Raw genomic sequence first — 144,179 nt, 5'->3', positions numbered from 1 at the left:
ACATATGATTTACAAGTGATTTCTCCCAGTTTGTAACTTGTGTTTTTCATTCACATAGCAATGATTTTTATACAGAGGTGGTTTTTTATTTTCATAAAATTCAATTCCCTCCATTGTTCTTTCATGAATCAAATTTTACTGTCATCTAAAAACTTATCATCCAATACAAGTTTCTTAGATTTCCTCCATGTTTTATAGTCATATAGTCATGTGCTTTACATTTAAGTATATGACCTATTGTTTACTTGTGTTTAAAGCATGTTATCAATTTGTTCTTTTTTCCCCCAAATTAGCACAATGAACATCTAACTAAAACTTAAGAATCACAGCTTTCAGTAGGCCAAATTATTTTCTTTTATCACTTGTATTAAATGATGAGATTTAGGTTTATTATTTATTACAATTTCCATTGTTACCAAAATAGTAATACATGTAAATATTTTGAAGAAATTAGTTGCACTAATGGTACAGAACAAAGATAACAAAGTGAAGTGTTGGCTGGATGGAGGTACCAACATGCCTTGATTTGAAATGCTTGAGTATAAAAATCTGAACTAGATTTATTTTAATTTGAATGAAGTTCAACTTAGTCATTTGTTTCTTTCATGGAGGATGTGTCTAAGAAGTCACCACAAAGCCCAAGGTCACGTAGATTTTCTCCTATGTTATTTTCTAGAGAGTTTATAGTTCTGCACTCCACATTTAGGTCTAGAGTCCTTTAGGAGTTAATTTTTGTGGAAGAGTTAATGTCAGTGTTTAGAGTGATTTCCTTATAGACATCCAGGTATTACATCAATTTGTTGGAAAGGCTAGCCTTTCCATGGGTAGTATTTATATTTATTTAATGTCTCAATAAAATATAACTATTTGTAAGGACAGATTAAAATAAGTGAGTACTGCAATCATGCGCTTACCCCCGAAATCATACTGTTGAAATCATCAGTTTCTTGTCCATCTCCTACATTAAACTCTGGGCTTTTGTAAGTAGAGATCCAATCTTTGTTCTCTGTGAGATCCCCTGCACCTAGTGCAGTGCCAGGTATATCATCAGAGCTCAAAACATACTTGCAGAATGCACAAATAGCAGTTGAAAAGTGTTGGTGATTTAATCAAAATGATTCAACCTTCAGTTATATCTAAAAGTTCATGTTGGATTGTGATTTGGCACAGCCAACTTCTGTACCTAATTTACCTTATCTCTCATTTTATACTGAAAATACTATATTCGAAATAATGCATGAGAAAAGACAAAGTTTAAACAGCGCTGCAAAATAAGGATATCAATAACAAATGTTAATCTCCAAAAATATTTTTTTCTTAAAACAGATGATTTGGCCTGAAGTGATAGGGAGGCAAGCGGGAAAGAAGCTTCCATACCTCATATCCAACTATCAGAATTAGGAGCCTGAAACTAAGGACCAAGCATGGAATCTCTCTTTTCCTGTCCTTGAGCTACTTTTTGAGACCTTGGAATCTTTCCTTTTCATCTCACTCCTGCCCCCAACGTAGTGGAGGCAGATTGAAAACAAGGCTGGCAAAGATTTATCAAGCAAACATAAACTGTATAGAGAAGTAATAAACTGATGTGCAAGGTCAAAGTTTAAACATGGCAAAGAGGGCCATTTTTAGGCTACCCATGGCTTTTACATGGCAAACATTCAAAATCAACATCTGTTTAAAAATGAGGATAAATTGATATAAATATTATTACTAAATTGTTTTAAACTCCTCTACTCTGATGAATAATCAGAGTAAAGGAGGGAAAAAAAACATACAACACAGGGGTCAGCCACCTTTTCTCAAAAAGGCCAACAGTAAAGAGTCTAGCTTTGCAGCACTCTGCAGTTGGCGAGTAAGTGAATGGGCACCGCCCATTTCCAACAAAACTTTTTTTTACAACACAGGTAGCTGCCCTGATTTGCCTCCTGTGCCCATAATTTGCTGACCTCTGATCCACAATATCTAAATAATATAATTAATATGTATGAATGAATACAGTACAAGGATGGTCAATCTATTTTGTAGAATATAAATATGCTATAAATATTATATTCATATGAATATAAATATGCTCTTTAGAAAAGCATCCATGATACAAGTAGATGGGCCATCAGTTACCAGACCTCATCAGAAAAGCTCAGTAAATTGGAAAAATGGATAAACCAAATTCTTTGAACGTAATATGGTAAAAAATAAGAGCAGCACATTTAAATAGAACTGACTCCTACATGTTAGGAGTGGGGGGTGTGGGAAGCTCCCTAATGAATAAATGTTGAGTTAAAGAGAAAAACAAAATTAAGCTTTCAGAACATTTAAAATATAGCAGAGTTATGAGTATTCATTCTCTCATAACTGTGCCAGCAATTCAGTTATCAATCTATCTTTGTTAAATGATAGGTGGAGAACTTTGTTATTATTTTAATTTGCACTGCTTTATTTAGTCATGAAGTAAGGCATCTTTTTGTATGTTCATTGTGCACAGTTGTTAGAGAGCAAGATACAGAACACTTTCTTGTTAGTTTTTTAACATATGTAATGGTGAAAAATTACATTAGGAACAAGAAAAGGATTTCTTTGAAAGTAAGGCGCTCAACATATGAAATGGTTAAAAGAAGTGTAACTATTAGAAAAGATTTTACAAATTACGGAATTTTTTATCATCATTAGGAAATAAATAGAAAACTATTTCTAACTCATGTATTTGTGAAAATTACTAGGGACTTACCCACAGAGATAAAATATTGTAGCATTTGATCAAAAATTGAGTTATTAAAGAGAACAGAATAGATGACCCTGCATAGACCAAACTAGTCATTCATGTCATCATTCACTCATGCGTGATGCTTTACTCAGCCTGGCCTTTCTTCCTCGCTTCTATTCAGGAACACACAAGTCCATCCCAACCCTCACATCTTTTTGCTTGCCCACGCCTCTATCAAAATCTCTTCTTCCTCTATGCTGTCTGGCTCCTTATCTTACGTTGAAAGACATGAGCTGAGACACTCTTTTATGACTATTCTGTCTAAAATGGCCACCCCGCTCCACCACCAGCACTCTTCCCTAGCCCAGTAATTATCAAAGTGTGTCCACAGAAGGACCAACAGCAAAACTTCACCTGGTTAGAGATGCAAATTCCCAGGACCCACCCCAAACCTACTGAATCATAAATTCTGAGGACAGGCCCCAGCAACTGGTGGTTTAAACCATTCAAGTAATTCTGGAGTACCCTCCATTTTGGGAACTTCTGCTCTAATGCCGTCCTGTTTTATTTTATGTGGAACACTTGTAATAATTTGACTTTGTGTTTACTATCTTCTTCTCTTTTGGGGGAGTGTCTCCTGTTGCTGGAATGTAAGCTCCATGAAGGCAGGGATCTTTGCATTGTTCATGGTTGTATCCTCTGTGCCTAGAATGGTATCTGCCTGATATATGAAAGGTACTAAAAAGTATTTGCTAAAAAGTTCACCAAATTGTTAGCCATGGTTGCTTCTGGATGGTGAGAATCTAAATGAATTTTATATTTCTAATAATTTATAAGCATCTTCTAAATTTTAAACCCTAAGCATATATCATTTTATAATTACAAAAACCAATTTACATCTTAAAATGATACGTATATAAGTTTGCATTTCCTATGTTGATAGCAACAGAGGAATCTACTTTAGCCTCAGTTGGAGTTCCACAGTCTCCATAGCAACAAAAGCTGCAATATTATCTTAATATTGAATTTAACATTATTATAAGCTTCTGAAGAGTACCTTCAGGGTTGAGAAATTTAAAATCCAAGCCCTTACTTTCAATACCACTTGATAGTTTTAGAAGCAAATGACCTTCCAAATAACATGTGTTTACTCTTCCATCTAGAATTTTCTAAACTGTTTCTTTTTTAGGCTACTCTATTTAAGTGCATTACTGACCCCAATGTAGTTTGCATAAATAATCACAAGACCCAATGTAGCAACAATAGCAAAATCAGTATATTTAGAATCACTCACAATAATAATTACATTACTTGATACAGATTCTTCCCCTATTGAGACACAATAGCACAATTTGGAATGATCAGCCAAGAAAGCTGCTTAATTGACTTGAAATTTGAAAACTTCTCCTGAGAGAGAGGGCTTCTAGTAAAAATGGCATGTCCTGCTTTAGTTCTCTGTCCTGAGTACTGTAAATATATCAAAATCAGTGTTACTTCATGGATGAGAATTCTCTCTGCAATATTTCCTATATTTTTTAATAAATAGTAGGTTATATCAAGTCCTAATTCTACTATTAATTTCCTGTATGACCTTGGGCGAGCCACTTGACTTCTCTGGACCTTGCTTTCTCATGGGTAAAGAAAAGAGATTTTATTAAATGAGCTCTTAAACCCTTTCTAGCTCTAAAGTTTATTGATATCCACATCAATTATTCACATTGGGATTTCACTGTGGTGGGTGTTACTTGCTCATGTTTTAATCAATATCAATTTAAGGGAAAATAAGATTAAAAAAAAGTATTAATGCAGTCTTTGTGACCCTTAGCAGCCCTGATTTCATTACATACCTTGACATACACATGAGTGTAGAGGTAAGAGAAACAAAGTCAAGCCCACACATACTGAATGGTTACCCTGTGGTGTTTTATATGTTTTACATCTATTAACCTATTTAATTTTCTCAACAAGTCTGTGAGCTAGGTTTATTAGTATCCCCACTTTACTGGTAAGGAAACTGAGGGCCAAAATGAAAACTTCAGGGTCACAGATCTGTAAGAGTCAGAGGAGCCAGGATTCAAACTCAGACAGACTGACTCTAGAACCTGTTTGTATTAACCACACCCTGTTAGCTCTAACCAGGCCAGCTTGCCTGGGTTCTTTTCAACTACTTTGGGAGGAGTCTCCCCACCTGTGTCACATAGGATTTCTCAATATGCCCAAAGAAGGCCTCTTCCAATAAGTGTCTCATTGGTGTGAGAACTAAAGGTCAATGGAGACTAAGTGAGCCTTGGGAAATCTGTGTCCATTACTTAAAGAATGAAGGTTGTGTTAAGAGCAGTGAAGGCCCTAGAGGCAAAGGGATGCTTTGTCCTTGTCGCAGGCCTTTGTTCTTTTCCTAATCGAAGACACAATCACTGATCCCCCTTTATATGACCTACAAGAATGTGGGCTAGAAGTATCTGTGATACCTAGAAGTAACATGAAGGTGTAGGTATATCAGTCAACATGTCTTCCCTGTCTAAGAAACTCATTCTTTTACTCTCGAAGTAGATGAGATAAATCCCCTTTGTGATGTGAAGCCGCCCCCTCCTCTATCCTTGACACTCCAGGCCTCTTAACAGAGGATGTATATCCCTGATTTACCCTATTTTACTTGAGAATTTACAATCATGTAAATTGTCTACATAGATGTCATTACATTTTGGCCTTTTCTCCTACTAGTCTGTCTGATGTTAATTTGGTCATCCAGCCTCAGAAGAAAACCAGATGATGGGGGGGGCACTCTTTTCCTCTGTGCCCCAACAGTTCCCACAGATGATGTGTCAAGGGTTCAGTGGTAATGTCATCCTTCCGCAGGGCAGACCCCCAAGCAGTCACTTGAGCTGAAGCCACTATTGAACTTTGGAACAGCAACACCATGGCTTTCAGAATTGGCTCCACTCACCTACCCACCCCCTGGACTTCAGGCAACTATGTGAGTCTTTGGACTGTGGCAGCACAAGTCAGGACAATGAGCACCAATCAGAACAGGCACGGTGATGTCTTCTTGAGAGCTTTGCATCCACTTAGTGACAAGGCACAGATTTCTATTTTTAAAAATTTTTCCACATGAGCATGTTTACTCTCCCTGAATAGATATGTCCCTTTGGGCAGAGAGAGTATATATCGTGTCATTTGCAAACCGCAGATTATCGAATGTTTACAGAGCATTATGTAGTCAGTGCTAAGCACAGTTTCAGGTCCTGAGGCTACAGTAATGAATATGATCCAGTCCTTACTTTTGAGGAACTCACAGATTAACAGGGGAGACACATATGTAAAATATTCAAAGAGCTAAGTGGCATAAAAATGTAATGACTAAAGGGTTGTACACAAACAGAGGAGGAAATTGTTCACTCGGCTGAGGGAGGACAAAGAAGTGTGTGTGTGTGTGTGTATGTGTGTGTGTGTAATAGGCACATGTCATAACCAAGATCCCTGGATTCAGACAGACCTTGGTTTAAATTCTGATTTGTCCACTTACAAGCTGTGTGATAATACAAAAGAAACTTTAACGTTTCAGAGCCTCAAGTCTTTCATCAGTAGAATGGGGATATTAATGAGATTAAAATGAGAAAAAGCACTTAGCAAACCACTGTCATAGAGTGGGCACTAAATAAATAGTAACTACCTTAAATAATCAGATAATTCTTCATGTAGAACAATACAGTTGAGGCAGCTCTTAAGGAAAGATGAAGGGGACAGTATTTCAGTTCAAGAAAATCACATGTGGCGTCATGGCACAGAGGAAGCAAAAGACATGTGTATTAGAGCAAACGAAAATACGTTTGGATGACTGCTGGGTCGTAAGGAGATTTGGGGACAGAATGAAGAGAATTCATGAAAAGCAGTCTACAATCAGATTGGGAAGGGTCTTGAAAATCATGATCAAAAGATTTTGAATTTTAGCCTGGAGGAAAAGGGAATAATAGGACTTTAACTATGGGCTGGAGTGGAAAGATGACATATCATCTCATCTATGTTTTTAATGCCTCAGGAAATGGGTGTGATCATCCGTCAGATTACTTGGTTATTCCTGAGTCAACCTCTTTCAGCAAGGCTTTAATTCCAAGGGAAGAAACTGATGAGACAGCTGCCTATCAGCAACCATTAATTCAGTCTACATTCTCTAATCAAAATTCTCAAAATTGTCCAAAAATACATTCTCTCAAATAATCAAAGTTCAGCAGGAAAAACATTCTGCTGACTCAACATTATTTTATTCAGCAGAAATGCGGGGAAATTTAACTAGTTAGCTCATCTTGAGGTTGGAAATTTATCAAATGTTTATCACCTTAATAAAGCCCTATAGCTGTTACTTATGGAACCACCCAAATTTCTTTCTGAAAGATTCCCAAAAGCTGTATAACCATGTCACAGATCAAGGGAAATGTCTACACCAGAAGTTTGTCTCATGTTTGCATTTGCTTCCCCCACCCCTGACTCTAGACCCCCAATGGCTGGTACACACAGTGTAGAGTCTATCACAAGGTCTGTTCACCTTGCTTTTGCTCCCAGAATTCATCGGTCGCAGTTCAAGAATATTCACTGCCCTTTGCCGAAATGTACTGTTCTTTTTCTAGATGAAATTTGGGTATTAATTCTGCCCATTCTTTAATGGTATTGAGAAAAAGGACCACGATTACAGATGTCTCATGGCACAATACAACTAACTCCCAGAGTGACCTGGATTCAGTCTCCATCCTTTCTCAACCTCCATTTTCACTTCTGTAAAGGAGGGTATTGGGCTATAGAATCTGAGAGGGGTATTATGTACTAACATGCTCAACTTCCATTTATACACTCGGGGTCCCCTATTATTTTGGAAACAAAGTGTTCAATGTCCCAAGAAGAGATCATAACAGAGAAGTGTTACATCAACATGGCAGAATAATGCAGAGTTAATAGTCAACATTGTCTGAATGCTCATTGTGTATCAGCCACTCTAAGATAAGTTTCTGATAATCCCAGATGAATCGTGGGGCAGCCTACCCATACAGTGGAATATGGTAGAGAGTATCATTCCTTTGGGACAAAGTCGCCAAAGAAACTTGGTGCTGGGAAAAATCTTGAGACTTCTCCAGGGACTATAGTCCTAAAGGCTGTTCTAGAGCAGCAGTGCTTGCATCTAGTTGCCAGCCTTTGCCATTACCCCCAACTCCCTTCAGTATGGCCAGAAACAGTCACTGTGAACCTACATCCTCACGATCGTGATTGTTGGCAGATTAAAAATGCACCAGCGAAGTCTCCATGTAGACTGTCTAACAAAAAGGAACTTGCAGAAAACCAGCAGTCCAATCTTCGCCTCAAAACAACGCATGAGGTTTCTTGAGGCAATTTTTACCAAGGGCGACTTTACATCAGTACCAGGGAAGGGTAGCATACACTACTTTTCACACGCATATGCCCACTAGTGGTCTTATTGTGGAGCAGAGAGAATGTTTCACCTGAACACTGGAAGATATGGGTTCTATTCCTGACTAGTAAGAGTAACTAGCTGTGTCAAATGTAAACAAGACACACTCAAAGTATCTGGACCTCAGTTTGTTCATCTACAAATTGAGAAGCCAAGACTGGACAACCTTTGATATTCCTTCTGGCTCTAACATTCTCTGATTATTGAGCCCTGTGTCATAGATATTTCTGTGACTCTCAGGAACTTTCAATTTATAAATAACTCTTAATATTCATTTGAAAGATACAGACTTTGTAATTAAATAAAATGTTCATGTACCATTTTGAACTCTACAAAGACGGACATAACTTTAAAATCATTTATTTTGTGTTTGACTATTCTATAAAGCTTTCCAAAGCTCATGGTCATGTGGGAAATGAAAGATACAAGTGTGCATTAATGAGCAACATAGCAAGCAGTCTAGAGATTCTTCAATTCATCTGTTTTCCACACTGTTCCCTCAGATTTTATCCTATGAAAATCCTGCCATCTTTCTTCCAACATAACAACCTTCTCACACTTCACTAATAAATCACCAAACATGCCACCTTGGCTAAAAGGGAATAATTCGCATAACTTGAGTAAACCTCCCATGCAGGCAGATATTGAGTGATAAAGCTTAACCTGATCTCATAATAGTCCAAATGAGTGAAGAAAGACTTTTTTAGGCATTTTTATACATCTCCAAAATGAGCTTCCTACCACAGAGAGGTAAGATATGTAGCCAGCTGTCTGCTAGACTTTCCTTACAGGCATATAACAAAACCACAGCCCAGAATTTGTGGTATGGCCCCAATTTTATAATATCTTCCCACAGTTCCCCAAATTATCAAATTATCCTGACTCTTCCAGTATTCCAGCTACTTCTACGAGCATGTGTCTTGTTCTCAAAAGTAAAACAGATCTTTTGTCACTGCTGTTTGGTCCCACCACATCTAGACGTGTACTCAGATGAGGCCTATTCTTAGAAAGAGAAGATTCCTGCTATTACTAGATTATAACAATACTCATTGCTTAAAGGATGATGCAAAAGTCGTCCCTACTTTTCCCATCCAGTTGCCTTACACTTAAAAGGCAGACATCTTCAGTAGGCAAAAGAAGCCTTCTTCCTTCCCCACTTTCCCTCTATCTGCTCTTCTTTACCCACCTCCTTCTTCCCTGGAACTCACTCAAATAAGATCAAAGCCTGAGGGCATCTATACCCAACATCCTCATGGGAGATCTGGCGCCTTACCAAATAGCTCCTTATAGTCCTCTCCAGAGTCAGCTTAGAACTTTTGGAAAAACAATGAATTATAACTAGCACTCACTACATGCTGGGTAGTTTCCAACTACTTTACATATATATCTGGTCCTCACAGCAACCCACTAAGCTAAGTGCAATTATTATCTCCCTCTTTTTACAGCACAGACACATTAGATGACTTGCCCAAGCTTACAGTACCAGTAAATTGTAGCACCAAGATAGAAACACCTATGCAAGCTGCTTCTAGAATCCAGACTGGTACCACCATACTACCTTTTAAGGTACAGACTGGGGCATCACCATGTAAACCTACTGCATGCCAATAGTGACTGTCTATCATAATCTAATTTTTAGGTGCTACTATGCTTAAAACAAATATCCTTCCTACTAGAGAGGGCAAAAAACAAACACAAAGGAGGCCAACAGGATACCAATGACACACAAATTCCTGTCCTAACAGTCACACATTTTTTATTTCAGTTTTGCAAAATTTGGTCAGTCCAGAGGAAAACGCCCAAGCCCTCCAGGACCATCACCTGACAGGCTGAAGTGGCTGAGACTCTTAGTAAACTTCAGCTGCTTATTGGGGAGCAGGGGCGGGGGTTGGGGGGGGCAGGGAGGAGGCTCTGGGGAAGGAGGGATGCTAAAAGGCTGCAAACACAAGAATCTGCTAGAAGGAAAACAATAACAGGATTTGGTGTTCCCTTGGTGGCCATGCATATCTAAGGGAAAAGCTGTAAATAACGCCCTCTGTAATAGTCATAATAAACATAGATTCCTTTAAAGAAGTAATTTAAACCTTGGAAAAATTAGATCAACTAACAGCAAGACATCAGTTTTCTAAGGTCATTTTTTTGGTATGTTCCAAATAATCAAACATGAGAGAAACTTAATACAGGAAAAAAAATAACATTGTTTATATCAAGTTGAAGATTTCAAAACCATACATCAGCTATGGATAAAAGGTAAGTGATAACATCTGGGCACGGCTCGTCTCCAGTACGGCAGCTCCCCTCATTTTAAGCATGTGTACCTCGCAGTGAAACAACAGGCAGAAAATCAGAAGCTTCGAAATACATGAAACTTCAAGTATTTGAATTTCCACCTCTTTCCTCTGTAACTGAACAAACAGAATATTGTTTCTGTCGGTTTCCAGCATTAGGCAGGAAAAGATTTAATAATGCAGAAAGGAGGGCTTTCCCATTTTTAAATGACATTTTAAATCAGGTTTTACTGGAAGCTTAATTTTTTCCTCCAGAATCCCTTAATACACAGAATAAGAAAAAGAATTAGTAAAACCTGCATCATATTCTTTATTTTAAAAAAAGGAAAAAAATACTTTGGGGATAAAAAACAATTTTATATGTCAAAGAATGCATAACCTATACCTATTTTACTGCATGACTCCCACTGGAGTCTGAGCACAAAGAATGTGTGTCTGTTAAAAAAAAATATTGCCTGGTATTGAATAAAATTCCTTTTGAGGACCCAACCCCACAAGCATGTAATTGTGAGGCATGTGCATCTACAGCGTGTGTCAGACTTGCACCAGCACAAATGTTCTCGCTATAAGAATTCTCTCTTGTACCTAAGTAAACCATATGCCCTGTCTCCTAAGCCTGACCACAAGCAACTTCTGTTCATTGATTTGAAATAGGCACCCTGGTGTCCTGTGAGAGAAATCCTCAGATACCGGCCGCCATTTCCTTGATCAATTGAAAGATTTCTCAAAAGGGAATAGTTCTTGAGCAGAGAATGCTAGGAGGCTGAACTCCCCGAGCCTTCAGAGCCCAAACCTATACACAAAATTTAGCTTAGCATATTCCAAGAGGATTTTTGAACTGTGGAGGAAAAAAAAATGTACAAAATGTACACCATGCACTCAGCCTGAAAACTTGGACTCCACTCACTCCCTTGCTGCAGGGTTGACCACAGTGTTAACAGGCAGATTGAGGGGGCACTCTGGGACCCCCAATCTTGCACACTCTAAATGAGAACTGCCATCCGCCACATAGATATAAAGCACAGTTAGTGCATGAGACCTTAAACAGAATTAGTGTTGACATGTACACCTCCGCATGATCTCTTAACCCTGCAAAAGCAAAGACCACACCTTACTGACTTGCTGGATCCCCAAGTCCCATATCTGATACATAATAATTGCTCATTAACATTGAATTGAATGATAGAGTTGGTGCAGAAGCTTTACTGGGGCATTCTCATTCTGTCCTCTCTACAAGCTGAGGGCAGTGTCCTTATCTCCAAGTTAGAGATTAGGAAATTTAACCACTCTTGGGATGAATAATGCCCCTGAGGTCACAGAGCTCTGAAGTATCAGAGCTGAAAGCTGACTCAGCTTCTTTCTCAAAGTCTGAGCCCTTAATTCTACTTTCCTACTTCTGTAAACATAATAAACACATGAGGTGGCTCTTATTAGTAGGGTTTGGAATATAAGGAGAGCAGACAGAGTTTCCAAGTGAAGGTTCTGCTATCAGTAAAGGCATATAAAAGGGAAAGTGCGAGGACATTCAAGGGCAGAAACATTTAACTGGACTGAAAGATGGGATGCAAGTGTGAACAACCGTGCTGCTCCAGGCTAAAGATCAAAAAGGAGATGGGAGCTAGAGACTGGACGGGCTTAGAGCCACGGGTCCCATCCTTCCTGAGTTAAAGTGAGCTCTCGTGGTCTACGCCTTACCTAGTGCACCACATGTAATCTACTTGAAGTCCTTCGAGTTTTCATCTACATTTTTCTTGAGCCCACTCTTTCTCCATCCCCACTAACTCTGGTGCACGACCTAGCGACCACCTGCCCAAATGACTCGAAGTCTCCCATAACTGAAATCTTGGTGGGGCCTGCTCACCTGGAAGAAGAATGTTCTGAAAGAGCACACTGATGGCCATGCAGCTATTCAAGTAACACCGATGGCTCCCTTTCTTGCAGAACCCAGTCATGGCAAGCTCCATCTTATACTTCTCCCCTTTGTAGCGTCAAGGTCATAATGTAACTGAATCCCACAGAACCCAGAGGCCACAGGGCAAGACCGCAGCCCACCATCTGTGAACGTTCCCACAGATGAAAGGCCAGGGTGGGCTTTTCCCCCTTTTGTATCTGGCTGTAGGATTCTAAATGGACCAATCAGGTTCAAGCACATTTCATTAACTATTCAGATTGAAAATGGAAAACAAGCTGATTGGTGCGAAATGGTTCAATCCAATGCTTAGGGTTGCAAATGATCCAGCCAGGCTTGTAGGGTTGGGGACCCTGAAAGGGATCTAAGGCAGAGCAAGAGGAAGCTTGAGTCATTGTGCTGCTGGCCTTAGAAGAAGGATTTTACTTCACGCCTCTGAAGACAGAAGGATTCGCTGGACCACCTTCGAACAAGTAGTCAGCAGCCCACCTTCCCCAATCTCCTGTTTGTTAAATACACCCTGTTGTTGGACCCTGAGTCTGAGTGGTCTTGCCATTGTGCATGTGAGCAAGAACCAACTATCAGTGACCTGTGCCCCCTTCCACACTTGACACTGTCCTTTGACCCTCAGGCACTGTCATTTCAGTACTTAGTTGGCTTCTGCACTATTTCAATAAAGGGAAGATTTGCATGTGCTAATCTGTCAGATTCTAGGCAAGGGTTGACATCCTGGACAGAAGCTGAGAGAAGTGTTCAGTGAGTCTCAGTGACACACGGCAGGAGCTGAGCCATTTTACCATCCAAGAGCCACCAGCAGGACCAGAATTAGAGCCTTCATAGGTGTTTCCACTAGTGAGCCTGGCACCCTGAGCAACGAAGCTTCGGAATAAACAGAAATAGTGCATCTGTGATGGGCATTAGGATTCTCCTGGTAGACAGCGATGGAGGGAAAGTTTTTCCTAAGTGTTACTGACTTGGACATGTGGGAACCAGAGGGGAGGGACAACAAAACAGGCCCAAGGACAGGCATGGGGATTGTGGCTGCCAGACTGCTTTGCAGATTCGTGTGAAGCATAACTTTGGGAACTCTTCAAAGTAACAGGAGGGTTTGTTTATTTTGAGAGTTAATTCATGGCAATCAATGCAGGAGATGCATGATTTCCAAATTTGTGTTTTAAAAAATCTGATGCTTGAACACTCCTAGACTCTGTCACCATAAACTGTCAGCTTAAGTCTTAGCCTAGACCAAGGAGAGAAAACTTCTCTCCAATTTCTCTTAGCTTCTCTGCACACAAATGAACTGCTAATCAAATCGGGTCTGAGCAGGAACACTGATGAGGCCATGTTTAACAGAGGCCTGGGTCACTGTGTCACAAAGTTCTAAATGTGGAGGTGGTTCTTTCTCTACCCTCTGCCATCCATACTGCTGGACTGAGCCGGGCCTGTATCTGAGAGGAGTCAGTGGCCACCTTAACCTCTTTTTCTTCTCTTATATGTCACACCTTTGACAGCAAGCTGTGCCAGGAACTGCTATCAGAGAAAGAGGCCTGGTACTGTTGATCTCACTTGTTTCTGCTAATGCACAAGCTATAAAGACTGCACTGGTGACAGCAACTGGATTTAGAGGGAGGAAGAAGCTAGGTCAGTCCAAGGTAACAAAAATTCATGTTTGTCATTCTTAACTACAAAGCTCACAATTTATTCCAAGGATACAAATAACTGAATTACTGGCATTTGGAAAAATTTTCCAAATGCCACTAATAGCAAAAACACTGTCACCCATCCAGTCTGTATACCTTTCCTCTGAGGTAAGGCTTCCTCAAAGGTCTGCTTGCCTAAGTCTCAAGCTATGACCTGAGATATGTGAGGTGCTTGTCTAAAGAAAACCGAAACAACAACAAACAAGTGTTCCCATGGCTGGGCGTGACAGAGCCCATCCTAGCTGCAAAGTTCTCACAAGGGTGAACTTGGTCATTCCATTTCAGCAGCTTGGCCAGTCAGCTGGGACTCTATTTCAGTGGCTTAGTTAATATCAGTCCCCTGAAGTACCTCATGTAATCCCAGCCTTCAATGGATATGGAAAAGCTGTGTCTTCTGCAGCTCTTTCTTGGAGCAATGATTCTCAAACAAGAACTTCAATTCTTACCCATGACTATCTCAAACATCTGACAGGGTCCCAGTGTTAATTTCATAGCATCTGCCATTAAAATCCTATTGCCCATAAATAAATAAATAATTGTGTCACCATTTCTTTGTGCCCCAGTCACCATTTTCCTTCACCCTTCATGGAGCTTAGATTGTAATGGGTGAAACCACAAATCAGATTTAAATAAAAAAGGCATGCCTTTACAGTGTAGAAGTTTTATTTCTGCTTCACAGTAACTTAGTGAGGCTATGAGGCAACTGGACGTGCTGACTGAGGCGCCTGATACAAGCTCCCTGCTGGCCATGCCTACAGGAACAGAACCAGTTCTAGAGGGTCTCTCACAGAGGCTATTCCTGAGGATCAGGAGCATAAGCCATAGGCCAGAGCACAGTTTATCAGAGAGGTCCCTAACTAGACAACCTTGCGCTAGTTCACATGATGATAAAATGGCTCTTTGTTTTTCTATTTGCTGTTTCACTTTGTGTCTCAGAGTGTCTCAGAAGACTCACAGGAGTTGTTCTGAGTAAGCTGTTTCAAAGAGTCCTGGATTCTTGGCTAATATCACTCAGCTACCCTGAAATCTCATCACTATTTGTAATAGACCTTACTTTATGGTCGCAATCTGGTAAAGCCTGGAATATTCAGGTTAAACTACTTTCTGAATTGCCCCTTTTAGCTTCTTAATCTAGATGTAATGCCATCTTCTATAGACCTAGTATCCTGAATTTCCCTTTTCCCTTTCTCCCTGAAAAGCTTTCTTCTCCCCAGTACGTGTTCCATGCGCTGATGAGACTGGAAGATGCCATCTCCTACTTTTAGTTACTGAACTTTTCCCCCATCAATGCCAAAGTGCATTTACTCCTTCACTTAAGCAACAGTCACTGAATGACGAGGCACCCATGCCAGCGCAGCAGCACCAAACCAGGAAACATTCCTGCTCTAATGGCATTGACCCAGGGAGAGATCCGCAAGGCAAACAAACAGAATGCACCAGTCCGTGATATGTGCTATGCAGGAAAACAGCATGGGTTGAGTAGGTAGGGAAAGATGGAGGGAATATATTTGAGACAAGGTTCACGGTCAAGTGACAGTGATCCTGCTCAATGTCCAGCCTCAGCAGGAAAGCTGTTTGCAGGCTACAAAGATGGGGATCTGTCCTAATATGGCTAAATACAGGAACTCTGGCACCAGAAACTGTTAGGTAAGTCTTAACCTCTGGCAGATGATATTTTTCTGCTCTAGTTTCTGATATTCTAAATGTCACTTCCCAGGGTTCTGTCTTTCTTCCCCCAAAGGGCATGCAAGTGTTCCCAGTGGCCTATGCTTCACCCCCGCATCACTCCATATTGCCCTTGTTGACCTGCCCTTGTGACATACCCTTTGTCTTGGTAATTCCTTCTCCAGTTTCTCTGCAAAGGTCATTTCTGGCCTTGACCACTGAAAATACAAGAGAAAAAGATTCATTCAATTCATCTCTAAAAACCGGTACAAATCCAGTAGTGAAACCTCCAGCCATTAAAACCCCGAACTCCACATGGAAGCCTTCGGAGTCCTCCTGCGCTGGGAGCACATCTTTGGGTCACAGAAACACGGGCTTTCTTTCCAGCAGTTTTCTTCCCATCCGCATCTTTAGTTCCTCTCACATGCTTATTAAAGATCGCTATTAAAAATCTGCTTTTTGTTTGTTTTTGATACTTCTTTAAATTGAGGTCACACTGGCTTGCAGGACTCTAGATAATTCAGAGGAACAGGTTCTCACGTCCGCAGATGAGCGTCCCCACACCACACTGCCGCCAAGGCACCCACAGTCCTCCACCACAGTCCACTGGGTCCTCTCCCCACTTTGCTCTCCACCTCTCCCTCTGGTGGCCTCAATGTCATAGTCACATTTCTAGGGTTTGTTTTGGTTTAGTTTGGTCAGTCAGTTCCTTTGTTATGTTTCTCTGTCTTCCACATATGGGTGAAGCCATCCTGTGTTTGTCTTTCTCCTTCTTACTTACTTTGCTAAGCATCATCCCCTCCAAGACAAGGTAATTTTTCTTCCCTTGGGTCCTAGGTCTGGATTACAATGCTCCCCTCTCTTGCAAATTTCATATAGTATATGACAGGACAGATTTAGTAAGCCAAAACTGAGGGGACGGAGGGGAGGGATTGGGGTCAAAATAAGGGGGTTGCAATTGTGCAATTGTATGGGGAATATAAAAATAAAATTTATTATTAAAAAAAATAAAATAAAATAAAAGCTAATGCAGAGGGGGCCTCCCGGTGGTGCAACCGGTTGAGCACAGTGCTGTGAAGCCGTCTGCAGCCTCTGCAGCACCGGTTCAATTCCTGGCCAGCCAGGAGATTCCCACATGGTGAGGCAGACCTCTCCTGCCTCGCCCGCTGCTCCCCTCAGTAGTGTCTTTGGTCCGTCTGCCAGTTCTGATCCTCGCTCTGTATCTGGTGAATTCTCTCACTCTCCCACACATCTGGCCTGTACCCCAGTTCTTGTATAAATAAATAAATCTTAAAAAAAAAAAGCTCACACATCATAAAAAATAAATAAATAAAATAAAAACTAATGTAAAAAAACAAAAGACCTAAACTTTACTTTGAAATGATCTAATTACTAAAAATTGTAATTACAAAAAGTACAATTAGTAAATTACTAAGAATTATATAACAAAATGTGTAATTAGGAAATCGATGGCTGCACATTACAAATACAGATCTCACATAGAAGGAAATGATATGACACTCTTCCTACTTCCAGGAACTCCCCTCCACGTCTTGCTGGAGAAGATGATTGCTTGGGGTTTCTAGCTACTCTGCCATCAAGACAATCCTGCTGTAAGAGCTCAGGGACAGTATTGCTGAACTACAGAAACTGGTAGAGCAAATCTACTGACAACTGCAGTCTTGCCATACCTGCATCCACACTAACTTCTAAAATCTATTTAATTAAAGATTATAGTTTAGTGATAAATACCAACGACTTACTATTCTCAGGAAGAAGGTATATTTTCTGGAGCAAATACATGCACATAAGATTCTTATATCTGAGAACCAGATGTTCAAAGATTCAAAGTGAGTATGTATCCAAGAATATAAAGCTTTAAAGCAAGCCTATTTAAAAAATAATCTTTAAAAGTATGCAGTAGTTGCTAACTTATGAGGCATTAAATGCACACACAATTTTATTAGACACCATAATATATGGAAATGCATTTGTTCCAATAAAACCTTAATTGAGTTCATGCTATAGTCAAGGTCCTAGGAGATTCAAAAAAGAATGATGTAGAGGACTCTAATACAACAGAGCAAGGTAGGAAAGGGAGAAAATTATGCTGTAAATAGAGATCCAAATACGGGGGGCACTACTTTTGATTAATGATATCAAAGAGTTTCATGAAAGTGATGTAACTGAACCAGCCCCAAAGGAAGCATAAACAACAGAAAGATAGGAGGAAGAAAGCATTCCTGGCAGAGTCACCTGATTGCATACGTGGAGTGGAAAATAAGGGATACCTTCTGTGAGTAATGAGTGATACAGTTTGGCTTGAGCTCACAATATTCTAGGACAGGAATGGAAGGTAGGCTTGCAAAGAGGGGTTCATATAAGAAGTCTCAATTCCAAACCTAAGAGTTTGTACTTTATTTTTTATGCACTGAAAAATATAGACCAGAGAAGTGTGATTAAGGCTTCACCAGAAACCTACACCTGAAGTGGAAAGTGCATTAGGATGGCCAAGAGGAGGAGGGGATTATAGAAATCCAGAGGAGACATTTTTTTTTTCATGCAAGACACAACTCTGACCTACACCCCTGTAACAGTACCTTCTGGTCTTTCTGCCCCCTCCCTGCAGCCCCCAATGGCAGCAAGACTGATCCTTTCCAAATTCTTATCGGATGTCCTTATTGTCTATTCGTTAAAGCCCTGTGCCCTTGCACGAAAATCCATCATCTGCCCAGATCTGCCTGGCGCAGGACCAGTTATCCTACCATATTTCACTACAGTTTCAGTCACACTGGTCTCCTCTGGGTTCCTCAAACAGGCTCTTCCCGCCCCTAGGACTCTGCACGTACTGTTTCCTTGGTCTCCCATGTTCTCTGTTCATTCATTACCTGACTTGCTGCTTCTCTTCCATTAGGCATCTGAGAATCCTACCTAACGTAGAAACCTCTTTGCTATTCTCTTTTCATCCCCTTACTTTTTAAATTCGTACCGTTTAATACAACTTAATTTTTGTTGTTTCTGACTTGATCTATTACCTACTAGATCTTAAGCATTATGAGGATAGAGATTTCCAGAGCCCCGGTGCCTACACTGAGTGGGGGTGTTTTATAAATATTTGTTAATAAATGGTGAATGATCTACAATTGTATGGTAGGCACTGTAAAAGTTATTGAAAGACAACACTAAATGAGACAGTATCACTGTCAAATAGCTCAGGATCTAGAAAAGGGAGACAGACATGAAAATACATCACTGCAATTGAGGCATGCGAACAGTTAAACAGATCAACTTGGAGACCATTCTAATTGTGTAGGCAAGAAACAGCGAGAGATTGAGATGTTGAGGAAAAGCTATAGCCCTTTTGGATATTAGGAATAGGATGAGTATAGGATGTTCCTCTGATTTCTGGATGAAAGAAAGTGATAACAGGAACAAATTTTAGAAGCAGAACTAAATGGCTTGGCAACTGATAAGCTTTTGAGGAAGAAAGAGAAACCAAATGATATCTGAATTTTTTAAGCCTGGGTTATTCAAAGATGGCATTGTTCTACCAAAGGAAAAGAGGCTAGAAGCAGGAAAGAGGAAAAGAAACAATAAAAAATAGATATTCTTAATTTTCATAACCTTCTACTCAAACACAAAGTCTGATTTTTATGCAATGCCCAGGAACTAGTTTTGAATCTTGTACAGAATAGAAAAAAATTGAAGTCTCGACTTGAGAACATCAATTTCCTAAATAAGCACACTCCTCAATAGTGCCCTAACAATGGAAGGAATACGAACAACCCACCCTGGACAACAAGCAGGCCGCCTCATCCACCCATTCGTTGTATGGTTCTACATTTTAGTCACCGTCCCAAAAGGTTGGGAAATATTTTTAAAGTGAAAGATATAAAATAGGGAGAAACATGCTTAAGAAACCAAAATTGAAGTACATAACTGTACCCATAAGAGAAGCATAGGTAATTTTTGAGTTTTCAACATGGGTTATATGATTGTGTGATAACAGTATCCTTCCAGAACCAAAATTGGAAAATTCAAATGCTATTTTAAAAGAAATAAAAACTAATATGATTAAATCAGCTTGAAGTTTCTGCAAATACCACGTTGAGCCAGCTTGCTACCCTCTGAACCTGCCCACTGGCTCTGATTTATGTCCATGAATGTCTCACATGCCCATTTTTCTATGGCTACTCAGAAAAAAATTGGCCTCAGAATATGGTATACTTAGTGGCTGCCCAGAACTTAATTAAAATTCCCAACTGACTAAGCTGACTTCAAATGATGCCATAACTAAACTTACTAAAGCTCTTTTGCAGAAAATATATGACATTAATCCTGAGTCCAGCCACTATCAATCTTATTTGAACATGCCAAGCGCCATAATTCATATTGAAGCTGTCTCTACACTTGCAAGTGTTTTCCAAACAAAATTTATATTTAGGCAAATGAGCATTTCATTTGGAACAGCCTTAACAGATCAAATACATTTTATTGGTAGAAAATTATTTTCAAGAGCATCACTGAGGCAAAACAAAGACCTTCTTTGGGTAATTCTGACTTGGTTCAAAGATATATCCAAAGTTTTCTAAAAGTAGTTTCCATTTACCTAATCACTTGTCAGACTGTACCATGTGACTCGTGATATTGCTGGGAGTAAGTTGAATTATTTAAAATTTAATAACAAACAGGAGGCAGTGTGCCTTAGTGGGGGAAATATAAGGATTTTGGAGGCAGACAAATGTGAAACATTAGTGTGAAACATTAGTTCAGCACTGTTTATTGCATAATGCTTGGCAAGTAATATAACTTCTTTGTGCCTCAGTTTCCTGCATTTTCAAAGGGGATTATGACTCTGATTGTTGTAGAATCAAATGATATAATGCATACACTTTTCCTGAGGAAAGTGCACAGACTTTACTTGTAGGAAAGGCTTTCTGGTAATTTTCCCTTTATTTTGCCAGAAGGAAACTATCATGTGTATCTTAGAAAGTGTGTGTATCTCCTGCACACCCTGCCATTACCTGCACAGCGCATCTCCAGGTCACAGCCCTAGGGGACACCATGAGTTTTTCATCTGTCATCCTTTCTTCCACTTCTGTTTATATTCCAGATGATGTAGCCTTCTATCTTCAAGTTCACTTTGCTGTAGTCCCTTTTATTTTTGAAGTTAGAACTTAACTTTTGTCTCTAGAAAGCCCTTCCTACATCAGGAGAAACCACTTATTGATCCAATTCATCTCATTGCGATATTAATCTGATATATCTCTCCCACAGATGGTCAACTTTTGGAGGATGGAGCCAGTTTCTAACTGAACTGTTCCCCCAGTGTTCTAAGTTAATATTAGCTGGTGATGCCAGCTGGCACATCACTGGTGCATTTGGACTGTTTTGGAGGGGATAGCCATGTAGGGTCATGAAGAATGTACTGGATTATTGGTTTCATGCCACTTATTTGTTCTATGTCAACATATAAATCACCTAACCTTGAATAATTTCCTTATCTAAAAGAGGCTAAAAATATCTGTTCTGTGAGGATTAATTTAGAGATTATGTAGACGATACATTACACACATTAGCTGAAGTGTCCAGCTGTTCAGTGAGATCTTAGACAGCATGTTTCAAATAATATGTAGAAAAGTACTAGCCTGTAATCTAATAATTGGGTATATTAAGATACTGGCAAATCACTAAATGATCAGGTGCTTTACAAAAATCACCTTTCTCAGACTTTGCAAATCTCAAATTAGTCAAAACCTTTTCACTTTTATGAAGCAGCTATTGAGGTGCCTCATTCAGCAGAAAATGATCAGTATATCATCCTGAAATTATACATGAGCTATTAATCCCATTATAGAAAAGTGTTCTACTTCATTGGTTTAATACATTCTTCTTTATTTCTTTGTGTGACGGTATCACCAAATCTGTACTGGACATTAAGACAAAGATACTTCAAAATATAACCATGCTACAATTTTTGGTTGACTTTTCACTTTATAAAAAAAATCAACTGAATTGAAGCACCCTATATTTTCCCAGGCCAGCAATATATATTTAAATCCACAATTAAACATAGTTTACAAGAATTATTGGATTTGAGCATCAAATTTCCATGAGATAGGATGAGAATTACTTATTTTTCAGGTGAGGAAACAAAATTAGAAAAGTTAAATGATTCGCAGAGACAAGGAACTCAGATACCTTAACTGTTGTTGCCAATTCATCACACAACTTTTTGTCCTAATAATTACAATTAATTTCTTAGGAAAACTACAAATATACCCATAAATTGTCAAATTATTAATGAAATACTACAATTAAAATTTAATCATTCAAAACCTATTAAGGGTCATGTTCTAGAAACTGTTTTGGTGTAAGCATCCCATTGTGAACGAGACAGAGAAGTTCCCTGTCTTTGTGCAGTTTCCTTTGTAGTACGACAGACAATTGAAAAAATGAGCAAATTCATACTAGATATTAGGTATACTGTTGTCCTGACTTTTTTGGAAAAGATGATAATATGAAAATGTTATAAAATTAATCACCCTGAAATGCACTACCCACCTGAAAACTGAAGAACATTAAATCAGGGAAAAGAACTAAGAAAAACAGAAGCTGGTAAACAGAAAAGGCCTTTTTGAGGCTTAACATTTGATCAGGCAGTTGTTCAAAATTTGAGTAATACTGGGAAAAGCATTTTACACAGAGGAGCTGCACATACAAAGGTCCTGAGGTGAGAGCGTGCTGGACTAGACCAAGGAACAGAATGGAGGCCAGCGTGACCAAAGCAATGTAAAAAATGAGAGATGGGCAAGAGAGGTGGTCAAAGAGCTTGGCATAAACATAACCATGTAAGTTTAGATTTTATTCTTATTGAAATGGGAAGACAGTAGAGAGATGGCAAATCTGAATTCCATTTTACAAAAATCATTTTTGTTACATGGAGAAATAGATACTGAGGGAAGGGGAGCATGGGGGCCAGTTGCAAGGCTATTACAATGGTACAGGAGAGGGAAAACAATGGTTTGGACTAGGGTGTTAGAGCTGGCTATGGAAGAAATGGACAGAGCTGAACAAGTCGACAGGGCTTGCTGATGCACTCTATTAAGTGTGCAGAGAAGAAAAGGAGTCAAGAATGATTCCAAGATTTATGGTCTAGGCAACTGAATGAATGATGCCATCTGCTGAGATATGGGACATTCCGAGCGTTTTTCCCTCCTGAGCAGGAATTTTGTTCTATTCATGTTCTTTACACCCAAATGCACCCTGTCTGATCCACAATTAGCACTTGTTTAATGTAAGTTGAAGAGCCGGTCTGCTAGATTTCCTATAGCAAGCATCATCAAAACCGTTTGAAAAGTTTTGTGCAATTCTTTGTTCTTTAACTGAAGTGCGAATGTATTGTTGACTACAACGTAATAGTGTAGGTTTTCTTTTCTGTGGGGACAAAAATAGTGAGATGTCAAATAAGTCCTGGAAAAGTTGTAGGAGGCCCAACAGGACTCTCTTCATGCATGCATATCAATAGCATGTATCACACCTAGTACCTAAGAAAACCCTGAATAACCTTCAAGTTATGGTTGGAGGCTGCCAGAATGAGGCCTGTATCTTCTGTGGTAAGTCAAGGAGTGTATGCTCACTGAGGACAAAGCCTGTGAGTGATTTCTCTGTGTACATACAAGAGTGACTTGCACATAGTAAGCACTGGCTGGATGTGCTGTAGAGCTGAAGGGCAGGCAGACTTATTGCTATAGAATTTTATATCTAGTTTAGTAGAAAAATAATTATGTGTAGAAATTAACTATGATAGATTGTAAATCTTAAAGAAAACTCACCTACAAAGAAATTTAAGAATAAATTATGGCATCTTCTAGTGCCATCTACTGCTTAACTCTTGAGATACAAAATGAGCCTCATTGATAATCTGTCACCATTTTAATGGTATGCATCTTTAAAATTAAAATGCAAATAACTTTTCTACTATAGCTACTATTCTGGCACCCACTCAAGGTTATCAAATCCCTTATGCAATAGGCATAAGGCAGGGCTGTTCAACCCCAGGTTGCTCCACACTACTGACATTTTGAGATGGGTAGTTCTTTGTTGTAGGAAGCTGCCTATGCATTGTGGGGTGTTTAGCATCCCCCCTCTTCACTACTCACTAGATACTTGTAGTCACCCTCTTAGTTGTGATATGCAAAAATGTCTGCAGACACTACCAAATGTTCTGAGGAGTATGCGTGCATTGGTGTGTGTGTGTGTGTGTGTGTGTGTGTGTGTGTGTGTGCAGGGTTGAGGGGGCAAAATCACCCTAAGAACCACTAGTATAGGGAATAAGTAAAAGAGATTAATATTCATGTATTCATTCATCCATTCTGTAAATTATTTGAATGCCTACCAAGCATTAAGCTAGCTAAATACATTGAGAGTACATTGGTGCATGAAAAAGATGTGGTCTCAGCCCTAATGGAGCCTTCAGCAGCACAGGGGAAAGAGGCAATCCAAAAGCACAGAAACACATGCAGAAATTCAGTAACTACACTAAGTTCTATGGAAGAAAAGAATGACCTGGATAGGATGTCTAGGCACAGCTTCTCTGAAGAGGCGGCCTTCAAACTGAAGAACGAGGAGGAGCCAGCATGGGAAGAGGGTTTGGGCCAGAGAGAAAACAGAATGTGTGAAGGCCTTGGTGTGAGCCAGGATGTGTGCTAGGCCTATCCCAGGCACCGTGTCATTTAGGCAGGTGTCACAGGGCCCGGCTGCCTGGCTGCCTACAGCAACCCCGAAGTACCTGTGGTCCTCCACGATTATCTGGGTGAGGAATTGTATCACTACCCTGTATTTATATACTAAAACATTTAAAGGGGATTTGGTTCCTAGTCCTATGTTACATGGAAGAAAATCAAGTCCCAATCTGGTTAAGTGGTTTGTACCAAGTCGACAAAATTAAGTGACAAAATCAGGTTATAAAACCTGTGTTCTGACTCAAAAATCAATGCTTTTCACTGGTCTGCTTTGAATTCTCCCATAAGTAGAGCTAAGGTGAAGAGAATACCAAGTAGGTTTAAGGTATTAAGAGAAGTTAATAATGTTAATAATCACAATCAATATGTGAAGAAAATATACACTATACAAAGAGATCAACGTTAAAAGTGGGATCACTTGACCCTGACATCAGTGCCCATGTGGACCTATGATCAAGTACTCATAGCAGATGAGAAGCAACTTCCTCACCAAAGTGGTTCTGGAGGGTAACACAGAAGGCACTTGGCAGACAGAGCCATCGAGCAATGAAAGGAACCACCAACAGGAGTCAGTAAGGAAGATTCAATTTCTGACTAAGACTATAGACATGGAACCGTGAGTTCCAACCACTGAGATTATTTCCTCACTTGCACAATAAAGATCAGAGCACAAATTCTACTTAATTCAAGATCTTTGAAGAGGCTCAAGCCCGTGGGTGCACTGTGTAAACTAGAAAGCATGATTTACCTTCCTCTGAAAAATGAGCTTTTTGAGTACAGCAGCAGAAATGCTAACAGCTCAGTCAATGTCCTTTTCCTTCTTGTAAACTCTTCACAAGACCTGAAGAAATGTGAGTTTTCTTGGGAATACACACAGATACGATGGTTTTGAACATCAGCTCTGAACTGTCCAGTTAGACACTAGTCCGGATTGCCAGGAGTCTGATAGGCCTGCACGTCATGACATCAGCGGCACCCATCCCACTGTGGCCCGCATAGGCTCACCTCCAAGAGAACTTACTGCATGACTCTCGTTTCTGGCTGGGGGAGAGACTTAACAAAAGGGAAAAGAAAAAAAAAATCACTCTACTCCAGTGAGAAATTTCCAAATATTCGGTTGGCATTGCGATATTTTTTCATATCCACCTGCCCTGGACGCCTTGTACAATCAACACTTATTGTCTGGGATTTCAAGCAGTTAAAAAAAAAATCTCTGGAAATACAGTGCCTCTTTGACCTTTAATCAACCTATCAATAGTCACTTCCTATAACAGGAAAAAGACTATTCTTCTACCTCATTATTTTTTTCACAGTGAGTCATAGATTGGCTGTATTTTATTTTTTTTTAAGGAATAGAATGGAAATAAAATTTCTGAACTTATTTGGAAGGTGGTTTTGACTAAAGTAAATTCTATGCTGTCTATTCTTAAGCTAATATTTTTAACTACTTTATTAAGATATAATTCGCATAGCATAAAATTCACTCTGGTAAAATGTTCAATTCAGCAGTTCGAATATATTATAGATTTGTGGAGCCATCATAGTATCTACTGTCAAAATTTTTATCACCCCAAAAGAAATGCCATACTCATATCAATCATTTCTGATCCCCTCTTCCCTCCATCACAGGCCACCTCTAATTTATGTTTCGTCTGTATGGCTATTCCTGTTTTGGGAATTTCACATAAAGAGAATCATACAATATATGGCCTTTTGCGTCTGGCTCCACTTAGTTACCTTCACATTTTTCACATTTTCCAGGATCACGCACAGTGTAGAATGTGTCAACACTTTACTTCTATTTATTGTCATAATATTCCACTGTGGATGAACTGACTTTGCTTATCCACTCATCAGCTGATGGAAATTTGTGTTGTTTCTATTGTTTGGTTATTATGAATAATGCTCCTATGACCACTCATATACGAATTTTTATGTGGTCATCTGATTTCATTTTTCTTAGTTATGTACCTAGGAGTGGAGCTGCTAGTTTTCCATGCTGTTTTTCCCAAAAGTTTTAACAATGGTAATTCGAAACAATTATTGGAGAGATGGATTATTATGATAAAATAATTGGAATTCTTCCTATAAAACTACTGCAGACAGGCAAGAACTGGTATTAGAAATATTTCGTTTAAAGATTAAGAAGATTGAAAGATTATTTCTCAGATTTAATAGCTTGCAATTAAGCTATTATCAACTCTAACAATTCAAAAAGCTATTTTCTTATTGTAACCGGTCATTATAAGTTAGGTTTTTCTGCCTGTTTTAGCACTGCTATAACTATTTATGAATTTCATTACTGTCAAATTATAAATTATACTAAGAAGGATTACTGTGTCAGATTATAACTCTTAGGCCATTTATATGTTTAATTTGCAAGGTTTAAAATAGCTGTATTGTTATATTTGTGAATAATTAAATGGGCTAATACTGTGACAGAAAATACAAAAACAGATGAGCATGAAATGTTCAATTTATGTCCAATTCTCTTCCCTTACTGCAATTTCATTCACTAGCAAAAAGCAATATAGGTCTGCTATAAAAATCTCAGAATACTTTGTTGGTTTTAGTTTGAAAATGCAAGGACTAGTTTTAAAAGGATTTTCTTAAATGTAACATTAAATACACTTAGTTGAGGAGATTCAAGCCCTAAAATAACTACACTGTCAGCATCTCCTAGAAAGAATAATCAAGAGAAGCTGAATTTCTAGGACTGAAAGCAAAGCATTGTGGGGGTCTCTCCTCAACTCCAGCCCAATCAGCAGTCTCCTCACAAGGTATGTACTTAGGAGCTAATTAGGCCTCCAGCCATGCTCTCCAAAATCTAGAATTCTCCCTAGTCAATTGCGGTAGGAATGGGGAACTTCAGAACAGACCATGTGATGAAACATTCAAGAACTTATTAGTGTTATAATTAGCTAATAGGTTTAGTCGCATCTCCATTAGCATACCTAAAAAGTCCCTTTGCCACAGATGAAATATCCTTGTCCCTATAGAAAGTCAATATGGCTACCTGTGCCCTTGATCTCATCCCATTTTACCTATTAAAGGACATCACTCCAGCAATTCTCCTCTTACTCTTGCATTTTTGTCATTCTACTCTACTCAGCTTTACCCATTGATGACTACATTTTTCTGATATTTGAAACACAAAAGCTACAAACTCTCTCTTGTTCCAATTGCATGGAAAACCCTTGGAAGCAGTTCTCAACATCTCCTGATTTTCCCTCTTAAATCCACTATAATCAGGCTTTCACCCCTGCCTCCACCCATGAACTGTCCTGCTCCAAAAGGCTCTTGATGTTAAAAAATCCATGGTCAATTTTCAGTCCTCATCTCAGCTAACCAATAGGCAGTGCCGAATGTAGCACACACCCCTTCCTTTTCTTTCTACACATCTATACTCAGCTTCTCTCTTGGTTTTCCTCCCATCTGACTTGTTGCACCTTCAAAACATTCTTTGCTCAGTCCTCACAGTGGTCTCTTCTCTACACTTCCTCCTTTGGCCGTAAATACCATGTGTATATTGATAATGCTCAAGTTTCTATCGTTGGTCCATACTTCCGTCCTTACACCCCTAATAGCACACTTCCTACTCAACCATATCTCCACTGGTTAACTAACATCCCCAAAGTGGAGCGTGTTCACAAATTAATTTTGGATGTCCTACCAAAACTTAATCCACCCTCATTCTCCATCCTACAATAGGCAGAAATTTTCTCATAGCTCAAAACACAAACTTTGGAGTTATCCTTGATTTCCTGGTCTCTCTCCTCCCTCCTCCCTCACTCTACTCTTCCCTTCCCTCTCCCTCGTCTCTCTTCCATAGCTTTTTTTTTCCCCTGTTCTTTTTCCACCCTTTCCCCGATAGCCTATTCTCAGACCAGAGGTCAGAAAGACCCTGCGATTACATGAATATGTCATTTTATCCCTCTGGTAAAGAATAAAAGAAAAAATTCAATTGTTTTCTAACTCAGAACTCCAAAAGTCAATTCCTATATAGCCATACACTGTACAGTCCAATAAACTCTATGACTTCATTTTCTAATATATACTTTTGCCCTTGATCACTCTGTTTGAAACATCTTGGCATTATTGCCTCAAAACTGCTATACTCATCTTAGGGATGAAATAGATTCCTAACCCCCTTTTGGGGGACAGAGGAGGAAATACTTCCCCACTCCAAAAAACAATTTTCAGACACCAGCAGGGAGTCCAAGAATTCAACTCAATTCTGACACTATCTAACTGGAACAAAGCTACTGAGGCACATTTGGCATAATGAAAATAACACATACTTGAAGTCAGGGAGGTGCACGACTTAAATTCTGGGTCTGCCACTGACTGGTCATGTTGCCTTGAGCCTAGGTTTCCTCATCTATAAATACAAATAGCACATACCAAACAGGGATGCTAAGAATACATGGGATTATATTTATGTAGAGTCTAGAATATGGAAAGTATTCAATGAATGCCTAATATATTATTATGGTGCTTTTAAAGAACATAAAGTATTGTACAAATGTATACAGAGAGAAGTAAACCAAAGTTTAAAAATTGTTTTTGGGCCTCCCCTGTGGCGCAGCGGTTGAGCGCTGGGTTGCGAAGCTGCCTGCGGCCTCTAAGGCGCCAGTTCGATCCCCGGCTGCTCCCCGGACACCGGAGGAGGGTCCCACATGGCGCACAGACCTCTCCTGCCGCCCGCTGCTCCCCTCTGCAATGTACTTCGGTCCTTCTGCCTGCTCTGCTCCCCGCCCTGGCTCTGGTGAATTCTCTCACCCTCCCGCGCTTCTGACTGTACCCAGTGCATGTATAAACAACTCAAACAAACAAACAAATAAATAAATAAATAAAACATGCCTCTATAAAAAATTTTAAAAATATTAAAAATTGTTTTTAATAAAGGAACTCATGCTATCTCCAGTAACCCCCTAGGTATTCTTTGTGGGAGGAAGACAATAACAGAATAATTAAGCACATTAAAATTTTCAGTTTTATTTTACAACATCACCAACTGACAAATGAGTAACTTGAAATACTGATGGATTGATTGAATATTAACCTTTAGGATAGCTAAGGAATTAGGCATGCTTTCCTTTTCTCTCCATTCAATTTACTGAAACAGGTTTTTGACAATTTGTGACCACAGTCTATATTCATTATGTGAAATATCCACCTTTGGCAATATTTCACCAAATTGCCACAAATGGGCTGATTTGCTGGCTGAAGTGAATACATTTGCTGAAATCATGTTGTTTCCACCAACATCAAAGTATGCTTGGATCAAAGTTTAATTATAGGCTTATATTCACAATCTATCTATCATGAAATTTAACCAAAGATTAAAAGAGGATTATAATATAAATGTTGATGTTTTGGCATGAGGCTTCTGAGTACCAACTTGTTCTCTATTAATTCAAATACTGGAGTACCTGATACATACAAGACATGTTAAAAACTATGAAGCGTCACTAACGAAGTTACACAGATGCCAACAGATACCTGAAAAACTGTTCTTCATTGCTTGTCATCAGGTAAGTGCAAATCAAAACCACAATGAGATTCTACTCACACCAGTTAGGATGGCTATTTTCAAAAAGTCAAGAGACAATATACGGAGAAGATGTGGTGAAAAATGAGCCCTTGTGCACTTCTGATGGGAATGTAAGTTGGTGCAGTGACTATAGAAAGCAGTATGGAAGCGCCACAAAAAAAAAAAATAATAATAAAAGAGAAATAGAACTACTCTATGATCTAGCAGTGCCACTTCTGAGTCTTTATCTGAAGAATATGAAAGCACCTAAAAGTGCACCACCACGTTTAACGCAACATTATTTACAATAGCCAAGATATAGAAACAATCTAAGTGCCCAAAGACAAAAACTTGATAAAGAAGATGTGGTATATTTTGCAGTATGCCCCTTCTTCTTACATAGTCTGCACTCCTGAGAAGACCTCTTTGTCACTGTCTGATGGAGCTCAGGTAGGCAGAATGCTTGTAATTGAAAACCAACAGTGATATTGACAGTTGTCCTGTTCTCTGGGTGTTCCTGTAGCCAATGATACAGTAAATTGACATTTCAGAAATCGGCCTACAAAGCATATGGGGAAGTGACTAAGTAGTGAGGTGAGCAGTCCCAAAATATAAACACAGGTGAGTCACAATGAAAATAATCAAACCCAAAGTGAATACAGTTTAATTCCCCTGAAGAACTCACCCAAACTCCTTTCCTTCAGGATTCTGACTTATTTTAGGCAAGTCACAAACAGAGGAAGATTACAAGCAATTACTGGAGGGATATGAAGGCATCATCCAGTCCAGTACACACTTTCTAACATCTGTTGTGTTTGTTAAAGGTTTTTACTAAAGAGTAAAAACAATTTTATGTGGCCCTTGACAAACATTTTTATATATGTGTCCCTGTGTGATTATCACCATTGTTTTTGCTGTATGAAAGAGTAAAAGCACATTTAAATATACAGATATAATTTATATTGGAAGAATAACCTGTATTTCATTAAATAAATCTACTGGCCTTTAGACTTTCAATGTGATACTATTGGAAACCTACCAGTAATATATAGTATTTATTTTAAAAACCATAAAAAGTCAGAATCTACTACTCAATGAGCTATTTTGTTGAGTAATTACTATGTCCCACATAATTTCTTGTTTCTCAATTCAGAAATAACTGCCAATACCTCCAAAATATTGACTCAGGCCTTGTTTTGTGCACCACTATATAGATTATTCATTCCTGCCTCTCAAAATTTAACAAAATTGCATTCCTACTGTAAGATCCTGGAAAATCATTGTTTTAAAATACCACTAAATTCACATCAGGCAGATCGATAAACACTAGTATCCTGTCAGTTTTATTTTTCACACCCCCAAGAAGCTGTCATTAAGGCAGTGTGTCTAATATTTTGCAACAACGAAAGTCAAATAAAGGCTCATTTTCACTAAAAGTGATGTCAATATGTAGATCTATTTCTGTTTGAGCCATCTCCATAGTAATAGTTCTCTTTTTAAAAAAGATTTATTTCTTTATATAAGAACTGGGGTACAGGTCAGAGGCGCAGGAGAGTGAGAGAATTCACCAGAGACAGAGCGGGGAGCAGAGCAGGCAGACAGACGGAAGACACTGCTGAGAGGAGCAGCAGGCGAGGCAGGAGAGGTCTGCCATGCCATGTGGGTTCCTCCCTGGCTGGCTGGGAATCAAACCCACACTGCAGAGGCTACGGACAGCATCACAGTGTGACGCTCAACCCGCTGTGCCTCTGGGGAGGCCCCAATAGATCTTTAGGTTTATATGATTCTACCACTGTCTCAATTCTCACCTACAAACAAAATTTTGCATCCTTCCTCGCCATCTAATTTCTCCCCTGCTTGAGATGTCTCAGCACACTCTCCACAAATCCTTCTCATTTGTGTCTGTAGGCGCATCCCAATCACCAAGTCCTATGAACGTTTACTCAGATGCTAAGGGTGAATGATTACCCAACACGTAGCCCTCATAGACAGTGAACATCTACAACAAAGGTTGTCTTCTTCATGTTTTATCTGGTTGAGTTCAGCAGTTACTTAGAAAAGGAAATGAATGTTTACTGAAGCCAAGGCACTTATCATAAGCTGAACTATATCCCCCTCCCCAAATCCATATGTTGAAGCCCTAAACCCCCAGTATCTCAGAATGGACCTCATTTGGAGATAGACTTTTTCCAGAGGTAATAAATTTAAAACAAAGTCATTAAGTTGGGTGTTAAATTCAATATGGCCAGTGCCAATGTGAGAAGAGCTCAGCACACAAACAAGTTCAGAAGGAAAACCATGTGAAGACACAGGGAGAAGGTCATCATATACAAGACAAGGAGAGTGGCCGGGAACAGACCCTTCCATCACAGCCCTAAGAAGAAAATCAATCTGACACCTGAAGCTGTCCAGCCTCCAGAACTGTGAGAGAATACTTGCCTGTATTTCAAGTCATCCAGGTCATCGTACTTTGTTTCAGCAGCCCCAGGAAATTCACAGCACTTCGTCTGGCTGGTGGTGTTTTCTCTTCCCTCAACTACATTGGGCTTCCTCCAGTCTTTGAACTGGTTATATAACATAAGCCTTGCCTGTCCTCTCCTGGAAACTCCCTAGATGCTTTTTGCACAGGCTTTAGAAATACCACCTTAATTTTATCTTGTGGCATTTGTTCACTCTAATTCCACCATTAATATGATTGTTCATTTGACCCTTGACATACCACTTGTGACAAATTTCTTATCCTCGAAATACCATGTTGAAGGCCCTGAAGATTCAGATTCATTCTTATCCTTGGGAAGATGGAAGGTAAGTAGTATTCATGGAACACAACTCCAACTGCCAGGCATTCTGACAAACCTGCCATGCTCCCCTTGCATGCTATGAGGGGGGCTGGTATGACCCACCAATATTCTAGACCATCTTGGAACTTTACAGGTTCAACTCTCTGCTTTTGCCATTACTGCTTCCCCGGAATGGGTACTCCTGTGGCTCAACGCAGTGCTTTTACTCAGGTATTTGGATAAAGAATGTGCAATAAAGGCTTGATAATTAAGCTAAAGGGAACCAATGTCATTCAGAAATTGATTCATTAATTTAGTACTCTAAATTAATATGCACAATTAAGATACTGAAAAACTGAGTTTACTTTAAGTAGGATGTTTCTGTCTTTGGTTTATGTACATGTTCATTGTCAGGCACTGACTCAATGCCAAGTACCAATCTGGCCTTAGCCTCCAACCTATTATTAGCTCTGTTTTTAATATTCTAAAAACACAGAAGAATGGAAGTCATAATCTATTTCAGAAACTCACATATCTCACATAACCAAAATTAATAAGTTCCTTTATTATTTCCTTAAATTCTATTTTAACTGCTCCTACTGTCATTATCTCCCCTTTAATATGTGTTCTCTATTTTAAGTAAATTAAATATACTCTCACCCCTAAGAATGACAGTAAAAATATGCTATCACAATCATGATGCCTCTAGAAATATTTCTTCTCTATAACTCAAAATTGCCAAAGGATTCATTGATAAGTTGTTGTTACAACTATTCTTGTGGAAATTGTTTTGAGTTTTAAGAAGATGAAGAAACAGATCTTTGCCTTCTTAAATCAACCAATGTTTTATATACGTAGCTGAGAAGTCAATCTATGAATAACAAATGGCAAGGAAAAAAACATGCCAACCTTTGTTAAGCAACATACAATGAGAAGACTTAAAGTCTCAACAGCAACTTGGATATGGGAAGTATTGTAATTTTTCTGTAAATGGACAGCCAAAGAGATCAGTGGGTTATGAAGACGTTTTGAATGCACAGAAACGTGACGAAAGTGGTCAATTCAAATGCAGTACATAGATGAGCAAAACAAAATGTTCACACAAGTTCGCAGCCATAGAGATTGATTTGTTAATTTAATACTCTAAATTAATACGCACAATTAAGATACTGAAAAACTGAGCTTACTTTAAGTAGGATGTTTCTGTGTTTGGTCACACATCCTGTTATTACCAGAGTTAAGAGTATTTTATAAGCGTTAGTTCCCATACAAGTCACCATTCATAAACCTCAGGTGTTAAAAAAAGGTTTAAGTTCAGGAATATGAATATTCAAATACTGAATAAACAAATTTTTATTAACTGTTGTGAATCTTTCCTTTTCATACACACTAAAACTGAAGAGCAACTATGTGAAATATTGAAGAAGAAACTGCATAAATGTATAGCAAGGAGAAAGTTTTGCCAGTGTCCACTTCATCAAAACTCTCCCTGCTTACACTCATACTCATCTTCAGCAATCTGCTTATCCTTGAGGCAACTTACACCTCCTGCCACTTGACAAGAACCTTCCTTCTACCCTCTCTACGGAATTTGAGTCTCAGTACTATTTGCACCTGCTTGCGTGCCACTGAAGGTGTAAGACTCTATAGTATTGCTGGCTACTACCCCATCTCTATTCATCTTTTCATCTTTATTTTTCTGCATCTTCTATAATCTGGAGGATAAAAAAAAATTCTGTTCTTTCTGCCAGTATTATTGTCTACAGCAATCACATTGGGAATAATATTGGTGTGTATGCCAAAGGTTACCTGGGTTTTAACAATGCCACAGTAAGCTAGAAGATCCCGGTAAATATGAACTTGCCAAGCGGTTTATTTCTTTTAGTGAAAGCCCTGCCTCCTGCATATACTTTCACTATGCTCAAAGTCTGGTAGTCACTTCGTAAGTGACATTTATGGGTGAGCTTATTTTGAACTGCAGCTTCAATGCCCAGAGTGAAAGGGGCAACATCGAAAAGCAGGAACACTTGCTCATACTCTTACATATCACCCATGAGAACAGCTACTTGGGCATCCGTGCCAAATGCCACTGGCCATCAGAGCTGATGGTCTTGTTGAGCAACTTAACATTCAAAAAATTACTCAGCAATTGCAAGAACTGTGGTATGCAAATGGAAACACCCACTAGCTCAATTCCATTCATCTGGTACTTGTCAAGTTTGCCATCCCTTAGGGATTTCTCTACTACTTCAGGGTACCAAGGAAGAGAGAAGCACTGAGATGCTCAAAGTGGACTCAGAAAACAGAAGTACAGAAATACACAACAGCAGCGTGTTTCAGTCAGTCCGCCTGCTCTGCTCCCCACTCTGTCTCTGGTGACTCCTCTCACCCCCCGCACCTCTGGCCTGTACCCCAGCTCTTGTATGCATAAATAAACAAATATTTTTAATAAACCTTATAGAATGAATCCATTTCAATCTTGGTATGAGCAAAAAACCTCCAGATACATCATGCCCTCTCGCGGGCAATGCAGGCGGTACTGCTGGCTTGCTGCAGGGGATGTCCACCTTGCATTTGCATTTGAACTCTACCATCAGGTGATTCACCATTCAGCAATCAAAATTTCTCCCACCCAAGTGGGTGGTTAACCAGCTGTGGCTCTTGCTCTACAGATGTCATCCTTGATGCTTAGGATAGATGCTTCGAGAGTCGCCATGACCCTAGTGCAAGATCAGCACGTTTCTCTTTTCTAAAGCTTTAGATTTTTGTTTTTCTCCCTATGCCAGACGAAGGCTCCTGCAGGAGGCTTGTTAATGATTCTCAGGGCATTAAAATCAGTGACAGCCCCTGCATCGTTGGTGGCATGACACTGTGAATCATTAAGTAGGCTGCGATGGTAATCACTGCCTTTTCTACTGTTTTCCCCAAGTAGCTTCCACAAACTTTTCCACCATGGAAAAGATCTACTCTGGAAAAAATAAATATTATCTCTTTTATTTTCTACAATTACCCTGGGCTTTCCCTTTTTACAAATCACTTGGAAAAACTAGCAGTTCATTCTTACTGAACTGTGGCACCATCAAACTTGGGACCAATCATCCTCTCAGTGTGAAACATGGTACTGATGAGGTTCATCACCTGTTGGTTCTCAGCAACCTCATCAATGAGGTGTTCATTTTATGGAAACTACGTAACTTAGACTGGTACAGTTGCCTTGGTAATTGGCAATGATTTCTACTTTCCCGTGCTGGAAGACGCCTACACACACACAAAAAAAAAAAAATGGTTCTCAGTTCAAAACCCTTCTGGAGACATCTTGATTAAAGAAAGAAAAGGGAGCAAAAGAGACAGAAAACAGTTTAAAAAAAATCAATGTCAACAATAACCTTTTGCAATTAACCTCTACATGAGCTCTATCCTCTATTTCTTCACCACCTCCCTTTCTCTGTATTGACCCTTTCATGGGTCAAATTCAATTATAAATGAATGCAGTTTTATGATTCATTCAGAAGTAATGAGTTCCATTTGCTTTCTATTGTTCGTTGACCTCTACTACCCTTGACAAGAGATACCTGACGACAAGCCGACACCAGAATGCTGAGATCAGCATCAAACCATCCTCACAATCACCAAGGCTTCACAGCTTTGGGGTCAATTTTGGCTTCTGTCCTGCCCACATCTAAATGCCTTCCGGGTGCAGTCAGTTTTTCCTCTGTGCACACGTCTTTTCCCACTGCCATCACTCAGGCCAGAGTTGTTACTTCACGTCCAGATGATCACAGTAGTGTTGTCACCAGCATTTGTCCTTTTTTTATTCATTACAGTAATTCATTCATTCTCCAGTCAGCCAGTCGTTTGTCCGGGAGCAAAGTAGGCCACCTCAAAATACACCACTTTGGCATGTAGACTGTTTTGCACTGAAGGCAATCAGGATGCAGCCAATCAGGAAAGGTTTTCTTTACCTCTCCCTTAATTGCCTGAGAGAATTTAAATAGGGAACCTGTAGCAGGAAGAGAGCTATCTATCCCCAGAGACAACTACAAAGAATATGAGCTAATTGTGTAGTCTGAGGGGTTAAGTCACAGCACTATGAAGCTGTCCACAGCTACTGCAGCACAAGTTCAATCCCCGGCCAGGGAGCTACCCACATGGCACAGCAGACCTCTCCTGCCTCACCCGCTGCTCCCCTCAGCAGTGTATTTCAGTCAGTCTGCCTGTTCTTCTCCCAACTCTGTCTCTGGTGAATCCTCTCACCCCCCACAACTCTGGCCTGTGCCCCAGCTCTTGTATGCATAAATAAACTTTTAAAAAATAAAAATAAATGTGTAGTCTGGGGAGAACTCAGCAAGGTCTCGTTGTTCAACGTCCTCTCGGTGCACCTTTGTCTCTTTGCCTGTGGTATGGCAAACATTTGTTTACCAAATACTTGTTCTTCCATCTACCTGAGAATTGTCTTTCTTTGCTTTGAAAATTCAGGGCCCTACCTCCTTTACCCTAGTTCAAGATGGCACATAAGCCACATTTGCCTGATAGTGGGGGACCTTCATGTTTTTGTGGGGCTCCCCTGTGTGTACAATTAAATATGGTTTTCTTCTATTAATCTGCCTTATGCCAATTAGACCAGCCAAAAGAACCGAGACAGGTAGGACAATTGTTTCTCCCCAACACATTCAGTAAACGTCAACGGTGTACCTACCATTTGCTAAAAACTATTAGATACTGAAAGTCAGGGGATTAAAATATGGCTACTTTCAGCAAATTGCACTGCCTGTCTAAATTATGCATTTCATCACAATAATCTTTCCTCAAAACCTTGTTATTCATCACCTACAAATAAAACAGATCCAACTTTTCTAGCTAGTATGGTATAGCGAGGCAACCAAGCACAGAGCGGGCAGTGCAGCAGGAGGCCAGGAGACAGGTGGGCCTCTCAGTCCCCGGCAGGATCTGTACACTTTTCTCATTGGGCTCTCTCTGGCGTTCCCTCGTGGTCCTGTCTCTCTGTAGTCACCCGGCCTATCATAGCTGCTCTGCTGTAGCTGTAGCCTGCCACACCATCTGAGTGACTCCATCCTTACAGCCTTGGCCTCCAGGCTCAGGTGTGCCCACTCACACATGCCCACACCACATTCCAGGTGTCCACCATCAGGCACACGTGCCCCGTGTCCATGTTCCCAAGCGTCTCCTGCATTCAAGGCCACAGGTGATAGCCACAAAGGCAGCAGCATAAAACCCTGAGCATCACCTACCCTACATATGGCTTATGGAATCAGATAGAGATTCAAATTGTGACTCTGCCATTTGTGGTATTGTTATTCTATTAACAATTAGATAGATATACTTTTTAAACCTCTCTGGTCCTTGGTTCCATTACCTTTAAAATATACCTATTGGGGGCCTCCCTGGTGGCGCAGCGGTTGAGCGCTGGGTTGTGAAGCTGCCCGCAGCCTTTGCAGCACCGGTTTGATCCCCAGCCACTGGGCGAGGGTCCCACATGGCGCGCAGACCTCTCCTGCCGCCCGCAGCTCCCCTCAGCAGTGTCCTTCGCTCCTTCTGCTGTTCCGCTCTGGCTCTGGTGAATTCTCTCACCCTCCCGCGCTTCTGACTATACCAAGTACTTGTATAAATAAATAAATAAATCTTTAAAAAAATACCTATTGGGGGCCTCCCTGGTGGCACAAGGAGTTAAGACACAGCACTATGAAGATCTCCGCAGCCACTGCAGCACAAATTTGATCCCCAGCCAGGGAGCTGACCCACATGGTGCAGCAGACCTCTCCTGTCTCACCAGCTGCTCTCCTCAGCAGTATATTTCAGTCAGTCTGCCTGTTCTACTCCCCACTCTGTCTCTGGTGAATTCTCTCACCCCCCACACCTCTGGCCTGTACCTCAGTTCTTGTAGCATAAATATTTTTTTAAATGAAAATAAAATATACCTATCATGCTGGAGCATAGTAGGCGGTCATTAAGAGTTCTCTTTCATTGTCTTTAAATAAGTGGCATCCCCAAAACACAGACCCAGACAATCAGAATACAACAGATTCTACATATTATCAAATAAAGATCCTTAATTTGACCACTGGGGAAACTGAGGTATAATTTGGAAAGTGAGTAGCCCAGGGTAAAAAAAAAAAAAAAAGCCCAGGGTAAAAAAAAAGTAGCCACTCCTGACTGCCCAACACAATGCTAAATGGAAGTGGCCAGTAAATGTTGATGGGGGTGTTTGAGGGCAGAAAGGCAAGAGCCATTCCCACCGACAGTGTTTACCTTGATGATCAAGACTTCAGATACAGAGCAATGTTTTCATTTTACAGGGAAAGACTATATTTACCCCAAATGTCAATGTAAAGATGATTGATAAATGTAAAAAAACTGAAAGCACAACAAGCATGCACCTGTACTGCACTGAGGTGACTTACACAGTCGCGTCTCCAGCAGAGGGAAGGAATGGAAGTCAGCGGGCAGAAGGCAAGAGGAGGGAGTCACTGAGTGGTAGGTTACTTGTGGGCTGGTCTTCAGAAACTGCTGGGTCTGAGCTATCCCGATGAAGGTAAGTAAACTGAGGCACAGACAGGTTAAGGGATGGCCCAAGATTGTACCAGTACTTATAGACAGAGCAAGGGCACCTATTCAAAATCTTGTAATTATTCCATTTGCCTACACTGGCTGCTCAAACAGAAATATTTGCATCACTTAGCCCTTAATGAATACCTCCTAGATGCAGAGGACTGAGCAGAGCACCAAAGAGAGAAGTTGCTAAGTTGTACCTGGGCTGAAAATAGATAGGGAGTACTGTGAAAAAATGTGTTCATTTGTTCTGTGTGTGTGTGTGTGTGCACCTCCAGTTGCAAGGGCAAAATACATAAATGTATATAGTCACAGCCAGCCTGAGCAGTGTAACTCCAAAAGAGGTTATTACACTGTCACTTAAAATTAAAATTTAATAAGTTATATTCAACACAAGCTGGAAATATTCATAAATTTAATGAATCATCTAATTAAATACTGTATGTGCAACAGTATAGAGCTGAGTGAAAACCTTAAGAGTTATTTTTATGCTTAAATGCAATTAGTAAGTATGTTTTAAAAACAAGCCCTCTTGAATTTCAGAAAGCTTTTTTTTCTAGAGCAGAAAATGTTTATTTCATAAACTTTCCCTTGTTTTCAGGAATTACATGTTTATTTTTGTTGTCAATGCTGAGTAGTCAGCTGAACTACAATTTGGACCAGCCACTGTGTTGTAAGTCTAGACTTAGCCAAGGCCTATTTCATCCACAAAGATCACAGGGCAATATGGTCAATATTTTGTTGGCTTGATGCCATAATAATTCCATGTTAGCAGGCTCTATCATAGGAGGGAATAAACTACATTTTCTTAATCAGAATATGGCATCTAGTTTCATTTATCATTTTTCCTTAATCAGTTTTCCTTGTCGTATACTGTGTGGTAAAGTTACTTACACTTTTTACTCTCACTGGGCAGCTATTAATGACATGCCTTCTAAATTAATATGCTAGCTAGCTTTAAGCCCAATATTCAACATAAAGTGAGCACCTGAATTTTAAATGTGACCAGTAATTTGCTAGACAAATTCATGGAATACAAGTTTGTTAGGACTAAAGCCACAGCAACCTGGGTTTGTAATCTGCTCTCCAGCCCTCCTCTTCGAGAAACTTCTACTTACTTGGGAACTTTGGTAACCCACAGAATATTAAACACCATCTCTCCAAGCAGCACGTTAACTGTGTTGCAAATCATCTCTTGCATAGCACCAATTGACTGGGAGTTAACAGATTTCCAAAGGACAAACATGGTAAATACAGCCTTACTGTAAGTTATATTTCATCAGCTGGGTGATGTGTACACAGATAATCAATGTTTTATTCCTTTTACCAGCTTGGTATTCTTAACTAACAAATTCCTCTTTTTAAGGCTCATGAATATAATCAGTTCTTTAAAAAATAATATCCATCATACACATTGTATTTTATAAAGAAAGAAATCCAGGCACACACACAAAAAAAGATTTTTCCTATGCCCTCATCCACAATCTGTCCTTACCAACCACATGCTCAATAATGAATTCTCTACTGAGAGCCACGAGAAGAGAAAAAAAAAAGTTGGATCACCTGTCTTCCTGCACTGAGTCTGGGGCTACCACCTATTACATTCCTTTCCTTACATACTCAGCATACACCTGCCATTCCAGAGTAAACTTTACATTTCTTCAATTCAACTATCCCTCTGTCCTTTATCCATTCCCCGAGCAGCTGTATTATCCCTAATATAAAAATGATGATTTAGCCTTAGAGAAAAAAAGCAGGTTAAAATAGATAAATTGCTTTGGAAGATGAGATTAATGGTCTGAAATATATTATAGGAAATTATTGGACCCATTCTGAGTCTGAAGAAGAAAATCAGTTGACTTTTCTGTGCCCTTTCCAGAGCAAAATGTGGCTCTGGAAAAAACTAAGGAATGAAACAGAGGGATATAATTCACCTAGCTCTATCTAACTAAAAATAGGAAAGGAAACATAGGAGAAAATCTGATTTATAAGAACTGTCAATAAAGAATGTCAAGAAGTTCCAAGAAGCCTGCAGGTGTTGCTCTTAGTCAAATATATGTCAACTTTTTATATCCAATAATGTGTCATGAATTAAAATGCATTTATGCATATAGATGATACATTTGATTACAACTCAAAAGCAGAATAATACTCCACTGCTTCACATTAATGCCTATTCAAAAAAAGAGAATTCTGAAGAATTATTCTCTAGCAGATGTACAGGGGTTGGGATATGGAAATATCTAAAGGGATTACCTTGCACTAATGAGGCTCACACATGCACAGCTAATTGACTTTCAGAGATTTTTCAGGTCCTGAGGATGAAGACACATATGTCAGTTCATCAAGGTGAAATGTGAGGAAATATAGCACTTTGTAAATGTAGACTGCTATCAAAATTGAAAGAGAACAAAACTGAGTAAAATTTGCCACCATAAAATATTTTTTAGTACAAAGATTATTTTAGGGTGGTTATTTGCACTTCCGCAAGGCCCCAGTCACCAGGTCCCACATGAGTGTGAACTGGAGCTACCACCTCCAGCAGTCCAGGTACCCCAAGTCAGCTCCTGTAGCCTAGTTAGCTAACAGGGTCCGGCCCCCAGCAGTGAGGTCCTATTGACACTGCGGGCTGCAGCTGACGATGCACGCCTCAGAACAGCAACACAGCAGAGAGTCTAAAGAATGAGCACACCTAAAGGTAACAAATGCCACATGAGACAAAACCAGAGGTAATCTTGAACCCAGAGTGTTAGAGAAGGTACCATGTTCTCCACCCCACTCAACCATGGGCGGGGCTGAGGGGCCAGGTAAAGCTCTGTAACACAGAAGTCAGGTGGGCTAAAAAGGGTACTGCTGTTGTCCTGTGGTCTGACTTGGGGAGGACGCATGGAAGGAGACATGTGGAGAAGAGACACATAGAGACACTTGGTAGAGACGTGGGTGAGAGACACACGGGGAGGCTGACAGTGGCAGCCCTTATCCTGATGTGCTGTCTCCTCCTGCCCCAGCTTTCTGGGACCTGCTTCTGACCGCCTTTCTGAGGGCTGCCCACCAGAAAGTGCCTTTGACTCATGGCGAGCTTTCAGGCCTCCGTAGCCCTGCTTCAGATCAACCCTGTTTGGCTGGGCATTTGCCCACAAAAGGGAGGGTAACTTGGGGTGTTTTATTGGGAGACTAGTATCCTTTCTTCTCTTCCCCTTCTATGTACACAAATTCTACTAAGGTTTTTCTATACCATGGGCCTATATTTGCCTTTATGAAGCAGATGGTGGGATCCCTTTAGAGCATGCAAGTTCTGGGGTTCCAAAGTATCTCTCAGTTGTGCACTAACAGGGGGAAGTTAACACTTTTTCTATAAGGTCAAGAACAAGACAAGATGTCAGCTACCATCATTGCTAATTAACATATTAAGTCTTAGCCAGAGCAACTAGGCAAGAAAAAAAATAAAAGGTGTCTAGATGAAAAAGGAGGAAGTAAAACTGTCACTTCGTGTGGATGACATTATAAACAGAAAACCTAAAGACCATTACAAATAAAAGACATATACTTGGAGTGTGTCAGAGGTTGGTGGGCTGCACCTGCAGGTTTAAATTGAGGTGAGGGTGTTCAATTCCTCCTGACATCAAGTGTCTGATTATTGGCCACCCTTCTGAGTGGCACCACTGACACAGAAACATAATTCACATTCAGCTTGGGAGGCACAGAGGCAACAAAGACGGTCACTTTGGAAATGTGCCTGCCAGCTGCAGCCTCTACAACGCCTTCAATAACAAACTCCGTGATGACCTTGTCCTGCACTTTACATCAGGTGCAGTTAATCCAGCCAAGAGGCTACAAGTGGCTGTCGTCCTTTTTGCAGAACCACTGTGCCTTCTTTTTTGGTCACATTGGAAGGGAAGATCTGAGAAAGTGTACAGGTAATTTAAAAATCAGAGGTTTCCCTGAAAATATTTTGAGTTTTGCAACCAAGGAGATCCTTGGTCTCCACAGGAAGAAAGAGAGATCCAGTATCCTGAGCTGCATTTGGACTCAGGCACTAAGGACAGCTCAAGCACAGCTGGGGCCCCTCCAGCCAGAAGTGCTATCTGGCTCACACAGGCCCCCACACTTCCAACAGGAAGCTCCACAGCAGGCCTGCTGGACTCCTGGATCTCAGTGGCTTCACCCTTAGGAGCCTTCCCTTCATCCTTCTAGCATCTTCCTCCTGCTCCCCTGCCCTCTCCCTTCTTTCCTACCTATATTCTCCATCCCTCTCGGACCCTTCCTGCTTCCTATTGAAACCCCCCACCTCCTGTGCTTTCTCTTTTCTGCAATCCTGTGTCCTCCTCCTTACCAGTATTCTCACTCTATCCCAAAGGTTCTCAATGCAAATGCTATTGCCTCCCAAACCTCGGAGAATTTCGTTGTCTAAACAGATTTTTAGTTGTCATATCTAGCTAGAGTAGCATCATTGATACCTTTTGGATGAAGGCCAAGGATGCAACCAAATAGTCAATAGCATCCCACAATGCATTAGGACAGTTCTCTACAACAAAGAATACTCGAGTAAAAATTTCAACGGTGCTAAACTCGAGAAACTGTTCAGATTAAACAGTCCATATTAAACTTATCTGATTCCACGCACATTTGTAACACTCTCCAGCAGACTAAAAGAGAACAACCTTCTTCCTTTTTGATTAACTCACTAACAAACAAAACATAGAAACAGGAGTTTGAGTATTAGAAAACATGTCAAACAAAAAACAAAATGTCCTTAATTTCAACACTGACATCAAAGATCTCAGTTCGTTTCATAATCCTCAGACATTAAAATGTTTCTATCAGATATGAATGAAGATTGAGGATCCTCCTGCTGCAAAGACTGCAAGGTAATACAAAAACAATTAACCCTGGTCTACTCTGAATTACACTGTTACATACCGTAGCGGAGCAACAATAATTTTCCCTCAAGCTGTCCAAGTTCTTGGCTGAGATGCCCTTGTAATGGACAGAGAAACGGGAGAAAAACAAAAATTGAGTAACACATATGCCTCCTATATATACATAGGAGAGATCCAGGAAAACTTGAGTAACTCCCTGAAATGTACCAAGTCACCACCTGAAATATCATCTCCAGCTAAAGATGAAAGAAAATATAGGGAGCTGGGGCAGGAGTGCCTATTAAAGGAGATTACCAGCAAAAGCTCTGTAAGGAAGGTATGGTTGTTATGCAGATTTCGGTTCTGCCTTCTCCACAGACAGAACTTTCTAGAGATTTACTCATCCTGCTCTTCTAGGTACAAGTAGGGAGACACCCTTACAAATGGATATTTCCTCTACACATGTAAATGTCCCTTATAAAAATATAATTTCCAGTAGTTTTCAGAGCTTCTCCAGTGTCTGCCCCAAATAATCCTATACCAAAGAGGTATGCTATACACCTTCTGTAAGCTACAAAAACCTTCCATTTTGTACAAACCCTTGGAGAGCTTCTCTACTTTCTAGATGAGATGCTGCTGGATTCATGAATCATTTAATAAAGACAATTAGATCGCTAAATTTATTCAGATGAATTTCAGTTTTTAATAATATTAAAATCATAAAAATTAAAGTTTAAAATGCCAATTAAAATGTTACTAAAGCAGAAGTCTATAAAATCAGAAATTGCATACTATGAAAAAGAAATCCTAAAATTTGTCACATAAAACTTAGAAGACATTTGATATGGCAACATTGGCTTTTATCCTGAACCAGTGTTTTTTAAACAAGTCTAAAAATATTAACTGCAAAGTTAACTTTTAAACTCTGAAGGTTGTGAGAAATTCGAGCATGCTGACATAGATTTCCAATTTTTGCTCAATTTTCAAACAGCATCAAAAATGCACCATAAAATCTAGCTTCATAAAACATGAAAAAATACCTCCTTTTCATATATCAACTTTAGCTTTTGTCCTGAACCAATCATTGTTGTCAAAATCCCAAAATTAGGCCAGCCATTGCTGAAATACCAGTATGGAATTTGTAGGTTGTGAAACATATAAGAATCGTTAAAATTCTGGAAGCTGTTAATGTCATAGTTTTCCAAGGTTAGCCCAATTTGCAGTTTTATTACCAAGAATTTGCACAACTAGAAATGAACTTACTAAAGAAATACATTAGGGAAATCTCTAATTACAGATTAGCAATAAACAAACAAACTTTCGGGTCAACAAGTAAATAGCTTCTACTAAAGGCATAACAAAGTAATGTTCTCTCTTAGCTACTCTCATCCTCTTGATTTTGTTATCTTTAAGAACCTCAGAAAGATTTCAACACTTATGAGGAAGCTGAGGTTTCTAGGATAGTAAGAAAATCTCATCATTTCATATAAAATAAATGTCAAGTTGGATAAGGACCCATCTTGTTGGTTTACACCGTTTATTGTAATCAATTTAATATCACTTCCAGCAGTGTGGCACAGCACTGCATAAACAATATGATAATTGGAATTCCTCTGCTCCTTGAATTAGTAAGCAAGTTACAGTGCATATCAATCATGCATAATGAGTCTGAAGCATGGCTTGATTACATTTCATTTGCATAAGAATTTTCTATAATTTTTTTAAACTGATCATTTTTAATTCAGAATAGATTTAAATGCCACACAACTGTGGCTCTCCTCCTGAAATGCTAAGCAATCTTCTTACATAATACAAAAATGCTAATAATTTTTTTTTTTTTTTTGCAGATCCTAGCTTGTTAATGAGTTTTCACCTTTCTACATGCTGTCAAATCTCATTACACTGTCACCTTTCTAGGGTTCACAATTGGAGGACACATTTATCTGGTTCAGTTCTAATTGCTAGGTTATTTCATTGCATTTACAAGGGAAAAATCTTTTAAATAATCCTTGAATTGTCCAGTTTGAAAGAAAATTTGCTCTCTTTGCATTCTGTAGTTTGTAAAACCTCTACTATTAATTTATGGAAATATTGACTTAAATATGTCTCAGATAAGCCAAAATTTTGACAAGTGAAAAAGAAACCAACAGGAACCAGCAAATATAGATTTAGAAGTTAAATTATAATAATACAATATAGAAATAAAGAGTTTATTGAATTACTTAGAAACATTATTTAGGGATTATTACACTAAAATCATTCCTATGATAATCACAGGATAAGGATAGACATTATCTTTAATTTAAAATATATATATATTTATTACAGTAGTCAAAGGTCTTGAAAGATTTCTACGTAAAACACTTCGAAATCTTTTAATAGAAAATTGTCAGTTGTGGACCTTAGAAATCAAGACAAGGGGTGAAGCAAGTGACTCATTTTGAAAACACAATTTGTACTATGACTTTTAAAAATACTTAATAGGGGGGAGGAGAAAATGACTTATACTGGAGAAGCAAACACTTGGTGGAAAAAAATGACTTTATCTTGCTAAGTAAATGTAGATCCAAGTCTGTAAGCACTGCCAAATATCAGCCACTGGCTAGAAGTTAACAGTTCTTATTACTACTCACTCAATTTTCTGTTCTTGAAAAGAAAACAAACACACACACACACACACACACACCCCAACCCCCCCCCCAATCGAGGTAACTTCCCCCTCTCCATGGAGAAAAACAATGCATGGTAAAAGGATTTACTGAATCATCCTGAGACATTTTCCCCATCTGCAAATTTGTAGTTTAGATGGTACCAAGAATACCTGCTTGCTTAGAAAAAATTCCTTTGTTCAGTTGTTCAAATGCACATCTAATTCCTAAAACTTACTGATTCAGTTTCATTCATTCATCATATAAAGAATATATATAAAGCTTCTAAAAACAGAGTATGTAATATTCTTTGAAAAGTGGCTTATATGAAATTTTAATAAGCTGTTTCACATTTCAAAAATCACAAGATTACTGACATTTCCTAGAAGAGATTTATCCTTAGCTCAAAATCCAAATCATCTGTTTAATTTAGCACTGCAAAGACAGATCACCTCTCATCCCTTCCCTTAAAAGCAGTACTGCATGTCATTAAGATAGAACTTAAATAAATCACCATTGAGGCTTTCGTTTAATTGTAAGGTTATAGCTGATTTTCAACAATAGACCTGTTGAAAATCTGCAAAACAAACCAAAAAGGAACTTTTAAAAAATGATGGCAAATAAAATACCTGACCAAACAGACACATAGAGTTGAGAGAGAGAGAGAGGAGAGAGAGCGCAACAGACAAGGATTTTTGAGATTCTGGAGCTCTTCCCTACTGGAGAGGCCTCCCCTAGAGACAGGTGGCCCAGGGTCCAAGGTAACGCTGTCTATATCACACCAGGACTTTCCCACTTTGGTACAGCCCTAGGTGAGTGTTTACAAGGGAGATGACTCTTTTTGTGCAGAGTAGCTAAAATAGGGCCAACAGAATCCAACTTCAAGATAAAGGTAAAGAAATGATAATGAACTGTGACAGCGCCAATGACAAGAGTCTAGAGGTCAGCTAAATTATAACAAATTCAAACTTCTGAGCTTAACAAAGTAAGAAATGTTTGTCTGCTCCCCTCCCCCACAAAACTGTAATCACCAGACTCTAGGGCAGTGGAAACTTGCACCGGGCCCTGCCCCTCCTCAGCCACCTCGTCAGGAATGCTCTGCACCCTCTACAGCATCCCGCCCCATTGCCTCTCTCACCTGACTCCACAAAGCTCGACATGTGGCCCGGTGGCCACCACTCGACATGTGGACATGTGGCCCAGTGGCTCTCTATCTCAACTGGGCTGCCACAGGCTTGGCGCACAGGGCCGCGCGCCGACAGGTGCCTGTGGCAGCCTCTGCGCATGTGCTTTGCACTCACGACTGCACCTGCGCTTGTTCCTTCTGCTCCATCCCACCTTCCTGCCTTTTGCCCACGTGTCTGGTCAGCTCACTTGGGCAAACTCTGGAAGGTTTTCCCGTTTTTCTATCTTCTCATTCTCGTTTTTTTTTTTTTTTTTTCATCTGTCAGTTCCTCCAGTTTCTCCCTTGTTTATTTTTGTTCCAGTTCCTTCCCGTTCTAGCTTCTCATTCTTGTTCTCATTGTTTTATCTCGGACTCTTATTTTCCTATTATCACTGGATTTCATCCTCTCCCCTCCACGTCCCTGTACCTTATTTAACATTATTCTCATGTTTAATCTCATATTTCCCACATGTTCTCTACATTCCTGTTACTCTTTCAAATTTTCTTTCATTCTCAGATTTCATTTTAGTGTCTGTAGAGTAAGGAAAAAATGTCAGGCTTTTCTGCCCTCCCGCCATCAGGATGGATGATGGAACCCTGGGGTCCTGAACGCATGCCTGATGGCGGCACCTGGAGCGGGGTGTGGGCATGGGTAGATGGGATTCACCTGGGCTGAGATTGGGCTTTTAAGGGCAGCGTCACGGGGTCCCAGCAGAAGCCGAGAGAAGAAGAGAAGCCGAGAGAGGGCCGGGGAGCCCAGCTAGAGTGAGGATTTGCTGGGGGCTGGGAGGCCTGCCAGCCTCCCGGCCCCCCAGCACCCCTGCCTGCCCTGTGCCTGGTAAATCTAGATAAAAGACCTGCAAGAGCCACTGAGGACTCTGACTCCTCCTTGACCCGGCCTGCTGGGTCAGAAAACCTGCCCTGTGGCCTTCCTGCCCCTACAGTGCCTGATTCCTTGCACATTGATTTTCTCTCATAGTCTTTCATTTTCATATATTCTCTTTTCCCCTTTCTCATGTTTATGTATTTCTATTTTTTCACAATCTCCTTGCCTTTACTCACTCTTGCTTTCTACAGTACCCAGGATTACATGTGATTCTTTCTTTTTATTTTCTGTTTTCTCATTCCTTGAATTATTTACCTTTACTAACTTTCATTCTCTCCCTATTATTACTCACATTCCCTCCCATATTAGTTTTTGTGACTTTTCATAGATATATACATATATATACACACACATATGTATGTGTGTGTATATATATGTATATTTATATATACTTTCACAGATATCCTCCCCTTCATTAAAAAAAAAAGTAAATAATTGTCCTAACAGAGTTAAGAGAAGGTTACTCTACTGTTCAGATGCCTGCTGATCAATGAATGTACTGGTTAGTGATCAGTGAAGTGAAGAGTGAAATCCAAACTTGGCCAGCCCAGAGAACATGAAGACAAGCCTACCCAGTGATAGTAACTATGTTTTATAACGGGGTATACCTAGCAAGAGCCTTTCATGGGCTGTCAGCAATCAGACCATTCAGTTACAGACATTTCTGGAAACACCAAGGGATTTGGGAGATCTAAATTCAAACTTCTTAACCAAACCCTCTTTAAGCATATTCTTTCCTCACAGGATTGACTGAACCTCACTGAGATTTCTCACTGTCCGATAGACCCCAACTAAGCCACAAAGAGCCTTCACCCTTTCCCTATATAACCAGTAAGAAAGTCCAGACAGATGGAAAAAATAGCAATAAATATACTGTTTGGGATAAGGAAAATATCATTTCAAGTATACTCAATGATGGTAAAAAAGGTAATGGTTAAAAAAAAAAGTTGAAGACAAAGCCCTTTGATATATATATTCAAATTACAAGAACCAGATGGGGAGTATAAAGTAAGTTAAAGGATCATGTGAAATGAATATTTCAGAAGTATCCAAGCTTCAGAGATACTTAAGAGAAAATACGGTATAGACCCAGTTCTGTATTTGAACTCAAGAATGTTAAAATATTCAAAGCAATTGCAGTGAGGTTGAAGGAATGAGGCCACATTAGTGAAATTCAAACAGGGGGATAGAACCTGTGTAGCTTCATCTATATGCATAGTTGTATGAAGCAGGAAATCTGCAACTATGAAGATCAGTCTGCCTGCCCAGTGTCAAATCCAGTGTCAAATAAGAGATAGCTGGATTTTAAGTAAGGAGAAATTTTATTCAAAATGATTACTCCAATTAGAAAACATTCTAATCTTACGATCTACAAAGAGTCTCAAAATCAAACAGAGAAAGCCTCTTTTTATACAGGGAGGAGTATGGAGGGAATAGGAACTTTGTTGGGGAGAGGGGCAAGTGGAGGGTTGAGGAGGTTGATAAAATCAGGGTGCTTCAACACGATCTATTTCTCTCCGTGGCCAACCAATTCTCAGCAAGAGCTGCTAAGAAGAACTGTTCTGTACCTTACCATTTGCTTAAACTTTGGGCGAGTCAAATTTGAGGGCCCTGTTATAAGGGTAGAATCCTGACTAAAGTATGGTCAAACCAAGTCACAGAGTAGACTGTCCTTTCTCTCAAGGTCGTTTCATTACAACATTGGTGGCCAAAAAAAAAAAAAATAATAATAATAATGTTCAATGAAATGACATTATTTGAAGACCTGGTTCTGTTATACGTGCTTTTTACTTTAAGTTTACGTTTCCAAGAATGTACTGATGACATTAAGTGAGGATTCACCGTATAAGCATGAAGATTTGGTCCCCAGTAACTTAACACTACTCTAGCTGCTCTATCTGGAAACCTCCAATGGCAAATCTGTTCTGAGCAGAGTACTTAGGATAACTGCTCCATTTTCAACATATATTTCTGTTTCATGAAACAATATTTTGAGAACCTATTCTATGTCAAAGATATGTTTCACTTGTTTTCTTTTCCAATTCGCCTTTGGAAATTGAAATGAGGCCACCAAATAGAATGACAAAAAATGAGGCTTAGAAGCTGAAACATCTTGCCAGCAGACACACCATTAACTAGTAGGACCAGAACTCAGCTCTAGATAATCTCAATACACACTCAGGCACGCACACACACACACACACGGATGTCAGATCATACCTCTAAAAACTATTCAGTCATTCAGGATGGATATCCTTTTGCTTAAAAAAAGTATTTTGACTTGGCTATGTAGTTATAATTTACATTTAAATTTGTTTATGCATTTTATTTTACCCCTTTCAAAAAAGGTAAGTTAAATCTTTATAGATACATATATGTGTGTATATCTATATCTGCAAGAAAAAAAGACTTTTTTGTCAATACAGAAAATTGCACAGGAGAAAATGTTCATATGTCCAGGGAAATACAGGATAATATTAAATTCATGCTGAGGTCTTTCAGTTTTAATTAGTCATAACACAATCAAAGAATAATTTGTTGTTACTACCATTTTAACATGACAGTGTATTGTAATGAATACTGCTCAATTTAATCTAAGGTGAATGTACTTAGAAAAAATTGGTTTTGATACTCATATTTATCAGAGGATACCACAAAGTTCACACTTCATACATCAGCAATCTGAAGAGAAGAGAAAGCAGTAATGGCCAAGATAAGATGATGAATTAGCTAGAAAATAATCAAATCTAAAAGGAGACATTAACTGTGATTAAACATATTGGTTGCTATGGCTGATGCTGGAAAAAACAAGAATTCAAGAATTTGTAACATCTCTTTTATAACATGAACTATGGGAAAAGGTATGATAGAAGTAATGTCATTGAAATCTGCCACCAATACGGCCTCTTGACTGTTTATCTTTTATTTGTTTTATATTTTCATATTCTTCTAAATCATTTATTTCTAGAGCTTCTAGTGACATTACACTACATCATACATACTGTGATCTAGATGTTAAGATTGAATGAATATAAAATAGCTATTCCAAAGATGTATGAATATGGCAAAAACAACCTCTCTCCTTAAAGCAAAGAACAATTGCCTAGCGATAAGATAACATTTTGCTAACTACAGACAATAAATAACAGAAATCACAATGGAATAATAAAATGTACCATTTGACCATCAAACATGTTATTATCCCTAATGTGTGCCATATGTTGCAGACTTAAAACTATGCTTTCCATAGCCACATTTAAAGAAGAAGGATATGTGTTTCAGAATGGCAAAAGAGATGGCATGTTGGAGTTTTGCTCGAATACTCCCTCATATCACCACTATACCTTAAGAAGGTTAAGTCAGAAAACTGTATACTTTCCTTTTGATTAAAGAATTTTTGACAGATACATATACATACACATATACACATTTATTCATCCCCTTCTATATTTATATTATTTTATATTTATATACACACACTTAATTTAAAAAGGAAAATAGTAATTTATATACACAAATAAACATATAAAAAGAGCTAACAAATTACATAGATGCCACTGTGTATATATTAGAGGAGAAAAAACAGGTGAAAGCCAGTTAATAGGAATGTGTCTTTCAGAGCCACATTCCTGCCTTCTAAATAACTCCTCAGATGATGGACTCTCTCTAAGCATCATTTCATCCAACTAGAAAATGGAACGTATACCTGCCATTATAATAAACATTCAATGAGATAACATGTGAAAAATGCTTCATGAACTGTAAAGATCAATACAAATGAAAAATCACCTAACTTCCCAGGCTACCTTCTCCACCTGTCCCTCGTAAGACTGATGAGTCTACAGGGAAGACGTGATGTTCTTGATATGAAACTGCAGTGCTATAATTTTGGTATAGTCACAAGGGGTCAGTTTCATCATCTTTTAATGTAATCTGCAAACTGATATAGACAAAAGTACCTAGTTTTGGAGTCCAGGTCCCTGTGTTGGAATCCCACGTGATTTTTTGTCCTGTGGATGTGATTGTGTGTATGGTCCTTCAGCTTTCTGAGTGTCAAGATATTTATTAACGTGGTGATAGAAGACTGTCTTATTCCATCCCCAGCTATACTGGCTCCTTGCACTGATAAATGTATATGGCATTTGTGCTTTTGTATGTATTGATCTATCTGCCTGAGATGTTGTTCCCTTAGATACCTATGTGAGTCACCCGTTCATCTCCTCTAGGTATCTACTAAGTTCAGTGACACCTTCCTTATCTACCTTATTTAAACAGCAAACCTCAAACCACCTGGTGCTCCCAATCCCCCTTCTTTGCTTCATATTTCTTCATAGCACCCCCCAACATTTCATACTTTACTTATTTCAATTATTTAAATAACTTTATTGATGCTTTTCCCCACTAGATTATAAGCTCTAGAAGGACATGTATTTTTGTCTCTTGTTCATTGACACATTCTAATCATCCAGAAAATTGTCTGGCACATTCCAGATAGTATTTGTTGAAGGGATGTTCAAACGCCAGTCTATTAATATGAAAGAAATGCAACTGGGTCTATGCCTCAAACCACATATGAAAAATCTGAAAAATACTGACTTTTCCAAGTTCTAGTGAGCATTCTGAATCAACTCCTGTACACTGCTGTTACAAACAAAAAAAATATATACCCATGCTTAAAAGAAACTAGTATTATCTTTAAATTTATATTAGCTCATATCCAATGATGCAATAATTCTGCACATAGGATATAGCCTGCAGAAAGTCTTGCATTTATGAAATAGGAGCTATGTTCACAGGAGCACTGTACATTACTCCTTATCATCCCCCAACAACAAAGAATAACAACAGTGAAAAACTAAGAGCAACCCAAATATATTCTTTGAAAGAATATATAAATTGTAGTAAATTTTCAGAATGAAATACTATACAGCAGTGAAAATGAACAAACTACAGACTCATTGACATAGCTGAATTTTAGGATTCATGCAAAGGAAAAAAACAAAGGAAAAAGAATATACACTTATTAATACCATTTTATTAAGTTTTAAAATGGGAAAAATAGCAATATCATGCCAATGGATATAGAAAAACTGCTTAAAATTGAGTATGTGAGAAATTACAAAATAATTTTGAATAACCGTGACTGACTTTGACACTTTGACTTTGAAACTCAGTAAGGTTGCAAACGAGTAATTAACAGCAAATGATTTGCTGTTTTAACTTTGCCTTCACATATACTGAGTAGGTTCTGAAACATTAAATTAAGAATGATAATATTCTTCAAGAAGGTATGCAAAACAGAAAAAAAATGTTCTATTTTGTGCAGAAAATTTCAACTTGGTTCATGTTTTATTAATGAAAATTAGCTAACTGGCATTCATACATTTCTAAAAATATTATTCTAGAAAACTGGACAAAGGGATGCTGCACATACATGGTAAGTGAGTGTTTACCATAGATGAAAAGAGAGTAGTTATATTGTCTTTAGTAATTCTAGGATAATTAGCTATGGAAAAGATTATATATTTTTCAGAACTATTCCAACATGTAATTCAAACCTCCTTGTTTTAAAAATTTTCCCTCACAAATAAATCCAGATGGCTTTTTGAGATATTTAAAGTTCTAAATTTACATGTAAATTCATTTTTAACAATTTCTTCTCAAGTATGGCTACACACAAGTCTAGACAGATACATACTTTCTCAGAGGCTGCCACAACAAAAGATGTTTCTTTTAAACTGGAACATAATTCCAAGTTGTGTTATAATCAATATATAAACTTAGGCGTTCAAGAAGACGGTAATTTTTATTTATTTCATTTCAGTTGGCAGAATGTGGTCTGCCTTATGAATTCATAATATTGCTATGATAGTCATTTATAAGATCAATTTCTGTACCACTGTATGTGGGCTGCTTAATTTCTATGTAAGACTGACTTGCTTCTTGAAATATATCCTAGATTCATCTGAATTTTATTAACTTGTAATCCCAAGTGTTTTGTCATACCAGTTATTTGGTTATGGTACAAATTAGAAGGAAGACTTCATAGTATTTATAACTGGGGAATTGCATTCAATGATAATTTCCAATTGTAGTTGATAGTGGTGTATGTCACATGCATAAATCTTGATATTAAAAAAGAAGTGATTGCCTCATGTTCACTTGATTTATTTGGGCAGAAGGTGAAGGCTCCATATAGACTACAAAATATCACCATGAACTGCCTTATCAACTTCCCATGAGATAAAGCTCTGAAAAATAACTGGCCAGATAACCTAATTATCATCTCCTGGCATCCTAAACCTTGGGAGATTTGGATTTGATTCAAGCAATAAATATGACTATATTGGGTTGAATGCTTAGTACATAATTTTAAACACACTCTCCCAAGATAGTCCACCTTGGATGAGATACCTGAATTTCACATAAAATATTCATGGTATTGTCCATGTCCATAGAAGGTAATGTAGGTGACAACAGTGTTGAGAAAAATCCAATTGCCTAATGAGAATGGGCTACTGCCAGAGCTGTGTAACTCAAAGGGGTGTCAATCACATAGTTCATGACATCAAAGATGCTCCCTGTATCTGTGCAAGTAAATTAAAATATATTCACAGAAATATAATATGCTTAATATACAGATAGCTAACATCTGTAATAATTTTCTCCAGGCCTCAACAGAGTCTCAGGAGCAACTTAGTTGCATGCACAATACCTTTCCAAGTTTCTTATGCTCCTACGTTCCTATTCACTCCAGAAATACCTAGACCTGTGGTTCATATCCCCATACTTTCAAGTATTTTTGGGAATTCCCAAAGGGGAGCTCTCATTTTGTCAAAAACAAGTACAAGTAGCTATGTATACCACCAGCATTTGCACTTAACTATTTCCAAGTTCACTGAGTGCTACTGTCTCTGACGGGTGCTGCCATTCTAGCCTGTTTTCCATGGCAGTCTTTCATTCGAGCTGTACTGCAAATGACTTCATGTGGAATGTAATTGCAACAAACCCATAAAAAAAAAAAAGGCCCAGAGCAAAATGGTGGCTACCAGGGGATGGGAGATGGTGAGGGGGTGGCTAAGACAGATGGTGTTTAAAGGGTACAAACTTGTAATAAACAGTAAATAAGCTATAGTGATCTAATGCACAGCATAACATATAGAGATAATAATATTGTTCTATAATGATGACATGTGATACTATTTTTCAGTGTAATCATATTACAATATATAAATGTATCAAAGCAATGTGCTGTATACCATAAATTTATAAAATGTATCATGTCAAATTTATCACATTTTTTAACAATCAAAATCGTCTGTGGTGAATGAATAAGATTCAAGATTCATAGATCACAACCCACAGCAGAAAGGAGCAGTTAAGACAACTGAAATTTTTGGGCATTTGGGTTGTTTCCAGAGCTTAGCTATTGTAAATAGTGCTGCTATAAACATAAGGGTGCAGGTGCTCTTTGGATTTGATGTTTCTGTGTCCTTTGGGTAAATACCTAGGTGTGGAATTGCTGGATCATATGGAAGCTCTATGTTTAGTAGGTCAAGAAGATGTGGTACATATACACCATGGAATATTACTCAGCATTCAAAAAAGATAAACACATGCAATTTGCAGCAACATGGATGGAGCTGGAAGGAATCATGCTCAGTGAAATAAGCCAGAAAGAAAAAGAAAAATACCGGATGGTCTCACTCATAGCAGGAATCTAGAAAACTTAAATAAGAGACCAGGAAAAAGAATAACTATAAGAAAGTGAAAATCAAAATCAACAAACAACTATGAACCAGAGACACTCTATGTGGGGTGGGGGGCGGGGAAAGTAGGGATTGGGGTCAGAATAAGGGGGTTGCAATTGTATGGGGAATATAAAAATAAAATTTAAATTAAAAAAAAAAGACAACTGAAATTGCTGGCAAGTTAAGACACTAAAACAACGAATATGACATGGATGACATGGTGTGGAGATAAAGGAGGAGAGGCGGATGTGAACATCTTCACTCCTCAAAATGCGATGGAGCATTTTTTCATATGCCTGTTGGCCATTTGCATTTCCTCTTCAGAGAAGTTTCTTTTTAGCTCTTCTCCCATTTTTTGACTGGATTATTTTCTTTGTTGTTGCTGAGTCTCATCAGCTCTTTGTAAATTTTTGTCATCAGTCCTTTATCAGTGTTGTGTGCAAAAATGTTCTCCCAGTCGGTGTGGTTTCTCTTTGTTTTTGTTATTGTCTCTTTTGCTGTGCAGAAGCTCTTTAATTTGATGTAGTCCCAGCTGTTTATCTTTGCCTTCACTATCACTGCTTTGGGTGATGTGTCTGTAAAGATGTCTTTGATGTGCATGAAATGCAAATCAAAACTACCATGAGATACCATCTTACACCAGTGAGAATGGCACATACTAAAAAAACAAGCAGCAACAAATGTTGGCGAGGTGGTGGAGAAAAAGGAACTCTCCTGCACGGTTGGTGGGAGTGCAAACTGTTCTAACCACTATGGAGAGCTGTGTGGAGATTTCTTGACCTACTAAACATAGAGCTTCCATGGGATCCAGCAATTCCACTCCTAGGTATTTACCCAAAGGACAGAGAAACATCAATTGCAAAGAGCACCTGCACCCCTATGTTTATAGCAGCACTATTTACAATAGCTAAGCTCTGGAAACAACCCAAATGCCCAAAAATAGATGACTGGATCAAGAAGATGTGGTGCATATACACCATGGAATATTACCCAGCATTCAAAAAAGATAAACACATGCAATTTGCAGCAACATGGATGGAGCTGGAAGGAATCATGCTCAGCGAAATAAGCCAGAAAGAAAAAGAAAAATACCGGATGGACTCACCCATAGCAGGAATCTAGAAAACTTAAATAAGGGACCAGGAAAAAGAATAACTATAAGAAAGAAAATATCAAAATCAACAAAATATGAACTAGAGACACTCTATGGGGGGCTGGGAAAGTAAGGATTGGGGTCAAAATAAGGGGGTTGTAATTGTAAGGGGAATATAAAAATAAAATTTAAATTAAAAAAAGAAATCAACCAACTCAAAAAAAAAATGACAAAACATATTCATTCATCTAGACAATAGGTTCTTGAATGTTTATCATGTGACATGTACTGCAGAGGTCAATACTGGCCACTAAAACTTTCTGGATGATGGGCTTGTTATTTATATGTTTGTGCTGTTAAATAAAATAGCATTTAACTTGCATTAAATTAAAAAAAAGAAAAAAAAAAGAAAAAAAGAAAATCAAATTTCAATGGAATATTTAAGCCCGTGAATCCGCCCCCCACTTAGACCAAAGTAAACTAAACAGAGAAAAACCAAAACTAAACCCGCAGTTTCCCAACCACAAAAAAAGCAAAAGGCCACAGACATGACTAAGAAGCAAGGAACAGCTGAACAAAGATGGAAAAGCAAAATGAGAATTTGTATTTGTTCCAGGGCAAATACAAAGGATACAAAACAGCTATTCTCATATCAGATAACTAGACTTTTGGCTAATAAAAAGTTATCAGGGACAAAAGTGGGCACTGTGTAATGATAAAGGGAACAATTCATTAAGAAGATATAACTGTCTGGGGTCTCTAAGAAATCCTCTAATTCCATTCACGAGTGCTCCATTCTCATCACTTAATCATCTCCTAAAGATTCCAACTCCAGATACCATCACTTTTGTAATTATCCTACAACATATGAATGTTGAGGAGACAGAAACATTTAGTCCATTGTAAATTCCTCCTCCAAAGACAGATAATGAAAACAATCTATACATCCCTTTAGCTTTAGCATTACCTTTCCCATGCGGGTCATTGATTTTCCTGGTGTCCCACACCATAATTGGTGGCAGATAGGACATCAGCTCTATTTTTTGCTATATGATGACCTAACTGTCCTGATATCATTTTCTACATGATCTGTATTTACCCATGATTCATGACCCCCTCTTTAGTGCACATTGAGTGCTCATGGAAATGGTTTTTAGATGCCAATGAATTTCATTTAAAAACACAATATTTTATTAAAATATTTACATTATATTATAATTAAACCCTTTAAAATTGTATACACTCAATGATAAATTTAAAGTAACTCAAAATGCATGAAAGGGTATATCATATTTCAAAATTCTGTTGATTCCTATGAGAAGAAAAGTGTTTCTCAGCCATCACTGAGATAGATCTCCCCTCCCTTCCATGGATTCCATGAAGTGCATCTTGTAGCCGAGAGGCAGAAACTCTGCTAGGTCCTCATCTTGTCAAATTTCTTGCACTTTATGAGTTCATTTTCACTCTCTTGGCAACTGAGTTCCTTGCAAACTGAGCATTAAGTTGTTAATAATATGCTCAAGTAGGCCTCACCAACAAATTAATCAAATGAAAGGACCCTACAAAAAAAGAAAATTGTCTCTCATTACCTGTTTCTGCTGCTAAGTGCCTGAAAGAGAGAAGGCTGCCTGCGCGTCTATTTCGTGACCACATGCATGTCCAGTGTTCACAGGGCACTGTGAATGGTCATCCTGCTGCCTTTGCTGACATTTTCTATCATGGTTTCTACAAGCAGGGGCTTTTAAAAATGTCCACAGAGGAGAATTTCATATGGGATTCTTATTGCTTTTCAGTACCTTTAGGCTTCATTTATATAAGCAACTACTAATCACTGCGTTCACTTACTATGGTTTCAATTGTTGATATAACAGGTGTTTGAATGATATGTCATTAAGTAAAAATCAAGTTTCAGCTACCTTATAACCAATGCTGTATATCCTGAGAAATATTATTAATTTCATTATTTGCCATTCAGTCTAACTAATATAAAATCCTCCATAAAGAACAGGGTATTCTATTTTTTTTTTAAGATTTATTTCTTTATCTGTGCAAGCACTGGGTACAGTCAGAAGTGCAGGAAGGTGAGAGAATTCACCAGAGCCAGAGCGGGGAACAGAACAGACAGACTGATGAAATACACTGCTGAGGGGAGCAGCGGGTGCGGCAGGAGAGGTCTGCGCGCCATGTGGGACCCTCGCCAGCAGCCGGGGATCGAACCGGCGCTGCAGAGGCTGTGGGCAGCTTCGCAGCCCAGCGCTCAACTGCTGCGCCAATAGAGGAGGCCCAAGAACAGGAGAATTCTAAATGTGCACAGAGTTTTTGCACAATTGCTAACCACTACAAAATCAGGGTAGAGTTTAGCAGGTTTGGGAATCATAGTCAGATATTATTCTTGTTCCTTCACCCATTTTGTAGGACTGAAACTACAGTTCAGAAACTGGCATTTTTTTGTTTTTTTACACAAATGGCTTTAAATGTCTCTCAAAGTCAAACTGGCAGAGCTCTGTTCTGTTTTACATAATTATTTCTCCCTTTGGGATACTCAAAGTTTACTCTAAAATGGAAAGAATTCAAAGTTTTAGAACTATTTTTTATGTGAAAAAAGAAATGAAAAAAATACTGAAGACTTAAAAAGTGACTTAAAAACATGGAGGAAAAGTTCAGATAAATCTTGTCACTCTCACTCATTGTGTACAGTAGTTAACCCATACTAGAGGCAGGTACTTATTAATTTTCAATACAGAAAAAGGCAGAAGGCATATAGATAAAATGTGACCCCCCAAAAAAAATCAGATAGAAGAGAATGCAAAAATATATATTTACATACAAATACTTTTTCATTAAATAAAGTCACATGATTTAAATAGGTATAGCTTAGGAGAGGAAAATTGGGTTGTATTAACTGCATTATCTTTGTGGTCTCAGTTTCCCCATCTGTGAAATGAAAGCATTGAAAGTATGATTTCCAAGGAATCTTACAATTTCTGACTCTAAATGCTTTGCTGACATTTATGTTTTATAGATAAATATAAATTTCTGGTTATGCTTAAACTTTCAAAAAAGCAAACTACAATCTTTATCTGTTTCAAATAAAAATCTACTTGAAGATTAAACATTACCTGCTGTGACATTTCCCATTATTATTAGAGTTAGGTTATAAGCTCTTTTTCTGTAAGAAAAATCACAGGACACTGGTGATTAATAAGCTGGATTGGAAAGCACCATGAGAGCTTGTACTTGTGAACTATTATTAGATTTTAAAGGCACTGGGGATATCCACCCGAGAATGTGGACAGATTGCCCTTGAATTCATGTGCTTAATATTAATTTTCATTGCCAAGTATGTAGGTATAGTTCTATGTAGGAGAGGTCATTGAAAAGGCTCACCATCATGTACCACAATGTTCAGAAATTAAAAATGCTCTTTGCCTAATACCACGGGATTCAGTGAGTCAAGAAAACAAAAAGAATGGATAATAAATTTATTATAAATAACTCATCTTTTAAGCAAAAGAAATGCTATACCAAAAGTAAAAATGATTTTGCTTCTTTAAAGTTGGTCCCCTTCATTCTGAAGAATTATAAAATAATCACAAATATACAATCTTATATCTCCTACTACCTTCTGAGACATACTCTGGATTTCACAAACAAAGCAGTCTACCGATTGGCACCTTATGGGTCTCCCAGTAAATATGGGCATCCAGAGGCCCATGGAAAAGCATAGTTTATCAAAAGTAAAAATATACTTTTATATTTATTTATTTATTTGTTTGTTTATTTATTTATACAAGAAGCTGGGTACAGGCCAGATGCACGGCGGGGGGGGGGGTGTGTGAGAGGAGTCACCAGAGACAGAGCGGGGAACAGAACAGGTAGAGTGATGAAATACACTCCTGAGGGGAGCAGCGGACGAGACAGGAGAGCTATGCTGCGCCATGTGGGACCCTCGCTGGCTAGCGGGGATCGAATGGGCGCTGCAGAGGCTGCGGACAGCCTCACAGCGCTGCGCTCAACTGCCTGTGCCACCAGGGGAGGCCCTGAACATACAGATCTTGATAAACTGTGCAGGGATACCAGCAGGCCTGATGTGTGACTGGGTCACCTGGTTTTGAAGGTCCAGTAGTGAGACACCCAGAATTGTAAGCCTAAGAAGGTGTCTGCTATAAACCAAGAAAGGCCTTGTCATATGTATTGACATTGCAATGATCCTGACTGACCGAGATGGGGGGCAACTGAGATGGCAACTTGAATTATTAATTTAAAAAGGAGCCACTTGTTTAGGAAGACATGATAAACAGACAGGCAAAAGGCAAGGATGGATAAAAACCTTCTGTGCTGGAAGCTTACCCTAAATCAAAATTAACAGGTGGTCATCATAACATGCCTTTGAAAAGTATATAAGCACAGGCACCAAATTTTAGACAGTTTGAGACGCCAGGAACTTTACACCCATAGTTCTGAAGGCTTCTTCTGATTGTAGCAAGAGCTGCTAGAGACATTGACCATGAAAAGTGGCATCCCCACTCTGCAGATGAATGGTTACCTGGAGCTCTCTGGACTGAATCTTAAGTGAAAACTTCCCACTCTGTGGAAGTTAGCATTCTAGAGATCTTGAGCCCTGGAAAAGTAGGCATTATAGGATGAGTGAGGCACTAACCTCAAATGAAAAATTAAAAGGGATGTCACAGAACTCAATAAACAATATAAACAATATTTGAAAAATCAAAATTAATCAAAACACATAATTAAAAACAACCCCAAACTTTTAAATAAACTTTATTCAATCCTGCTCCATTTTAATTATTTGCACCCAGGTTCCAACCCTGAAATCATACCTGAAAAGTGAGTTTTTAATGCTAACTGAAATTTGGCAATTGTTCAAGACCTTTCTTCCCATCTGACACTAACCTTCACTGATCTGGCACCTGTATAATATACTCATTAAAAATCCCTCTTGGAAAAAATGAGTCTACATACTTGACGAAAATAAATTTAATCCTAATTTCACTCAAATTGCTTGAGTGAGTATGTAACAATGCTTTTTAAAAAATAAACAATACCTATAGATATTCTCATAAATAATATTTTGATCAATCAAATGAAAATGAACAGAAAATATTCTATGTATGTTTGAAGCCCATGTTCGGAAAATAATGTATATTGAGGATCAATGATGAGAGTAAAAGGATACTCAATTCTAACAATGTTAAATCCTAGCTATGGTAGCTTCTACATAGCCATGCAAAAGAAAAGTGATATAGAATGGCTATCACATGGATAAGGTTTAATGCTCCTGGATACTGGCATTACTCCTGGATTTAATTACATTTCCACAAAAGCCATCAATTGTGGTATCTTTACATGTCTACAAAGAGTCCATGCTTTCAGAGTCCATACCATTGTTCCTCATTGTTAGATTTCAAACTTGGGAGGGGAGGGGTGGAGCTGAATTACAGTTTTTCATTCACCCTAGCATTTTAGGAGTCATAATAGAATGGACAAAATGCTATGGGTGCACCAAGACTAAACAAAAATTTCTTCCATTTTTGGGAAAAGAAAGTCAGGAAAGGGGCCTCCCCGGTGGCACAGCGGTTGAGCGCTGGGCTGCGAAGCTGCCCGTGGCCTCTGTGGCACCAGCTGCTCCCCGGCCACCGGAGGAGGGTCCCACATGGCGCGCAGACCTCTCCTGCCGCCCGCTGCTCCCCTCAGCAGTGTCCTTCACTCCTTCTGCCTGCTCTGCTCCCTGCTCTGGCTCTGGTGAATCCTCTCACCCTCCCGCGCTTCTGACTGTACCCAGTGCTTGTATAAATAAATAAATAAATAAATCTTAAAAAAAAAAGTCAGGAAAGAGATCAGAGACATAATAAATGAAATAGGCCTTAAATTGTGTATAGGCCTTCTCCAGATGAAAGAGAATATTCCAGGCAGAGGCAGCCAAATGCAAAATGAAGTTTATAATGATGAATAAGAACCTCTTTCTTCTATCTAAGTGAGCGTAGCTGAGGAACCATGATATACACAACAAGATAATAATTCAAGGAACTAAAAGATAGGCATAAACAAAGTACTATGAAGTTGATGGAGGGAGGAGAGAAGATATCCAGCTTGAATTTTTAAGGTGGGTCAGGAAAAGCATCATGGAGGAGCAAAGACCTGAGCTGAGCCCCAAGAGATGATCAGAGGTGAATGAGCACAGATGACACGGAACAACCATGGTCAGAAGTACACAGGATAATAAGAGAAGCAAAGAATTGTTTAGCCTGGATGCAACAGATGGTATATAAAAAGGAATAATGGACGATAATATGAGAAACTCAGCTTGGAACCAGATAGCTGAAGACAGAAATACCTAGACTTGTATTTTTAGGCATTGGTTAAATGTAGATGTGAATCAACAGTGGTTTTATAAGAGCATGGTCACAGCTGTTCTATGACAGATGAATCAGATCACTGTGTGTAAAATGGAATTAAGTGAAGAAAGACCAAAGGCAAGGAGATAACTAATGAATCTTGAAAAAGTCCTACTAGAGATCTTCACCTTAATTCAGGACATCATCCTTAAAGACAAATAGAATCCATCTTCCAGCAACTCTGATTTGCAGAAACCGCTGGCACAAATAACTTACCCAGAAGAAATGCCGGCCTTTGAATCTACCTTCAATTTGCAGCCTTAGGGAAGACTCACTGTTCTAAGGAATTTATACAATTGATTAATGTACACTTTAATAATTTCTCTTTCCAATCATACTGACTATTCAGTAGCTTTTTAAAACGCCACATCCAATTTCTATATTGATTCAAAATGGCTTCCTACTGTATTTGCCTCAACCTATTTTCTGACTCAAATGTTGCATTATTTTTTGAAAGTTCCCCATTGGCCAACAAGTTCAATTTAAAGCTAGAAATACAGAAGACTCTTTAGCTTTGGCCTTGGTAGCTAATCCAGCCTCAATTTTCACTATAAGCTGCCCTATAGTTTATGTTCCAGAAACGCCGATAAGCAGGTATAGTTCTCTCATCACAACAAAGCATTTCTCACCTGACCCATTGTTCTTATTGTTGTCTTTGGCTGACACCTTACATTGTACAATGCGTAATTCTCCCTGTGCTTCACTAACTGTGGCTCTTCTTGGAGCATTTCCTTGAGGAAGTCTTCCCCTATAGATGACATCAGATTCATGTGCCAATATGTACCACTGAATGCAATGTTATTTATATCTGATAGAAGACAATTGGTCATAATGTCTTAAAGATAATAAACTATGAGTTTGGTTCCTCTTTAATTGAGTAGGAAAGAAAAAAATCAACAATAGCCTCTAAATATCTATTTACCTGCTTTGAATCACTGAGTCAACCCTTCCAATGAGCCATTGTGCTGTCATGGGCAAACTTTGCCTCATCTCACTAAACTAGGGGACAGTCTTAACCTTCTTATTAAGATTTCAATAAAGAATCATCAGAGAAATTTTTTTTTAGGAAGCTGTGTAGATTAAATCATTCCAACCTCTACATCTGATACTCCATCACGACAACATACTATGAAGAGGAAAGAATATTTTTCACACAGTGTTAATGTATTTTGCTCTCATTCATCTTTTCTCCCTTGGATCCCAGTTCATTGTCTGTAATCCTATTCACTAAATATGGATCAGGAGTGTATTTTAATATAAACATTTTAATGGCAGAAAATTTGGCAAACACAATACTGTGCAATAAATATCTATCTACTTAGTATCTGAATATTGCATAAATGTGCAAACATTTACTTGGCATTATAGTCACAGAAATCCATTCTCATATTGATGCTATCAGTATTTTATTTCAAATTTGTAATTTGAGTTTTTATGAACACTTATCTTAGTCTTATAAATATTTGAAACTTACCAGTCCATACACATTGCTTCTCAACTTTCACTACACCAGTGTTGTCAAAATGTATACAAGATGATTTTGAATGACAAGAATCCCTTAGAAATCTAGCCCAAATGACTTTCTTTTTTTTCAATTTGGATAAATGAATTTTACATGTAAAGTTCTGTAAGTTTACAGTATATAGTGTGTTATTTTGATATATTTACTTGCTATAAGGTTGCCATTGTAAAGATGTTCATCACATCATGTAGTTATAGTACAATATTTTTTTCTATATTCATTATACTGTTTAATACATCTCTATGGTATATTTAGTATTTGCTACAATTTTATTTTTTAAAGATTTATTTTATTTTTAGGCATACAAGAACTGGGGTACAGGCCAGAGGTACAGGTGGGTGAGAGGATTCACCAGGGACAGAGTGGGGAACAGAACAAGCAGAGGGACTGAAATACACTGCTGAGGGGAGCAGCGGGTGAGACAGGAGAGGTCTGCCGCGCCATGTGGGTCATCTCCCTGGCCAGTGCCGAACTCGAGCTGCAGTGGCTGCTAATAGCTTTATAGGTTGCATCTTAACCCCTTGCGCCACCAGGGAGGCCCAGTATTTGCTACAATTTTAAATTGCTGTCATTCTTATCTTCCCTCTTCCATCCTCTGATAACCACCATTTTACTCATTTTTTTTAATGTGTTTGACTATTTTTTGTATTCCATGTATAAATCACATCATACAGTACTTATCTTTCTCTGTCTGACTTATCCTGGTTGACATAATGTCAAGGCAAAATTTGCATTTTATATATATGGAAATTTAGGCACAGATCAAAGAAAAGAATTGCCCAAAGTCACACAGTTCACCAGTGGCATAGCACTTACAAAACACAAACATCAGGTCGTCAAATTTCCTCTTTTTATTACAACTTGGAGGAGAAAGAAAAAATCCCAGCAGACATTGAAAAACATTATGTGATTTGAAGACTCGATTTCCTTCTGTCATTTTTCTTAAAGTCATATTTGAAAGAAACTACAGCAACGTTGTTTTCTACCCACTACTGCTACTAGTTAAGCATTATGCTTCCCAAATGGCACTGAAACTACAAATTATTTCCCTCAAAGGTCTATTATCCTGCATCCCATCAATTAGTTGGCCAGTCCTGTTCATTATATGTACTAACCCACCAAGACCTAGTTCCAATAACAGCTCTCCTCTAGGAAGACTTCCTCAGACCCTTTATGTCTTACTCTATTCCCCTGGTCTAAGAAATCTTCTTAGCCAGCAGTCATGTTTCATGTGTGTCACTATAACCATGTATTAGATTCATCTGGATGTTCTACTAATTTACCACAAACCAGGTGACTTAAAACAACTTTATTCTTCTGCAGTTCTGGAGGTTATAAGTCTGGATTGAATTTCACTGCACCAAAACCAAGATATTGGCCAGGTCCTACTCCCTCCAGATCCTCTAGCCGAGACTGTTCTTTGCTGCTTCCAGCTTCTTGTGACTGCCAGCATCACCTGGCTTGTGTTCTCATCACCCTAATCTCTGTCTCTGCAGTTACATTGCATTCTCTTTCGCTTGCATCTAATTGTCCCTCCACCTCCCACTAACAAGGATATATTGCATTTAGAAGCATTTAGAAGCTCATGTCAACATATTCAATCCCATCTACAATGTCTCTTTTTGTTTTGGTCATATGAAATGTTAGATGTTCCAGCAATTAGGAAATGGAATAATATCATTGAAGGGGGGTTGTCATTACCCATCTTATTACACTAGATATCCAGCTTTTGATAAGTCCATCATACAGTAAAATCATTTTATGAGTTTGATAAGTCCATCCTACAGTAAAATCATTTTGAGTCCTTATATAAATCACTTTCTGATTTAATATTCACATATTATGATTGCTTCCAACTAGACCATGTGGTGGGGTAATAATTGTTAGCATATGAGCCAGTCACAGCATGCTATCAGTTTGACCATCTTTTGTCACACAGATCCATGTTTTTTCTTAGTAAAATACAGAAATGTTTTGTTTTTTAGTCTTTATGCATCCTTTCATGCAAGTGGTTGCTGTTGAACTGTGTAAAAATACTGTGCTAAACTGTAACCATGGATCTTAAAGAGCCTATTAAAAAGAACATTTCAATTAAATTGAAACAAGAAATCATTAAAAAGTATGATGATGGCATAAATGTTAGTGAATTGGTAGGAGAATTTTGTGTTCTCCACCCACTCCATCAGCAAACTCTTAGCTTTTTTAAATTATCTTTTCGATTTATGTTAGTTTACATATTTTTACTTTCATCTTTTTAATTTCAATAAATAAGAAAAAAATTCTTTCAGTATTTTTGTTGTTTCATTGTAAAAATCAGTCTTATACAACTTTAGTTTTATGCTGAAATCTTCAAATTACACTCTTAGAATACATTTATGAAATATCAATATATTATTGGATTCACATTATGAAATTTTCACTGCATGATTTCATCTGTAGAGAAGATTATTATCATAAAGCAGACATCTAGTGTACAACCCTCACTTCATAGAATAGGCTCTGGCTCATAGCAGGGTCAAGTTAGTTTATTTGGCCTTGTCTGTCCAAAGAAAGCAGGAACACTCAGGATGAGAAGCTGGCAGAGATTCAGATCTCAACTACCTAGATTATGAATTGATTTCACAGCTCAGCACAACTAACTTTGGTTATGATAAGTGTTTGGAAAAAAGAATGTTTATCTTCCACTGATTGTATTGTTTTGCATACTGTAGATGTGTTCTATGTTATGTTTGAAAAGGGAGAGAAAAATATGAACAAAAATAAAAATGACCTGTAATTCCTTCACTTATAATCACTGTTAACATCATATTTATTTCCAATACATTATATGTTTGTATGCATATTGCATGCTTGGATGCATTTTGCACTTGATGCATGCGTTCCTTATAGCATAAATTATACTATTTTATATGCAAAATATACATGTATACCCTATTTTCTTTGACATTTAAATCATATTATACGGAACATTTTTGTAGTCTATTTTTATTCACTAGCCATTATTCATTAGCATTTTCCCATGTCAGTAAAACTTCTTTGTAAACATCATTTTAATAGCTGCATAATGGTCCATCATGTGGATGTACCATAATTTATTTTATCATTCCCTTGATGTTACACTGTAATTGGGCTGTTTGAAAATGAATTTTTACAGCACTGAATTATAATACAATGAAAGGCACCTATCAAGGTCAACTCAGCATAGGTAGAAGTTAACAAACCTATTTTCAAAGACTGAGTACTGTAAGCTTCCACATAGCCACATTTAAGAGAGGGTGCTTAAGAATTAACATTTAGACTCTATGTTAAGGTGGCTTTTCCACCTTATCTCATAGTTCAGTGACCTAGTTACCTATGACTCGGGATTCCACAGCACAAGTTGGTCAAGAGACAGAGAGTATGGGATGGGGAAAGATTTCATATGTACGTGACATCATAGATATTTCTCTTTCCCTATGTAAGTATATCACTTAGCAAAATGTCCTTAAGATCAGTCCATTCCATCCATGTCGTTGGAAGTGGTAGAATTTCCTTCTTGTTCATGGATGAACAATATATATATATATATATATATATATATATATATATATATATATATTATACACACACATCTTCTTTATCCATTCATCTACTGATGGACACTTAAGTTGGTTCCTTGTCTTGGGCATTGTGAATAGCACTGCAGTGAACATGGGAATCCACATAACTATTCAAAGGACTAATGAAAATTCATTTTAATATGTGCATTTATAATCTTTCACACTCATCTCTACTAAAGCAGTTTAGCTTCTCTGTAAGTCAGTGATACCACCCGATGGGTCCCTTTCCTCCTGATGGTAACAGACTCTTATATGTAACCCATAGAGCCCATCCCATAGACAGCAGGCTTTCTTTTTGCTATGTAAACTTTCTCAACTGAAAAACATCAGTATATATATATATATATATATATATACACATATATGTCATATATTACATTAAAATAGATAAGTATAGGTATAGACATAATTTTAGAAAAAAAATGTCTTTCCTATCTGACCATAGGTGGAGAGGAAAGGGTAAATTCTGTGTTCAGGGAACTAGTGCAGAGGCGGCGAACACAGGATCTGGACCAGACGGAGGCCTGGCTGTTTGAAGCCTATCCTTATTGGATGAAAGCTACCGACACTTGCTGTCCAATTAAACTCTGCACTCTGCAAGGAGAGCAATTCTCCGAAATCTGTGCTGCACAGTACTCACGTGTGGCTGTTGACTATCTCAAATGGTGTTACTGTGCCTGAGGAAAGGTATTTGAATTTTTAAAAATATTTATTTTATTTATTTATGCATACAAGAGCTGGGGTACAGGCCAGACCTGCGGGGTGGTGAGAGGATTCACCAGACACAGAGTGGGGAGCAGAACAGGCAGATCTACTGAGATACACTGCTGAGGGGAACAGCGGGGAGACAGGAGAGGTCTGGTGTGCCTATTTTAATTTTTAATTCAATCTAGCATGATGGATACAAAACAAATGCATAACTAGGAAAATAACATCTCATTTGCAAAGACTAAGCATGGAGGCTTCTCCTGAAGCTGTATGTGCTCTGGAAGTGACTTGGTGACTGAAGAATGTGACAGCATCAGGGAAATGAACCTGGATGACAACTCAGTAGGTCTGTCCCAGCTTCATTCTGTCAATAACAAAACTCCATGAGCTGGGGAAATCCCTTTCCTCTTTGGGCCCTGTCTCCTCTCAAGCGACACTAGTGGGCTTGAATTGTGTAACTATTAATGGTGAATTCAGAAGACAGCAGATGTATTACTATCATCAAACAGGCAAACCAAGCCATTATTTGAGGAAATGGTGAAAAACGAGTCTGGTGGTGAGTCTGGAAGTTGCTAGAAAAAGACTGCAGCAGAAACACTCAAGAGAAATAATGTGACATTGCAAAACACAGGTCATTTTAAGTTATAGCTGCCACTCACTGAAAGCTAAATCTAGTTCTAGGGACTGCATATACTTTGATTGGATCTAATCCTCACAAGTCTGAGGTGAATTATTATCATTACCATTTCACTAAAAAATAAAGTGTTGAGGCTCAGATACATTGATCATGCAGATCAGATACCCAAGATCATGCAGTCAGCAAATGAGGGCTTGACCCTAGTTCGTTTTTTTTTAAAGATTTATTTATTTATGCATACAAGAACTGGGGTACAGGCCAGAGGTGTAGGGGGTAATAGGATTCACCAGAGACAGAGTGGGGAGCACAACAGGTGGATCTACTGAAATACACTGCTGAGGGGAGCAGTGGGCAAGACAGGAGAGATCTGCTGCACCATGTGGGGCAGCTCCCTGGCCGGGGATCAAACTCGTGCTGCATTGGCTGTGTCTTAAACCCTTGCACCACCAGGGAGGCCCCCGAGTTTGCTTTTTACTAGGATATGTTATACTTAATCACTGCTATTTATGATGCTTATTATATAACAGGTAAGAGTAGCCTATTTCTACATATGATTTTATTGACAAGAGCCCTGTCAACAGTTGTGTGGAAGCTAGCCCAAGAACTCCCCCACTCCACACCTCTAGTGCCCCTGACCTATAGAAAGGACCCTTGCTAAGATTTCTTGAGAGTGAGAACACAGTCCTTGAAAGGGTCTTCATCTGATGGAGTGGGAGCCTTTCTCAGCACTTTGCAAACTTGTTCTTTTTCACTTGAACTTCACTCAGCTCCACTTATCTGAATTCATCCTTCAGTCTTATCTTCACAAAAGCCTTTGGCTTGCGGTGACTTAGAGAACTTTCCACCGTATAAAAAATAAATTTTAATGCCATAAAATATTCTCTTGGAGGACTGATTTTTAATATAGAAAATCCTCTGTGATACTGAATAGCAGAGATAAAGTGGACAGATGGTGCAGCCATCACTTAACAGAAACAAAATGATTATATGGTACAATTGAGATGGCATAGCAAGTCCCATCTGAGGGAGTGAGAGTACCACCTCCACATTGCTTTGCTTTTTCAAAACCGATGAGAAGCAGGCCAGGTAAAGCAACAGAACACATCAACCTGATTTTTCTGAAATTGCTCTGGGAAACCGTCCACTTAATTCCGATTCCCAAGAAGAAATAATAAGACAAATCTAGAACTCTTAGCAGACGATAACAAAGGTGCTGAGGTTTTCACAATAGAAAATGTTGAATCCTTCTTTCTAAAAATCAAACTGAATTGGTAATCTTAAGCTATGGTGGCAAAAGGCATACTGAGACTGCATATTCTGAATGCTTTGGATATAATGCCCATCTATTTGATTTCGCTTCTTCTGGAGAGAAATAAATTTGAAATATTATTATAACTTTCTCTCTCTCTCTCTCTCTCTCTCTCTCTCTCTCTCTCTCCCTTATTCTCTCTCTCACTCACACACACAGAATTTTCTGGGGAAATGTATGTTTGGCATTTTTAAGTATAATCTACAGTCTTGCTACTTCTTGTTGCTAAATGTACAAATCTATAAAATCAAATAGAAAAGGATTAATATCCCAAATATATAGAGAGATTATCAAAATCAATAAAGACGTAAGTAGATTACTGTACAAAGGAAATAAAGCAATCTCACAAAAGTGAAAAATAAATACCAAATAAACATAAATTATGATCTAAAGAATCAGCAAAACATATTAATACAAAGGTGAGATACAAGTTATGAGCCATTAATTTAAATGCTAATCTCCAGGAGAGAAGTAAAGGGTAGTACTCTGTAACATTCCTTTTGGAAAACAATTTGGAAACATGTATGAAGGATCGCAAAGCTCTCCATTGTTTTGGGCCTAGTAATTCCACTTCTGAAAATCTATCCTAAGGGGAAAAAAAAGATATGCACATGGACCTAATTCATAACCTCTCAAAGTTGTAACCACCTAAATGTTCAACAGCAATTAAACATTATCATGCAACTGTTGAAAATTCAACTATTCAACTATTGAAAACAGAGGTTTGGAAGAACAGAGCAACATGGAGGTGTTCTTGTGATACAAGACAACTAAGAATGTTCATGTGGATTATGATACAGATAATAGAAAGGTTAGGGTGTGTGTGTGTGTGTGTGTGTGTGTGTGTGTGTGTACGCACCTGTGTGTGTATGTTAGGAGACAAGAGAAAAACTGGTGAAGAATCTTAGGATCAATTTTAAAGGAACTTAAATGAAATGTAATATAAGAAGGACAGTGTGCAGTAAATGTGAAACTAACATGCAAATTAGATAAATCTTCCAGAAATACTAATAATATATGAAGATTACTGGGAAAACATTGATATTCAGTTGACACATAGAGTGCAAAATACACATGTGCCACACACAGACAAATCATGAAACTTCAAAGGAATTCTTGCTCACATCGCAGGCATTTTCAAGCCACTGAATTCATGGAGATATGTGTTCATAATTTTCCATGGAGAGAAACATCTCACTTGCACAATTTAAGAAGTGCAACAATTAAGAGAGTATGAAGCCACTGAAAATTTTGTTGTATGAATTTTATTGACAAATAACATGCTCAAATCTTAAAAATTTACAAAGATATTGGAGGCAGAAGAAGAGGAGAAACCCTACTCTGTGTATGCCAGTGAGGACATTGTTGGCCATGTCAACTTAGACAATGATGACTTCAGCTTAGAAGGAATGATAGTAGTGACGAAGGAGAGAGAATGAATTTGGGAGAAGTGTTAGAGGGAGAATGGTGATTTTTTTCAATGTCAGAGTCAGACTGGGTAAGATGATTAAGAAGACACAGTCAAACATTACTCTGATACTGTCATTTTTCCAAGATTTTCAAGATAGAGCCTCAATTTACCAGTCTTCTCTTGTTTCTGAATTACAGTCTCACTAGACACACGTGCTTGCACTCTGCAAATATTCCCTGCACCCCTCACCTTCCTGCCATTGTTCATGCTGTTTCATCTGCTCGTAATTCCTCTCCATTGTGTACTTTACCCAGTTTCAAAATCTACTTTACATGCAGTCTACCCCTGTGAAGACGATCCCTAGCAGGACACTTTCATTTCTTCGAATGCCCATGGTGCTTTGTCTGTCTGGCTTTAGAATCACATGTCGTCTTCTCAACAGGGAAACCAATTATCCTATTAATCCATAGGTATGATCATGCTGCTCCATTGCTCAAAACTCTGCCGTGGTGCCCATTTCGCACAGGTCAATGTCAAACAACTTAGAAATCCCTATTTCAATGTTTGTCAATCAATCCTAGTTACACATTAATTTCATGTCACACACTATTTTTTTTAAATCTATGTCCTGACCTCACTCCCAACCAAGTGAATTGAACCCTAAGGGGAGCTATTTTTATGTCTCCCCAGGGAATTCCAAAGTGAAGTCAGGGTTGATTGGGAACCATAGACCAAGACTGAGCTGAAGCTGCAAGAAGAGTTGATTCACTGCTTCCTGTCTACTTGGTGGACCTAGAGGCCCTTTCTAGAGCGAGGGTTGTTTCTCTCGGAAACATTACCACCTTTCTCTAGTACTTACTTCAAGCTCTAGCTTCTCAGGACAAGTAGCTCAATACACAAGAGATTCTTTATACCACAGCCCCCACCACCACCATCACAGCCCCCTCAGAAGCTGTTAGTTTCTGTGACTTGGAACCATAACTTTTTCTTTGAGGAAAATTAGGAACACAGCTTTATCTATATAAAAATGAAAACCTTTTTTAAACAAATATTTAAGTTTATCAAATATGGTGGCGCAGAGCCAAATTTGTGATGGTTAGCTAGTATATTGCAGGGCAGAGTCGGAACGCTCTGCGTGTGGTGTGGATTGGGCCTGAGGGAGGGGAATGTAGTCAGTGCAGAGGCTCCTCTTCCCCTTCTAAGGCAGACTGGCATGGTCTCTGTTGTGCAGGGGGAGCTTCACCCCATCCCTGTGTTCTTGTGTTGTTTCTATGGTGTCTTGTCCAAGAATAGTTGTTAGTTGTTCTTGTGAAGGGGAGCAAACAAGATATGACAGAAACAACCTATGTCACCATCTTGATGAAGTCAATTCCAGACTCAGTATCCAAGAAGCATTCGACCGAATGAGGCAGTGGAATGAATCTAATGAAATGCAGTATAGTTGGACAAATATAAACTAACTATTTAAGTACAGGGCACAGTAATTTGGTGTAAAAACAGTATGTATAAAATATATTTCGTGGATTGGATTTCTGACAGTAGTATATCAGTTTTCCAACTTGAGCATGCAGTTTGCTCTACTCCACCTCCAAAGTTTCTGATTTAAAGGTCTGCTATCTGGTCTGAGAATTTGCATTCCTAATAACTTTCCAGGTGAGACTAATCCTGATGCTGCTGGTCCAGGGATGACCATTTGAGTGGCACTAGTGTTAAGAAAAATCCATACAAATTTAGGAAGAAGAAAAAACAGTACAATTGGGCCTCCCTGGTGGTTGAGGTGGTTCAGTGCAGCGCTATGAAGCTGTCCGCAGCCTCTGCAGTGCCGGTTTGATCCCCGCTGGCTACGGAGATACCCTGCTGCTCCCCTCAGCAAGGTATTTCAGTCAATCTGCCTGTTTTGTTCCCTGCTCTGTCTCTGATGAATCCTCTCACCCTCCTGCACATCTGGCGTGTACCCCAGTTCTTGTATAAATAAATCTTTAAAAAAATTTGTACAATGAAATAGGTTATTAACATATATATTAATTCTAGTAGGAATCTATGGAATAAGTGCTATCCACAGGGACAGAGAAGCAATCAGTGATGGTGGTGGGACTTGCAATCATGCCCTATGAGGAACTTGTGAAGGATTGGGACTATGTAATCTTGAGAAGGTATAATTTAGGTAGACACAGTGACATTGTGCTTTTCAACACTGTCAAGCAATTAGATGAAAATTTTTTTCTTGGTAGTGTTAAATAGTAGAGCTAGAATGCACGGTTATCCATTTCAGGAGGCAGACTTCAACCAGAAGTGGAGCAGACATTTCTAGAAGGTGGAGCTGTCCTGCGTTACATTGAGTTGCTTCCCAAACTGTTGAGCTCCCATCAGTTGATAAATTCAAGTACAAAACAAAAAGTATTAAGGCCCATATATGGATTTGGAAATAATAACTTTTGAGGCACCTTCAAGTGTGAAAAATGCTATGAGTGTATGAATATAGTTTTCTTTAGTTATATAGTCTGGCCAATATGAAACTACTGCATTTGAAAAAATAAGGGCAAACTAAATGATGGTACCTAAAATATGGTATCTAAATCATGGTTGAAAATATGAGATGAGAGTAGCTCAAAAAATGGCTATAATCACTACATTTGGAAATTGAAAGGAGTACAAGGATTCAATATGAGGTATTGAGACAAAACCCAGATGGAATACAAGGCAAGAAAAAGCAAAAATGTACAAGCGAATATGACACAATTATGTAGAGAAGTTGAACTAAATGAAGGCAAGAAGGCATAGATAGGTAAAAATTCACTATTTCCATAGAAATTTACCCTTCACAGTGAATATTTTATCTCCATTCTGACATTCAATATTAGCTGCAGTTACGTATGAGCTCAAATTTGATGTGAACGATCTGGAAATTGATTAGCGTTCAAAGAACTCATGAGGATTGTAGGTCAGATGAATGTCTGTGTCATCAGTGCTGAAGTAGTAAATCAGTTTGAGGAGGAAGAAAGAAAAAAATAGAAGCATGAGTAGAGGATTGTCACTGTCCAAATGCTACTTGACATGTCTGGGGACCCAGCTCTGAGAAGATTACAAGGGTTTAGGGTACATGGTTCATAATAATGTCTTGAGTAAATGCTGATGTTTGACCCCTCACCTTCTTCCATTTAAAGGTTTGCTCTTGGGCCTCCCCGGTGGCGCAGTGGTTGAGCGCTGGGTTGCGAAGCTGCCCGCGGCCTCTGCAGCGCCGGTTCGATCCCCGGCTGCTCCCCGGCCACCGGAGGAGGGTCCCACATGGCGCGCAGACCTCTCCTGCCGCCCGCTGCTCCCCTCAGCAGTGTCCTTCGGTCCTTCTGCCTGCTCTGCTCCCCGCTCTGGCTCTGGTGAATTCTCTCACCCTCCCGCGCTTCTGACTGTACCCAGTGCATGTATAAACAAAACAAACAAACAAATAAATAAATAAATAAAACATGCCTCTATAAAAAAAAAAAAAAAAAAAGGTTTGCTCTTTGCCCTCTTTCTCTTCTTGGTCCTTTTGTCCTATGCGTCTTTCTGTTCACTCCTGATCATCTAGGCTGAGAAAATATTGAAATATCAGGCACTTATATCCCATTTCAAATGAGGGGATGTTAATGTTTTATGATACAAATAGGTGTATTTCCCTTATAAACTTTATACCACTGCTAACAGATTTAAGGTATTGGGCAAATGTATGAATGATTTTTGAAAGACAGAGGTCTTTTCTCAGGGTCACTAAAATAACGGCCTATTCCCCACTTACCTAATCAACCTAAAAGCAATATGACCATATCAACAGCATTAGGGAAATCTTACTGGAATCAGTTCCAACATAAATCACTTGAATTTGGAAAATAACACAAATATTGGGTGCTAGGTCTTCTGGAATAAAATTTGAAAAACAAATGTAGGCACCGTTTCTCAATGGCAAGTGATGTCATTCTACTGATTAAGTGTTCGGATTCAATTGCCTCGCTAGCACAGTTGCTGAGCAGGGAAAGGATGGGACAGCCAGAAAGGGAAGGGCAGGGGAAGGGAGGGGAGAAGAGGGGAGTGGGGGAAAGGAAAGAAAGGGGGGGAGAGGAGGGGAGGGAATCCCCACATATGGCAGTAAGGACTACAGGCTGAGAGCTGGAAGGATCATTAGAAACTGACTAACCCAGATCCTTATTCTCTGGATGTGACCAAATATTTTAATTCCTCCCCTGAGTTTCTAGAACTATTATTCCAGTGGTGGCATTTGGTCTGTGGAGGCATTCCACAAAGGATCTCTAGGAGCTTTCTATGACCCCAAAGGGCCATGCAGTTGTATCGCAGCCAGTGCTTTGCGGAGACTTTGTCTGCCCCCAACCCAAACACTACCCACAGAGGTAGATATCTTCCTTAATATTTTCACAACCCTCAGTGCTTACCACTAAAAGCACTTATCACTCTACATTCTCATTTTTCTGCTTGTCATTCCTGCCATACTGTGAGTTCTACCAGACGACTTTGATTCGGCATAGGCTCTGATACATGGGTACACGAGATACACTTGCTCATCAAATGAAGGTCCACTGAAAAGCCTCACCTTCCATCCATAGGAAAAGAAATTTTTGCAGAAACATTTCAAAACAGCTCTCCAAATATTGCTGCTTGATGTAAAGGACTACATTTTCAAATGACAATTTATTTTGCTCTCTTAATCTCAACATTGTGACAATGAGTCTTTGAACTTTGTGATTTCCAGATACTGGGTCTGTCCCATATGTATTTACTTCGATAAATTTTAAAATGGCGCCAACTAAAATATCAGCATGCAACATTTGGGATGGGAATTGAAAAGTAATTTAGAAAGAAAACAAGTCAAGTCTATACTCTAATGATGTTTAATGCTGTTTTGACTCCCTTGGCAGCTTTCAACACATTTACTTCTATCTCTGGAGTATATGTTCTCATCCTTGTGTTCTGTGATTCACAAGAGAGAATTTTCTAGTCTCCTATAGTTTTATTGTCTAGTAACATAACTGCTCTCAACATAATTGCATTATTTTCTTAAAGGTAAACAGTTGTTAAAATTCAGAATCTAATTGGATAATTAAAATGTCCAGAAAGTATGCCAACAATTTCCTTTGTATAAACTGTCTTTAAAATGTTGTTCCCCAATCTTATTTTTACTGTTCATGGCATTTAGTTCTAGGCAGCGCCATTATTATGAGTTGTTAGTTTATGCAGAAATGTAGTGAAAGTTGTGGCGACCAGAGGACATTTTTAATTCATAATGTAGTTTTCCTGAGTAGCTCCAAGTGCATGCTCACATTTAAACATGGGATATAATGAGAACCTTCTGTTGCCTCCCACAACTGATCTTCATAGCACCGGTCTAAGAATTCTGTTACTTGGCTTTGTTATTTTGAAGTTCCAGAGTTTAGCTAGTTATTATCGTAGCTAGATTAATAATTCAGAAATTACCACTCTGGCTAGATGTTTTTTCAAAGAAGACATCAAGTGGCCAGCAGGCACATGAAAAGATGCCTAAGACCACTAATCATCAGGGAAATGCAAAGCAAAACCACAAGGAGTTATCACCTCACATCTGTGAGAATGGCTATTATCAAAAGATAGGAACTAACCAGTCTTGATCCAAGATGACTGTAATGAGACTTTGCCAGAACAGATATTTCAAGTAAGAGTTAAACAAGGTGATGCCCAAGGTCCTTTCCAACTCTGACTTCAAGCAGAGTAAATCTCTGCAATGTCAAAATCAAGGAATAATTCGGTCACATTAATTAAATCCATCATGCCTAAATTCAAATGTATGTTCAATTTCTACCTAATAGAAACTCTTGCTATTGGCTGTGTACTTTTAAATACATTATGTCATTTCATCTGCACAATTATGCGAGACATATGGTGCTATCTCCATCCTGCAGATCAGGAAAATGAAGCTCAGTAAAGTTGTAGTCACAGAGCCAAGATTCAGATTTTGATCTCTTTCATCCCGAGTTCAGGAACCTCTCCATTATATTCTACTTAACTGATCCATTGCTGTGCCAAGACTCCAGAGAAAGTTGCATGAATGTAATGTAGAAGATCAGAGAAACTTGGAAAGACAGGCGACATAAGGGGGAGTTTGCTAAGTGACTCTAAATGTTTGGTATCCTCCCTTTGCCTTGCTTTCCAGGAACATCTTTATATTTGTTACATAACCTCACAATGGTACTGGACATCTTGAATAATGGAAATGAAGTCATCCACTACTGAAACATAGATGAACTCATTACTATTAATATTAATTTGTGCCAATGTCCTAAGAATTCATTAAGCCTGCTTTGGAATTTAAGAGACTACTTCAGGATTCACTGAAAACTAAAACATGGAACAGTCTGAATAGGAAACAGTATTCCTACTTGATCAATCTGGCTATATTTTGGGTTCTCTCTGTGGAGTTTGGGAAAACTTCTTTAGGCAAAGTGTATCACAAATTATGCATGCTCTACTTCAGAAATTAATGATGAGAACTATGAATACTGCAATGTTGAGAATTTCAACTCTCCAAGCAATATTTCATCTTCACTCACAAATATATGCAGAAAACAACTTGATATTAAATTTTCTTTTTTTTTTAATCTTATCGCATTGGAACACTACTTTATTAATATTTTTTTAGAGAAAGAAGCGTCCTAATTTTGATTTAACTTGTTCTACATCACCCATGAAAATAAAATTATGAGGGAAATACAGTCAAACCTGTTGTTGATCAGTTTTTCTTTTTTCACCTCTCTCTTCTTTTGGCCAAGAAATAAAAGATAAAGTAAGAATGGAGGAAACGGAATCACGTCTGTCCATCTACAGCATCTGGATTTTTAGAAGACATTGAACATGTACATCAAATATGTATCCTGAATGACCCACTGTTCCAGAGACATCTCCATAAAGTTGGGATGCCATGTTCCCTGCCCCCACTTACTGAGGAGTGGAGCTGAGTGGCCAGGTGAAGATATTTGACATGGAACTCAGCTGGGGGTAGGGAGAAGAGGGGAGAGCTCAAGTTCCTGTGGCCCGATTTGCACTGTGGTACTGCTGGGAAGGAGACATGTGGAGGAGAGACACATGGAGACACATGGAAGAGATACGTGGGTGGCAGACATGTGGGGAGGCTGACAATTATGGTCCTTGTCTTGATTTATACTTGATGTTTCTCCTTTCATCCCAGACCAGCTTGGCTGCTTTTGCACCCTTCCTGTGTTTTTTCAGCAGAAGGCACCTGAGACTTGTGACAGACGAGTTTTGGGGCCTTAGCATCCAAATTTCAGGTCAATCCTGTTTTGCTGGGCATTTACCCAAGAGGGGCTGGGTAACTTTGGGTGTTTTATTGGGAAGCTACTCTCCTCTCTTCTCTCTCCATGCACACTAATTCTACTGAAGTTCTTTCACATTAAGATTCTGCTTGTCTCTGTGCACATGAATGACCCCTTCAAAGCATGCAAATTTGGGGGTCCCAAGGCCCCCAATGCAAATTTGAGAGTCCCCAATCTGTATGCTAATACTGCTTGAAACACTTATTCTACACTTCAAAGTTTGTATACTCATATTTATAGCCCTCAAAAATACATATACTTTGGTTATTGATTTCTACGGGGAAAAGGTATTTTTGAACAGGTTACCTCCAAACCAATCTGTTCACACGAACCTAAGCATGATCACCGAAGCAATTCTTCATTAACTTTACTGATCATCTCTAAATGTTCACTATAATTCTTTATGGTTAAAATATTTCCCCATTTTAGTTTTATAGGAATTGAGATTCCCGGATGAGAAATGTCCTGGAAGAAGCCTGAGATACAGAAAATGGCAGATATAAAACTCACCTCTCTGGCCTTAAAGAATGATTTAGGGATTTTTTTCTCCCTCATAATCTAGCACTCTGTGACAACCTTCCTTCCCTGCTACAATAGGAATTCCTTAAATGGAGATGCTTATCTTATTCAGTGATTTGTGTGGGCCTGACATAAAATAGATACTCTGGAATTCTTTAATGAATGAAACAAAAAGTTAATAGGAAATGAAATAAATGAATAAATGAACAGAAAAACTACATTGGGTCTTCCAACATCTTTGATAAGCTCTGTCTCAATGAATAAAGGTCAAACATGTAAAAACTATCTCTATACTCCTCCCCCGCACTCTCTCTCTCTCTCTCTCTCTTTCTCTCTCTCTCTCTCTCTCTCACACACACACACACACACACACAGAGCGACTTTTAATTACAAAGAACTTAAGAAAAAAGAATACTGATTATTCGGAAAATTTCAAATTGAAACTTGATTGACATTAAATTTACTTTAAAAGGAACATCAAAATAGAAAATAGAAGTTTCTACTTCTAGATATAATAAAATAGAGATAGGTCCTGTGATGATAAGTTTATATTTTCAAAACACAAATTTTATAGACAGGCACTATAATTTACTCCTTATAAGTCATACATAAATCAATCGCTTTAGTGGTAGTAAAATGAATGTGTGTCCATCCAGGAAACAGGGCATTTCTCCCCCATGGAAACTGTATGTGAGATGCAGTTAGCAAAACTCTTTTGTCAAGTTGCCATTGTGTGTTTGGAGGTGTGTTGGGTAATGGATAGAGCTTTGGTGTAATAAACAAGAAACAAGCTTGATTAACTTTGTGTGCTGTCTAGTAGACTAGAAATGTTGGACCAGGGAGAATTGTACTAACCTACTGCTTCCATTGCCAACTTTTGTTTGTTGCCATTTGCATTGTGCCTTGTAATCATTTTACAATTATTCTGATATCACTCTAAATTTAACTGGATGCGCTGCTCACTGCTTACCCTACATATGAACTTTCTTTTTTTTTTTCTTATGCATATCTCTTAATTTTGCTTTATCTCTCAGTAATTCTGAGTAGTATTCAAACATTTCGTTCTAAGAATTTGCAGTCAGATAGAGAAAGGCACTGTCTTTTTTCCCTTCATATATAGTACACAGAGAAACAAAACAAAGGAATGGGTTGAATAAAACAAAAATTAACTTTTAGACTATGAGATCAAATTAGTGGTTAGCAAGGAAGATTTTGTTCACTACGTCAAGTTAAAAATGCTAATATTACCTTTGTGTTCCTGACTGTTTACATGAGTTCCTGAAAATGTCACTCAGTTAGAATTCATTGCTCAAAAATGTAAGTCATAGGCTCTTTAGTCTTTTGTCATATAGGCAGGTTGAAAAGCAATATTGATCACTTCATCCAGATATGTTTGTAGCATACAAACATCTAAATGTCTTTCTTCCTCATTGAGAACATGAAAATGCAAGCTATAACTAAAAAAATTTTACAATCCATGTATATAATATTGTTATCCAAAATATATAAACAGCACCCACAGCTGAATAATTAAAAGATAAGCAATTCAATTCAAAACCAGAGAAAAATTGGTATACTTTCCAGAAAGAAGATATATAAATGGCCAATAAGGAAATGAAACGATATATTCAACATCATTAACTAACAGGGAATGCAGATTAAAACCACAAAAAACACCACCACATTCACACTAGAATGTTTAAGTTGACAAAAGTGATAGCAATAAACATTTTTAAGAATATGGAACTATTTGGAATTCTTATAATTGCTGATACGATTGCAAAATGGCATGTCCACTTTCAAAAACAACTTGGATGTTTCTCACAAAGTTAAACATACACTTGTCATATGACCCACTCTTAGGCTTTCATATGTACTGACATTGTAATGATCCTGACTGATGGAAATGTGAGGCCATTAGAGATAGAGTGACATCAATTCAAAAGCAACCAGCAACCACTTGCTTATGAAGATACTGATAGACAGACATGCAGAAGGCGAGGACACATAAAAATCTGGCTGTGCAGAAAAATTCCATCTAAGTAAAAATCAACAGATGGTACTGAGAGTATATCTCTGAACAGTGTTATAAACATAGACACTGAATTTGAGGCAATATGAGGTGCTGGTGGACTCCATGCTTGTAGTCCTGAAACCAGAGTTTGGTGAGCGTCACTTGGAAATCTCACCCTGTGAAGTGGCATCCACACCCCCTCTCCCTGGGGAAATGGATAGGAGCCAGGAACTCGGCAGGCTGGGTCCAACTAGCTCTCATTGTCAGTCCCCCAAACTTCGCAAGAGGCCCATTACCTTCCTTTTATGGCTGCTATTTGAATTGTATGCTTATATTACTATAATGTGGATTCCCTCTGATAAATTCATGTTGTGGTTTTATGCATTTAGTTTGAGTCATAAGTGAAATCTTCCTGCCTTGTGGAAGCTAGCATTCTAGAAATCCCAAACCTGAGAAAATATAGGCATGTATCCAAAAGAAATAAAGACACCTCTACACAAAAATATGTGCATGAACGTTCACATAATCAGTATGCATAATCGTCAAAATTTGAAAGCATCCAGAATGTCCGCTAAGTTGAGAATGGATAAACAAATTGTGGTCCATCCATACATTAGAAAAGTACTCAGCAATAAGAGGGAAAGAATTATCGATCACACACTTATGGATAAATTATAAAAAAAAAAAGTTATGGTGAAAAACTAAACCATACAAAAATAGCCGATATTACCTGATTTTCATTTATATGACATTCTAGAAAAGTTAAATCTAATGTATAGTGCCAAAAAGCAGATAGGTAGATCTTGAATACTGTGAGGATTTCAAAAGGTCATTGAAATATTTCATATCTTGATTGTAGTAATGGTTACATAACTGTATATATTTGTTGAAGTGCATTAAACTCTACCATTGTATGTGAACATTATAATTTTATTATACATGAATTATAATGCAATAAACTTGATATAAAATTAAGAAAACATTAACTTAAAAATAAGAGCACGGGGCCTCCCCGGTGGCGCAGTGGTTGAGCGCTGGGCTGCAAAGTTGCCCACAGCCTTTGCAGCGCCGGTTCGATGCCCGGCTGCCAGCGAGGGTCCCACATGGCGCGCAGACCTCTCCAGCCGTGCCCGCTGCTCCCCTCAGCAGTGTACTTCATCAGTCTACCTGTTCTGTTCCTCACTCTGGCTCTGGTGAGTTCTCTCACCCTCCCGCACTTCTGACTGTACCCAGTGCTTGAATGAATAAATAAATAAATAAATAAATACATAAATAAATAAATAAATAAATAAATCTATCTTAAAAAAAAATAAGAGCATGCAAGATTATAACTATAGTCTGAGATATATTGTATCAGATGCTAACAATCAATCAATAAATCTTAATTTGTGGGAAGAAATGAGCAAGTGGACATATAATAGGGGTTAAATCTGTGATAAAGTAGCTGAACTTTTCTTGATGCTTCAATCCATACCTCTAAGTCACGCTGCCAAATTGCAATAACAGGTTGCACACACATTAATCACCATGAGGTCAATGTCCAGCAGTACTAGTCCCTAACCCAGATCCCTGGCCTGAGACGCAGTGCACATTCATGAAAAGGACCAGAATTCCTCACTGCCAATGAACTCAAAGGCAGTTTCTGAGGAACTATGAGATAGGCTGTGTACCCTTTGAGATACTAGGAGATGAAGTATTAGGTAAATGACCAATTTTAGCTTAGGAAGAGTTGCAAATATATGTTTAATGACCCAATTAATAAGCTGCAGAAGGGGGAAATAGAACTACCAAAAATAGCTATATATTTCAACATTTTTCAACTTTGGTTTGTTTTCCACTTTTACTAATTTCTATTTTGACTTCATACGATGGGCACTTTTGGTATAAAATAGAATCTATAAAAAGTACTTGCTGAATGTTCCAGGAGTATTCTCACTGCATTTTCTTTTATAGTACAGCAGCAGAACACACAGGCTGCTTCCCATACAGTGACAACATTATTTTCATGCTATTGGAGTGGAAGTAAACTTTGACCTTTGGTACCCTGTGGGATAGAAGCCTAGAGCTATGGAAATGTTTTTATTTTGTTTTCCTTAGAGAGTCAAGGGGGACAATCACAGTTGAAAATGTCCCTAGGCTACAATGAAAAAGGAGTCTGTTCTAACTGCTAGAAAGAGCCAAGCCTGCTTTCTATCAGCACTCTGCTGGCCCCAAGTTTTTGGTCCTTTGTTTAGAAAGCTGGTGAGTTCCTAAATGGCACTGATTGATAAGAGAGTCCCATCTCATTCTGATTGTCAGGAATTTCACTGCCAAAGACAAGCTTCAGGATCTACAGGCAAACCTAGGCATGACTGAGTACACACATACGCACAGCAATGTCAGCCTCCACTGCCAACATCCCAGTAACTCACAAAGTTCTGAAACATTCAACCTATTCTTGGCTTAACAATCAGAATCTCACACTTTTCTCTGCTGTTTAGGCAACATTTGTTGCTTTATCTTGATGTTTTAACATTCTCTGTGTCCAAAAAGTATGGCAAAGAACCATGCAAGTACATAAACCAAATTTGTTTTGGGTAGATTTTCAAAATGTGAAAGGGTCTTTGCTTTAATTCCATTACCATTGTTTTAAGATCCATTAATTCTAACTGCAAAAGTCTCTGATGTTCTCAGTCTTTACTCTGTTCTTGTTTTACATCACCCACTGTTGTTTTTTTATTTTTAATTCTGCAAGCATGGTTACAACTGTCACCCTGAATGCCACTTAAGCATATTCTACAGCTCTGCTAGATGGAGACTCTTTGCTCCAGCATTTGTGGTAAGTTCTTCTGTCCCTTCATTTTTGGTCTTTATGGGTTGTGACAGGGGTAGACCTTCAGACTACTGCCTTTGTACCTGTTGAAGTGATATCAGAATGATAGGCAGAAAGGAACCTGGCAGTATGGCACCGAAGGGGGACCTCCCATGAATGTTAATCAAGCTTTCAACTTGGTGTGGGGACCAGAGTTTTGTGGTTGGGTCCACAGTAATCCCCCCTCTAGACCAACTCCTCAGTTTAAATGTCTCATATAATTTCATGCCAGCCTCAAATTTTAGGCTGCGTCTGAGCTCTAGATGTAGCACTGGTAGTGGATTGTAGTTGAGAGGGCAACAAGTGGGAGTTGACTTCTGCTTTTCTAGAGGAGAGCCTAACCCAGGGGCGCATGCTCCTGCATTAAGATCCTGGTGCTTAAACTCTGGTTAGGGAGAGCTTTCAGTTGTTTCAGTTTGGAGATGGTGCCTGGCAGTTTTTCTGAATATAACAGCCTCAGCCTATACTTAGTAGCCACTGCTATGTGGAGACAGGTATTCTGACCTGGTTCCACTACCTTCCACCCTTTGCTGGTTGGGACCCCAGCTGTGCTATATTGAGAGCCTACGATCATCACTCTCTACCCCTGCTCCCATAGTCCTCTACTAGTGCCAGTGCACCCTCTGTCCTGGATCCCAACTCTGTGCACCTCTTACCCAGCACAGTGCTAGTCCTCAAATTCCCCAATGTGGGTACGTACGCTCCTCAACTCAATTGTTGGGGGACTCCATACAGTCGAGGACACTTCCTCTTGTGAGTTGCACAGCCTTGCTATCACTACAGACACAATTCAACTACTTTTTCTACCCCTTTCCATTGACCTGTTGCTCCAGATGTAGTCATCTATGTATCTTTCAGCAGTCATTGGCCTTGTTCCCTGCAGTTTAATTGTGACTGTATGGATAAGTGAACTCCACATCTTTACTCTGTCTGCCTCCATCTTGCTGGACCCCAACTCTCTGCTTTAAAAATCCATTCATGGGCCTTCCCTGGTGGCGCAGGTAGTTGAGTGCCGCACTGTGAAGCTGACCGCAGCCTCGGCAGCGCGGGTTCGATCCCAGCCAGTCGGCGAGAATCCCACATGGCGCAGCAGACCTCTCCTGTCGGGCCCGCTGCTCCCCTCAGCAGTGCATTTCGTCAATCTGCCTGTTCTGTTCCCCGCTCTGTCTCTGGCGAATCCTCTCACCCTCCCGCGCATCTGTCCTGTACCCCGGTTCTTGTATAAAATAAATAAATAACTCTTTAAAAAAAAATCCATTCATGACCTTTATTGAAATAGCATATCGTCCCAGCATGCTTAAAAAGTACCACTTGAATGTCAAAACTTGGATATGCATGAGCTTTTCACAACACATTATGAAATACAATGTGTTAGATTCTTATTGTGGTTGTAATAAATTATCATGAACTTACTGGCTTAAAACACAAATTTATTCTCTTACAGTTCTGGAGGTCAGAAATCTGAAATGAGTCTCATCAGGTTAAAATCAACTATTCCTGCTAGAGACTCTATGAGAGAATCCATTTCATTGCCAGCTTCTAGAATCCACCTACATTCCTTTATTCATGACTCCTTCTTGCATCTTCAAAACCAGGAGCATAGCATACTCAAATCTCTCTACTTTGACTTACATGTGTATCCTGTCATCTCCCTCTAAAACATGCTTTCCATCCCTATATAAGAGCTTTCCTGCACATCCAGGCTAACCAAATAATTGAGGGTAGATTTCCTATCTCTGGGTCCTTAAGTTAATCAGAACATCAATATTATTGTGTCATATATGGACCAAGAAAAGAAAATTTTACCTTTTGCTCAGTTGAAAAATGTCTACCTCTGCCCTGCCATGGTTACGTCTAGAGGTTGGAATCAGCTAAACAATGATTCTTGTTCACTGTGAACAACCCTGGGTTGAGAAACAAAGGAATGTCTGAAAAAGATCATAGACCAAGCCTCTGCCATGTTTGCAAGTTGCAGAAAGAAGGAGCATGAGATAATATCCTGCCCCACATCTATAAGGTTACCTCTTGGATAAGAGATTCAAATCACCTTTGGTCTTTACATCTTTCCAAACACACATCACTCTGACTGGATTAGTTCTGTAAGATCAAGGGATGCCTTTGAAGTTCTGAACAGTGTTTTTCCTTTTTCAATTAACTAAGCTAGCTAGAAACCAGCCTTCTTTACTTAACTGAAAATGTTAGAAATCAACGAGATGCCTTCTTACCTTTGCTTAAAAAAAATTATGTATTCTTTCTGTGCATGTAACTTACCTATGCAAACAAAGGCCCCAAATTAAAGGGTAAGGACCATTCAGTCAGAGAAATTGGATATAGTTCTCCCTGGCTCGAGTTCTCAATTTAGTTCTGAATGACCACTTTAAGAACTTTTTCTTCTCCCTCATTAGAGATGCAAAGCAAAAAAAAAAAAAAAAAAAAAAAAGAAATTTCTCTTTTTTGAACTTTGAGTTCATTTCATATTGGTGATTATTTTGATCAATACATGTAAGGAAACATAGTCATAGATTCCTTGGATTAGGATGTAGACATATTTTTCTGTCTAACAATAGCATATTATTTTTATGTAGTTAGAAAAAAGCATGCTAATAAAGTAATTCATAAAGTTCTCTGTCCTTGCACAGAGAGTGGTAACAATTTATAACATTTGTATATGAACTAGGTTAAGAATAATGCCAATGTCAGAGAATAGAAAGCTGAAAACATGGAGTTCCACTGAAATAAACTTGAATAATCTGAATACATTTAGAATTTTATACAGAAACAATGCATAGTCTAATTATCATGTATTTATTTTGTCAAGCTCATGTAAGGCATTTAATTATCATTCCATCAATGTGATATACAAAAATGAGTGGTATGTAGATGATTCACTTTTACATGTTTTAGTTGCCCAAATAAATTTCTCGACTGATAGGGCTGTATTATTTATTCTTTAATAGCACAGAATCTAAACATATCTTCTAGCTATTTGGAGGTCACTTAGGCTTTAAGAAGCTGTTCTGTCATTATTGAGTCATAAAACTTAACAGCCCATGAATATTGCCTGAGTTCAACACCAAAGGCTAAATTGGATAAAAGAATGCATTAATTACAGTCTATTATCATTGGCAGTTGGAAAGGGGACATGTGCTTATATGGAAACTTCAAGATACATTTGAAAAAACACATAACAATAAAAGCAAAAAAAATTGATGTAAAATGAAAAGTTCATATTTTACCATTCTAACAGCTCATCTGTGTTTTCACTAGTCCTTGATATTCTCTACTTCATACACTCCTTGTTTGGCATTTCTCTAGTTATAATATAGTTACAAATTTGCCTTTTACATCCTAACTAATATATTTATTTTCCAGATAATTATGTAATAGTCATAATTTTTATTTTAATGGCTACAGCGTATTTCAAGCATAATGCAACGCGATTTTCTTGATTCCAAGACTGAATTTTATATTGTTTCCATTTTATTAACCATTATCAACACTGCTGTAATGAACATTTTGCATATGTTTTTCTTAAGCAATGGAGATATTGATCCTTGAGGTAATTTTTGAAAAGTATAATTGTAATTATATAGAATTTTAAAACAAATAATGGGAGGTATTGTTCCATGTCTATAAAGATTCATGAGAGATAATTAAAATCAGAACAGCCCCACCAAGATTTAATACTTAACCTAATTGCACTTTCAACCTTCCTTAAAATGAAATTTTAAGTAAATCTCATCTTTTTACTCTCAGTATGAAAAACACGAGGTCATCCTCCCCTTGTCATGTGAATTCACCCCTTTCTCTCTTCTTGACACCCAGGTTCTTAAACACAGGATGAACGGCCTTGGCCCATTCTATTAGAAATTACAGTCATGTGAATTCTCCACATGTGTTACTGAAAGGTTGTTTTCCTTTGCTAACATGTTTGATGCTCTTTTGATTACTCATTCAGTACACAGGAAAACCCAGAGTGGTGGGAAATAATTGCCTGATCCCCAACACAAAGCACAAGTATCAATATACCCCAATGATTACCACACAGAAAGCAGATAATGCACACATACAGAGGTGATACAGTTTACAAATCTGATTTTTTTTTGAAGATTTATTTATCTATGCATACAAGAGCCGGGTACAGGCCAGAGGTGGGGGGGGCGGGGTAGAGGATTCACCAGAGACAGAGTGGGGAGCAGAACAGGTGGATCCACTCAAATCCACTGCTGAGGGGAGCAGCAGGTGAGACAGGAGAGGTCTGCTGCGCCATGTGGGTCAGCTCCCTGGCCAGAGATCAAACTCAAGCTGCAGTGGCTGTTGATAGTTTCGTAATGCTGCGACTTAATTCCTTGCACCACCAGGGAGGCCCTACGAGTTTGATTTTTAAATCATCTGAAAGAGGTCTGATATGCAGCTCACCCTTTTGTTTTGAGTGGACTGAATCTAAAGATAAGCTTAGCAGACCTGTCTGACACCTGGCCCTTTTTAATCTATGGTTCCTTCCAACAATAGAACAGAGAAAGGCAGTACCCAATAGGTACTTTTATTCACATTTGTTTTATTTTCATATCTCCTGCATCACCAAGCTTCCCCTCGCTATGCTACTTGGAGGAAGAATGGAGAATGAATGCAGGGCTACAGGAGCACCTGTATTTTGTATCAGGTTTCTTCTGAGAAAGAGAGATTTGGGTAATCTTGGGATCATTGAAATGTATAATTGACTTCCAGCTTGCTGAGGAGTTGTCTGTCATCCTTGCAAAACCACCTTCAGAGACTGAAGCATGTAACCAGTCAAAATGAGGGGAATGATATGACTAACCAACCTTGGAAGAGGGGAGGTGGCCCCATTCAGGGGGCTTTTGGAATCAATGCATGCTTTGCATATGACCCAGAAAGGAAGTCAATCACATTGTATGTGTGTGTATGTGTTACAGACGGCGTCACCACAAAGGGGGAGGAACGTCACTGCACAGTGGCCCCTGGAACAGGCACCATTATTTCATTTATTTCACTTGGAGACAGTAAAAATAAATATGTAGTTTGTTTGTTCCATAAATCATTAATAAATACATAGATAAAGATCACTCATGATGTATTAACAGTATCTTTCTCTTACTAAATCCAATAGAGAAAATCCAATTTACATTATGTCACCATGATTAGAACATGGTGGAGGGATCTACATTTTTCTGAGTTTGTTATCAATATCTCTATTTGTCAGCAGACTTATACTTGACTACTTGACTATTTCTCATTTCAGATCTTCAATCTTTCACTAGTACCACTACGAAATCTTAGAGCTGATTCTGAATCTTTCTCACTCTCATTCTCTGCAACCCTGTGGTCCAATGGCAACAGTTCTAAGACATGCCTTTTACATGTGTTTACTGCTATGACCTTAGTTGAATACTTGTGACCTCACACTTAGACAATTACAACAGATGTGCCCTGGCTGTAGAAACTATAAGGTTCCTTTTGCACCAATTCATCTTAGATTGTGCTGCCAGAACAACTTTCCTGAAACATAAATCTCACTAAAATGCCTTTCTATTCAAAACATCCAGTGGTTCTTCAATGACCTGTTGGATGTAACTCAAATGCTATGACAGCTGGAATTAATTTCAGCTCCTAAGGCCAGTGTTGAAATTCTGTAGGATTTGACCTGACCTTGCCTATGTATTCTCATCCCATTATTTCACGACAGGCACCCAATTCTCCAGTCAGGGTGACTGTACACTGTTTAATAACACCATAGTCATCCCAACTAAAAACTTCATGGTCTATCTGCATGTCTCCTATCCCTTGGAACGTATCCAAAAGCTACTTATATCAGAATCATCTGCGATTATTGGGAATTACACAGATATCTGAGCCCACAACTCAGACCTACTGCAATATAAACTTCAATCTGTAAGTTTACAAGCTTCTCTGGTGGTTCTGAATAGGCTATAATGGAACCTCCTTCATGGCAGGGACATGTGGAATGCCACTCTTAGTCTCCTCTGTCTATGGCATAATTTGGAGGTGAATATTTTTAAAATGGGTAAAACTGATTTTAGCCCAGAATATCTTAAATAGGACAATGTCATCAAGTTCCAGATTTCAAGCATGAGAATGAAATTGCCTCTCCTTCCTTCAGTCTCCAATCATGCCCCAGATTTTGGCTAAGGCCAGATATATCCCCTTTAGTTTCCATCTGCACAGATTCGAAAACTTCATAGCAGGTGCCAGATGGACTCAAGTGTAGGCAGGGACCTGTCCGGCAGTCACGGAGGATTTCGCTCCTGTTGCAAGCTCTTTCAAGTCATTATTAAGGAAGAATCTGGGAATTCAAGACTGGTGGCAGACTGACGACTAAGTCAACATGTTCTTCAGAGTGACAACAAAATGAAACCCAGGAAGTCGTCAAATTCACAGCCCGAGATAATGGAAAACTTGATAGACTGGTGAAGAAGCATGCATATAGAGTTTCTGGTGAGAAAGAATAAACAACTACCACTAAACAAAATGAAGTGTCTTCCTCTGACAGCTCAGCTGCTCACTCAATGATGGAAATGCCCAGTTAATCTCAAAATTTGAAGGAAGCACCACAGAGGGTGAAAATGAAAAACAAAGGAAGGAAATGATAGATCCTTATGGAAATTCCCTTGAGAAAAAATACTGAAGGTTAACACCTTTTTTGAAAAAATGTCACTAGTTTTTTGTTTTGTTTTGTTTTGTTTTGTTTTTAAGTATTAGGTGCACATGACATAGATCAGATCTTAGTGAGGCGATGTGGCTGAACTAATTCTCCCTCTCATGCCCTTGCATTTTGCATGAAGGTCCAGATTCTTAAATGATTGGTGCTTATACACACCTTCTCTATTTTGGCCCTTTACTACTACTAATAATATAAAACATACATTGAAGCGTTAGTATGTACTGGTCTGAATATTCATTTAGTTTCTCACAGCAATCCCATTTTTTTTCAGAAAGATTTTGAGATTCAGACATTGTCAATTACCCAGTTTTTCTCACAACATAACAAGTTTTGAAATTGGTTATATTTATATAGCACATGGGGGTAACCTCATAAGTCTGCTCATGGTCAGAGGCCACAGACTTGAAGGCTCTGATACAATAAGTCTGAGGAGAGAGGGGTGACACCTTCTCCTCCAGGAACACTCCTGCAGAGCCTCGGTGTCCTCTGGCCATACTAGTTGAGAAGCTCTGTGATATACCCATAGCACCCTTGCTTGTAAATAATGGGGAGGGGATCTGAAAGCAGGGTGTCTGACAGCAAGTATCTTAACCATGATCTCCTGACTACTGTCCCTCAGTCGTTACTTACGACCCTGTATTGAGCACCGAAAGATTATTACCTTTTTCTCTAAACAGGACATGAAATTTTAAGAAAAGATTTGGATTTACAAAGGTTGCCACAAACTACCAGGCTCTCAGCCCAAGGAAAGACATATTGACTCTTTTATTGGAAGCTTGGCAGTGTTAATTCATTTCAAGCTCTCAACTCCGTCATTTTTCAGAAAAGGAAATTGAAGCAAAAAGACCAGCATAAGAACATGTAGCATATTAGTAGCGAACTAGGAAATACAGCTGCACACCTAAAAATGCCAGTCCTTTAATATCCCTGTTTTTCTGGTCCCCGTCCATAGTCACTTACAGTATTTATGTTGCTATAGTAATATAGTTCCAAGCTTGAGAGAATATTAATTGTGTAAAAGGGTTTCTTCTTTCAAGCTGTGTGATGTCAAAGTTTATTCTTCCTTGCCCCTTCTTCTTACTATCCATTGAGGTATCATTGGTTTACAACACTGTATGGGATCCAGAACAATAAGATCGCACCCCCTCAGATGTATGCCCACAGACCACACACACCCCCGAAGCACCCATGGTGCACTCGAGGAGCCCCCTCCCTACTCCACTCTGCATCCTCCTCCTTCCCCTCTGATCACCTTAATTCTGCACACTGAATTCTAGGGTTAATGAAGGACTATTTGAAATTCCATGATACAATGGAATAACCTCAAACATGCAGTCAGCTGTTAGTTCCTTTTAGTTCCTGAACATGTAATGCTATGAATAATTTTTTACATCTTTGTGTCACTAATTTTTATAATATAGATTTTGTTGCTTGCTTACTTAACTCATGTACTTCAGGCAAGAGGAAAGGCCACAAAATGGAATTTATACAAGCAAGTTCTAATACTTTCATGAAAGATTTAGGAGTGAAAGTTATTATCTTGAGTCTTAAATTGAAACACAATGGGGAAAAATGATTTTTCTCTCTATATACCTTCAATGTATATGACTATGAATTGCTAAATTATCTCAGTTTTTAAGGCGAAAGTTGTTGAGGCGTTTCCCTATTGGAAGTATTACCTTTGTTTTCTTAAGCGAAACCACTAATCTGAGTTTTGAAATAAATAAAAGTAGAACAGTCATTTGGAATATTTGATTTTATTGTTTTTCATCCAAAAAGCAAACATTGGTACTAACAACCATATGTTCCACAATAGAAATTGTTATTTATAAAATTAAAATAGGGCCTCCCTGGTGGCACAAGGGGTTAAGATGCAACCTATGAACCTATGAAGCTCTCTGCAGCCTCTGCAGCACAAGTTTGATCTCCAGCCAGGGAGCTACCCACATGGCGCAGCAGACCTCTCCTGACTCCCTGCTGCTCCCCTCAGCAGTGTATTTCAGTCAGTCTGCCTGTTCTGTTCCCTGCTCTGTCTCTGGTGAATCCTCTCACCTCCCTGCACCTCTGGCCTGTACCCCAGTTCTTGTATACATAAATAAATAAATCTTTTAAAAATTAAATAAAATTAAAATAATTTTAAAGTGTTCATAGAAAGGCAAAGCACCACTCTTTTTCTCTGTATGTAATATATAGCTGAGAATATGTAACATTTTTAATTTTAATATATTTTTTCAACTGTATCCAGCGCTCCTCAACAAATGATTCCCCATTTCTCATTAGTAAACAATCAAATGAAAATTCTGAGCAAATGATGGAAGAACAGTGACCATCTTAAATGCTAATAACCAGAACTAAAAAGTAAAATCTCTTTAATGCAGCAGTAACTAAAATAGATACTTCAAGGTAACTGTAATTAGTAACTTTATAATTTTGTGAGCAAAACCACTATTTCAAGAGGTTATAGGAAAAGTCCTAATTTATATGTAATTTAAATGTAATATAAATGTAAATGTAAATTTAAATGTAATATACTGTAAATTGGTCAACATTGTAATGACACAGGTATATATAGTCATGTGTCACTTTATTACGTTTTGGTGAATGACAGATTACATCTGTGACAGTGGTCCCCATAGACTGTGTCATGGAGCCTGGGTGTGTGGTGAGTGGACCACCTGGGTATGTGTAAGTACACTCCATGACATCCACACAATGATGAAATCACCGAACAACACATTGATCATAACACACCCCTGCTCAGAGACATGTGCCTGCATGGTATTTCCATATATTTCAGTATGTTGCTTTCATTTCGTATTTTCTTAAATTTTTCCACTCATGCACCAGCCCTCATTAAAACCACACTTTTTCATGTTCTATTCCTCAAGGCATCCATATAAAAGTAAGATGAGAGCAAGCTTTCTGTGGAATCTGCAGGAAAATAAAGCTCTGTATCAACCTGCATCAGTCTATATTAGGGTTTCTCAGTCTTGGCACTATTGATATTTGAGGCCAGATGATTCCTTGTCGCGGGGGCTTGCCCTGTTGACAGATGCCAGTAGCAACTTTTCCCAGATGGTGACAACCAAAATGGTCCTCAGACATTGCCAAACACCCCACAGGGAGACTAAATTGCCCCTGGTTAAAATTTCCATATTGTCATTTGAGTCTCATTCTAGATCTCGTTCTAACTAGCAGAGCAGGAAAACTAACAGTTTCAAATTTTACACAAATAAATATTAGAGCAAAATTCAGGACAGAAGCTGAGGAAGAATGATGAATGTAGTGCAAAAGGAAGATTCTCCCCTGACTTGATCTGAGTAAACAAAACCCAGAAACGTTTCAGAACAGAAAGGATTTTAAAATCCTTTTTTCTTCTTTGAAGACATGAAAAGACAATGGATCACAGCCCTTGAGATCACCCGTAGATAAGTGTGTTCATATAGCATAGCGATAGTGCCCGGGTGTCTGCTGTGCAATCGGTATCCAGAGGGCAAGGGGACTAGGAGAACAGCTGGAACTAGGAAATCAGACTGCAGAGGAAGCTGAGTCAGGATAGCAGTGGCGTGGGAAGTCAGAAAAGGAAACAGAAATCAAGTGCAATAAATCATTTGCAAACAGAGGTATCACACAGGACATCCCCAGAAATGAAGAATGAAGGAAGGCAGGACACATTACATTCATGGCCCCTACAATAGGAGAGGTCTCCTGTGCTGGCACAGCCTAGGACTGCTCTCCCTCTCTCCTCTCTGTGGAGAAAGTCATCTCCAGTAAAGCTGGAGATCACCGCACGTGCTGATCACTGACAACAGCTTTCTGGGTCAGTAGCAAGGGATCAGAAACACTTGTTTAGCAAAGGCTCTCCTGTGACACCGTCTAGCAACAAATAGCAAGTTAATAGATTGTCTCTTCCCTGACATGACTGGTTTCCGTCTCACTGTTGAACTGATGACTGTGGTTTTTCGAAAGGGACTGTGGGCATACATTTAGACTAAAAATGCAAATGAGTGTATCTGTATCTATTTTCTTATTTTCCAAGTGAATTTTAAAAACTTACATAAGAAACCCCAAAATACCTTTTTGATTTGTTAAAAAGACCTTGATTTGAAGGGTGTCAGAAGTCATACTTTTTCCATTTATGTATTTCTCATCAGTTTTATTGTCTTTATATCTCTTATTACCACCTGAAATTATTTTTCCCCATGTTAATAGCGTCTCCTACATGGTAATTCAAGTTTTTTGAATGATGGGAAACTGCCGTCTTGTCCATTGCTGGATTCCCAGCATCTAGACAGCGCCTGACATGTAATAGGCGTTCAATAAATGTTCATAAAATGAACAAATGGATGGGCACTAAACAATTGGGGGAAACATTGTTATTCAAATAACAAGTCCTTGTAAAAATTTCAATTCCAAATTATTGTATCACAAAATCCCAAGACCAGATGGTTCACTAGTGAATTCTACCAAACGTTCAAAGAACATCTAATGCCTATCTTTCTCAAACTCTTACTGAAATGAAAGAGGGTGGAAGCTCCCAAACACATTTTCTGAGGCCAATATTACCATGATCAAAATCAAACAAGCATTGCAAAAAAAGGAAAACTATAGATCTATATCTCTGATGAAGACAGATGCAAAATTCATCAACAAAATCTTGGCAAATTGAATACAGCAATATATTAAGAGAATCATACATCATGACAAAGTGGGATTCATTCCAGGGATGCAAGAATGGTCCAACATATCCAAGTCAATCAATGTCATTCACCATATCAACAAGAAGAAAAATAAAAATTATGTGATCATTTCAGTAGATTCTGAAAAGCACTTACAACATTCAAAACACACTGATAATAAAAACTCTCAATAAATTGGGAATAAAAGGAACTATCACAACATAATAAAGGCCATACATGGCAAATCCACAGCTAACGTCATGCTCAATGGTGAACAATAGGAAGCACTTCCCCTAGTACCAGGAACAAGACAAGGGGTCAATATCACCACTATTGCTAAACATATAATTGGAATTTGTTGGCTGAGCAATTAGGTAAAAAGAGGAATTGAGGCTAAAAGATGGGGTTGGGGAGACACAGTGGGGAGGGCACAAAAGGGACTGTGGTGGAGGACTGTCGGTGCCTCAGTGGCAGGTGTGGTGTGGTGTACTCCATCTGAGGAAGCGTGAGCTTGTGCCTCTGAATCATAGAGTGTTGTAAACCAATATTACCTCAATTACATACATATATATTTATAACTGGGCTTTCTAGAAATAAAAAATACAAAGGAATTAAAATTGGAAAAGAAGAAAAACTCATGGCTAGCAGATGACACGATAATATGCATAGAAAATCCCCCAAAAAGATACTACCAAAAATCTATTAGAAATAATAAATGGATACAGTATAGTGCCAGAATACAAAATCAATATACCAAATTCTTGTACCTATCCAGATATTTAAAATCAACTTCCTCTGTGTTTCATAAGTATTGGTGATTGTGTCTACAGAGGCTGAGGATTTCTGGGAGATCCACAGATGAGGAAATCACTCTGATCTCCTTGGTTGTGACAGCAATTGCTCAAGTAAGTGTGTATAGCAACCTGAGAACTAGAAGTGGCTTTGGGGTAAAAGACAGACTGTGGAGAAGAACAAGTAATGAGGAGCTATGTTTTCACTTGCCCTCTGTACAATTAAATCATGACCTCCAGCTGTATCTAAATAGGAAATAGAAACATCTGAATTTACATATTGCCGTGCAGAGCTACTGATGCTACATACATTGCATAGGATAAACCCATCTTAAATAAGAAATCACTGCGTTAATTAGATCCCAGGAGTCATTACCTGTAACAATGGACGCAGAATAATAAAGGCAGTGCCATGTATATGATGAACTCAGTGGATGAATAAACACTAGCTGTTCAGTGTCTGTCTCCAGTCCAGACTGTGCAGAGTAAATACTCTATAACTGAGAACCTGTGGTATGCCACCCCATTACAGCCTGGTAAAAGCAAAGTAAATGGGTTTGGTAGGGGAAATTGCATCAAAACATTGGTATTTTGAAGGAGGAATTTATAGCTGGACAAGACAAACTGTGAAAATTCAGCTTTCTTGAAAGGAAAGGGGCTGGAACAGCCTCAAAATGGCTCTTCGTGACCAAGGAGCACACAGAATGCAGAAGATTTAACATCGTTCTTTGAAAGTTACATGATTTGAGGGGCACACCAGTTTTCTCAGTGTTGTTTTTATGCATGAGATATACTTTTAATGAATCCATGCATTAGTTATTTTCCTCCATGGAAAAGCATTTTAGAAAAAAATCTTTGAATTGCCTGAATCACCATACAATTTTAGATTGTTGCTGTATACAAGCAACAAACGTACTTAGTTTTAAAAGAAAATGCATGATGAGGTATAAAAGTTCAAAGTTTCTTTGGAATTTAAAATGTGTTAAGTAAGACCATAGTAGAAGAGCATCAATAAGAAATATGGCCATCGCCATTGTTAGAAAGACCAGTGATTTTAACACACCTGCTAATGTAGAGAGCGAAATAAAGAGGAAGATAATTTTAAAGAGAAAATCTTTCTTAAAAAGTCAATGTTACTTAGAGTTCACTAACTACTCTGCCTTTTATAGGGCATGGTTCTAAAGTGGACTGGCCACCCTTTCTTGATTAACAGCTGCACACTAGTAAGCCTTGAAATTAGCTTCACCATTCTCTGTAAATTCAAGTGTCCAATATGGATTCTTCATTATAATCTTAGCAGTTTGAGCTGATTTCAGCATCATCACATTATTAAAATCTCCAAACAAGTGGCACAATGTCTTAGACATAAATGGTAAAGTGAAATAACTTTTTTTTCCAAGGAAAAGAAACAACTTAGCTACTGCAGTACAGTGTTCAAATGTTCTGGAATAAGTTATGCTGAAACCATTGTTTCCTTCATTTGTAAGTATCACCTCTCATTTGTACATCATAGGAATGAGCAGTGGCAAAAAGGGAACAGATTGGATTATAAAGCCATGACTCAACAAAGGAACTTACAAACTACAGACTCAGCTATCTATTCTCCATTTATTTTTCATTCACGTTTAAATGTTTTAAGGTCATCAGTTAATTCAAGGGCAGAGAAATGTCAGGTTATTAGCACAAGTGCCTAATGCTCATGAATGTGGAAGTCATTATGTTTTGATCTCAGAGTGAGATTTTTATAAATTTCAGACATAGTTATACAAACCCAAGGGGTCCGAAACAAGCCCGATGTGGAAAAAAGACTTGGGAAGAAGGCATCACCGAGGCATTCCACCTATTTGTCCTTTGGGAATTTTTTCTCTTGAATTCTTTTCTTATCTTTCTCAAATTCCTTCAGTAATAATGTAGTAAAGGCTACTGTTTGCTAACCCAATATCTTTTTCTTTCTTTCTTAGTAATGGAACCCCAAACTTGTTGGGTTTGTCAATGTGCTTCACTACATGATTGTGTTTCTGAACTCCCTGACAGGAGAAAAGGCGAGAGTAGTACTTTTTGGCCAATATAACATAAGCAAAAATATTGTGGGGGACATTTAGGAAGGTTCCTTAAAGAGCAGTAACTCCATTGCCTAAGTTCTGTTCTTCCTTCTAATACTGGGACATGGATGCAATGTTCTTCTCTCTAATACATGGGACATGGCTAAGCTTCAGCACTTATCCCAGGCCACATTGGGAGGGTGAGAGAGAAAAGAGGAAGGAATCTTGATTCTCGGTGACTTGAAAATTTCACTATCAGCCCTGGATGTATAGTCCTGGAATTATTTTAGATCAGAAAAAAAAAATAATCATCTCCCCTGTTGGTTAAGCCAGTGGTAACTTGAAATGTATCTGTTATGCAGCTGAATCGAATTCAAATAGAAATAAAATAGCAGTAAGAATTCCCCAAAGCTAAAACAATGGAAAGAGAAAGAACAGATGCAATGATATTAAAGAAGCAAATAAAATATGCATAATCAGAACCCCTATCTCGGATTGCTGACAGATGTATACAACGGCAAGTTTCTCTTATCAAATGTTTGGAGAGAAAAAAAAAAAATATATATATATATAGAATACACTTGTTTATGCAGCTTTTACCAGTTTTGGAACAAATGTTTGTCATATCTTCAATTCAAAGTTTTAGATGATATTTTAAAAATTTACAGGAATACTGTTTAATTTTCTATCATCAAATAGGAACATTAGTGGGAACTACACTTAATGGTGCTTCTACTATGGGTTAGAGCTGTAGCGGGCCCAATAGTGTCCTTCAAACATTCATGTCAACCCAGAATGAGACCTTATTTGGAAATTAAATCTCTGTAGATGTTATTGTTTGGGATTATCAAGATGAAATCCTCCTGAATTTGGGGTGTATCTTAAAACCAAAAGCTGGTTTCTTGACAAAAAGGAGAGATTAGGGCACAGTAAAATACACAGATAAAGGGAAGACAGCTACAGAGAGATGGTCATATATAGACAGACACAGAGATGGGAGTTATGTTACCACAAACCAATGAATGCCAAGGATTGCCAGTCAGCAGCAGAAGCTAGTAGACAGGCATGATATGGCTCCTCCCTCAGAACTTCCAGAAAGTACCAAACCCACTGACACCTTGATTCCAGACCTTTGGCCTCTTAAACTATGAGCGATTCAATGTATGTTATTTTAAACCACCACATTTGTGAGAAAACATATCTTAGATTCCTTTATTAGTTTCCCAGGGCTGTTGGAACAAAGATATGTTTTCTCACTTAATCTTCACAACAGCACTATTAGACCAAAATCACGATATACATTTTATAAAGATGGCCAATCAGAAAGGAAAGTTAAGCTATTTCATTCCTCTGGCCTGGATGCAGTGCTGTTTGTACAGAGACTCAGCTTTATATACTGGGAAGCACAAAGAGGAATAGCTGCACAAGGAAACACAAATTGAAATGATGAGGCAGAATCTGACCCCAAGTCTTCCTGACCCCAAAGACTGTGTCGTCACTTTCCTAAGCAATGACCCTACGACTCTCCTAGCCTTGTGGTGCCTCTGCCATCTGAGTGCTGTCTACGAAGGCTTCATAGGTAGAAAGCGCACTCCACTGACAGTCCCATCTGGGTCTTGGGGTGTTTTCCTAGTTAAGACCAAGCAAGGCAACAGACCACACACTTTGCTTTCTGCAAACAAAATGGTAAGGGGGAAGCTTCTTTCTTCATACAAGGGGCTGAAATAATGGCCTCTCTTCCTTTGAAAATGAATATGCTGTCTTCGCAGATGTTTTCCTACTCCACTGCAAAGAGGGATTTATACCACCTGCTCATCACATCTGGGTCAAGAGTAGTAGGTCTGAAGAAGTTGTTTGATTTCATTGAAAACAAGAGAGGGCTTGTTGGTTTCTGATTCTGAAATGATATGGTGCCAAGTTTGACTTAAGAACTGTTTGAGCAGTACCTTACTTTGATCTATTTTCCCAATAGAATAAAGATTGTTCTACTGCAGGAAAAAGAGGCAAAATCTAGAGTGAGCAGTGGCGGGTTGGAGTCAAGAAGAACTGGAGCCTGTTTTGCAGTGACAAAGATGTAAAATCATAACATGAGAAGATTAGAAAGTCATTCATTTTCACATCTCTATTTTACAGATGATGAACTTGAAACCAGTACAATGGGGAAGGGACTTCACCAAGGGTATGCAGAAAGGCTAGAATTCAGAGTCAGAAATAGAAAGCAGGATTCATTTCAAGGCTACTGCCTTTTCTACAAATCATGCTCATTCTTTATGCCTCAAAATCCATGTCTGTAAATTAAAGCTAAAACTCAAGGTGGGCACACCTAGTAGGGCTACTGTGATCATCACATGAGAAAATCTCTGGGAGAGGCATTGGGTCAAATACGTCCTGTTTCTGGACCTAAAGTTGAACTACTTTCAAATAAGGGGGTTGCCCTAGATGATACCTCAGTTACAGTATTTACTGTTTCTATGTGTTTTGTGAAATGTAAGTGGTATATGAATGTATTCTATCTCAATATTTCCATTATTTCCAAACTGGATAGTTTGTCTCTTCATGATTCAGCTTATTTTAGCAATAATGAGCAAGAAAATCACTTAGCAGACTGTAGAGTTCACCCAGGTGAGAGTGGATGGTGGTTCGGGCCAGAATGGTAGGTTAGTAGAAGTGTTAGTTTTGAAAAGTGGTTGGATTACGGTTGTATTTTGAAAATTGAAGAAATAGGACATCATTTCAGGCATATCATGTAAAACTGTAACACTACAAGTGTCTCTCATGCTCAGGCTAAAGGAATTGCAAACTTTAGAGTGACATATTATTTGGAAGTTAGGGTAGGGAGTAGCAAACCTGATTGGTTTTTATCCAAAAGAAATCTACTCACTCTTAAATCTTAGGAAAGGATCTTGGAGAAAATACACTACACCAACATCCCAATGCGCCTAAAAGTTTCTATGAAAAGGTTGTAAGTTGGTTGTGTACACACACACACACACACACACACACATTGTTTTCTCTTTATATGTTATTAGTTCAAGTGTATATTTTCATTCGCCACTTGTTGAAATATCTGCCTTGTGTAATTGAAGAAAAAACAACTGTGAGGTGATTAAAAAATAAAGGTTGTAAGAACATGATGGAAATGAGGAAATATGTGCAGCAACATCAATATATGGATGTTTTTCCCAGGTAGAATCAAATGCATTGCCAAAAAGTCACAGGTGTGCATGACCTGTGACACGAGGGAATACAAGGTAAAGAGATTTATGTCCAATACACTGCGGTTCACTTGAATGATGGGACACCATGTAAACATATTTTTGGAAGTCCTGGAGGATTTAAGAAACAGGATATCAGTAACTCCAAAATCTAAATAAGGATGGAGAAAAGGATGAGTTAACAATGGTCACACCACAACTGAATGCTTCAGCTAACCGGGTTTTGTCCTTTATTCCTTTATGAGGTTTGACCATGTTCTAATTGCACATTTGTCCAGCTTGCAGTGCAGTGTGAATAAAGACAGTCATCCAATCCCCAGCATCACTGTTAATGTGAACACCGTGTATGTATATACACTGAGAAACCAGGCCCAGGGGACAACTCATGGCTGGAATCTAGTTCCTCCTCCACCTGCCCCTGGTTATAGCAGAGAAGGGCATCGGTGTACACTTTCCGACAGAGAGGTCTTTTGTACTTTAAACAAAGGTAACTTACGTGCTGGCAGCCACTCGTCGCTTCATTCGCTTTGCAAGTAGTCGCTTCCGGGGGCCTTAGATGCCAGGCCTCTGGAACCTCAGTGAGCACGAAGGGTGGCTGCTAATACAGGCATCCTCTATTTTTCCAAAGTGTGGGATTCACTGCTTTGCTTTTTTGACCTACGTTAGTTTCAGTTTCACTAACCAAAAGAAGTCGGAAGAGAATGTCCGCTTTTACGACAAAAGTTGAAAAGCGCAAAGGCGTCAGCGTGGCTTTTGCGACTCCTGGCGGCTGCGCACGGCATCGGCGTCAGCGTCAGGCACAGTGCCCTGCCGGCGCCTTCCTCGCAGGCCTCTTGTGCAGGTCTGTATTTATCATATTCCTGCTTCTATGAGATGCTAGTGTGAGTCTAGGTTTTATACATGCTTTTTGGTATACTTTGGCAGGTGACTTTTTTTTAAAGACATATTTACTTATGTATACAAGAGCTGGGGCACAGGCCAGAGGTGTGAGGGGTGAGAGGACTCACCAGAGACAGAGTGGAGAGCAGAACAGGCAGACTGACCAAAGTACACACTGAGGGGAGCAGCAGGCGAGTCAGGAGAGGCCTGCTGTGCCATGTGGGTAGCTCCAAGGCTGACCAGGGATTTCTCGTGCTGCAGAGGCTGCGGGATAGCTTCACAGTGCTGTGCTAAACCCCTTGAGCCACCAGGGAGGCCCACTAACATTTATTTTTCTTGAATATTCTCTTTTTGGAGAAAAACTTTACTTTTCATCGATAGTATTTTTTTCCCTCTTTCTGATTACATCAAGGGTATTTTTGCATTAAGTGCATGATTTCTAGTGTAACAATTTCATTTCTTAAATAATTACTTTTGCACAATATAAACAGTAAATAGTAAAACTATTTTACTAATGGTTGTTCCAGGGCTTACTATATACATTTTTACTTATCACAATCAACTTCAGATTTATATGACTTACTTTTAGTGAAAAAAAGTTACAACTCCAGTCTCTATAATGACAGTTTTGTTGTCATTCCCATCTTCACGTGCTGTTAATGATAGCTGCTAATACATTTTGATGTGCTATAAACTAAGAATATATTGTTTTAATTATTTATCTAATAATAGATAAAACCGATGAAAGAAGGAGTGAAAGCATGTATAGAATTTATTATATTAACCTTATTTACCATTTCTGGCTGTGTTTGTTTGTTTCTGTGACTGTGAGTTATAATGTGGCCTGGATTCCTTACTCCAATACAACTTTACATCTACTTTGTGCTGCTATTGTCAAATATGTTATTTTCGATGAGCCTAAAAAATATTCTTATACAAATATTATAGTGTTCAGTGTTTAAAGATCACTTATGAGTTGAAATATGCATTTATAGCATCTTTAATAATTATAAAGTTAAATTAATCAGTGTTCTTTGATATTTTGCACGGATTTTAATTTTTGTCTGGTGACATTTGCTTTCAGCCTGAAAAACTTCTTTTAGTATTTATTGGTAAGCCTGATCTGCTAGGAAGAAATTCTGTCAGGTTTTGCTTATTTGGAAATGTCATTTCCCCTGACTTTTCCAGATAGAAGATACTTGGTTGAAAATATCCCTTGGCCTCAGTCTGCTATACTGTGAGTCCTCTGAAGCAGCAGCAAGCCACCCCACTCTTTCTTGTCCTCAGAGCCTCCCAGGCGTCTAGAATATGCCAGTTCCCATCAGAACCCATGGAAAAGCAAAACAGAAACTGGTCTCGGAGGAAACCCTCAGAAAAGCTGGAATGCTACATGTTCTACTGTTTTCTTTCCCTCAAAGGAGAGGCAGCCACGGTGTACCCCACAGGTCCTCTAGAACAGCAGCACATTGCCCAGTTCCTTTTTTTTTTTGTGGCCTCCAGGCATCTTGAGTATACCATATCCCATCAGAACCTGGACACAGGCCAGAGAGCAGCCCCCTGAAAAGTCAGAAGGTTGGATTAAGAGCCAATCTTCTCTTTTCGTTCCCAGGGAGAATCCAGGACCTGGAAGTTGTCTCCCAGCTGCGTAGCACTGTGCCAGGGCAGGGACTAGGAGACACAATGCCAGCGCTTTTCCTACTGGTCTTGAAGTGACTGGCTTTGCATAGGTCTTAGGAGCCTGTTATACAGTTTCTGGATTTCTCATAAAAAACAATAGGCCCAAGAATTGTTAAGTTGGGTGTGTCTGTAGGAAGAAAGAGGATCTGGGCTTCCTAATCTGCTACCTTATTGTTATTTTCCAGCATCACTCTGCTTTGATGGTAGTTGAGGGAGGGGAGAGGCAGTTAAGTCACTATGGAGATCTTCCAAGTGTGAGATAATTGTGATATGGACCAATGCAGTAGCCCTGGAGGGTGTCAGAAATGGTGGGACTCTAGGTCCATTTGGAAGATAAAATGCACCTGGTTTGTTGGATTGGAAGCAGGAATTGTGGGATGGACATTATCCAAGGATTTTTGTCTGAAACAACTGAATGGATGGAATTATTTTTAAAATGGGCTATTTTTGAAATGGGCTAAGGGGCATTTTTGAAATGGGCTAAGGAGCATTTTTGAAATGGGCTAAGGGACAATTCAAATGGAATAGACTGAGTAGTCGTGGAGAGGAAAGTTCAAGACCTTGTTTTGCAGATGTTAATTTAGAGTTGCCTATAATGCAGTCAATTTGAAATGCCAAGTAGACAGTTAAATATGACTCGAGTTCAGGGCAGTGGGTCTGCTTTGTTTTTACTTAAAACAAAACACAAACAAGAAACAAACTCCACCTGGATATATGTATTATGATGGTAAATGCTTTTACCTGTTTGTTTAATTCTATTTTGTTCATGCCCAAAAATCCCTGGCTCATAGCAGAATTATAAATATTTATTAAATAGAATTTGCATAGTTTCTATAAAGAAATACAGATTTTTTTAAAAACATGTCTTCAATTGACCATGTTGAATCAGAGTTTCATAGTGATAAATCTCTATCCTTCAATTGTACATTTGGCTTTGTGCAAGTAAAATAGTGTTTGAGCCACATATGAGGAGAAGGGGTGACTAGGTTCAACTTGTCCAGTGAGAAATTTTATTATCGTTGTTTGAAGCTTCCAGAAATGTCACTCCACATATGTTTAAAGAAATGACAGCATCCTTACTATAGTTATAAGACTTCAAAAGTTTCCAGTTTTAAAAGCCGTGGCCAGTTTTAAAAACCTCACAATATGTACAAGAATAAGATACTTTTTAGGACTCTGCTCATTTAGAAACTATTCATTTTATTATTGATGATTATTTTAAATATTAAAAACAGAAAGTGTATATATGTGTATGTATATATACATATATATATACGCAGCCAGATATATGTATGTAGAGAGAGGTTGTGTATATATGTATGCTTATGTGTATATAATCAATTAGTTATCTCATTTGCTAGCTAATTTGTCCATTTTCTATAATTTGTTAAATCAGTTAACAAGTGAAGTTATTGAACCAGCAGGGAGGGTCCCTTGCATTGAGACTAAGATCAGAAGCCCATATTCCAGGCTTCAATTCTTCAATTCTTCAACCTTTCCTACATCTGATCCACATTAGGGAGTGCGCTAACCAGTATAAAAGTTGTTAGAATGAGTTTTCATCAAAGAAATAAAGAACATTCCAGACACATGAATTGTCTGGAAGTACTGGCTATGCCTCACAGTCTTCCATAAATATGGTCAAAGGAAGTGATCCCAGTAGTTTATGTGCTTTGCAGTGGCTCCCTCCAGGCAAGACTCCATCCTAATTTCACAGCAGTCTGTTGCTGACACATACCACTGGAAATAGAGTTGAATTCTATACTAGATTTAACTATATCAGATTCAAGGCTGGATTGTTCCCATATCTGGTTCGAATGAGACCCTCCTGTAAGATGTTTGCGGAGTGTCCGAAAGGAGAGATAGCTCATACAGCTCCATCCAGCTCACATGCAGATTGAATAGCTGTTTGGGGATTGGCTTCAAAAAAAAAAAAAAAAAAGTGCAGGCCTCCCCTGATGGCGTAGCGGTAAGTGCTGGGCTGCGAGGCTGCCCACAGCCTCTGCAGCGCCGGTTCGTTCCCCGGCCGCGGGCGAGGGTCCCACAAAAAAAAAAAAAAATGTGCATGTAATAAAAAGCACACTATTAATCTGGCTTTGTAACATACCACTCTGTAGTAAGGTTGTGAGCGAGGAGACCTATGACCCTCACTTGGTAAAATCAACATACTAGTTGTGAAAAACCAATTTGGTCTAGCTCTATGGGCAACTATATGTTTTTTCTGTATTTTTTAATGGCACTTATTTCCCATCTTATGTTACAAATTGTTAAAAATTTAATTGCCTTGTCTACATAGGCTGTGATTTCTTTGGGAGCAGGAAAAAGTGTTTTATCTCTTCTTTTTTGTGCTCCCCTAGCCTTAGCCCCAAGCCTCCCACTTAATATACATTCAGTAAATACTGATTGAGCAAAGTAAACTTGGGAGAAAATTACCTAAGCTAAACTGAACTTGACCCCACACCTTGAATCCAAGAAAACCAAATGCATAACCATGATTGAAAACTGAATAATCTGATATGCAGGAGGGGGCGGAGCAACATGGCGGTGAGGAGACGCTGCGAGTAAGATCTCCCATTAAAAAAAGTGAATAGGGAGGAAAAGCGGCAGGTCCCAGTGAGAACTGGGCCACGGAAGATAAACGGGTGACGCCAGCGAACTGCCCGAAGAAGAAACTGGCCATAAAAGAGGACTAGAAGGGAGGGAAGCGCAGAACCCTGCTCCCCTCCCCCGCCCACAGAGGCGGCACTCTCTGACCCCCCAGAGAGGAGGAAACAACAAACCAAAACGGCCCACAAGAACAAACGAGGCAGCAAGCGGGACTGGGAGCGGAAAGGAACTATTGCAGCCACCACACCCCGTGAACGGGAGCTGAGGCGAACCCTGCAGGATCCGCCGCGGCGGTGAGCGAACGGCTCTGGGCGCCATTAGAGAAGAACAAAGACCCCGGGAGACGCGCACACAGCCCGGGCTGCCGGTAAGCTGGCGCGGAAACGCGGAGTGCTCTGCGCGCTTGAAAAGCAAGTGCAGACCTGGATCGCGGCTGCCCAGGTCCCCGCGCCTGCGACCTAGGCTTGCGGGGAGACTACCTAGGCTTGCGGGGAGACGCGCGGAGGTCCTCACTGAGGTGAAGGTCCCTCCCTGAGTAAGCAGGATCCAGGCGCCCAGGCACGGGAGCGGTGCAAAAGGCGCCATTCCCGCGCCACTGAACTGGGCTACAGCCCGTGTCCTGGAACTGAGGGCTTTGAACTGAGACCCGGGGCACGAAATTCGGGGCGTGGTTTCTCCACGACGGTGGGGCACAAGGCAGACACAGCACCCCAAAGCTGTTGAGGTGTACCCTACCATTCCCGCTCTGTTCTCTGTCCCACGGGGTGGGGGGAGGCGAAAAACAGCCCCCCAAGGACAATAGGAGAGATCTCTGGCGCCACCTAGCGACCAGGAAAAAAAAAGTCACTAACACCCTATAAAACAGGACATTTCTTAAGACTGCTTGAAAAGGGCAGAAGGTTTCTGGAGGACCCAGTGGCCAGCCGGGAAGTTATTCCACGCCAGGCCCCTTCCGACCAGCAGTCTGAGCCCACAGAGGGAGCAGGCACCCACGTCCGGGGCAGACCGGGTGCGCAGAAGAGTGTGCCTGAAACCGGAGGCGCAGGGACTGCATCCCGCTTCGCCATTTGAGAACAGGGACATTTCTTCAGTAAAAACTGCCTAAAACCAGCAGAAAGCTCCCCCAGAAGACAGAGATGGCTCCTGGAAGAGCCAGAGGGGAGCGGAGAAGTTCACCCAAGATGTCAGTCAGTCCGAGCAACACAGTGTCCCAACGCATACGACAAATTAGAAAACAGACAGTAGGGAGTAGAAGAACCACACGCAACCTAAAAACTCCTCAGGAAAGAAGCACACCACAAAAAGAAAACCACTCCCCAGATTGCAACGACAGCAACTTGGAAGAACTTCTGAGCCTTCCAGAAAGAGAATTAAAAATTGCCATGATTAAAAAAGTGATAGATCAGAAGAAGGAAATTGAGTCCCTAAAGAGGGAAGTAAGAGAAATGCAGGAGATCAAAGAATTAATGGAGGAACTAAAGAACTCTGGAAAAGCAATGAAAGCAGAATAGATGAAATGGAAGAACGAATAAGTAATCTTGAAGACACAGAAATAAAAAGAACCAAAACAGAAAAGGAAAGAGAAGTACGAAGGACAAAGAATGAAGAAAGACTTCGGGAACTATCTGACTCCATGAGGAAAGGAAATATAAGAGTTATAGGAATTCCAGAAGGAGAGGAGAGAGATGTAGGAACAGAGAAAATATTCATGGATATAATTGAAGAGAACTTCCCAAATGAGAAGAAGGAGCTGAAAATTGATATACAAGAAGCAAGAAGAACACCAAACTTCCACGACGAAAGGAAAAACACAGCAAGACACATAATAGTAAAGCTCCCAAGAATCCAGGACAAGGAAAAAATAATGAAGCTGACAAGAGGGAAGAAACAGATAACATTCAAAGGAAAACCAATCAGGCTGACATCAGACTTCTCTGAAGAAACACTACGGGCAAGGAGAGAGTGGAGGGACATAGTCAACAGACTCCAAGAAAACAGATGCCAACCAAGAATACTCTATCCCGCAAAGCTCTCTTTCCTCCATGAAGAAAGAATATGGACCTTCCCAGACAAAGAGAAACTCCGGAATTTCATTGCGACTAAACCCCCACTCCAAAAAATACTACAAGGAATCCTAAAGCCAGAACCTCAGAGGGACGAATAACAACAAAAGAAGACCAAAAAAAAAAAAAGTTATTAAAAGAATAAATAAATAAAATCAAAGGAAAGACAAACATAATGGCAAATACAGATGCTAACATATCAATATTAACTCTAAATGTAAATGGACTAAACTCTTCAATAAAAAGACACAGAGTTGCAGCCTGGATTAAGAAACAAAACCCAACCTTTTGCTGTCTCCAGGAAACACATTTAGCTACAAAAGATAAAAATAGGCTCAAAGTCAAAGGATGGAAAACAATCCTACAAGCAAATGGGCCAAAAAAGAAAGCAGGAACAGCTATACTTATATCAGATAAAACAGACTTCAAACTCAAAAAAATAAAAAGAGACCCCAATGGTCACTACATTATGATTAAGGGGACAATACTTCAAGAAGAAATAACACTCATTAACATATACTCACCAAACGAAAGAGCACCAAAATATATCAGACAACTGTTGTCCTCTCTGAAAACAGACATCAGAGAAAACACATACGTAGTGGGAGACTTCAACACACCACTATCAACAATGGATAGATCAACAAGACAAAAAATAAGTAAAGAAACTAAAGCTCTAAATAAGGACCTAGAGCATTTGGGCTTAACAGACATCTATAGAACACTAAACCCAAAAAAAACGGAGTACACATTTTTCTCAAGCGCACACGGATCATTCTCCAGGATTGATCACATATTGGGGCACAAGACAAACATCAACAGATACACCAAGATTGAAATCATACCAACCATCTTTTCTGACCACGAAGGCATCAAACTAGAAATAAATCATAAAAAGAAGGCAAGGAACTATCCTACCTCATGGAGATTAAAAGCCACACTACTGGGAGACCACTGGACTAACGAGGAGATCAAAGAAGAAATTAAAAAATTCTTTGAATTGAATGACAAGGAGGACACCAATATCCTAAATGTATGGGATGCAGCAAAAGCAGTAATAAGAGGAAAATATATAGCAATAGAAGCTCACATCAAAAAACAAGAAAGAACTCAAAGAAACAACCTAATCTCGAAGCTCAAAGATCTAGAAAAAGAACAACAAAAAAAACCCCAGAACCAGTAGAAGAAAAGAAATAATAAAAACCAAAGCAGAAATAAATGAAATTGAAACTAAAAAAACAATCCAAAAGATCAATGAAACCAAGAGCTGGTTCTTTGAAAAAATAAATAAAATAGACAAACCCCTAGCCAGGCTCACAAAGGAAAAAAGGGAGAAAGCACAAATACACAGAATCATAAATGAAAGAGGAGAAATCACAACGGACACAGCAGAAATCAAAAGAATAATCAGTAACTACTATGAACAGTTATATGGAAACAAGTTCAACAATCTAGAGGAGATGGACAAATTCCTACAACTCTACAATCACCCAAAGCTAGATAAAGAAGAAATAGAACACCTAAACAGACCAATTACAAGCAGCGAAATTGAAATGGTAATTAAAAACCTCCCCAAAAACAAAAGCCCAGGACCTGATGGATTTACAAATGAATTCTACCAAACATTCAGAGACGAATTAGTGCCTATCCTTCACAAACTCTTCCAAAAAATTGAGAAGGAAGGGACAATACCAAACACGTTCTATGAAGCCAATATTACACTAATACCAAAACCGAATAAGGACAACACAAAAAAGGAAAACTATAGGCCAATCTCCCTAATGAACACTGATGCAAAAATCCTCAATAAAATTTTAGCTATCAGAATCCAACAATGTATCCATAAGATAATTCACCACGACCAAGTTGGATTCATTCCAGGGGCACAAGGATGGTTTAACATCCGAAAATCAATCAACGTTATCCAACACATCAACAAAAAGAAATATAAAAACCATATGATAATATCAATAGATGCTGAGAAAGCTTTCGACAAAGTGCAACACCCATTCATGATAAAAGCCCTTGAAATTCTTGGGATACAAGGAACATACCTCAACATCATAAAGGCCATCTATGACAAGCCAACAGCCAGTATCATTCTCAATGGTGAAAAGCTGAAAGCAATTCCATTAAGATCTGGAACAAGACAAGGATGTCCACTCTCACCACTGCTTTTCAATATAATACTGGAAGTCCTAGCCAGAGCAATAAGACAAGAGAAAGACATCCAAGGAATCCAAATAGGAAAAGAAGAAGTCAAACTATCACTATTTGCAGATGATATGATAATATACATAGAGAACCCCAAAATCTCCACAGAAAAACTAATTCAACTCATCAATCAATTCAGTAAAGTGGCAGGATACAAAATCAACACGCAAAAGTCAGTAGCCTTCCTATACACAAACAATAAATCTGAAGAAGAAGAAATCAAAAAAACCACCCCTTTTATTATCGAAACAAAAAAAATCAAATATTTGGGAATAAATCTAACAAAAGAGGTAAAGGACCTATACAAAGAAAACTATAAAACACTGTTAAAAGAAATAGAAGAAGACACAAAGAAATGGAAAGACATCCCCTGCTCATGGATTGGAAGAATAAACATTATTAAAATGGCCATCCTACCAAAAGCAATATACAGATTCAATGCTATTCCAATCAAAATCTCAATGGCATTCTTCAAAGAAATAGAACAATTATTGATGAAATTCATATGGAATCACCAAAAACCCCGAATAGCCAAAGCTCTACTGAAAAAAAAAGAAGGAAATGGAGGCATCACACTCCCAGACTTCAAACTATACTACAAAGCCATAATCATCAAAACTGCATGGTATTGGAACAAGAACAGACATACAGACCAATGGAATCGAATAGAAAATCCAGAAATAAACCCACAGATTTATGGTCAACTAATCTTTGACAAAGGAGCAAAGACTATGCATTGGAGCAAAGAAAGTTTGTTCAATAAATGGTGCTGGGAAAACTGGGTCGCTACATGCAAAAGAATGAAGCTTGACCACTACCTCACACCATACACAAAAATCAACTCAAAATGGATTAAAGAACTAGACATAAGACCTGAAACCATAAAATACATAGAAGGAAATATAGGCGAAACACTACGGGATTTGCACATCAAAGACATCTTTACAGACACATCACCCAAAGCAGTGATAGTGAAGAGAAAGATAAACAGCTGGGACTACATCAAATTAAAGAGCTTCTGCACAGCAAAAGAGACAATAACAAAAACAAAGAGAAACCCCACCAACTGGGAGAACATTTTTGCACCCAACACTAATGATAAAGGACTGATCACAAAAATCTGCAAAGAGCTGATGAGACTCAGCAACAACAAAGAAAATAATCCAGTCAAAAAATGGGCAGAAGAGCTAAAAAGAAACTTCTCTGAAGAGGAAATGCAAATGGCCAACAGACATATGAAAAAATGTTCAACATCACTTGTAATCAGGGAAATGCAAATCAAAACTACCATGAGATACCATCTCACACCAGTGAGAATGGCACATATTAAAAAAACTAGCAACAACAAATGTTGGCGAGGATGTGGAGAAAAAGGAACTCTTCTGCACTGTTGGTGGGAGTGCAAACTGGTCCAACCACTATGGAGAGCTGTGTGGAGATTTCTGGACCTACTAAACATAGAGCTTCCATATGATCCAGCAATTCCACTCCTAGGTATTTACCCAAAGGACACAGAAACATCAATTCCAAAGAGCACCTGCACTCCTATGTTTATAGCAGCACTGTTTACAATAGCTAAGCTTTGGAAACAACCCAAATGCCCAAAAATAGATGACTGGATCAAGAAGATGTGGTACATATATACCATGGAATATTACTCAGCATTCAAAAAAGATAAACACATGCAATTTGCAGCAACATGGATGGCACTGGAAGGGATCATGCTCAGCGAAATAAGCCAAAAGAAAAAGAAAAATACCGGATGGTCTCACTCATAGCAGGAATCTAGAAAACTTAAATAAGGGACCAGGAAAATGAATATAAGAAAGTGAAAATCAAAATCAACAAAAAAACTATGAACCAGAGACACTTTTTGGGGGGGGGGGGCGGGAGGGGAAGGATTGGGGTCAGAATGGGGCGTTTGCAATTGTATGGGGGAATATAAAAATAAAATTTAATATTTAAAAAAAAAAATAAAAAAAATAAAAAAATATAAAGAATTGAAAAAAAAAAAAAAAGAAAACTGAATAATCTGTTCAAGAAAAATAAACACCTTTCTCTTTAAAATGTCTTTCCTTTTATTTTTAAGATCTTTGTCATATTAATGAAAAACAAAAACTCAGTTTAAAATAATATCAATTTGCATGTAAATAATTAAAGAATAACCCTAAGGAGAAAGTAACTTAAAATTTAATTGGTACTATGTGTACTTTAAAGTCATATGAGATAATTTATTCCACAGTGGTATACATAATTCATAATTTTAATTGTTTTAAACTAATCTTCTGCATTTTCTATTAGCTACACCAGAACCAATGTTATTTCTTCCTGAGTGTTCAGAACATGAGCACTGCATTTGTTTACCTTGTCCTGTATCTCATATATTGCAGCTATATATTGGTTCTGTTTGGATACAAATTTATTTTCTACAAATGAAAACAAAAGGATACATTTTTCACTACAATCAAGACAGTTCTAGACACTCGATCTAAAAGGATATGGGTATAATACATAGCGGGGACACTTTTTAGTAACAGAAACTTCATATTAAAAATACCAGAAAAACACACACTTGTGGGAGGCTTTTTTTTTTTTTTTTTGTCTTTGTACTATAGTCTAAAATTTGTACTTATATTGCTCCTTGGAAAAGCAAACAATATTACACAGCACTTTAAGAGATAATTTTCTGTTTGAAATTTAGAATCAATATCTTCAATATTACTTGCTATACAGCTTATTTTTAGCAATATTTTCATTCCTTTTAAAGAAAACGAATAGATGGTGTGTTTTTTTTTTTGCATTTTTATATGATAAAGCGTATGCAACAAGCAAAAGTTGACTGGTTAACAAAGTAATAGAATGAATTTTATCCTTAGATTTTATTAAGTATATTCTTACCAGCCCATGATGTGGAATCACCTACACATAAGGAATTCAGGGTACAGAGTCAGGCTTGATTGTGAAAAAAGGTCAGCTGGTAATCCTGTGTAATCTTTGTAGGCGGCTTACTGAAAAGAGAGGAACAGTTCTGACATCTGAAATGAGCTTTAAGTGGAGAGCTTCAGCAGGTATTTCAGAAAGCCTAAGCAAAGCATAGATCAAAAGACAGCAGACCTAATGGAGTGCATCGTTATCCAGAAAAGAAGGAACCTGGTTAAAAGAATGGAAATGGGATAAATTAGACTAGAAACATTTAATTTTATTTTTCAAGCATTCATTAAAGTATTCAAAAATTTGTGTTCACCTCCTGATAATCATCAGGAGGGCTACTCTCAATAATAATTAAAAAAACACCAGAAAATAAGAAGTGTTGGTGAGGATGTGGAGAAATTAGAACTCCTTTGCACTGTTGGTGGGGATATAAAATAGTATCTTGGTTCTTCAAAAAGCAGAAAATGTAATTACTGAATTTTCCAGTAATCTGTTTCTGGCTATACACCGCAAAGAGCTGAAAGCAGGGTCTTAAAAAAGTGGGCATCCTTGTTCATAGCAGCATAATATTCATAACAAAGTGTGGAAGCAGCCCCATAGAGAGACGGAGGCACCCTTGCAGAGAAAGTTTTCAAAATCAAACTCCATCCAATTTTCATTGCCCCTTCCATGGATTCAAAAGCCAAAGACATATTTGGGGTTGACTGATTTTTGCTCTCATAGGTTAGCCCCAACCTTTCCTTTCACATTGTTAAGTTCTGCGGCTTTCATCTTCGCTTTCAAATTGGTTCTACTCATTCCCTTCTCTGCTCCTTCTACCCACTCTCCCTCCATTTGTCACCCAGGCAATTACATTATCATTCTCGTTCTCTTTGTTATCTTCCGAGCATCTTTTAAATTGAAGGTAAAATTTAGCTTGAGCTTCAGCCAGCCTGAATCATTCAGGTTTGGCGTTTCCTAAAGAGCAGTTCAGACCTCGTGACTCTCTTTCTTTAAAACCCTCTGAAGTTTCTTTTGCTTACAAAATAACCTCCAAAACCCTCGGCATGCTGTTCCGAGCTCTCTTAAGTTGATTTCCCACCTATGTTTTCAATTTTTGTCTCACTGCAGTGAGTGATGCTTTCCTTGAGCTGTAATAAGCCGCTCACCATTCCCCAAATATGCGGGGCGTTTTCACCATTTTGGGCTTTGCTATGCTGCATTTCCTTTGGTTGAAATGCTGTTTTTCACCTTTTGAAATTATTTGCTTCTTTCTTATCCCAATTCAAATATCACCTCCTGAGTTCTTTGTCGAATAGCAATTTGTAATCCAGTGCACAGTCTGTTCCTTAGTATTAACTTCCTTTAGCCCAAACAATATAATCTAAACCCCCAAACTTGGCTTTCTGAACCATCCATGAACTGATTCCTTCTAAGTGCATCTCTAACTGTTCCCTTCCAAATACAGCTCTGCCTCCAACAAGCTGTCTCTTTGATTCTCTTCATAGGTAAAGCCATCTAAGTATTCAAGTATATCTCAAAACAACAGGTTTATTGTTTTTTTTTAAGAAAGCAAATATTTTTCAGGCAGCATTATTGCTATAACTGAAAATAAATGAGAAATGTTGATGTGTTACCCCATAGTCTTCCACCAACTAGCTAAATGTGTTACATTTTTGCTCTAGATAAAACTCTGATGCTTTGTGTTTACGCCATCAAGAGAGATGCTTTTACATTTTAACCTTGTGGATCTTTCGATTTGATGATAAAGCGCTATCTATCCACCTGTGGCAATTTGACTTGGCAGCAATGACTATGTTCTTTTGGTAAATATCTTAGCTTTCCTCAGTGAGGAGTAGAAATGGGCTAAGCTTCAAGGCCATAACCTTGCTAAGAGTAAAACAAGTTATAGGAAATGATGCCAAGCCTACATGAATGAACAAGCAGACACAAAACCAGTTACATAATGAATCTTTAGAACTTACATGTGTCCCACCTGCTGTCGTCAGCGAAACAAGCCTCTGAAAGGGGATGTGTTCCTGTGGTCATACTGACAAATCTTATTTTCAGATCATAGGTCAGAGTTTCAAATGCCCGGTGTAGGAAAATGGAGTTACTCGGGCTCTTTTTTTTTTTTTGCCACCTCTCCTACCAGCCTCTATGGCCACCACCCACGGCCTTGCTTTCCTACTGTTGGAGAAATAAATTCTAGCCTTTTCCCCAGGCAGAGGAAGAACAAGCGGTCCTTCAGGAATGGCAAGGTCAGGAGAAGCTTTATGACTCATGCGTGAGGTCCCAGACCTGGGGAGCCCCGTAAGGTCTGAGCTCCGGTTTAAAGACCAAGGGTTCCTTTTACACACAACTGTCTCCATATCTGTTTCATGGATAGCATCATTTTTCAGCAGGCTCAACCATATGTGTCAAAGTCCCCAGACAAGGGGGGCAAGGCAAGAGGGGAAAGATGCAGGCATTCGGGGGTGGCCTTGGAGAGAGAGACCAGCTTGGCCAGCTGCCCGACCTTGTAGATAAGAGTGCTGAGGCCCTGGCCATGAATCTTGAAAGGGAAGGGAAAGAGCTGTAAGTCAGCAAACTTATTAATTATGTCTGTGTTGGAGTGTTCACTGCACCTGGGCTGGAAGTGCTGCTGGAATCTTTATTATATTCATTTGCTCAATAATAAATTTCCGCTTCACTATCTGGTTTCGTTGCCCACATGTGATATGTTGGTGCAAAAAGTGAGCACGGGACACAGACACCTGTAAATGCAGATACCTGGGCCAAGGAGAGAGGGATTAAAGGGGCTCCAGAGCTCCGGCATTTAGGGTGTCACTCTGAGGCTAGGGGACTCAGTTGCTGCCCCGCTGCCTGCTGGTCTGCCTGTGTCAGCATTCAAGGCATGTTAGCGATACCATAGGATCCAAAATTATCTTTTCATCTGCCCAAATCAACAATGAACCTACCTGGCCTGGGATGGTTGCACAACACAGGGGTAGCAGGAACACAAGACTAACCACATAATACTACAACGCAGGGAAGTACTTCAGAGTGACTCATTTTAGCCATTAAATCTTGGTCACAATTTAGGTCACTTTGTCCCCTCCACTTATGAATTCATAGCTTGTTTTGACCTCATTGATTTATTTACTTGTCCAGTGAATATTTATTCCCCCACACTCCTTTGTGTTCTCTTGTCCCTTTTTCCTTCCCCTCCCTCTTAACCTTAGAGCTCTCAGAATGCTTACTGATGGCAAGTATACTTTCTGAAAATATATATTGCATGTGTCTTTGTGTATTATTTTGTTTGGAACTCTTTGGGCCTCTTGGATGACAACTACTGGTTCATTTTCCAGAGTGAAATTGTTTCCATGATTATTTCTTTAAATAGGTTTTCTATGCCTTTTTCTTTTTCTCCTCCTGGGATCCTCATGATATGAATGTTCTTGCTTTTTAAGTTGTCCCAGAGAGCTCTTATACTATTTCCATGTTTTTGTTTTCTCTACCTTGTTCTATTCTTGTGTCCTCCAATATTGTGTTTTCAAGTTCATTAATTCTCTCTGTTTTTTTTTTTTTTGTCTCCTATTAAGGCCCTCGATTGTATTTTTAAAATCAGCTGTCATGCTTCTTAACTCCATTACTTCTCAAAGTAGCTTCCTCATATTTTCATTATCTTTATTCTATTTTATTTTTACATTCTCCACTGTTTTTTAAGGTCCAACAGCACTGCCAGGACTGTTGCCCTGAATTACCCTCTGTCATGCTCCACTGCCACACTGAGTCAGGCTCCTTTCAGGGATCTTTTTTTTTCTGATGTTTTTATTGTGTTTGTCTACCTCCTCATTTTTGATTTTGTGTGTGTTTAGTGAGGATATATTTTCAAATATTGTAGTTGTTGGAATACTCTAGTTTTAGTTTGCTTGTTTTTGTTTCCCTTGATGTTGGATTTGATACTCACTCTCAACTATCACTATGGCAGAAAATTAGAGGGACAGTAGCAGCAAAGAATTCCTACGTGAGATGACATGATAGGGAGTTATAGATGAGGACACCAAAATCTATAACCTCTAGCCTTATTTGCTATATCCATCATATCCGGTGCTCTGTGTGTATAAAAGTATAAATGTTTATAAAAGTATATATATATATATATATTTCTTAAATAAGGTAGGTAGATGCTATAGCATTTTACAAATAAGGATATTAAAGCTCAGAGGTAGACTACCTTGTTCAGTTTTATACGGGTGGCAATTGGTGTTGCTGAAATTTGAACTCTGTTTTTATAAAACACCCGAGCCACGCTAATTTAAAATACAGAACGCCTTCTTTGGACAACTTACACTTACTCACAACTCACTCTTCAAGATCTCTCCATGGAGATAATATAGAAGAAACAAGAGATATTGACACAGACTAATAAACTTTGGTAGTGGTCCTTGCTCTCCAGGTATCAGAACATTATGAGACATTTCTATACACTTTGATGCTCTTAGAGCAGATATCATCCACTAGATGATTACATAGGCATGATATCTTACTAAGTTTTAACTTTTCCTTTATAAAGAAATATGAAAACTTACAGCTAAAGTATCATTAATAACAGTTGCTATCTAGCATTTGGTATGTGTGTCATGGTTCCTGCTGCTTCCTGAGAAGTAAATAGAATCCTACAGTATCTGTCTTCTGAGCATATCACCAGACGTCGTCTATGGATCGTCAAGGATGTTTAGCTCAACTGCATCCTTAAATTTTCTTTTCAAGATCTTTATTCTACAAAACAATCATTACTTCCTTCTTTTAAAAATTTGCTCCTCAAAAGTGATACCACCCCGGCCTCCCAGTGGCGTAGCAGGTTGAACACAGCACTGTGAAGCTGTCCGCAGCCTCTGTGGTGCGGGTTCAATTCCGGGCCAGCCAGGGTGATTCCCACATGGCACAGCAGACCTCTCCTGTTGCGCCTGCTGCTCCCCTCAGCAGTGCTTTAGGTCTGTCTGCCTGTTCTGCTCCCCACTCTCTTTCTGGTGAATCCTCTCACCCTCCCATGCATCTGGCCTGTGCCCCAGCTATTGTACAAATGAAAAATAAATCTTAAAAAAAAAAAGTGATACCACCCACCTAGCTCCTGAGGAAAAATACAAGTAATTCACTTTTTTCACAAGAGGTTGAGAATATTTCCTAATAAGTTTTTTTTTTTCTTTTTACAGATCAGGAAATCCAGATCCAGCAAGAAAAAGATGATATTTTCAAGGTAATAATGCAATGTAATGGCAGAGTTGATGTAGGGCCTCAGCTACATGCTTGCCCAGTTCTCAATGGTGGCAGATGAGAAATCAGGTCATGAAGGCCCATATGTGGGGAGTAGGCACAAGACTTTATTATGAGGCAACAGGTGACACAAGGGTAGCAGCAGCAGCAATGTCCAGCAGCGGCAGCCCCACTGGGCTCTGGCCACAGCAGTGTCCTTATATGCTGAGAGTGGCACTCAGAAAGGAGCCCTATTAGCTTTTATATGATTTATAGACCAAGCCAGCACAGGACTAGGTTTAGGCCTGGTGTATAGAAGTATCTTTCATGCATGTGAACTACAAATGAAGGTTGCATAGTATTTACTGCTCTCTGCACAGGCAGACTGCATCTCAAGGCTGCATGTTTTCTACTAGGCCACCTGTGCTGGAAGGTCATGGCAAAAACCCTTCGAAAACCTCTAAGCAAACTCTGTTTTCCCAGGGACCCTACACCACCATCGCTGGATCATACAGTAGTTCTAGTTTTCATCTTTTGAAGAACTTCCAAGTTATTTCCCATAGTGTCTGTACCAGTTCCTTAACTTCCATCTTTTATGTGGGCCGAGAGCCGGGGAAAGCAGGAGCTGGTGTGCAGCATCCATCTGCTGCACATCCCCATTGCTTGTAACTTTAGTCTCATAACATCTCGACACAGAAAGCATCCCTATCCTTACAAATAAATTTGATATTTGAATTGGTTAAATCACTTAATTGGGATTACAGTTTTAGTTGGTAGAACAAGGATTCAAATCCAGGTATAATTCCAAAGTATGTATGTTTTCTACCACAGTACACTTGATTTTTAGTTCAATGGCTTTTACTGAGAACCCATTAGTGATGTCTGTTACTGATATGGCTGCTGCTTGCCATCTAATGGGAACATGTAACAATATGAAGAAAATAAGCTAATGGCAGAGAGCAGTTGAGGAAGAACGTTAGAGAAAGTGCCCAGATGTACCTCACTGAGGGAACTTGAGCTGAAATTTGAAGAACAAGAACCAGTTACCATGTAAAAAACAGGAGGAGTGATTGCAGATGCAAAGACCTTGATACAGGAACAAAGAGCAGCATGGAGAAAGAGAATTCCGGTGATAGACACTTCTAATTTGTTCTCATAACACAGTATCTTGAATCTTTTTCTTTGAGCAATCTTCTCTTCATGAGTCTTAGTGGGACATAACGCATGCCTCTTTCTTTAGAGCAAATACCAAGTATTTGGCTTTCTGGCCTTTCTTGCAAATAGGGTGTAGGAATTTGCCTATGTAGGAATGGCTCCACCACTCAGACACAATTGTCTGAAATGTTGACTCATGAGTTAGAGACCCAAGAGGGAGAGAGAGTCCATCTTTTTCTCTGTGGCAGTTGCAATGGCCCTGCACAGTTGTCTTCCTGGCCCAGAAGTGCAGGGTGTATATTTAGTGCTCCATAGCTGTAGTGCTGGAAGTTTCCTCATGAGATCATTTCTGAAGATGATTTTGACTGTTGTTTCTGGAAGCATAGCCTGGAGCCTCGTTCTCTAACCCTCCCTGCAAGTTCTTTAAAAATTCATTTTAATAAGCTCCTTTTCTCATTAATTATTCAGTATAAGCCTCTGTTGCTTGTAATTTAGAACCCTAACTGATATAGTTAATATGACTGAAGCATAATGAGAATGGGGATGAGGTGTCGGAGATCGCAGTAGGTAAAATAATGGTCCCAAAACCTGTAAATATGTTACCTTACTTGGCTAAAGGGACTTTGTGGCTATGATTACATTAAGAATTTTGCGATGAGGGGATTATTGTGCATTATCCAGGTGGTTGCAACGTAATCATAATAACTCTTTTTTAAAAGATATATTTATTTACGCATACAAGAAATGGGGTACAGCCCAGAAGTGTGGGGGGGTGAGAGAATTCACCAGAGACAGAGTAGGGAACAGAAATACACTGCTGAGGGGAGTAGCGGGCGAGTCAGGTGAAGTCTGCTGCGCCATGTGGGTAGCTCCCTGGCTGGCCAGGGATGGAACTCGTGCTGCAGTGGCTTCAGATAGCTTCATAGTGCTGCGCCTTAACCCCTTGTGCCACCAGGGAGGCCCAATCATAATAACTGTTATAGGAGGAAAGCAAAGGATCAAAGTAAGGAAGAGACACAGTGATGGAAGCAGAGGTCAGTGTGTCATGAAGCCATGACCAGGAATGTAGGTGTCCTCTGGAAGCTGGAAAATATCCTCTCCTAGAGCATCTAGAAGATACAGCTCTGCCAACCTATTCAAGATGTCTGAACTACAGAACTGGAAGACAATGAATTTGTATTGTTTTAAGTCACCAAGTTTGTGGTAATTGTAGCCACAGGACACTAATGCAGAGAGGAAGTCAGAGAGCACAGTCTGGAACATGTATGGTCTTGGAGGTCACAACAAAGGGTTGGAATTTTAATTGATGGATGGTTTTAAAATGGGACTTTTACTCTTATAAAGAGAAATCCACCAGAATGGGCCAGACCGGTGTGGATGAGGACACACCAGTTGGGAGGCTTTTGCTACAGTCTGAGTGAGAGATGATGGTGTAGCTTGGAGCTACACATTAAAAATAGAGATGGAAAAACTGACTTGAGAGAAAGAAGATGCACATATAAAATGTAAAAATGAGAAAGAATGATGCAAAGCTGTCAGGAAAGAGATAGATCGGACCCAGGTACTGGCAGAGAGATTAACTTTAGTTGTGAGGAACAGCTTCTTTATTTTAACAGTTAGAGAAGAGGTGTGTGCCCATGTGTGTTTGCTATGGAGATGGTCCCATAGGATGGTCTATTACTCTCCATCTTCTCAAAGTGAAGACTATCAGCATAAAATATTCTCTCCTCACCATAGACATAGGATATTATACTTAGGTTAAGTAACATCGATTTTGGGTTTAATTTGTCCTTGAATTTTTTTCTGGTAAACACTGTTTATAACAAAGAAAAGTGGTGGCGTGTTGTGAGAGGATATGACCTAGGCATCTGATATGTTCTCAGAAGGTGGGTGAGCTTTCTCCATGAAAGAGACATTTGAATTAACTTCTGAAAGATGAGTAGGAGTTACATTGGCAAGAGATGGGGGTACAGGTGGGAGAAGGGTGGTGAGGAGCTGTCCCAGTAGAGGAACAGTAAGTGCCAAGACCCCCAGGTAGGAGATGGCATAGAGCAACTGAGGACCTGAACAAAGATCAGAGTGGCTGACAGCAGACAGCAAGCAGGAGAGGGGTTCCAGATGAGATGGGAGAAGGTGCAGGGTAATAACTTTGGCCTTTATCCTAGGAGAAATGGGAGCCATTTCACGTAGCATCATGAGGGCTGCTCTTCACAGAACAGACTGAGGAGGGCAGGAGAAGGGGAAATCCCACACCACTGTGCTACCCGTTAATTCTTTTTGCCAAATTCATTGGATGTTTCTTCTGAGAACATGGTGGGCTTGTGCTTGTGTAGGCCACATGACTAGTCGTGTCTGATGAGAGTGAGCAGAAATGAGCATGTTTCCTCACTGGACCATTCAACTAATAATGTAGCAACTTACACATCCCCCTCTTCCCTCTGGCACAGTAACAAGTAGTGTGACAAGATGGTAGCTGTTCTGACAACTTGGAAGAAGGAATAATTCCAATATCAGAGCCCCACTGTGGAGCAGCAGTAGATATGTTATCTGAGTAAGAAATCAACTGATTTTACATCACTGGCATTTGAGGGTTGTTTGTTACTGCAGCTTAACATAGCCTAATTTGATGGCTAGAACCATAGCAAATTCCAGAAAATTTTAGTGACTTGTGCAAGTTCTGGTTTAACATACAGGTGATGATTTCTAAAATCCAAAGGAGAACTGCAGTGATTAACATTTCTTATATAGCTTGTAAAAATAAAATTTTCCACTTATTGTTCCACCAAGGAGTTGTCCTCGGTTGCATGCCATCTAAAATTTGAAGAGTCAGTCTTTTATGACTTTATCAGAGTTCTTAATATCAGATTGAAAAGTCATTCCTGATTCAATAATTCATACTGAAAACAATACATGAGTGAAGAAGGGAGATGATGAGTTAAAAATAGAGATTGTTGTACTTCTTTTTTTTGGATTTTGCAAATGTTTATTGAAATAACTTTATAGCACAAAAATCACTTAATACAGTTTCATTCCATTGACTGTTCTTTCTCATCTGCATGTATCCATTCATTTAATTATCATCCCTTAACTGCCTCACGCTTTTCTGCCTATGCTTTACCTCTAACCCTTTTTAAAATTCTTTCTCTGAATCACATCATTTTCCCAATGTTTTTCTTAACTATTTAAATCTCATCCATCAATGAAGTCTTAAGGGTCCAGTATTTTTTTTTTGTATTGGATTTCTTTTTATTTATTTATTTTTTTAAAAAAGAATAACTATAAGAAAGAAAATATCAAAATCAACAAATAACTATGAACCAGAGACACTCTAAGGGGAGTGGAGGGGCGGGGAAAGGAAGGATTAGGGTCAAAATAAGGGGGGTGCAATTGTATGGGGAATATAAAAATAAAATTAGAGATTGTTGTACTTCTTCCTTTCCAAACTGGATAGCTTTTCTTTCATTTTATTACCTAATTTCCCTGACTAAAGTCTCCAGAACAATGTAGAATCCTTGTCTTATTCCTGAACTTAGTCTTTCACCATTAAGTGTGATGTTTGCTCTGGGATTCATAATAAATATCCTCCACTAAATGGGGAACTTCCTCAACCTGAAATCTTTTTAGTATCTATTACACTGATGTTATTTTTCTTTTGTCATTGATGTTATAAAACATATTGTTGGTTTTATAAATTTTAACAAAGCCTACTGTCTGGATAAATACTCCAAGGCCAATTAATTCATATTATTTTCAATATATTGTTCAATCCAGCTGCCACTATTTTATATTGAATTCATGTATCTCTATTTTGCATTATCATAAATAAGATCCAGCAATAATTTATTTTTTTTCTATTGTGCTTAAGAATTTTTAACACAGTTATACTAGCTCCATAGAGTATTTTAGGGGAAATTTCTTTCTTTTGTTATGCTCTTAAACCGATGAAATAGCTTAAGAAAATATCTATTCTTTGAAGCAATAAAAAGACTCATAGGTGAATCTTTCTAGCCCAGAATCTTTTAGGATGGAATGATATTTTTACACTTAAAAAAACTTTCTTTCATATTGTTGTTCTTTTCATATTTTCTGTCTTTCTGAGTCATTTTGTAATTTATATATTCCTAGAACTCTCTCCATTTCATGGACACTTTCTAAGCTTTTCATTCACTTACAAATTTTACTCCTCAGATTTAAGGTATCTAGTATTTTTTTCTTCATTTTCCTTTCCTGTTTATATTTGATTATTGGACTATTTCTTATGCTAGATTAATTTTTTCACCATTTGTATGGTCTTCAATTTATCAATCTTCATACCATAATTTTTTCTTTGAAATAAAATAATTTTGATCCTTTGTAAGATTATGAAGTTTTTAGAAGAATAATCTTCTAATTCCTCCTTCTTAATTATGTCAGTATGAAAGGAACCAACTTTTTTAGTTCTTGAAGTTATAATTGAAGTACAAGTGCCTGATAACTGTGTGTTCTAGTTGCAGAAAAAGGGACCAAAACCAACTTTTTGATTATTCAATGTCAAATTCTGGAGATTAAAATGAAAGTTGCTATCACGATTATGTTTCCCATGTTTTTTCGAAGACCTTTTTATATTTTGACAGAAGATATATAAAATTTAACTTGCTAATTTTCTGACATGTTGCTATAATTGCTCTTCGGCAGAAAGACTTTCTTCTAAATATCTATTGAACATAACATGGAGTAGACAATACATTAGGGACATGTGATTTCAAAAAGTACAGGAGTAAAAAACCCACACATACACACCTTAGAAATTAACTTTAATCATATACCAATGAAATTGACATTAGTTCAACTGGATAGGCACTTGAGTAGATGGATCTTAAATTCTCAACTAAGTCATTACTTTAAAATAGCTCTGGCTGCAGACCTTGTGACTGTGTTCTTGAGTTTTAGATTTTCTGAAGCCTCAGCAAGAAGCAGATTACTTAAGCTTGAAAAAAAAAAGCCACATGTGACTTGACCTTCTTTGAGGGGGATTTAGTCTCATTATTTAAACTAATGCTGGCAGTACAGCAAAGAGGCTAAAATTCAAACACTTGACTGCCTGGATTTGATTTCCTCAGCATATATTTATGACAATCTATTTCTTTATGGCTTATTTGTGAATTGAAGACCAATATTAGTCTTTCAGAAGAGTTGAGAATTGCTTTGTTTTAAAAGCCCTGGTGAAGGGTGGGGTTGAATTTTACATACAATATTTAAAATGATAGAATGGCTTTTAACTGAAGTAAAGTTTATCTCATATGCCACAATACCTGGAACAATAGAGAATAAGGAAAATGGACATATGTGCTAAACTGTAGACATCAAATGACTTTTAAACTTCAATTTTTAAACTTTTGTTTCCCAAACTGTTGTATGCAGAAAACATCTCCATCAGAATGACTTGGATGATTGCTGAAAATAAAGATTCCTTGTTCTTGTCTCGGACTTAAAGAATTGGAATATGTAGGAGTTAGACGAGGGAATATGCATTTTAACAAGTGTAGGTGGCCCTTCTTGAGCCTCTGTCGATACTGTTCATTCTCATCAACAATTAAGTCTTCAATAAGAAGGTTTGGGAGCCAGTGTTTCTCAAACTTTACCATCTTCTCCCTTTGTCCAGTCTTTCCCCCAGCTTATCACTTGAATCAATTGTCAATTCCTGAGGGCATTATTTAAGAAACAAAATTATATTGAGCCAGTTACAGAGTTAGACACTAGTTAGTTAGGAATAAGATATAATTAAGATATAAGACTTGTCATTAAGGAGCTAACATAGCCTTATAAGGGGGTTAGGCATAAAAACAGACAATTTAAATAAAATAAAGATTTTATTATGACAAGAGGTTCTCCAGGGGTGATGGGGGGGCGGTTCAATGAGGGCTACCTATACCTTTCTGATGAAGAAATGGATGGTGATTACCCAGAGGAGGCTGTTCTACCTTATTTCAAAAGGCAGAGGAGGAATAAAGTAGACTAAAATACAAGGCAATGGCATTCCAGGCAGAGGAAATATATGCAGAGGCATAATGGCAAAAAAAGGCTTGTGTTTGGGGAGCTATAAAAATCACTTTTGTTCAAGTGTGCAGCGAGAGATAGGTAAGCAAAAATAAATCTGGAGACATAGTTAAGGGCAAGATCATAGGAACTGTTTTATACACAGTGAGGAATTTGAACTTTATCTGGAGGGACATAAATATCCATGGAAAGGTTTTAAGTAAAGGATAAAGATGATCAGATTTGCAATTTAGAAATATATTACTGGCTACTGTATGAAAAATGGATTTTATAGAGGCATGCTTTGAGCTAAGCAGTCTAGTCAAGGGACATTTGCAATAATTCAGATGAGAGAAGAATCTAGAGAAGAGGTAGAAAGGATATGGAATGGTGAAAATTTACCTGGTACTTAAGTTAGCTCAGCAAGATAGGTGATTGAATGTAGTAGCTAAAGCCCTAAGTTTCTAGAAAGAGTGACTGAGCAGAGTCTTTGAGATAGAGTACAAAGGACAAGTAACTGATTTGCGAAGTACAGATAATAAATGATAGGCTTAGTGATAGGTGCTTATTGGAAATTTGGCTAGAAATGCCAGGTGGAAGTCAGTAACATAAGCATAGAACTCAGAAGAGATGTCTACACCAGAAATACAGGTTTTGGAGTAATCGATAAATAGATTGAGGTTAAATCTGTGTGGGTACAAGATGAGATAATACAGAGAGGAGTGTGTAGAAGAAAAACATCTGAACTGAAAAAAAATCACACTGGAAGACACTAATATTTTCCCAAAGCCACTTAGGTGCTTTAGGTGTGTATTTCAACATCAGTCCACCACCAGTCACCAAAATCTGTGGTTAATTATCTATTACTGTGTAATGAATTGCCCTACAATTAGCAGCTGAAGTACAATGAGCATTTATCATTTCACAATGTTTCCATCTATATGGAAGCAGCTTAACTGGGAAGTTCTGGCTCAGGTCTCTCATGAAATTGCACTCAGGAAGTGCACTAGGCTGTAGTCATTTGACTGCTTGATTGAGCTTGGAGAATTGACTTCTGCTAACTCTGTATTTAATTTTCACTACTTTCCCTAGTTTTTTGAGGAATGAAGTGTGTAGTCTTTATTCGAGATCTTTTGTTAACCCTTCACAGTGGTGCAGAGGGTTGTCCTGCCTTCCCAGAAACTCATCAGTTGACAAACTCCCCCAAGCCCCCAAAGGTGGCCTGCCAAACATTGTATGATTATGAAGCCTTGTGGTCTGCCTCCAGCTCCACTCAGCCCAGATGCAGAGGTAGCCCTGCCTGACTGGGAACCCCACAACTGACTTGCCTGTCTGTGCTCCCAGAGGCAAGCCTGCAGATCTCTTTCCCAGCTGTGGTCCCTGTAAGTTCTAACCCCTCTCAGCCACTATCTGAGGTCTGTTCTTCCACTCAATGTCCCCGCAAAAGTCATCCCAGGGGAACCACACATCGCTGGTTAATGCCTCCTTCAACAATGGACCCCTCTGCAGACCAACAGCCATTATAGAATCTGGCTCCAACTCAGTTCCATCTGTCCAGAGAACTGGTAGAAGATGGTTTCTAGCTGTGAAAACAGTCTGTAAAGACTAGAAGTCTTTGCTCCTTCAAATGCACAGACACTAGTTCAAGGTTACTCAAGTGATGAAGGATCAGGCAAACATATCACCACCAGAGGAAACTTATGAAGCTTTAATAACTTAATTGAAAGAAATAAAGACATGTTTTGGCTGACAAGGAATCCAAAATGATCATTTTAAATAAGCATGCTGTTCAAATTTTGATAGTTTCAATTTATTAACTTTTAAAAAGAATAATACCTGTAGCTCGCCATGTTTTGTGAGGATGAAATAAACACCAATGTATAAAAAAGACCAAAGTGCTAAGTACATAATAAGTACTTAGTAAACGTGATTTATTTCAACGAATGTAGTCAGATATTCCTGCTCACACTGGTGCTCTATATCCCACACTTAATGGGCTCCATGTATCTTGCAGGAACAATATGCCCCCCTCCCTCCACCTAATGTATAGTCATATCATATCCAGTCTTCAATACCCAATCAGGTTCAAATTTTCTTCTCTTCTTCCTAAATCCCAGCTGGAGATGATTTCTTCCTCTGTACTCTCTTGGCACATCGCCTGTACATGTACTAGGACACATGTGACATTATCTATGCCACATTATGGCCACTGGTGTGAATGTCTAATATTCCAACTAGTCTGTAAACTCTCTGAGGGATTATTATTGATCCTATTCATCTTTAATCTCCCACAACACCAATTGCAGTACTGTGTATTTATGAGGAACTCAATAAAACCTCTGTATATAAAAAGAAATGTAGAAAAACATCCCACAAAACCCTAAATTCTTTGGGTGGGTCTCTACCATCTTTTTCAGATTAGCTCTCTGGTAAAGTCAAACAATGAAATAATGACTTCAGAGTTATCCTTTTGACCTCTTTCCTATCATCTTATCCTAAAACTCTGCTAATTGAAACATTGACAAGTATTTGAACACATGTCAGAATATCATATACTAAACCATACTTTTCTCAAGGAGAATGTAGATTAAACAACTTAATATCCCTAAACTTCGGTCTCTCTAACCATTTTAATTTATATCTCCAGCATTACATAAGCAGATTTTTCTTGGGTTATTTTAATAAGGTTCTAATGCCTTTATACCACTTTGTAGCTCCTTCACTGTAATATTTAGGTATAGTCAATTCTTAAGTAAAGGCTGGTAAATCATTTCATTCTGAGAGCCAACACCTGGATTTTATGCTTTACTTCTTGCTTAGCAAAATCTTCTCTTGATAGGCCTTGTTTTAATTGCCTGCTTTGTTGATAACTCACACTATTTATTCTTTGATTACATGCAATTCGGAAGTGTTTCAAAGGGAAAACACTTAAACAAGTCTCCACTCAAGGAAACACTTAAGAAGGTGCAGGTGAGCTGACAGTGATGCTAAAAGAAAGAGCTTTACCAATATGGAACAAAGACAAAATGCCCAGAAGTCAATTTTGGGAAAGTGGAGACGATTCAGGATTTCCTGAAACAGGTCTTCAGTCTATGGAATCATTGTTTAATGAATTTAGATCCCAAGACATGCAGTAATAAAAGAATTAGTAATGTGATGAATTTGTTTTGCAACAGGAAATAATTTGGAAGAGGAGAAGGGAGAAAGATATTTTTATCTTTATTTATTATGGCGTAACACTTACGGAATTTAAAGTAAGCAACTTCAAAAAATATTTTCTGTTCCAGGATGAGTTGAAATTGTTGTGTGCATGTGTGCTAATGAGGATAATATTGCTTAGAATCACATGCAATAATTGAAAGAAGTAGGGACAGTATTTTGTTATGCATATAAACCCAGTACTTTCCAAAAGCTCCTGTTTCTTTCATAGACTGTTAGAACTGGAGGGAGCCTTAAATATCACTCAAATCAACCACTTAACTTTTTATTAAGGAAAACCAAGTACCAGGAGAAGTAACTTCCCAGTGAACAGCTGTTCAGTGACAGAGCCAGTGCACAGAGCTGTGCCTCATGGTCTGTTTACCTGTATTCTATTGGACTAAACAACTTAAATTCCTTTTTATCACCCTCCTTTTATCACAGGTTGAAGTTATATATTCTGTTTCCATTCATGGAGTGTATCCTTAAGATATGAACATGCCTAATTAGAGACTACACTTACAAACTTTCTCCTCTTCTAGAACACTCCAAGAGCTTTAGAATGCCTAGGAAAGTTTTGTTGCCCAAACAATAGGCATTTGCTACTCTTCTCCCTTGTTAATAGAACCATGGTTCTGTTCAAATATTGAGAAAAAATAAGTTTGAGGATGGTAAGATGAACCTACCAGGCAAGGTGATAAATTGTGATTTTCCTAAGTCAGACAGGAAAATCACTTCCCCGTCTGCCAATGATTGGCCGTGGCCAGTGGGGTATCTGTGCTAGTCGTGGCCACAAGGCTATAAGGGAGAAGTCTGCTCCCAAGTTAGTGGAAGCCCTCACCCGGTCAAAAGAGATGTAAGAAAAGGTGTTTCACAATGCCTTCTTTCTGCCTGTGGATGTATTTGTATGAAAACACTGTACTTGAGCTGTTTTGGGCATCAATCATGAGGTAAAATAGCAGAAACTTACTATAGAAGAAAAAGCAGAATGAGGAAGAGAGACTATGCTTTCAATTGCATATTTTAGCTGCTGCACCAACTCATGACTTGTCAACTTAAGGATTTCTTGATATGCAGCCATACTAACGTGTGTTTCCTCACACACATTGAGTTTGAGGTTGTAACTTCTCTTCAGCAGGTAAGTCCTGCGAATGTGTATCCCTCCAGCGAAGTTTGTCTTTTGATGCTGCCTTGGAACATCCCTCAACTTGGACAAGTTTTCAATGTTAATTCATCACCTTGCTACTTCCCAGAGAAAATGGATAGTAAAAATTCAAACTCAAAGTCAAAAGTGCAGATGGGCTGAGGGTTACAATGTCATAGGCAGAACTTTTTCTACACATAGTGCAGGCTGAGATGTACACTATCCTTCGCATCTTGTTTTGAATATAAATAGAATATTCATTATTTTTCAATTTCACTGAGCTCTTAACCCTTTGAGGATTCCAACTAAATGTCACAGCCAGTTTCTATCAGTTTCACAGATAGATTTCCCCACAAAATTCAATGTTATCATTTTCTTGTAATTGCTGGACACTTACAATATGAAAAAATGCAATGCAATACAATACAAGGTTGAAAAGAGAGAAACAAAGCTGTCAGATTATATTGTATATGTAGAAATCTAAAAGAATATTTGATGAAATTAAGTAAAAATACTAAAAGTGTCCAACATTTATCAAATGTTAAAGGTCCTTTGTGGTTCTATACATTAAAACTACATATTAGGCAATTTAATTTTTTTTTCAAAATATATAAACAGTATCAACAAAACATAAGTTATTGGTTAAATAAACTATAGTACATTTATATAATAGAATACTTTACATCTCAGAAAAAGATTGAGTAATATGTACATAGAGAGTTATGGAATGGCTTTCAGGAAATACATTTAATTGAACAAAGGAAAGGTGTGTATAGTCTAAGGTAACTTTTTGCATATTTGATTTTGGAAACATGTACCTGTTTAAGTAATTATAAAATGATATTATATCAAGATCAGAGAGGAAAAAGAATAATTATCAGAAATGAAAAGCAATGTAAAAAGAAACCAAGTCTGTATTGAGACAGTGACTCAATTACACAGTTACTTCACCTTTTATCACTGGTAAGATACACTCTAAGAACATAAAGATTACCACATTTTTATATGTTTTCAAAGTCAAAAAAGTAAAAAAATACCCTGGAATCCTAAATTTTAATTAGAAATATCAATAGAAACTCAATGTAGCATCTCTTAAAAATAAGATATGCCTCAAAAAGAATTCAAAAGTGTCAAGTGCTTTAAATTACATTTTTGATGTTAGTGTTGCTTTTGTTGTTCAAAGATTATTTTGTGTGAACCAGTGCTGTGTCATGGAACAAAGATATAGAGGTGAGATTAATCACGTTAAATTAAAAAGCAGTGGCTCTGTCTTCAGCATGGAATCCTGAAGTACTTACCCTTAAAAATATCTGTTTACTGCAACTTTCTACTAAAAAGGTGTAGAAAAAAGATGAAACAGTAGAAATAAGGGCACGTAACACTTGTATATATCATTTCTAAATAATATTTCGACCACAGGGTAGCAGAGACCCTTGAGTAAGTAACTGCTTTGAGGTTAGGCACGGAAAATGTATTAGATGAACTTTATCTTACACCAGGTATCAAGAAAGCTAATAAGAACTAGTAGGATAATACAACAAGACTCAGAAACTGACTTGAATGGAACCCCTCTGGCCTAAGATCGAACAATTTGAGCATCAATAAGGATAATAATTGCAACTGATTTGAGCATATCAAATATGTTTAAGTTGATGTATATAATTATACTAAATTTCATCATTGATTACATTTGGAAGATAGGGAAGCAGCACATTATTCTGAAAACTGGAAAATAAAAGGAAATAGTCCAGCATTTTGTCTATTATTCTGCTATTCATTATTCATTCACTGCAGCAGGAAATTGGCATGATACTGGAAGAAGCAAACAAGGAAAGTTGACCCCACTCAGTGCCAGTAGTGTCCCCATTGAGGAACACTAGCTTAGGCCAATCTCAAAACATTCTTTGAGGCTGGGCACATGGCACCTGACTAAAGCTGGGATTCTGCTAGCAAGGAAGAAGACAGATGGCTAGTGAACAGAAAAATACCAGTGATTACAGAGGACGGATTCCACTGTTTACTAAGCAGTGAAAATATGTCAAATAGTCTGCTATGCAATCTATGTTTTTGTTTTTTTTTTTAAGATTTATTTATTTATACAAGCACTGGGTACAGTCAGAAGCACGGGAGGGTAAGAGAATTCACCAGAGCCAGAGCGGGGAGCAGAACAGGCAGACTGATGAAGTACACTGCTGAGGGGAGCAGCGTGCGCAGCAGAAGAGGTCTGCACGCCATGTGGGACCCTCGCCTGGCGGCCGGGGATCAAATCGGTGCTGCAGAGGCTGCCGGCAGCTTTGCAGCCCAGCGCTCTACCACTGCGCCACCAGGGGAGGCCCGCAATCTATGTATTTTAAGTAATCTTATTCTCACAGCAACCCTACAAGGAAGTTTATTAGTGTTTCTATTTTTTAGGTGAGACAACTGAGCCTCAGTCTGATCATAACTAACAGGTAGCATCACTGGTTTCAAACTGTGTTCATTGCAATTTCATGTGTCCATCAGAAAAAAATCAACTTGATTTCTATGCTTGTGAAGCATACCTAGGGCAACATCTATCTCTGATCTTCTTTCTTCAAGTTGATAAGTGACCAACATAGAAAAATCCTGGATGTCACATCAATTTAGTTCCTCGTTGATCCTTTCACGAGTGATGATTATTAAATTCCTAGGACCAACCCCGAACCACTTACAACCGGCTTTAGAATGAATTGACACCCAGCGTTGCTTTAAATAACCCACATTTTCAATATCTAGCGTAAACAGGGTACTTTTACCACTGAAATTTGAAGAACACTTTTAAAAAGCCTCAGAATATGAAGTATGCTGTAATTCTGTCTATATCGGTAAATTGCATTTCCAGTTTGTCCTCAATTTCAAGAAAATCCTCAGCCAAATAAACTAGCAAGCAAATAAAATCACTTTAATTATAATAAATGGCAGTTTCTCTAAATATATTTCTGGCAGCAAATAGCTTCTATTATTGACTCTTGCGAGAGTAATTTAAGGGGAAACTATTCTCAATAAAGTTGGGGATGCCTGGCTGTGAACTGCTATTCCTCATCTATGTATATTATACTCCATTTTGATTCCTCCACCAGGGAGAAACTAATGTCCAATTTTAAGGCACTTAAGCTGACATATTTATTAGGGACTTACCCATCTTATAAATTATCTTCTTCATAGTGCCTCATTGGCTAAATTTAAGATTGCAATTTTCTATAGTATAGATAGAATAATCATGACTCAGGTCAGAAAAAAAAAATATTGCCTTTCTAGAATTACAATAATATATTGTAGTATTAAAATGAGACAAAATTTTATTTCAGTTTTTCCAGTAGCATAGAATTTTTTCACTATTAGGATTATTTTATACATAGCGATAAGTATGATAGATCTCTTGTGTGGTGAGTAGAGCATGGAATTAAAAATCAAGATGACCTGGATTTAAATCCCAGCCTTGCTGTGTATTAGCTGAGTGACTTTTGGTAAATTCCTTAAAATTTGTTAAAAAATTGCTTGACGTTTCTAGCTTGAGTTCCTTCTTTTTCTAAAGAGAGATACTCTTTGACTTATAGAGTTGTTTATGAGTTTATAAAATACCTATTGCAGTATATGACATCTCGTGAGCACTCCATAAATTATGGTCATTACTAATTGCTTTTGATATAACAGTACCTCTTTTTCAGTAGAAGAGAAAAATGAACTTATTAATTGCTTTGCTGCTTACTAGATCTTCCTAAGAACAGTTAGGAAGAGCATGAAAGCAGTGAATGAATGAATGAGGAGGAAACTTTGTCCTAGCACAGTTAAATGACTTGCCCAAGGATACAGATTGGGTTTCTTTTGATAATCTATCTTCAAATGGACCACTCTTGACTCTTACTTTTGTAGTCTTACCTCACACATACTTTTCCACATCTACTTCATGTGTGGAAACCACTACCCCGATTAACAAGACAGTTGCTACCTAAAACATATTCAATTTGAATGAGCCACAAATTTTCAAAGCAGGGGGAAAGTTGGCTCTACTTCTCCTAGATTGCATATGCAACCATCTCTATTTTCCATAGAATGAGACCACAGGGTCTCGTGGACCCTAGTGACAATTGCAACTGTTCTGACTTAAATACAATCCTGTGTGTTCATCTAATAGTGCCCTGTATCAAAGTGTGATGGCACATCTTTCTCATTCAGATTTTGCTAGAATTGTCTGAAGATATTTTAAATAAACACATTTTGGAGATTGTACAGATTGTAGACAGCGAATAAATAATTGCTAATAAAATGTTAAAATACATTTATTTCTTGGAGATTTTAGTCAAGTTCAGAACTCAAAGGCATTTAACTCACCAACTTCCTCTCAAATCCAAACAGAAAGACCAATTTAAATCTGCTTGAAGGCATTTGTTTCTTGTGGGTGTATAAATAGGTACTATCTGTAAGAAAAACTGGCAATTTATTTTGTTTGAATGCCCTAAAAATATTAATACACATATCAATTACACTCCTAAGAAGCAATCCAGAATGTGAAAGGAAATAATATGTTAAAAAATAGAAACATTCCCACCATAGTTTTTGTCTTAGCTTGGGATGCTATAACAAAATACCATAGACTGAATGGTAAACAGCAGAAATATATTTGTCACAGTTCTGGAGGGTGGAAACTCAGGATCAAGGACAAGTCTATTTGGTTCTTGGTGAGAACTGTCTTTCTACTTACAGATGGCCACCTTCCACCTTCTCCTCGTTCATGTGCTCACTTGGCCTTTCCTGGGTGTATACATGCAGGAAGAGAGGGCATGGGAGATAGAAAGAAAGAGAGAGAGAGAGATGGGGGAAGTCCTAAGTCCTGACCCAGTTTGTTTAGGATTGTAACTGTCTCCAGGCACACTGCCTGTTCCTGCTGCTCCTCCCTCCCCACCTTAGTTTTTAACAAAACAATTATAACCATCTGGAAAATGATATATTTCACTTCATTTACTTGCCTATGATCTGTCCCCATCCCATATTAACTGAAACTACACAAGTCAAGGAAAGGCTTTTGTCTGTTTTGTTCATTCTGTATGTCCAGGGCCTGACTCAAATGTGTGCAATAGATGTTTGTTGAATGAATGAATGTATGAAAGGAAAAGCATTGTATTTATGGTCTTGGATTGTAACAATGAAGTATTACAAACCAAATGGTTAATCAACAGAAATTTATTATCTCATAGTTCTGATTTTCATCCAAGTGACACATGTCACCCACATCTCTGCACTTCAGAGGCAATTGATTATAAATTGTTTTTTAAAAGTTTGTTTTTTTTTTCCCTTTGGTGATTACCACCCTTTCTCAAAATATATGACTTCTGTTGCTGTTTGTTTGTGTATCAACATTACACCATCATTGGTCAACTTTCTGTTGAGACAAATGAAGTCTGCCTCTCCTGATACTTCCTGATGAACTCACGCTTTCTAAGCGCCTCTCTTTTAAGTCACCTTAGTGCTTTCAAATAACGTACTTGAAACTTGATTTCTTATTCCACCAAGTGCAGTTTGTCTTTCCTCATGAATCAGCTTTTCTCTAACAATAGCATAGGTTTTATTGTCTAAAATCAGAACTGAAGACACACAAGTAATTTTTTCCCAGATGACCATACTCACAGCTGTTTAAAATTTGGGTCCTTTCTGCTCTGTAGCTAACAGGGGAGTCTCTAGCTGTGAAATGCCATGGGCATCTGGGTTTTACTTCCCAGTTTAGCATTTTAGAGGCCACTGAATAATGTACATCCCTTTTAGTGGTGCCACCTTCTCCAGGGTAGATCTAGCATTTTGATGTTCCATATGTGCTACTGCTGCAAATTTTTAGCTTTTCTATCATATCATCAGTGCATCTGTTTATCTGCATTTGCCCAGATTCCTGGAATCTACCAGCGTTTGCTCCAGTCTGGCCTGGCTGCTCTCTAGGTCAGCTGCACAGTAGTCATTCTGGGCTTTTCCTCACTGACAGTCCACTCTGTGCCAACCATTGCTTGAATTCCACGTCTTCCTCATCCTCCACTCACTTGGCCTGTTAAAGCACATCTTGTTCCTTCCCAATGTGTTGCATCAGGCAACACAACATTGATAAAGAAATGAGAGTTGTGGAGCAGGTTACGTAATACAGGACATTGCTGAAGAGCAAGATCCTGGGGCTTTTTATTGATAAAATAATTATACAGCGTAGTAAGTTGTGAGGGGAAGGAGGACAGGGAAAAGGGAGGGGTAAATTTAGAAAATGCACTCTGTCATCTATAGTATCAGGGGTCATGAGTCTGTCCTCCAGGCACTTCTCTTCTGCTTGATGACTTGGTATTGTAATTGAGATCAAGCACTAGATCCCCAGCCATAGTTTCAATCTTATTAACAAAGCTTTCCACTAGCCAGCTTCTGGGGTCCCTTGCAATAGATGGTCCTCAGCCCCACGGGCGTTTCCAGTCATACCTCATGATGTATAAGTCTGGAGTATGTTTATGCATCAGTCATCAGCTCCGCCCCGCCCCCCCATTCCGGGTCAGACCTCCTGCTGCATAGCCTTCCCACAGTGATCAAGTTTCAAGCTCTTGGTGGATGTGAAAGGCACCTTGTAAGGTTTGGCTCTGACTGATTGACCGGGCAGTTCTGACCTTGTATAGGAATGCAGAACTGCAGGTAACAAAATGGTGGCCAAACAGGCTGCTTGGGATCAGCAGACCCACACTGAGGGCACAGGAGAGGTTGAATGCACGAGTGCACGTATTTCTAAAACTTTTTTGTTGCCTCTCAAATTGGAATATTAGAGTGAGTGAGTACAGAAATCTCAGCTGGATTTAATTTTCCCTCCAATTTGAAGACATTCCTTGTCTGCTGGTATTTAACATTGCTTGGGAAAAGTAATGATATTTGCTGCCTCTCCTATTTTATGTGACCTTATTTTCTCTTCTACCCTACTGTTTTATTCCCTGTATACAGAAATTTCACCACGAGACTTGAGATGGGTCTTCCTTTTATTTTCTGGGTGTTCAACAGGACTTTTCAATCTGAAGACCTAAGCCAGAGCAATTAAGAAATATATTTTTAGTAGTTTCCTTCTTTCCATTTTTTATGTTTCCTTCTTATATGCCATTCCAGTTACTTGGATGTTGGACTGGCTGGATGGATTCTTATATTTTCTTTCCTATCCCCCATGTCTTTACCTATTTCTTTTGCTTTCTGGGAGAATACTAGTGCTCTCTCCAATTCTTCTATTGAATTTGAGTTTTCAAATTTGTTATTACATTTTCAAGAGCTTTCTTTTGTGTTGGTCCTTTTGAGTATCATCTTCTTGTTTTATGGAAGTATATAATAATTTTTAAAATGATCAGATATTATATTATATATGCCAAGACACTGTCCTAAAGGTTTTATACATATTAACTCATTTATTTGTCACACAAACTCTATAAGAAAGATACAATTATTATTGTCATCTTAGAAATATGGAAGAGAGATTAGAAGAAGAGGTCTGAACAAATATCTTCAGTAAATAAAGTGTAGGAATACTGGAAGATTCTATGTAGTGATAGGGACCAGACCCTCTGGAAGCACAGGGCCTGGTTTTGAGAACTGACTGATTAACCTTTATGTATGGATTTGACAATGGATGTAAACACTTAGGCAAGTAGATTTTATCTGTTGTCCTTTTTTGTTGTTTATCTGTACCTCTTCATCTTCCTCTGCCTTGCCTGACACATTGTGGCTCCCCTGTCTCTCTTGGCCACCATGGAGAAGCCTAGCTCTTCCCCGATATCTCCTCTACATGTGACTCTCGTCCATCTTTCTCTCTCCCCAAAATATGTTGAAATTCCTGCCCTCTGATACTTCTTCTTTTACCATCCTTGTTCCTGGATATTTGCATTTGTATTTTAAGGTTTTTCTTTTCCACAATTTCCATGTGATCAATCTACTATCCGGAAGCTGACAATGAGCATTTACTTTAATTCCAATATTTCCCTTGGAGACTGATAATCCAGACAAAATTCTACGCCTGATATGAACCATGATTCTGAAGTGTCCACTTCACACAAGCTACTTATTTCCTTTAAAACTGTTTATGCACATTTGCTGTGTGATTTAAATGTTTCTTTAAAATCATACATTGTTCTTGATGTTAGAGTCACTTTTAGGAATTACCATGAAAGGAGCCAGAAGCCCCTGCAATCTAATCAGAATTGCACTATTCTGTTCTAACATTACACAGCCATTAAGAGTGCTTTTAAAAAGAAACTTTAAAAGTATATACTTTGTCCATTTTGCCTACTCAGAAACACAGCTTGCTTTTCTCTTGTTGTGGTACTTCTCTGAATGATATTTTAGATCATGGGGTTTTATGCTGCAACAAAATATTCCCAAACATCACTAAAGTGTGAGAAAGAAACATTGACCACAGCAATTATGAAAGAAAACAGATTGTTGTTTATATATACCTGGTAAGATAGTCAAAGAAGCATAATGAGAATTTGGCTAGTGACATCATTTTTCTTCCAATGTTTGTGAATATTATCATTTTAGTCACTCATGTTAAAAAAATTGAAGTTGTTTTATAATCTTCTACATAATTTCCCAAATGAGTTGAAACCAATTCTGCTTCTAAAACCCAATCATACCCTCTCTCCTCACATTTTCTGGCAGCATTCAATTCAGCCTCTCATCTCATCTGGGCTAACTTGACTGCTCACCCCTACTGCCAAAGTTACTAGAGTAGTTTTTCAAAATCAAATGGTTACCTACCACACTCTATTAAAATATCACCCCTTTCATGGTTCTCCAGGACAGAGACCAAATTCCTAAACAAAGAATTTGTGGCTTCTGAAGGGGAGTGCTGACAACAACATGGCATAGTGCAGATCCAAGTTTAGCTGAGCAGACTTGTGTGGTGTACTTATTCCGCAGAAGATTTCATAATGGCTTCTGTAACCCAGATACAAGGCATACCGATATTTTGAACAGGAATTCAATCCCAAAGGGGGTTGGGGTACTATTGTTGTATACTGCCTGATGCAGTGCTGAAGAGATAAGAGCAATGAAATAACTCAAGTCCACAATTTCCTGCACCATGTAGTTTATAGTGTAGAAGAGAAGAGAGAGGAATAAAGACACAACAGTAGACTGTAAGTACTATGAAGAAAAAGTAAAGGAACTAATGAAAAGATTTTAAACAGGAAGATAAACTAGGGCAATGTGCATATCTAGGAAAACTTTCTTTAAAAATTATGTTTGACTGTTCCAGCCCTTATGGAGAGCAGTATGGAGGTGTCTCAAAACATTTAAAATGGATCTGCCATTTGACCCAGGATTTCTACCCCTAGACATCTATCCAAAAAATTTAAAAACACTAATTTGAAAGGAAGCTTGATCTCCCATGTTTGTTGTAGTGCTACTTATTATAGCAAAATTATGAAACCAACCTAAGTACACCATAACAGTTGAGTGGATCAAGATGTGGTGTATATACACTTTGGAATACTATTCAGTGATCAAAAAAGATAAAATCATATCATTTGTGGCAACATGGATGGCACTTGAAAGGATAATTCATAACCAGGAGAAATAATGAAATGTTTCATTATCTTGTGTAATAAAGAACCTCACTCCATTATGTGGCTTGACTGCTGACAACTTTTGACAACCTCCTGTTTCTCTTTCGACCCCATTTCTTGTAAATCTAATAACAAAATACACACTCTCCTTTCCCAGCCACAATGAACATCAGGGCTGCTTGTTCCTAGTCTTTCTCAAGTCACTCGAGTCATTTCTAGATGGGGGTCTGTCTGGTCTCCAAGGATTCAACGAAGTACCTTGCAAGTTGGAGAGAAATGGTTCTTACCAAACAGTACACAAAATTGACTGCAATTTCCAGCTCTTTGCAATTAGTGTGGGATCATAGAAATAATTCTGGCTCAATAGACTACGAGCAAAAGTGAGTGTGTCATTTCCAGACTGAGCCAGTTTAATGCAGATTTGCTTGTCATGTCAATGCAACCTCAGAAGCCAGATTGTGTAGTGATGAAGGAGGCTACCTAACCAGAATCAGATTGGATTGTGTAGTGATGAAGTAGGCTACCTAACCAGAATCAGATTGGAATGTGTCCAAGAAATATTCTGTTGAGTCACTGAGATTTGGGGGTTTATATATTACTGTAGCATAGACTGTGTTAATCTGATTAACATATACTGAATTGGACCGATCCAGCTATATGTGTGCCTTTACAAAATGATGTTCAAAATATTTCTTTGAAAGCCACTTATCAAAAACCATGCACACAATTCTGCATATAATTATTTCTTTTTCCTATCATTCACTTAAAAAGGGAAATAATGATATATGTTATAAAAAGTTATACTTATCTTCTCAAATGGCCTTTCCATTGATTTTCCTTTGAGATATTGAGGACTGAAATAATTGAGAGCATAAAAAGATGTAATTGGTCTTACAATATTTCAATATCAATCTAAGTTCAATAATGGTATTTTCCTACATAGTACTATTAATCAGTACAAAATCCATTTAATTTCAGTCTTATGCCCTTAAAATGTTAGACACAACATCAAAATTATTGTATGATTTATAAGTAAGATTTCACTCTGAGCTTGATTTTGAATTTAAGGTAAAAATTTATTTTTAAAAGGTGTAAATTAAACCAAATACTTTTTACAATGTAATTAAAGCTATTATTGGTAATGTTTGTCACAATTTAAGTAAATTTCAAAAATCATCTTCTGTACTTTCTGTCCAACACTGAACAACAGAAATTCTTTCTACTTAAAAAGATTGTTTTCACCTCAAACTGAAGATCTTGAACAATGGTGCGCAAAATGATTTCTTGATATGTTTGACTAAAACTCATTGACTTCTGCTCCCCATAGCAGATTGTATAGCTCAAGCTCACGATGATTATTACAGTAAAGTATATCTAATTATTCTAATACAATCTCATTTCAACACCTTAATGAAGGCAATTACTTCTGCTTTTAAACACATATCACAAAACAATTTTGTAAACATGATTGTTTTACCCTTTTGGTTAACCATATGGGATGACATTGATTTCCTTATTTATTTCTTCTCAGCTTAGCAAATTTATCTTTTTTTATGCTATCTGGCAGTTCTATTCCTCTGTGAATTACATATTTATGCACAAAAAACTAATGTATTCACCCTTCATGTCCATCTTTACATTCTAATAATAAACTTTCAGTTATTAGAGTCCCTGTGTTCTCCTATTCAATGTCTAAAAGTTTTTAAAAACCATTATCTTAATTTCAGGGGGATCATTCTGTCTTTCTCTTTTATTGTTGTAATACTTCATTATCACTTCCTCATCTTTTTTTTTTTTCTTGTTTTTCTTTTCCTAAATACTCACTGGTAACTAGCATAAATCACCATTGACTTTTTGCTATCCAACACACTTCCATTTCTCTTATATAAAAAAAAAAAATCCCTAGTATCTCCGTATTTATTTCTTAGTCCCATTCAGATTAAATGAATATTTTCAGCATGTAAACTGAGGCTAATTTCATTTCCAATTCTTCTTTTT

This window comes from Talpa occidentalis, unplaced genomic scaffold, assembly GCF_014898055.3.
Source record: "Talpa occidentalis isolate TD23 unplaced genomic scaffold, MPIMG_talOcc4v2.1 talOcc4.15, whole genome shotgun sequence".
NCBI classification, from domain to species: Eukaryota; Metazoa; Chordata; class Mammalia; order Eulipotyphla; family Talpidae; genus Talpa; species Talpa occidentalis.
The sequence above is the reverse complement of the archived record's forward strand: the minus strand, read 5'-3'. Positions refer to the sequence as shown.